The sequence below is a fragment of the Amblyraja radiata genome, chromosome 4, assembly GCF_010909765.2.
Source record: "Amblyraja radiata isolate CabotCenter1 chromosome 4, sAmbRad1.1.pri, whole genome shotgun sequence".
Lineage (NCBI taxonomy): Eukaryota > Metazoa > Chordata > Chondrichthyes > Rajiformes > Rajidae > Amblyraja > Amblyraja radiata.
Window position 1 is genome coordinate 50,903,911 of NC_045959.1, and position 137,443 is coordinate 51,041,353.

The window sequence follows — 137,443 nt, forward strand, 5'->3', positions numbered from 1 at the left end:
TCGTCTCTCAGCTTTAAACAATCTCAGGGCATACAAGCTAAGTTTGTCCAACTTCTTACAGCTGGTTGGCAGTGGTATGAACATATCCTGTATCCCTTTCGTAGCACATATTCCCCAGCCAACAATGGACCATTATGGGCTCCACCCTTCCCGAGGTCATCTGTTGATGGTCCTGATTTGGTCTGGCCTTCCATAATGTCTAAAGGGTTCCAACCTGAAACATCACCTATTTTCCCCAGAGATGCTGCCTGAGTTACTCCAGCATTTTGTGTCTATCTTTGGTATAAATCAGCATTTCCAGCTCCTTCCTACACGTTGTAGCTAATACTTTATAATCTTGGCAACACATCCTCCCTGTATTGCAGCAAACGGAATTGTACACTATACTCCAAATGTGGCCTAACGCATTAACCTGACGACCTTGCAACTTTTATTTCAATGCACCGACCAATGAAGGCAAGTATACATGTGCCTTCTTTACTACTTGAGTCTGAAGAGGGGTCCCGACCCGAAACGCCACTTATCCATCTTCACCACGGATGCTGCCTGACCCGCTGAATTACTCCAGCACCATGTGCCTTTCCATGGTAAACCAGCATCTGCAGTTCATCACTCTTACCTACTTGTGCAGCCACTTTCACAAAGCTATGTTTTAGTTTTAGAGATACAGTGCAGTAACAGACCCTTTGGCCCAGTGAGTCTGAGCTGACCAGTGATCACACTAGCATTATCCTACACACTAGGGACAAATGACAATCTTTACCAAAGCCATTTAACCTACAAACCTGTAAGTCAGGATTGAACCTGGGTCTCTGACGCTGTAAGGCAGCAATTCTACCAATGGGCCACTGTGCTGCCCAAACTATGGACTTGGTCCCCAAGATCCCTCTCTCTGCGGTCAATGCTCCTAATGGTCTAATATTTGACCTGCCAAAGTACAACCCGTCACACATGTTCCGGTTAAGCTCTTATCTGCCATTTCTCTGCCCATATTTACAATTGATCTACAGCCAGGTTAAGCTTTTACTGCACTATCGCAGAGGCAAGGGAAGTGTAAAGGGGGCCAGATCTACTCTGATTAATGAATCTTCATCCACCCTCCCAAATCGCACCAATACAAAACGCAATCTCCCGGTTGGCAAACATTTAACTCCCCATCCCATTCCCACACTGGCCTTTCTGTCCTGGGCCTCCTCCACTGTCAGAGTGAGGCCAAATGTAAATTGGAGGAACAGCACCTCATATTTCACTTGGGCAGCTTGCAACCCAGCGGTATGAATATTGAACTCTCTAACCTCAAGTATTCCTTGCATCCCCTCTTCCTGTCCTTCCACCACCCTAGTCGTCCTACTAGCTTCACTGTCGTCTTCCTTAGTTTCACAGAGAGTGATGAGTCTATGGAATTCTCTGCTTCAGAGGGCGGTGGAGGCAGGTTCTCTGGATGCTTTCAAGAGAGAGCTAGATAGGGCTCTTAAAAATAGCGGAGTCAGGATATGGGGAGAAGGCAGGAACGGGGTACTGATTGGGGATGATCAGCCATGATCACTTTGAATGAAGGTGCTGGTTCGAAGGGCCGAATGGCCTACTCCTGCTCCTATTGTCTATTGTACAGGTTTATCGGGTAATTGGCTTGGTATCATTGGCGGTCACTGGAAACGAGTATGACTGTCCTCCTCTCCATAGGGTCGTCTACTTGTGGGTCTGCAGGTGTCTAGAAGTCGATCCACGATCCACACACCTTGGTGCAACGTGGGCAGTGGAGACTGCCGGTGGTTGGTAGTCGTCGAGCCCCCTTCTCTCTCTCCTTACGGTGCTGCCGCTTTGTCTCTGAGACAAGGTGTAGTCCCATTTTGTGACGTGCAGAGAAGAAAGGAAAAAGGAGGAGGAGGAGCCTGAGGGCTGAGGAAGGGGAGGAGACAGCAAGGACTAACAAAATTGGAAGAATTCAATGTTCATGCCCGCAGGATGCAGACTCCCCAAGCGGAATATGAGGTGCAGTTCCTCCAATTTCCGGTGTTGCTCGCTCTGGCCATGGAGGAGACCCAGGACAGAGAGGTTGGATGGGGAATGGGAGGGGGAGTTGAAGTGCTGAGCCACCGGAAGGTCAGGTTGGTTATTGCGGACCAAGCGGAGGTGTTCGGCGAAACGATCGCCAAGCCTCTGCTTGGTCTCACCGATGTAGATCAGCTGACATCTAGAGCAGCGGATGCAATAGATGAGGTTGGAGGAGATGCAGGTGAACCTCTGTCGCACCTGGAAGGACTGCTTGGGTCCTTGAATGGAGTCGAGGGGGGAGGTAAAGGGACAGGTGTTGCATCTCTTTACCCAGACTTGAAATTACTTTTCCTGGTTCTAATTACAGTTCATAGATCTGAATAGTTATCTCAGTTTTTATCTCCACAGGAGTTGCCTGACCTGCTCAGCAGGACAGGCAGCATCTCTAGAGAAAAGGAATAGGTGACGTTTCGGTTCAAGACCCTTCACCGACAGAGGGATATGTAGATGGAGCATGTTGGAACCAGCTCACTGTTGGAACCAGCTTCAGGTTATACAGGCTGAGCAGTCCTTCAAGGTGAAGGTGACATGAATTTGTGGTTGTGTTGCTCACAATTATTATGGATGTGCCTTTGACCATATAATCGGTGATTGATAAACACCTAACTCACCGTTCCCAATACAAGGCTCAAGCCAAGGAAGCCTGAAATAATAAAACAAATTATTTATGAGAACAAGAATCTTTCAATCTCCACCTTAAAAATATCCATTAACGGCCTCAAAGCCACCTGTGGCAATGAATTCCACAGATTCACCGCCCTCTGACTAAAGGAATTTTCATCTACTTTCTAAACGTACATTCTTTTATACTGAAGCTGTGGGCTCTGGTCTTACTCTCCCACTAGTGGAAACATCCTCTCCACATCCACTCTATCCAGGCCTTTCATTATTTGGTAAGTTTCAATGAGGTTTCGCCCTCATCCTTCTAAACTCCAGCGAGTACAGGCCCAGTGCCGTCAAACACTCATCATATGTTAACCCACTCATTCCTGGGATCATTCTCGTAAACCTCCTCTGGACCCTCTTCAAAGGCAGCACATCCTTCCTTGGATATGGGGCCCAAAACTGCTCACCACTTAATCGTGGCTGATCTATCTTCCCCTCTCAACCCCATTCTTCTGCCTACTCCCCATAACCTCTGACACCGGTACCAATCAAGAATCTGTCAATTTCCGTCTTAGAAATATCCTTTAAAGGCCTCTACAGCCGTCTGTGGCAATGAATTCCACAGATTCACCACCCTCTGACTAAAGAAATTGCTCCTTAATTTTGGCCACTTTAAACCCCCCCCCCCTCCCCAGTGTGTAAGTGAGTGGTAGAATCTGCGAGGGTAGTTGATGAGAATATAGGAAAAATAAAACAGAGGTGGTGTAAACACGTGTTTGAAGGTCCACGTGGACGAGAGGCAAAGGGCCGGTCTCTGTGCTGTGTGACTATAAAGGAACAGAGCCGAGGGGAACAAGCCTGTGAAAGAGAAGCTCTTCCCTCTGCTCTTTCACCCGAGTTTCAAAACATAAGACAGGTTCCTTTTTCTAGTAACTTTATTTTTAACAAGTCACAAATATAAATATTAGTTTTAAAACTGTAAAAATCGATTGCACATTGGATCAATATGGCACAATATGTAGAATTTCAGAATATGGTATTCTTGATGAGAAGGAAAGGAATTTAGATGATCAGACAACATCAATGGCCGAGCTCATATTCTGTCTCAGGTTAGTTACCCTGTGTAATACTCAGTGGTATTCCCTGCAAAAGTGACAACACCGATGTACTTGAATCTTCCTGCTTCACCGCAGCCGACCAAGAACAAATGGAATTGGGATTTCTTCCAGCGTTTGACAGGAAAATGTTCTGTGTACAGTCCAAGAGGCCGAATGGGTCCCACCCTTAAATTAGTGTTGAGGGTTGGTGCTCTTAGGCAGGGTTCGTTCACTATGATGGGGCCTTGCACAAGTCAGGCAGGAGCACGGAGTGCCAAAAAGCTGCAGTTGTGCGTCACGGTGAGGCAGTGGTAGAGTTGCTGCCTTACAGCGCCAGAGTCCCAGGTTTGATCCTCACTATGAGTGCTGTCTGAACAGAGTTTGTACGTTCTCCCTGTAACCTGCGTGGGTTTTCTCCGGGTGCTCCGGTTTCCTCCCACACTCCAAAGGTATTCAGGTTTGTAGGTTAATTGCCTTGTCCCCAGTGTGTGTGCAGAATAGTATTAGTATGCGGGGATCGCTGGTCAGCTTGGACTCGATGTGGGGTACAGGTTTGTAGGTCGGTTGGCCTCTGTAAATTTCCCCGTGTTGGGAAAGTGAGATAACATAGAACTGGAGTGAATGGGTGATCAATGGTCGGCCTGGACTCTGTGGGCCGAAGGGCCTGTTTGCGTGCCCTGTCTCTAGATTACACTAAACTCAGAAAACAATCTGTTTGCAGAGCAAAGCAAACACCCCACTAGTTCAAGCATTTGTTAGGAATATGCCTTCATAACCCTCTCGCTCTCCAAAAAAAATAATCATTACTATCATAACCCATTACTATCAACCATTCCAGTTGGTCATCATAAATAATATAAATCCTCTTTAAAAAATTCAATCAAATTAGACAAGACAAATAATCTCCCCTTAATAAACATTGCTGACTATCTCTTCCTTTCAAAGTGCAGATAAATCTCTCAGAACACTTCCAAATAACTTCCTTACCACTGATGCAAGACTTATAAGCCGACAATGAGTTTCAAAGTGAACCGGGTAGCTCACTAGATTACACGCATTTTAAATCATATTGCAATGTGGACAATTAAGTTTGTTTAGTCAAGGTTCTGGTTGTATTGTTGGTGTGTGTTTCCTTGAATCTACATTAAACAATGTCTGTCTGTTATTAAACACCACGCGGGTAACAGAGGCACGTATCTCGGCCAAACATTCCCTCGAGTGGTGAATGGGCGATGTTAATACTCGGTGTTATCTTGTGAAACACGACAGACAAGGACACAAAGTGCTGGAGTAAAACAGTGGGTCAGGAAGCATCTCTGGAGAACATGAATAGGTGACAATTTCGGCCTGGGACACCTTCTTGAGTCCTGACCCCAAACATCACTTATTCATGTTCTCCAGAGATGCAACCTGACCCGCTGAGTTTCTCCAGTACTTTGTGACTTTTTTCTTTGTAAAGCAGCATCTGCAGTTCCTTCTATCAGCATCTCTGGAGAACATGGATAGATGATGTTTTGTGTTGGGACCTTTCTTCAGACTGCTGAGGGACACCAGCATTATGTGTCCATTTTTGTAAAGCAGCATCTGCAGTTCCTTACATCTCCACAGTGGAACGGGACTTGTTTTGTGAAACTTTTACTCCTGTTCATTTAAGTGGAAAGACCGGCTCACTTCCCCAGCTGATGATAATCTACACTCCACCTACATGTTCTACCAGTTCTGACCTGCAGCAATCCAATGAGATTGGAATAACAGGCACAAGAGCTTCACAGATATTTCCTTACTTCAAAGGAATACCAGCATAACCCACAGAATCTCACCCAATGCAGATCACCAGATACTGACAGGAGCAGCTAGTCACATCGGTGGCCTTTGATCAGGTTGACGAGTTTGTAAGTCAGGTTATGCATCGCCCCCTGGAACAGGTGGAAATGTAACAAGATCAGGATGGCCATACCACCCGCTGCCATGTAAATGGTGAATACAGTGCTCTCTCTTGGCATAAAACACTTGTGGATTGCAAAGTCAGTCGCTGTAATAGTGACCTGTAGAGAAAAGAAAGAACAAATCAGAGTCTGTAGGAACCGTACGACCAAGTGGGCGGCACGGTGGCCCAGCGGTAGAGATGCGGCCCTACAGCGCCAGAGACGCGGGTTCACTCCTGACTACAGGCGCTTGCCTGTATGGAGTTTGTACGTTCTCCCCGTGACTTTTCTGCGGGATCTCCAGTTCCCTCCCACACTCCAAGGACGTACAGGTTTGTAGGTTAATTAGCTTGGTATAATTGTAAAAATAATTGTATAATTGTCCTGAGTATGTGCAGGATAGTGTTAGTGTGCAGGGATCGCTGTTGGCGCAGATTCGGTGGGCGGAAGGGCCTGTTTCCGTGCTGTATCTCTGAGCCGCTGATTTATTCCAGCACTTTATGGCTATCTTTGGTATAAACTAGCGGTTTATAGATCTGCAGTTTTGTTTCTACTGTAGATTTCTTCATCTATCCATGTTCTTCCCTCTGACCCGCTGAGTTACTTTAGTGCTTTGTCATAAGAGTTACAGACCGTGGAAACAGGGCAACAGGCAAACGTGCCCACACCAGCCAACATGGCCCATCTACACTAGTCCCACCTGCCTGCGTTTGGCCCTTATCCCTCTAAACATATCCTGTCTATGTACCTGTCTAAATGTTTCTAAACGTTGCGATAGTACCTGCCTCAACTACCTCCTCCGAAGTTTGCGGGTTATTTTCCACAGAAAACAAAAACAACTTCTTACAAACCATTCGGTATATTTTTTCCCTCATCTAGGTTCCTTTTTATTTGAGGAAAATCCTGCATCACAGTAGCTCAGATAAGGTGGAGTCTTCTGATTGTTTGCATTACAGTCACAACACTAAATTCAACAGCTTCAGAGAAGCAGCCACTTCAATCCTGCGTGTTTCTAAAATGGAGGCACAAAGAACTGCAGACGATGACATCTTGAGCAAAATAAGATCACAGTAGCCATCCATCCTTCTCGGCCTTGAAGGAAAATGGGGACCCACATCTCACCCGAGGGAAAACATTCCAAAGACTCACAATTCTCTGACCAATCTTCCATTCTTTGTAGGAAGACTGCAGGCAGACGAGATTAGTTTTCCACGGCTCCATGGTCAGCACCAACATTGTGGGCCGGATGGCCTCTTCCTGCGCTGTGCATGCTGATTGTGCTCTGTTCTATCATAATCCGTTGCCCAGGAATTAATCCACTGAAACACAAAGTGCTGGACTTCCTCCAACACTGTTTTGCTCAAGATTCCAGTATCTGCAGTTCCTGTCTGAAGAAGGGCCTCAACCCAAAATTTCACCTATCCATGTCCTCCAGAGATGCTGCCTGACCTGTTGAATTACTCCAGCACTTTGTGTTTTTTTGTAAACCTGCAGTTCCTTGTTTTGTTTCTTAAGCGTTGCAATAGAACCTGCCTCAACTACCTACTCCGGCCTGATTCTCTGCTGTGCTCTTCTATGTTCTATGACAATCATTTGTCCAGTTCAGATGTGATAGAAGCAGAATTAGGCCATTTGGCCCATCATGTCTACTCCGCCATTCAATCATGGCAGATCTACCTTTCTTTCTTAATCCCATTCTCCTTCCCTCTCCCCATATCCCTCTTTTACAAAATAGTCTACGCCTTTATTCCTACTACCAAAATGAATGGCTCCACACTTTGCTACGCTGTGTTCCATCTGCCACTTTTCTGCCCACTCTGCCAACCTGTCCATCTGCAGAGTCCCTGTTTCCTCTACACTACCTGCCCCTCCACCTATCTTTGTCTCATCTGCAAACTTGGCAACAAAGGCTTCAATCCCCTCATCCAAATCATTAATAAACAACGTGAAGAGCAGTGGCCCCAGTACCGACCCTTGCGGGACTCCGCTAGTCACTGGCAGCCAACCAGAAAAAGCCCCCTTTATTGCCACTCGTTGTCTTTTGTCATCCAGTCAACCTGCTATCCATGCTAGTACCTGTCCTTTGATACCATGGGCACTCATCTTCCTTAGTAGTCTCGAATGTGGCACCTTATCAGCGGCCTTCTGAAAATCTAGGTAAACACCATCTACTGACTCTCCTTGGTCTGTCCTGCTATTTAGTCCCTCAAGGAATTCCAGCAGGTGCGTCAGGCACGACTTCCCATTCACAAAACCGTGCTGACTTCGACCTATTTTATCATGAAATCCTAAGTACTCAGAAACCTCATGCTTTATTATGGACTCTAAAATCTTACCCACCACTGCAGTCAGACTAACCGGCTACTGCTTTGCTCCCTTCTGTGTACAGCAGGGTAATATTTGCAATTTTCCAATTATTATTCCTGACTCCAATGATTCTTGAGAGATCACTTCTAATGCCTCCAGAATCTCTAAAGCCACCTCTTTCAGAACCTTAGGGTGCAGTCCAGGTGACTTATCCACCTTCAGACCTTTCAGTTTCCCAAGCACCTTCTCCTTGGTAATAGCATTAATCCGCCTTAGAATCCTCCTTAGGATTAATCTACTGCACTGAAACACAAAGTGCTTGAAATCCCCCAACACTTTGTGTTTTGCTCAAGATTCCAGCGTCCGCAGTTTCTGTCTGAGGAAGGGTCCCGACCAGAAACGTCACCTATGTCCTCTAGAGATGCTGCCTGACCCGCTGAGTTACTCCAGCACTTTGTGTCTTCATTTTGTAAACCAGCATCTACAGTTCCTTGTGTCTACCACACCACCACCACACAGAAGCGGCATCAGCCGCTGTGGTACATTTGGATGTAAAATGCTTTCAGCCATGGACGGAAGTGCGTGACTCTACCAGGAGGAAGCTGGGGTTGTTGCGATTCCTCCAGCTGAAGGAGGGGATGCTGATCTCGGGCCGCTGGGAGCCGTGCAGCACGGTGCAGGCGCTGTGCGTGTGGCCGCTCAGGACCAAGCGAGGCTGAAACCACCACAGCAGCTGGAAAGAAGCCAGAGACACTCATCAGCACCCAGGTACTGGCAGCCAATCCTCACCCCTACCCTTAAAGCAGAAATCAATAACAAGCCCGAGTCCCATTAGATCTTCATCACCACGCTCATCACGCATACACTTGTACCATGGGATAGTTTCCTTGTTGTACCCTCCTCCTCCCCATATACCATTCAATTCCTTTCAGATTTGACCGACTTCTCATCTATTGTACACTGTAGATATAATATACAAGTAACCTACAAACCTGCCCATTTACTAGCTCAATGGTTCTGTATAATCGTGTGTGCACTGTACAGTGAAATCTAGTGTAGATTAGAGTTACAGCGCGGATACAGGCTCTTCGGTCCATCAAGCCCTCGCCGACCAGCGATCCCTGTACACTAGCACTATCCCACACACTCTAGGGACAATTTTATCAAGCCAATTAGCCTACAAACCTGTACATCTTTGGAATGTGGGAGGAAACCGGAGCACCCGGAGAAAACCCACACAGTCACGGGGAGAGCATACACACCCCGTACAGGCAGCACCCGTGGTCAGGATCGAACCAGGGTCTCTGCTGCAACTCTACCACTGCGCCACCGTGCTTATTTTTGCCTAGCTTACACATACACGAGTCGCCATCTTTTGGCGTCATTGACACAACGAAATGGGCAACACAGTGGCGCAGCGGTAGAGTTGCTGCCTCACAGCACCAGAGACCCGGGTTCGATCCTGACCTCCAGTACTATCTGTACGGAGTTTGTATGTTCTCTCTGTGATCACGTGGGTTTTCTGCGGGTGCTCCGGTTTCTTCCCACATTACAAAGATGTACAGGTTTGTCAGTTAATTGGCTTCTGTAAATTGTCCCTAGTGTGTAGGATGGAACTAGTGTACTAGTGATTGGCGCGGACTCAGTGGGCCGAAGGGCCTGTTTCCACGGTGTATCTCTAAATTCGGACGACAGATGGCACAATGGGCTAACTGTTCGGCTGGCAACCGGAAGGTAGCCGGTTCGAATCCCGCTTGGAGTGCATACTGTCGTTGTGTCCTTGGGCAAGACACTTCACCTACCTTTGCCTGTGTGTGAATGTGTGTGAATGTGTGTGAGTGATTGGTTGTGGTCGGAGGGGCCGTAGGCGCAGATTGGCAGCCACGCTTCCGTCAGTCTGCCCCAGGGCAGCTGTAGCTACAGAAGTAGCTTACCACCACCGAGTGTGACTGAGGAGTGAATGAATAATGCGATGTAAAGCGCCTTGAGTATTAGAAAGGCGCTATATAAATCCCATCCATTATTATTATTATTAAATTAAACACTTCCATTGTCCAAAGTACGGTCCAAAATAAATAAAAATGTATAAAATCTTGAGGGGAATAGATAGAGTAAACAGATAGCGTGAATGCACAGAGTCTTTTATCCAGAGTAGGGCAAACCAGAACCAGAGGACATAGGTTTGAGGTGAGAGGGGAAAGATTTAATAGGAACCTGAGGGCCAATCTTTTCACACACAGGGTGGTGGGTGTATGGAACTAGCTGCCAGAGGAGGTAGTTCAGGCAAGTACTATACGAACATTTAAAAGAGATTTGGACGGGGGCATGGATAGGAAAGATTTAGAGAGATATGGGCCGAATGCGGGCAGGTGGGATTAGTGTAGATGGGACATCTAGCTAGAACTCATTAACTAACTGGATGTTCCCAGGAGGCCCCAGACATAACCAAACAGACACATCTCTCACCTAGATTCATATAGTGTAGAAACAGGCCCTTCAGCCCAACCTGCCCACACTGATCAACAGTTCCCACCTGCCTACCTGCCCCACATCCCTCCAAACCAGTCCTATCCATGTACCTGTCTAAATGTCTTTTAAACAGTGCGATAGTTGTGATGCCTCAACTACCTCCTCCAGCAGCTTGTTCCATGCACACACCACCCCTTGTGTAAAAAACGTCACCCCTCAGTTCCGATTAAATCTTTCCCCCCCGAACTTTAAACCTATATCCTCTGGTTCTCGATTCCCCAACTCTGGATAAAAGACTCTGCACGTCCACCCGATCTATTCCTTTCATGATCTTGTACGCCACCCCTCATCGTCCTCCGCTCCAAGGAATACGTGCGTTTAGGGGCATGCCTTACCTTGTTAGAAGCTTCAACAGACAAGGTGTCGTACCGCTCCCGAAACAGCAGCTTCTTCTCTTCAGGGGAAGCAGAGTCCTCGCCCGTGCACTCCGCATCACTGACTCGATAGAGGGGATAATGCTGCAAGACAAACACCATCAGGATAACAACAAACCTGAGGGCAGCACGGTGGCGCAGCGTTACAGAGTTGCTGCCTTACAGCGCCAGAGACCCGGGTTGTCCCCGTGACCTGCATAGGTTTTCTCCGGGAGAACCCTCCCCTTCTCCCTTCTTCCCCTTATCCACCTCCCCCTTATCCCCCCACCTGGACCCACACCCATTCTCCCTTTCTCCTCCACTTCCACCTACGTTCCATCCTCTAGCTTCATAATTCACAACTCTTCAATCCTTTCGTCTCACACCTTCCGTCTTTTCATGTCTGGCCTTTGTTCAACCATCTTTCCATCAAAACCCCTCTCATCTGCATCAATCCATTGCCTTGTCCGCCCCCCCCCCCCCCCCCCTCCATTCCAGTTTTCTTTCCTCTCCCTACAATCAATCATGACTTGAAACAAAACCTACTATGTTCTCCAGAGGCTTGGGAGACAAACTGTAGAAACAAAAAGCTGCAGATGCTGATTTATACGTCAGGCAACGTCATTGTATTTGGAGACTCCATTGTGAGAGGTACGGACAGGGGTTTCTGCAGCAACAGACGGGATTCGAGGCTGGTGTGCTGCCTTCCTGGTGCCAGGATCCAGGATGTCACGGACAGAGTGCAGAAAATCCTCAAGGGCGAAGGTGAACAGCCGGAAGTGGTAGTGCATGTCGGCACAAATGATGTCGGAAAGAAGGGGATGAATATTCTGCAGCGTGACTTGGAAAAATGCTGAAAAGCAGGACCTCCAGGGTTGTTATCTCCGGTTTGCTTCCAGTTCCTCATGCTGACGAGAGCAGGAACAGGGAGATACGGGACCTGAATGTGTGGCTGAGGAACTGGTGCAGGGGGCAGGGATTTAGATTCTTAGATTACTGGGATCTGTTTTGGAGTAAGGGGGAACTGTACAAAAGGGACAGATTGCATCTTAACAGGTGGGGGAGCAGCATTCTGGCAGGCAGGTTTGCCACTGCTACACGGGTGGTTTTAAACTGAATAAGGGAGGTGGGGTGTCGAATGGGATAATCGAGGATGGAGTTAAAGGGAAAGAGAGTAAAGGGATGGTTAATGACCCCAGAAGTAACGGGAAAGGAAGATCACAAAGGGATAGGAGAGTATGGCCAAGTGTAATAGGGATCGATGTGAAAGGTGAGATGCGTAAGGAATTAAAAGTATTGTATATGACTGCGTGAAGTATAAGACGTAAAGTAGATGAGCTTGAGGCTCAGTTAGAAGTTGGTAGATATGACATTGTGGGGATTACTGAGACGTGGCTGCAGGAGGATCGGGCCTGGGAACTTAATATTCAGGGTTATACATCCTATAGAAAGGACAGGCAGGTGGGCAGAGGAGGGGGGTAGCTCTGCTGGTGAGGGATGGAATTCAGTCTCTTGCGAGAGAAGACATAGGGACTGACGAGGTAGAGTCACTGTGGATTGAGTTGAGGAATTGTAAAGGCAAGAAGACACTAATTGGTGTTATTTACAGACCCCCAAATAGTAGCCCGGATGTAGGGTGTAAGTTGCAGCAGGAGTTAAAACTGGCATGTAACAAAGGTAATGCCACTGTGGTGATGGGGGATTTCAATATGCAGGTAGCCTGGGAAAATCAGGTTGGTTCAGGACCCCAAGAAAGAGAGTTTGTAGAATGCCTCCAAGATGGATTCTTAGAGCAGCTTGTAATGGAGCCAACCAGAGAAAAGGTAATTCTGGATTTAGTGTTGTCCAATGAACCAGATACGATAAGAGAACTCGAGGTAAAGGAACCGCTTGGAGGTAGTGATCATAATATGATTAGTTTTAATCTGCAATTTGAGAAGGAGAACGTTAAATCGGAAGTGGCAGTGATGCACTTCAACAAAGGGGACTATGAAGGCATGAGAGGGGAGCTGGCCAAGATAGACTGGAAAGGGATCCTAGCAGGAATGACGGTGGAACAGCAATGGCAGGAATTTCTGGGCATAATCCGGAAGACGGAGGATCATTTCATTCCAAAAAGGAAGAAAGATTCTAAGGGGAGTAGGAGGCAACCGTGGCTGACAAGAGAAGTTAGGGATAGAATAACACTAAAAGAAAAGATGTATAACACAGCAAAGAGTAGCCGGAAGCCAGAGGATTGGGAAACTTTCATAGGACAACAGAAGGAAACAAAACGGGCAATACAGGCTGAAAAGATGAAGTACGAGGGGAAGCTGGCCAGGAATATAAAGAAGGACAGTAAAAGCTTCTTTAGATATGTTAAGGGAAAAAGAGTAGCAATGTCAAATGTGGGTCCCTTGAAGGCAGACACGGGTGAAATTATTATGGGCAACAAGGAAATGGCAGAAGTGTTGAATAGGTACTTCGGATCTGTCTTCACTAAGGAAGACACAAACAATCTTCCAGATGTACTGGAGGACAGAGGATCTAAGGGGGTAGAGGAACTGAAATTAATTTTCATTAGGCGAGAAATAGTATTGGGTAGGCTAATGGGACTGAAGGATGATAAATCCCCTGGGCCTGATGGTCTGCATCCCAGGGTCCTCAGGGAGGTGGCTCGAGAAATAGTGGACGCATTGGTGGTCATTTTCCAATGTTCAATAGATTCAGGATCAGTTCCTGTGGATTGGAGGATAGCTAATGTTATCCCACTTTTCAAGAAAGGAGCGAGAGAGAAAACGGGGAATTACAGACAAGTTAGCCTGACTTCGGTGGTGGGAAAGATGCTGGAGTCAATTAGTAAAGAGGTAATAATGGGGCATTTGGATAGCAGTAAAAGGATTAGTCCAAGTCAACATGGATTTATGAAAGGGAAATCATGCTTGACTAATCTTCTAGATTTTTTTGAGGATGTGACAAGTAAAATGGATGAAGGGGTGGGTGCCAGTGGATGTAGTGTATCTAGACTTTCAGAAAGCCTTTGATAAGGTCCCGCACGGGAGACTGGTAACTAAAATTAGAGCACATGGTATTGGGGGTCGGGTGTTGACATGGATAGAAAATTGGTTGGCAGACCGGAAGCAAAGAGTAGGAGTGAACGGGTCCTTTTCAGAATGGCAGGCAGTGGCGAGTGGAGTGCCGCAAGGCTCGGTGTTGGGGCCGCAACTGTTTACCATATATATTAATGATTTGGAAGAGGGAATTAGGAACAACACTAGCAAGTTTGCGGATGACACAAAGCTGGGTGGCAGTGTGAACTGTGAAGAGGATGTTAGGAGGTTGCAGGGTGACCTGGACAGGTTGAGTGAGTGGGCAGATGCATGGCAGATGCAGTATAATATAGATAAATGTGAGGTTATCCACTTTGGCGGCAAAAACAAGGCGGCAGATTATTATCTCAATGGGGTTAGGTTAGGTAAGGGGGAGGTGCAGCGAGACCTGGGCATCCTTGTACACCGGTCACTGAAAGTTGGCTTACAGGTACAGCAGGCAGTGAAGAAAGCTAATGGAATGTTGGCCTTCATAACAAGAGTTCAGTAGAGGAGTAAAGAGGTTCTTCTGCAGTTGTATAGGGCTCTGGTGAGACCACATCTGGAGTATTGTGTACAGTTTTGGTCTCCTAATTTGAGGAAGGACATCCTTGTGATTGAGGCAGTGCAGCATAGGTTTACGAGATTGACCCCTGGGATGGCAGGACTGTCATATGAGGAAAGAATGAAAAGACTAGGCTTGTATTCACTGGAGTTTAGAAGGATGAGGGGGATCTTATAGAAACATATAAAATTATAAAAGGACTGGACAAGCTAGATGCAGGAAAAAATTTCCCAATGATGGGCGAGTCCAGAACCAGGGGCCACAGTCTTAGAATAAAGGGGTCATTTAAGACTGAGGTGAGAAAAAACTTTTTCACCCAGAGAGTTGTGAATTTATGGAATTCCCTGCCACAGAGGGCAGTGGAGGCCAAGTCACTGGATGGATTTAAGAGAGAGTTAGATAGAGCTCTAGGGGCTAGTGGAGTCAAGGGATATGGGGAGAAGGCAGGCACGGGTTATTGATAGGGGACGATCAGCCATGATCACAATGAATGGCGGTGCTGGCTCGAAGGGCCAAATGGCCTCCTCCTGCACCTATTTTCTATGTTTCTATGTATACCAAAGATAGACACAAAGTGCTGGAGTAACTCAGAGGTTCAGGCAGTATCTCTGGAGGAAATGGATGGGTGACATTTCGGGTCAGGACTCTAGACATTACTTCTCCAGAGATGCTGCCTGACCCGATAAGTTACGCCAGCACTTTGAACCTTGCATCGATCTTTAAGTCACACGGCATTCCTCCTAGACCCCAACGCCTTCCACTCACACCCTCATCAACCCTGCCACTCCCTGCCCTCTCTATCGCTCCACCCCTCTCCTCAACCCATCAACCCAACACCCCTCTCATGCAGCCGATTCTGGGAGAGTCTAGGACCAGAGGGCATAGCCTCAGAATTAAAGGACGTTCCTTTAGGAAGGAGATAAGGGGAATTTCTTTAGTCAGAGGGTGATGAATCTGTGGAATTCATTGCCAAAGACGGTGGTGGAGGCCGTCAATGGATATTTTTAAGGAAGAGATTGATAGATTCTTGATTAGTGCCAGTGTCAGGGGTTATGTGGAGAAGGCAGGAGAATTGGATTGAGAGGGAAAGATAGATCAGCCATGATTGAATGGCAGAGTAGATTTGATGGGCCAAACGGCCTAATTCTGTTCGTATCATTTATGAACCTATGATTCCTAATCTATCGTACTTTTACTCGGGTTACCCAAAGCCTTAAACCTTTGGGAAATCCTGGATACGAGACATCACTTTGTGAAGATGATGGTCAAGGGTGTTAGATAGGGGAGGACCAGCTCCTACACAGACTGGGTTGCATCTCTGAATAAAGTGTCAAGCAACGGGTCAGGACAAGTATATACTGTGGACAGGCACAAAATGCTGGAGTAACTCAGCGGGTCAGGCAGCATCTCTGGAGAAAAGGAATAGGTGACGTTTCGGGTTGAGACCCTTCAGACTGAAAGCTGGGAAGACACGATGAATCCAATGCCAGATTCCACATCATCCAAGAATGAATGACAAAGGACTCCTACCTGGAGTAAAATCGGAGCTGATTCAGGGAATATGTCCTTATCTTTGCAATTCCCACCGGAATGATTTGCATCCAACTGTTGGCAAAACATACTATATTATAGACATTGTATTACTGTTTATTGTACATGTATTTGTTGTGGCGTTAATGTGGCCCGTATAGCTGCAGCAAATAACAATTTCAACGTTCTATTCCCGATGCATATGACAATTAAACACTCTTCATTCTTAAACATAATGAAAGATTTCCCTTCGATTTTGTACAATTCAATATCAATATCAAGTGTGCACATGATTAGCCCATTAGAAAGCCAGTTAACACATGTTGTTAAAGGCTAGTTGTCTCAACAGAAATGCGAGCTGTTAGCCAAATATTTTAAACATGGAAGGACACAAAGTGCTGGAGTGCCTCAGCGGGTCTGGCAGTATCTATGGAGAACATGGGTAGGTGATGCTTCGGGTCGGGACACGCTCTCCAGAGAGGCTGCTTGACCCGCTGAGTTACTCCAGTTATGTCCATTTGTGTAAGCCAGCACCTGCAGTTCCTTGTTTCTATATTTTAAACAGGGAGTCTTGGAAAGAAATATTGGACATGAATTGGTGAGGTTCAAAGACTTCATTGGGCTGACAGGAATTTAAAGGGTAAGTGAGAGGAAGAAGCACCAGGAAGCAGCAGGACTGGAGGAGAACGGAAGACAAGTGTTGCTGTTGGGAAGTACAAGAAGACAAAGAACTCTTAAGAATTTCCTTGTTCCGTTTCGGGACATATGACCAATAAAACACTCTTGACTAAACTATGAGCTGGCCTGATTACACTAAGGACTTCAGTCTTTGTTTATGTTATTGCACATACGACAATAAAGCACTCATGACTCTTGGTGAAGACTAAAGCCTCTGCCTGGAAGTCCACGGACATTTTGCGGAAAGACAATGGTAGAGAGAGGGTTGCACGGTGGCGCAGCGGTAGAGTTGCTGCCTTACAGCACCAGAGCCCCGGGTTTGATCCTGACTACGGGTGTTTGTCTGGACGGATTTTGTACGTTCTCCCCGTGACCTGCGAGATCTTCAGTTTCCTCACACACTCCAAAGATGTGTGTAAATTGATATAAAAATGTAAAATTGTCCCTAGTGTATGTAGATAGTGTTAACATGCGAGGATCGCTGGTCGGTGCGGACTCAGTGGGCCGAAGGGCCTGTATCTCTAAACTAAACTAAGGAAATTAAGGTTGCTGGTCGCCCTGCAGAGTTCATGGGGACAGCAGTGGGCAGAATGGTGGCACGAGGAGGAGATTGCCAAAGTGGGCCAGAGTGTGGGCAAGGAGGGACACTAGAAAGACAATTCTAAAGCAACAATTACCATAACTGACAAAGACTTGTCGGGAATGGGATGGGCAAGTTAAGTAGAAAGGTTCCCACAAGCCCAAGGCAATAGGAATTCACCACAGTGGGTGGCTGAGGAGTGCAGGGGCAAAGGGTGGAGTGGTCTAAAACTAGGCCGGAGGTGAGGGCAGGAAGCATCAAAGGAAAGATGAGGTCAAAGGGAATGCAGAGTTCAAGGGTTAAAGCACGGCCATCACAATTATACCACATGTAGTCTTAGATTTTCCTTTTGAAATGAAGGTTTCTTACATTTCTTTGTTGAATAAACGTCACTGCCATAGATCAATAACATAACTGACCACAAAGTGTGCATCAAGCTTTAATTACTTATACGAGTAGAAACGAATGTAAGAGGAGAAACAAGATGGTGGTTTACAAAAAAAGACACACTGTGTTGGAGTAACTCAGTGGGTCAGGCAGCATCTCTGGAGAACATGGAGAGGTGACGTTTCAGGTTGGGCCTTTATTCATTCTGATTGTAAGTGAGGACAGAAAGCTGGAAGAGACAGAGCCTGGCGAGTGAGAGGTGGATACAGGAGAGGGTGGTTTTTGACAGGCAGACGGTTGGGTGAAAAGACAAAAGGTGTGAGATAAGGATAGAAGAGGTCCAAATAGTTAAGTCAGAGGAAGGAACGTAGGTGGAAGGGGGAGAAATGGATGCGAGTCCATGTTGAGGACAAGGAAGAGACGGGGTAGAGGGTGAAGTGGAAGAGGCGATTAGTAGGTTAGTTAATTCAATATTGTAGAATTTAATGTTCATATCACAGTAGGTCCTATTAAACGATATATTAACTGGTGCTATTTCACTTGGTCAAAGTGGTATAAAATGCAAGGAAGCTACTTTAGCCGGGTTTTTTTTAATTAGTTGCACAAAATTAGCCTTTTATAAACATTTAAATTAGTCCACCTGCTCTTTCCCAAAGATCCTGGAAGGTGACCAATTTGACGCATTTATCCAAATCCCTTGCAAAAACCATTATTGGATCACCTTGCAGCTTTATACAGGCAGCGCTCTGGCAACCCACTAAATTCATGCTCATTCCAATGAATGTCTGCTGGCATGGCCCCAGCTCTACACATGGTGTCCACCCACCTGTCGGGAGCAATTCAGTGCCAGGGAGAGCTGATGGAGATCGTTTTCTACTTTCTCACAAATGGAGCAACCGTCCCCTTGCAAGGCAATGCTGTTAACCAGCACAAAACTGCAAACACAAAGGGCAGCGTCAATCTTCTCATAGAGTCATAGAGTCAAACAGCGTGGACCAACATGTCCCACCTACACTAGTCCCACCTGCCTGCGTTTGGCCCATATCCCTCTAAACCTGTCCTATCCGTGCACCTGTCTAAATGTTTCTTAAACATTGTGATAGAACCTGTGTTCAGACTTTAGATATACAGCGTGGAAACAGGCCCTTCGGCCCACCGAGTCTGCCCCAACCAGCGATCCCCATACACTAGCACTATCCTACACACTGGGGACAATTTACAATTTTCTCCGAGGTCAATTAACCTACAAACCTGTACGTCTTTGGAATGTGGGAGGAAACCGGAGCACCCGGAGGAAACCCACGCGGTCACAGGGAGAAGGTACAAACTCCGTACAGACAGCACCCGTACTCGGGATCGGAGGCGGGTCCCTGGAGCTGTAGTGCCCTGTGCCATCACTCTGTTTTTTGATACAGTATTTTCAAACGCTCGTACGGAATGCCAGCGAGTTCCATTTTGTCTGCGCTTAACCGAGGTCGAGTTCAAGTGAAAACACAAAATGCCAGCTTAATCATGACCTCTCTACATCGCCTACTGCTGTACCAGCTGTCGACAACAGGCAGTCAAATCAAACCCAGTTCATGCCAATTCTTGTTCCAGGCTCACATTTATCAAAGCTGAGTTTTAGTTTAGAGATAAAACCCTGGCTTGTCATTAACAGATTGGCAATGCTTATTGATTTATTATTTTTGTGTAGTGTGGTTTAGTTTAGAGATACAGCATGGAGACAGGCTCGTTGTCCCATCGAGTCAGTGTCAGCCAGCGATCACCCTGCACACTACCACTATCCTACACACTCGGGACAATTTACAGAAACCAACTAACCTACAAACCTTGGAATGTGGGAGGAAACCGAGCACCAGCAAAGCCATGGAGAACGTACAAACGCCGCACACACAGCACCCGTAGTCAGGATCGAACCCAGGTCACAGGCGCTAAGGTAGCAACTCTACCGCTTTGCCGATCGGTACTTGGTACACGTGGCAACAATAGACCTAAACCTACCCAGAGCCTGTTTCCAAGCTATATCATTGTTCAGCTTAGTGTATTGTCACGTGTACCGAGGTACAGTGAAAAGCTTTTGTTGTGTGCTAACCAGTCAGCAAAAAGACAACACATGATTACAATCGAACCATACACTGTGTACAGATACATGGTAAGGGAATAACGTTTAGTGCAAGAAAAAGGCAGTAAAATCCGATGAATGATAGACTGAGGGTCACCAGGTAGATAGTAGCTCAGGACTGCTCTCTAGTTGTGGTATGATGGTTCAGTTGCCTGATCGCAGCTGGGAAGAAACTGTCCCTGAATCTGTTTTTTTGACTCTATCCACATCCCTGCGGAATACAAGTTACTCTTGAATGAATCTGGGCACATTGACAGCGAGATAACAATGACAGGAATCCACTTACTTCACTCCTTTCCTGGACACCACTTTAGCGGAGGAGAAGTTAAATGTATCATCAAACCTCTGCAGTTTGTACCAATCCATCCTGTGAAAGCAAGTCAAATACAGAGGAGCACGGCATTAATAAAGCTCTTTGTACAAACTCAGCATTTCCAAATTTAAGTTGAGTACATGCAGAACAACCCGATCAAGTGGCATCTACTGGAGCGGTGGGGCGAGTGATGTGAAAGGAACTGTTGATGCTTCGGGTCGAGACCCTGCATCAGGGTTGATGGGACAGCCCATTTGAAATTGGCAAATGTCTTGTACCAAGTTTCCCAACTTTGGCATAATCAGATGAAGTATTTCTGAAATAATTTTATTTATGGGCGGCAAATCGGTAGAGTCGCTGCCTCACAGCGCCACAGACGTGGATTTGATCCTGACTACAGGTGTCGTCTGTATGAAATGTGCACGTTCTCCATGTGACCACGTGACCTTGGTGCTCCAGTGTTCCTCCCACACTCCAAAGATGTTCAGGTTTGTAGGTTAATCGGCTTTGGTAAATTGCAAATTGTCCCTAGTGTATGGGATGGTGCTAGTGTACGGGGATCGGTGGTCGGCACGGACTCAGTGGGCCAGAGGGTCAGTATTTCTAAAATCTAAAGAGTGTAGGATGCAAAACTGGGATAACATAGAAATATTGTATGGGTGATTGTCGGTCAGCGTGGACACATTGGGCCAGAAGGCCAGTTTCCACGCTGCATCTCCAAACTAAACTAAAGATAGAGAGCAGATGGAGAGACAGACAGAAATGGGAATGAAAGCAACCTGGAGCTTTCAGAGACTGCGATTATGCGATATTGTTCCACTCACTCATCATGGAAGCCAATGTCATGATTCCCAACAACCACAAACAACTCTGTGCTGGCAGAATGTCTGAACATCATTCGGAAACGCCTGACGTCTTCTTTAAAGTCCTGTTAAATATCCATTGAAGGAGAAAGATAATTAGAGCCTCACATTTTATTAACATGGAACACCCTTAGATCTAAAGGGGCTTAGACTTGTAGATCCATTCTTGCACTGTACGATCCACGCTATAGAATAAACACATTCCTGGCATTAGGAAACGTCACCTATCCATGTTCAGAGATGCTGCCTGACACACAGAGTTACTCCAGTACTTTGTGCCTTTTTTTGTAAGCTAGCATCTGCACTTCCTTGTCTCCATTTTGCTGTCCATTAGTTGGTGGATAATTAGTCTCAGCCCTTCAAGATCTCCTGGAGTCTTCTCCGTTTGCCCTGACTGTTTTGGTCTTAAAGAAGCAAAATATCGTGGATGGAAATCTGAAATAAAAATAATTCAGGAAGTACGCAGTAGATCCATCAGGGTACAGAGCACTTTTGGGCAACAACCCCAAATGTTACTCTCCATGAACACCGCCTTATCCACCGTTGGGCGGCACAGTGGCGCAGAGGCAGAGTTGCTGCCTTACAGCGCCAAACACCCGGGTTCGATCCCGACTATGGGAGGTGTCTGCACGGAGTTTGTACGTTCTCCCCGTGACCTGCGTGGGTTTTCTCCAAGATCTTCGGTTTCCTCCCACACTCCAAAGACGTACAGGTTTGAAGGTTAACTGGCTTGGTTCAATATGTATAAATTGTCCCTAGTGTGTAGGATAGTGTTAATGTGTGGGGATCGCTGGTTAATAATAATAATAATAATAATATTTATTTATTAAGCACATTTATAAACAACTCACGTTTGACCCAAGTGCTGTACAGACCAGAGCAGGTAGACACAAAACAGAGCTAGGGCAAACAGGAGCGGCAAGATGTGACAACAAGCAGCCAAACACAGCGGTGCGGCCATCGACGTTACAGCCATACGAATAAAAACACAATAAATGATAGAATTTAACATAAACATCCCTCACAGTGGAATCAACGTTTCCCAGTGGTTGGCGCAGACTCGGTGGGCTGAAGGGCCTGTTTCTGTGCTATATCGCTAAACTAAACTATTTGCAGAAGCTCATGTTTTGGTGAATATGCATTCACAAGTATGACTAGTCAGTTGGAATCACTGGCAAGTCACTGCCCATCTAGATTGTACCATGTACCACAGGGCCTGCTGGACCTTCACAGAAGGTGATTACAAGTGTTCCATGTCACTGTCGGATTCTCTAACACAGAACCCATCCTCCCTTCCACTTACTCCATCTACACTTCACGCTGCCTCGACAAGGCCACCAGCATAATCAAGGACCTGTCTCACCCCGGTCACTCCCTCTTCTCCCCTCTCCCATTAGGCAAGAGGTACAGAAGTTTGAAAACGCACACCTCCAGATTCAGGGACAGTTGTTATCATGCATTTGAACCATCCTGTCACCAACTAGGGAGCGATCCTGACCTCCAATCTACCTCATCGGAGACCTTCAAACTATCTTTAATCGGACATTAGACAGAGAGACACAAATTGCTGGAGTAACTCAGCTGATCAGCAGACTGAAGAAGGGTTCCGACCCAAAGCGTCACCGATTCCTTTTCTCCACAGATGCTGCCTGTCCCGCTGAGTTACTCCAGCAATTTGTGTCTATCTTCGGTATAATCCAGCATCTACAGTTCATTACTACACACTTAATCGGACTTTACTGGACTATCTTGCACTAAGTGTTATTCCCTTTATCCTGTATCTGTACCCTGTGGTCGGCTCAATGGTAACCATGCATAGTCTTTACACTGACTGGGTAGTACACAAAAGCTATACGTAGTACCTCAGTCCACGTGACCATTTAAACTAAATTAAACTAAAATAAACTAAATGTAACCGTACCTTGGGGGTGCTCCACTTCCCTTCGTCAAAGAGGTCACCAAGAACAAACACAGCATCTGGTTCGAAGAGCCACAGAGCCGTCTGAAAGGCCCGCTCCATTTGCCATTCCCTAGGGATAGAGAACAGGGCATTAAACACCTGGGGCAGTCACTTATTCAGGCAGTGTGCTGGAAGCATCCTGTACTTAACACAGTGTTTGTCACTAGATATCTATGACCAGTACACTTTAAAGCCACTCGTAAATTCATAAATTCTAGGAGCAGAAATCGGCCATTCAGCCCATCGAGTCTACTCCACCATTCAAACACGGCTGATCTATCTTTCCCTCTCAACCGCATTCTCCTGCCTTCTCCCCATAACCCGACACCCGTACTGATCAAGAATCTCCGCTTTCAATGCACAGTAAACCCTCGCTATAATGCACAGTAAACCCTCGGTGGGTAGAGGAGGGGGGAAGGGGGGATATGCCCATTATAATCGAGTGAGGGGGGTAAATTTTAACCCAAGGCCGGGAGGGAAGCCAGGCGGCATCAGAGGAGGAGGTTAAACAAGCATGAATTCACAGGCCGGGGAGCCACACAGCTCCCAGCCCCACAGTCCACCAGGAACGGGCCCGGTACTCACGCCGTCTTCATGCTGCTCGCGCTCTCCGCTCCTGCAACTGAAGCCCCTGCCACACGGCACCAGCTACATTGGGTAACTAGCGGATGTGGTGGGGGGGGGGGGGGTGAGGGGCTCGAAACGGGAGCCTCCGTTAATCTTCTATAACAGAAATCCGCTGTCGCTGAAAGGATTTATTGCACTTGAAGGAAGATTTGTCTGCTGGAAAGGACAAGCCAAGAACACAGAGCAGGCCATGTTATAAAGATTTCTCCATTCCAGAATGAGCCCTAATCTTTCACAACTCTGAGCCCTGCTCACCTACAGAGTCAGACAGCACGGAAACAGGCCCTTCGGCCCAACCTGCCCAGGATGCCCCATCTACACCTGTCCACATTTAGCCCCTATTCTTCTAAACCTTTCCATCCATGTACCTGTCCAAGTGACTTTTCAATGTTATGGTACCTGCCTCAACAACCTCCACTGGCAGCTCGTTCTAGATACCCATCCTGTGTTAAAAAGTGGGTTCCTGAGTTCCTATTCATTCTTTCTCCTCACATCTTAAAACAAATGTCCTCTGGTTCTTTTACTCTGGGTAAAAGACTGTGTTCACCCTATCTATTCCCAGCATGATTTTATACACCTCTATAACATCATTCCTTATCCTCCTGCACTCCAAGGAATAAAGTCCTAGACTGACCAACCTCTCCCTGTAGCTTAGGCCCTGAAGTCCTGGCAATGTTCTCATAAAGGTACACAAAAAAGCTGGAGAAACTCAGCGGGTGCAGCAGCATCTATGGAGCGAAGGAAATAGGCAACGTTTCGGGCCGAAACCCTTCTTCAGACTGATAGGGAGTGGCGGGGAGAAGGAAGGAAAAAGGAGGAGGAGGAGCCCGAGGACTAAGGAAGGGGAGGAGACAGCAAGGACTAACAAAATTGGGAGAATTCAATGTTCAAGCCCGCAGGCTGCAGACTCCCCAAGCGGAATATAAGGTGCTGTTCCTCCAATTTCCGGTGTTGCCCGCTCTGGCCATGGAGGAGACCCAGGACAGAGAGGTCGGATTCGGAGTGGGAGGGTGAGTTGAAGTGCTGAGCCACCGGGAGGTCAGGTAGGTTCTTGCGGACCGAGCGGAGGTGTTCGGCGAAACGATCGCCCAACCTCCGCTTGGTCTCCCTGATGTAGATCAGCTGAATGTTCTCATAAATCTTCTCTGCACTCTTTTCAGCTTAACACAATCCTCCCTGCAGCGGGGTGACAAAACTGAACACAATACTCCAGATACAGCCTCACCCTACCTTAGTCCCCATAAAATCTAAAAATCATATAACCCCTTGATCTATTAAATTCCAAGGAATATAACTCTCGTTCATGTAAACACTCAGAATTGACCCTTTTAAAGATCAGATATCACTCTGACACATTTATGCTGTATTGACTCCAAAACACCCTAGGGTGTAGTAACCAGAATAGTTTACAGTGCTCCAGGCCAGCCTTGACCTTTTAATGAAGAAGTGTAGAAGAGCAGAGAGCTTCTATACTGGAATGTGTCCTGGATTTTATCATAACTGCGGTAATTCTTCAAACTACAACGTAAATTAGAAGAATAATATAGAATTAAAGTTGTAGTGATAATCTGAACATGCACAAACCTGGAAGATCTTGCATATCAAAGCACAAAAACACAAAAATGTTGCCAAACACTTTCACTCCCCTCCCATTCCCACACTGACCTGTCAGCCCTGGGCCCCTCCACTGTCAGAGGCCAAACGCAAATTGGAGGAACAGCCTTGGGCAGCTTACAACCCAGCGGTATGAACATTGATTTCTCTAATTTCATCTAAGCCTTGCATTCCCTCCCTCTCCCGCACCCTAGTCGTCATACTAGTTTCACTATCGTCCTGCTTAGTTTCACTGTTTGTATCCACTCGTTATCACCTTTTCCACAGACAACAATGGACCATTGTGGGCTCCACCTTTCTTTGATCATCGATGCTGGCTTTGATTCGTTCTTTTCATACCTTTCATTCATTTGTTCTTTGTACATTTTCATTACTCTAGCCTCTCTCTTTCCAAAGAATGTCACCTATTTCCTTTCTCCAGAGATGCTGCCTGACCCGCTGAGTTACTCCAGCATTTTGTGTCTTTCTTTGGTGTAAACCAGTTTCTGAAATTCATTCCTGCACAAAAATTATGACCTGCTCAACAGCATGTGAAAAGAATCTAAATCGAAAAGAAGCTAAATGAAGTTTCAATCAACAAAGTGCAGGAGGAACTCGACAGGTCAGGCAGCAGCTGTGGTTATGGGCCCTTCTTCAGATCCACACTGCCCATTACTATGTCCTACTCAAAATCCACAAACACGACAGCCCTGGCAGGCTCATTGCTCCCACCTGCTTCTACTTTTTTTTGCGTTGGAAAGAACTGCAGATGCTGGTTTAAATCGAAGGTAGACACAAAATGCTGGAGTAACTCAGCGGAACAGGCAGCAAAACTCGCTTTGATTTTAGACACAGTAAACTGCAGAAGTTGGATGGCAAAGGCACGGTGCTGGAGTAACTCAACGGTTGGTTCTTTTAATCTTCTCTCAGATGCAGCCTAACCTGCTGGAGTATCCTCAGCGTTCTTCCCTGATTGCTTCAAGAGCGTGTCCCACTAGGCGACTGCCAGGGACTAGTTTGAATGGAATTCACCTATGACAACTGACACCTACGACAGCACCTATGACGACCTACGACAACACGTATGTCACCCTACGTCAGCAAAAATTGTCGCCACTGTCGCCGAGAAATGTCCAACATGTTGAAAATTTTGCGGCAGTCGTCTGTAGTCGCCCCAAAAATTGCCTAAGCGGGACAGCTGTTCTTTTGTAATTTCACCAGAACACACAGAACCCACAAAACATTTGTTGCGATTTTTGTCACTGATTGTGCAAAAGTTGAGACATGTTGCTAAACCAAAGGACTGAACGAATGCACAAAGTGTTTTACCCAGAGTTGGGGAATCGAGAAACCAGAGGATATAGGTTTAAGTTGAGTGGGGGAAAATGTAATAGGAATCCGAGGGGTAACTTTTTTTAAACACAAAGTGTGATGGGGTTTTGGAATGAGATTATAAAGTAGGTAGTTGAGGCAGGTACCAGCATTTAAGAGACATTTGGACAGGTACATGGATATGATAGGTTTAGTGGGATATGGGCAGGTAGGACTAGTGTAGATGGGGCAGGTTGGTAGGCGTGGGCAAGTTAGGCCAAATGATCTGTTTCCGTGCTGTGATTCTATGAATCTACCAAGAGCATTGGGTCACTGCAGAAGAAACTGTGAGGCAAGATGAGACTGGGAAATTGATGAACTGGAACTGGCTAGCATCTTTTTGCTAAGTCAGTATAGACTGAACTAAATGTGTGGGTGGTTACAGATACTCTACTGGCATTTAAGAGGCTTTTAGATAGGCACATGGATATGTAGGGAATGGAGGGTTATGGATTACGTGCATGCAGAGGAGATTAGTTTAACGATATTATGTTCCGGATGCACATTGTGGCCTGTTCCTGTGCTGTACTGTAGATAAGACACAAAATGCTGGAGTAACTCAGCGGGACAGGCAGTATCTCTGGAGAGAAGGAATGAGTGACGTTTTGGGTCGAGACACTGTACTGTACTGTTCAATGTATGTTCGGCTCTGTCAGGCTTGTATGAGTATTTCTCCTCTGTTTTTACTGTGGAGAAAGACATGGAGACTGGGGAAGTTGGGACAGTTAAGGAAAATGTCTTGAGGACAGTCAGTATTACGGTCGAGTAGGTGCTAGGCGTCATACGATGTATGAAGGTAAATAAATCTCCTGGATATGATCAGATATATCCGAGGACGTTGTGGGAAGCCAGAGAAGAAATTGCAGGCATCCTGGCTGAGAAATATGAATCTTCATTAGATACAAGCGAGGTGCCGGAAGACTGGAGGGCGGCTAATGTTGTACCTTTATTTCAGAAGGGCTGCAAGGAAAAGCCTGGGAACTATAGATCCTATGACTCTAAAGGGCCTGTCCCACTTGGACTTCCTAATCCGTGAGTTCTGGCGAGTTTGCCCTCGACTCATACTCGCAGCGTGGTCGACACAAGGTCGTAGGAGGTCTTTGTAACTCTTCTTCATGCTCGAGAGTAGTCCCCGTGTACTCGAGGCCTCAGCTAGGTCGCGGCGTTTTTTTCAATGTTAAAAAATGCCCGCGAGTAAAAAAGGTACCCATGGAAAAAATCTATACTTTTTTTACTCGTAGGTTTAGTCGTGGTAGGTAGTAGTAGGTCGGCATGTTAGTCGGAGGTAATCGAGAGTAGTCGAAGGTAGTCGTAGATAGTCTTCATCATAGTCGAAGGGAGGTCGAAGGAGATCGAAGGAGGTCGTCTTCACTCTCCACTATTCCGTGTCCAATTTTCCCGAAGTTAGTCATAGCTAATCGTAGCTAGTCGAAGCTGGTCTTCAACATAGTCAAAGGAGGTCTTCTACATAGTCGAAGGAGGTCTTCAACATGTCATTTTTTCAAACTCTTCTAAACTCGCCAATTATGTTGCCCAAGTGGGACAGCCCCTTAACTAACATGCTAACTGAAATGATTTAGCCGAGAAAGCAGCTTGGGATCAAAAATTTAAGCTAGGCCTCTTGGGAGTAGAGTTAACAAACAGTATTAAACATCTACATTAGTCTCGGTGAGTATCTGATGGACAGTATGGACAACACAGTAGAAAGGCTGAAGATAGACACTAAATGCTAGACTAACTCAGAGGGACAGGCAGCATCTCTGGAGAGAAGGAATGGGTAACTTTTCGGGTTGAGGGCAAATTTGTGTCTATCTTCGGTTTAAACCAGCATCTGCAGTTCCTTCCTACATAGTAGATAGGCCTGTTTCCATGCTGTATGGCTCTATTAGAAAGGGTGACAGACGCTTAGAATACTATTTCACAAAATGTAAGTAATTTTTGACACCGACAGGACCTTGTTAAATTATTGTCTTCTCGTGCGACATCCACCACCCTTTTCAATCCTCTTTTAAGGTAAGATTGCTGTCATAGAACATAAAACAGTACAGCACAAAAACAGGCCCTTCAGCCCACAATGTCTGTACCAAACATGATGCCATCTCTTAGCTGCCTGCACATAACCCATATCCCTCCATTCCCTGGATATCCGTATCCGTATCCCTATACAAACGCCTCTTAAATGCCACTATCATATCTGCCTTAACCACCAACCCTGGCAGCGTGTTCCAAGCACTCACTCCCTTCTGCAAAAAAAGTCGGCTCCACATATATCTCCATTAAACTTTGCCTCCTCTTACCTTAAAGTTATGCCCTCTAGTATTTGATTGTTCCATCCTGGAAAAAAGGTTGTGACTGTCTACTCTATCTGTGCCTCTCATAATTTTATATACTTCTATCAGGTCTCCCCGCAACCTCTGGCATTCCAGAGAAAACAAATTGTCTATCTACCCACTCCCTGTGGCAAATACCCCCTAATCCAGGCAACATTCTGCTAAACCTAGCCATCCGAAAGTGGTCTCGACCTGAAACGTCACCAATTCCTTCTCTCCAGAGATGCTGCTGGTTACTCCAGCTGAGTTACTCCAGCATTTTGTGTCCACCTTTGATTTAAACCAGCATCTGCAGTCCTTTCCTACACATTCTGCCAGACCTCCTCTGCACCTTTCCAAAGCCTCCACATCCTTCGTGTAATGGGGCGACCAGAACTGCACACAATATTCCAAATGTGGCCTAACCAATCTCCTATAAAGCTGCATCATCTTTTAAGATTGGTTAAATTAAAGGTTGAATAATATAAAGACTTTAGACTTTTGATATACAGCGTGGAAACAGGCCCTTCGGCCCACTGAGTACATGCCGACCAGCGATCGCTCCATACATTAGCACTATCTGACACACTAGGGGACAATTTACAGAACCCAATTAACCTACAATCCTGTAGGTCTATGGTGTGTGGGAGGAAACTGGAGCATAAGGGGTAAGCCATTTAGAACGGAGATGAGGAAACACTTTTTCACACAGAGAGTTGTGAGTCTGGAATTCTCTGCCTCAGAGGGCAGTGGAGGCCGGTTCTCTGGATACTTTCAAGAGAGAGCTTGATAGTGCTCTTAAAGATAGCGGAGTCAGGGGATATGGGAAGAAGGCAGGGACGGGGTACTGATTGTGGATGATCAGCCATGATTACGTTGAATGGCGGTGCTGGCTCGAAGGGCCGAATGGCCTACTCCTGCGCCTATTGTCACCCGGAGGAAAAGGCATTGACGGGTTATATGAACAAAGTTCAGATGAGCACAGTACAGGAAGAAAACATCACCAAAGAGGAGTATAAACGTCACAAATCATTTGTCACTGGACACTGCCCAGTGTAGTGGGTAAGAACTGCAGATGCTGGTTTAAACCAAAGATTGACACATAAAGCTGGAGTAACTCAGCTGGTCAGGTAGCATCTCTGGAGAAAAGCAATAGGTGACATTTCGGGTCGAGACCCTTCTTCAGACTGAGTCAGGGGATGGGGAAAAAAGAGATATAGACAGTGAAATAGAGAGAATGGAAGATATGCAAAAAAAGTAACGATGATCAAGGAAAGGTGGAGCCCACAATGGTCCAGTGTTGGCTGTGGGCTCGGTGATAATCAGTTTACAGACAATGAAACTCAACAGGACGTCATTGAAACTAGAACGACGGAGAGAGCGGGGATGCAAGGGTTACTTGACGTTTGAGATATAGGCTCATTTCTTGAAGCTTAATCTCTCCAATTTAGATTAATGGAATAGTTTTGTGAAAACCAAATATGTTGTTCCCTTTCATCCAGTTGTTCAAGTTGTTGAACCAGATTTAATAACATGATATGGAAAACATGCCTCGCCTATACATGCCTGGTCCTTTCAATGGCGACTGTTAAAAGTCAATCACTTGGTGTGAGACCAGATTTGGCAAACAAACTTCCTTCCCTTAATTGGATTTGTAAATCAGATACTCTTTGTTTAAAAAACACAATCCAATAGTTCCGTGGTCACCATGAATGAAATTAGTCCTGTAATTCTGGATTAATTAAATGCATTGAGCAATATATTTATACCGAACTATCTTGTTCTTGTCTGGTGCTAACTCGCCGGATGGCAGTCACCGGCAACTGTCGACATATTTGGTTATATCGAAATTGTGCCTATAATCCGGATCCACGCTTCTCTCGTGCAGTTGTCCACGTTTGCAATGTAAAATATAATTTAAAGATAAATTATGCTGCAAAACGGATATCAATCAGTGATTTCTGGTCATATGCAAAGGCGACTTAAGGAATTCAGAGCGCGTTGATCTCAACTTGTGCTGAAACAAGGCACTGGTGATTCAATTAATCTCTTACCTCCGGAGTTTGTCCAGCCAGTGCCCCCTGAGGGCTCCCAGGAGGTGGGTGTCTGCGAGGAACAAAGTCCTGAGCGCTGGCGCTGAGGGTCTATCCTGGCCGGGCTCAGCCGGAGCTTTCAACCGGGGCCAGCCACAACGCAGCAGTACCATGTAGTAAATGGCCAGCTCACAGATCAACACAACCCCGCAGACCAGAGCCAGCAGCCTGAGCAAAAGGATGAGAAACTGCTTGGGGTGCGCCCACCGCCTGCCCATCATCACAGTACTCACTCACACACAAACACACAGTGCGGCGCTCTCTCCCCCCCTTCCCCTTCCTTCCACACTCCCTCCCTCCGACTTTCTCCCTCACCCTTCCCCTTCCCCTTCTCCCTCCCCTCTCTCCCCTCCTCCTTCCACCGGGACTGCGCGCCGCAGCTCAACGGAGCGATTAACAAGCGAAATGCACCGATCAAAGTCGGGGTGAAAAATAAAAATCACATTAATGCAAAGCAAGGGGAAAATTAACCTCGTCAAATTTGACGTGATTGCACGGAATAATGCGAAAACAAATTCATTTCACATTTGCAAAATCAATTCAGATTGTTGCGTCGTTAGAGGTCGTAGTTGGGTTTTTTTCTTATTGCAAAAAAAAAAAAGCCACATTGGGTTATTTTCACGCGTGTTTCACTGATTCTAGCAGTGGGCTCGCCTCATTAATTCACGCGGTGCAATAAGCGCTTTATTTCCGCATTTTTAACCATTATTTCACTTTAAAATATCTCACGCCCGCGCTGAACCGCACAGAGCGCAATGTGTAGGCGTCACATCATCGACTCAACTTTTTGGATAAAAACATTTCTATGCACGTACTTTAAAATGGCGATGCACATTCGGTTATTCGGTGTCTCCCACCGTAAAAATAATCTTCACCTGACGCTTCCTCACATCACAAATTTCTCAAACCACCCTGCTCCGTAGCAACATACCATTGTATTTTAATTGCATTTTATTTGCTTTCTGCAAACTTTTCACTCACCTCCCTCTCCCTCTCCTGAAGCATGTGCAAACTAACACATTGTTTAGACATTGCAAGGAAAAACTCAGCAGATCAGGCAGCGACTGTCACTGTGGATAAAGAAACAGCATGAACTTGAGCAAAACACAATGATGCAATGATACTTTATTGTCACATGTACAGTGCCAAGGTAGAGTGAAATGCTTTATTTGGCATAGGGGCAGCACGGTGGCACAGCGCTAGTTGCTGCCTCACTGCCTCACCCAGAGACCTGGGTTCCATCTATGCCATCTCATTGCACGTTCTCCCTGTGATCACAGGTTTTCTCCGGGTCCTCTGGTTTCCTCCCACACTCCAAAGATGTGCAGGTTTGTAGGTTCATTGGCTTTGGTAAAAAAATATATATAAATTGTCCCTGGCGTGTAGGATAGTGCTAGTGTACGGGGATCGCCTGTCGGCATGGACCCGGTGTGCCAAGGGGCCTGTATCTCAATACTAAACTAAAGCATGATGCACTTTGAATACCCATCCCATCAGGTGACAGAGTCTAGGGGCCCCACATTCAGAAACCTCTGTAACCACAAAACAGAAGTCAATCCCTAGCAACTGTCTGAGGATGGGGATATAAAGACCTTTATTTCCAAAACAATTTTTAAAGTGACCAAATGACCAAAACTGTTTACACAGTAGGTCAAACTTGCACTGTAAATCTAACACACTCCCCGATGCTGAGAGACCTGGACAAAATGGTAAAAACTACGGAAATGGACGGAGAAATGTTAGATGGAGTTTGTTGCATCCAAGAGCCTGAAATCTGGTTGTGGGGAAGAAACTGTTTCTGAACTTAGGCGATACAGATTTCAGGCTCTTATACCTTCTTCCCAATAGCAGGAGTGAAATGAGAGCGTAGCCAGGATGGTGTGAGTTCTTGATGGAATCAAGGAATCAAATCCCTTGCCGATTACCAGAAAGTTAACACCCCTCCCCCAGACAACGCCACCCTTCCTGACGAGCTAAACCATTTCTATGCTCGCTTTGACCGTGATAACAAAACCCCAGCCATCAAAGTTGCTCCACCCCCAAATGAACAACCCCTCAGTCTCTCCACCTCTGCTGTACAAGATGCACTGAGCAAGGTGAATGAGCGCAAAGCTGCTGGCCCCGATGGCATCCCTGGCCGGGTGCTTAGGGCATGTGCTGGACAACTATCCCAAGTCTTTACCGACATTTTCAATCACTCACTGGCCCAGGGTGTTGTCCCCACTTGCCTCAAGACATCAACCATCGTGCCAGTGCCCAAACAGTCAGCCACAGGGAGCCTCAACGATTTCCGCCCAGTGGCACTCACCCCTGTCAAGTACTTTGAGCGGCTGATCTTGGCTCACCTCAAAGCCAGCCTCCCCCCCACACTGGACCCCCATCAGTTTGCCTACCGGGCCAACAGGTCTACAGAGGACGCCATAGCGGCGGCCCTACACTCTGCCCTGACCCACCTGGACAACAACAACTCCTACATCAGGTTGCTGTTCATTGATTTCAGCTCCGCTTTCAACACTGTCATCCCCGCCAGCTTGATCACCAAACTCAGCGGGCTTGGCATCTCCACCTCCCTCTGCAACTGGACACTGGATTTCCTCACCAACAGACCACAGTCTGTTAGGGTCAACAACCTCAACTCCACCACTATAACACTGAACACCGGCGTGCCACAGGGCTGTGTGCTCAGCCCTCTCCTCTACTCCCTCTTCACCCACGACTGCATCCCTAAGTACGGATCCAACGCCATCATTAAGTTTGCTGACGACACCACGGTGGTAGGACTGATCAGTGACAACGATGAGTCAGCCTACCGAGAGGAGGTCCAGCACCTGACAACCTGGTGTGCCAATAATAACCTCATCCTCAACTCCAAGAAGACGAAGGAACTTATTGTCGACTTCAGGAAGGTCAGAGGGGGCAGACATACCCCCATCCACATAAACGGGACTGAGGTGGAGCGCGTCTCCAGCTACAAATTCCTCGGGGTACACATCTCGGAGGATTTGTCCTGGTCCCTCAACACCTCCAAGCTGATCAAAAAGGCACAGCAGCGCCTTTACTTCCTGAGGAGGCTCAAGAAAGCCCACCTGTCCCCCCAGATCCTGACCAACTTCTACAGGTGTACCATCGAGAGCATCCTGACCGCCTGCTTCACGGTATGGTACAGCAGCTGCACTGTTGCGGACAGGAAGGCACTACAACGGGTGGTGAAAACCGCGCAGCACATCATCGGCGCCCCGCTCCCTGCCATGGATGCCCTCCACCGAAAACGGTGTCTGAAACGAGCTGGGAAGATCATTAAAGACCCCTCCCATCCCAATCATGGACTGTTTGCCCTCCTCCCATCAGGGAGGCGGTACAGGAGCCTCAGGTCTCGTACCAGTAGGATGAGGAACAGCTTCTACAATCATACCGTCGCATTGCTGAACTCGGAGTCCCGCCGATAGATTCCTCCGGTCCCTCCGTCCCCATTGTTTAATTATTCTGCATTTTCTATTGTTCTGTATCCTCTTTTTTTTTAAATTTCTATATTGCACTACTACGGACTGACGCAAAACTGCATTTCGTTGTACCGATACTCAGTATTTGTGCAATGACATTAAAGTTGAATTGAATTGAATGATGATGGCTGGGTTTTTGAGGCAGTGCCTCCTATAGATCAGCTCCTATTGGATGTGGGAAGGTCAGTACCCATGATGAAGTGTCCCCTACTTTTTGTAATCTTCATTCTTGGGATTCGAGTTGCTCAATGGGGTGGAAGATTGCAACCTTCACGTTGTCCGCTCTGTTTCGAGGAATGCAATCAACCCGGCATGAAATATCAAGTAAGATCAAATAGAACAAGGTGTCCTCCAACTTTAGGCTGTGCACGCCATACGCAAGAAGAAGAAGAGTTGCTCAACCAGGCCATGATGCAACCAGTCAATATATTCTCTTCCGTATACAGAACAAGGAAGTGAGATTACCAGTGACACAAATGAAAGTAAAAGTTAATGATCTTTACATCAGGAAACAGATGCTGGGATCATGAGCAAAAAACGCACTGCTGGAGGAACTCAGCAGGTCAGGAAGCAACTGTGGAGGGTACAATATTATGGATCGAGACTTGTCTTCGGTCTCAACCTCAAACATAACTTGTGCAGGTCCTTCCACAGATGCTGCCTGATCTGCTGAGTTCCTACAGCACTTTGTTTCTCGCAGTGCAAATGAGGAGCACGTTTCAACAAGCTGTAAGTTAATTTGTCAAATACAAAACTAAAATTCATAGATTATTCTTGATAAGTAACTGAGATTAAATTCCACTGCCATTAAAGTAAAATAAAGTACCATTGAATAAAGTACCATTGCTGCAACAGTGGAATTTGAACCCTCAAAGCCAAATTATCAGCACAATATAAAGGTTGCTGATAGATTATAGATTGCAGAAATACATGAAGTACAGTAAAATGAATGCGATAATGACAGGTCAACGCACATACAGTAAGTGTGGAGGGTACAATGATAAGTGGAATATAAAAAGCTACCCCACTACAAATGAATGTTATTTTAAATGGATGTTTATTTAGAAAGATTTTGCGTGCAGCAAGATATTGCCTTCCAATTGCAGAAATCCTTAAATGTATCAGGATAAGTTGATGAGGTTAAATCTCAAATGCTGGAAGTATAAATGCTCGCAGGTCACAGGTTGCTCCCACACCAACAGCTTCGTCCGCTGGACTGGAGGGCGGCAGCTTTGGCAGCTTCGATCGCCCCGGGCCGCGGAGTTTGAACCGGCCCGTTCGCGGAGCTCGGATTCAGCCGCGGGACTGACTTACCATCACCCGGCGGGGTCATAACATCGGAAGGCTGGATCGCCTCAGTGCAGAGGGAGAACAAGAAGTGAAGAGACAAGACTTTAAGACTTTTGCCTTCCTTCACAGTGAGGAGGTGCCTGGTGGACTCACTATGGGGATGTTAAACCTGTGTTTATTGTGTGTTTTTGTTATTTTATTCTATGTTATGACTGCAAGGCACAAAATTTTGTTCAGACTGAAAGGTCTGAATGACAATAAAGGATACTTGACTTGATACTTGATATAAGAAACATAGATTATAAACTCAGGTAGAACTTTGTTACTCGCTGGTTGGTCCTTAGGCGCAGTGATGTGGAGAATTCAGGGCACCGGTGTGCTTTAAACGGGACTGAGACGCCTGGACCTTGAGAGGGGTGAAGCATTTATTTAACATAGCATGGAGCAGTACAACACAGAACAGGCCCTTCAGCCCACAAAGTCTGCACTGACATATGACAAATTAAACTAATCCTTGATGGCTGCATGTAATCCATATCTTTCCATGTCCTACTTGTTCATGTGCCTATCTAAAAGCCTCTTAAATGCCACTATCATATCTGCTTCCATCACCATCCCTGGCAGCGTGTTCCAGGGACCCACCCCTCTCTTTGTGTATAAACAATCCCCTTCTGACTTTAAAGCTATGCCCTCTAATATTTGCCACTTCCACCCTGGTTCTGACTGTCTACCCTATCTATGCCTCATAATTTCATAAATTCGAACAAGTCTCCCCTCAACCTCTGACATTCTGGAGAAAACAATCCAATTTGTCCAATCTCTCCTTGTTGCCTATACCCTCTAATCTAGGCAGCATTCTGGTAAACCTCTGCACTCTCTCCAAAACCTCCACATCCTTCCTGTAATGGTGTGACCATAGCTGCAACACAATCGACCAGAACTACACACAACGATATGTCAAGAGGTCAGTAAAGTTACCTATCACCCAAGCAGCAGTTCCTCTGGTCCTCATCTTTCACCCCACCAGCCTCCGTGTCCAACATCCTCCGACATGTCCGTCACCTCCAACGTGACCCCTCCACCAGTCACATCTCCCCATCCCCACCAATTTCTGCCTCCCAAAGAGACTGCTCCCTCCACAGCTCCTTGGTTCACACATCCCTTCCCACCAAACCAAGCCCTCTCCAGGTACTTTGCCCTGCAACTGCAGGAGATGTAACAAGAGATGATCTAGGTATGTCCCTATGCCTCTTCACTTGCCTCCATCCAGGACGATAGCAGTCCATCCAGGTGAGAGAAGTTCACGTCCTCTAACCTCATCAACTGCATTCAGTGTTCATAAATTGATGACTGTTTTGCATAACACTTACGCTTGGTCCACCAAGGTCTAGCAGACCTCCCAGTAGCTAACCATTTTAGCTTCCATTCCCATTCCTATACTGACCGTTCTGGCCTGGGCCTCCTCCACTGTCAGATTGAGGCCACACTCTGGAGGAACAGCACCTCATATGCCGCTTTGGTAGCTTAAAACCCTATGGAATAAACAGTGAATTCTCCAATGTTAGGTCATCTCTAGCAACCTGTCCCCCCCCACCCCCCTCCTGCCCCTAGGACATATGCTCCTACTGAATATTTTGCACCCTGCGTGTTTTATCAGTTTTCCAGCAATTACATTTTTGTTTTATTTTGCTTTTTTTAATTACTATATAAAAATACTTTTATATTGATTAAATGTTAGTTCATTTTCTTTTATTTTGTGACCATGGGAAATGGAAGCCCTTGTTTTTCACACAATCTTTGCAAACACTTTTCATATTCTTTGTTCAGTTTGCCAGACTCCTGCAGAGCATACTTCAAATCTTCAATTTCTTCAAAGAATCCCTGCAATGCCCATACAAAATGTACAATTAGTTTACAAAGTCAATAAACTGGATATCCTATTAAAATGTGATTTTTCAATAGTTGAAGAAGGAATGTTTGCAGATTGAATGGGTGACATTTCGGGTCGAGACCCTTCTTCAGACTCATACCTTCTAGCCAGAGATGCTGCCTGACCCGCTGAGTTACTCCAGCATTTTGTTCCATCTTCGGTGCAAACCAGCATCTGCAGTTCCTTCCTACACATTGTATCTTAATATTACTTGGTCCTTGTTTCATAGCAAACTGAATTGTAATTTATATTCTACTGGCACCAAAGATCAATGAATGCAACAATTAGGTAGCTAATAGTCAAACCGTGCTAAACATTCACCTCCTGGGCGTTGGAATCCAGGCAATGTATAACCTGCCAATGTTTACACTACAGCAATACCTTAGCCACAAGGTGACTCCTGATTATAGATTAGACACACCTTAGACGAGAACTCTATGTGTGCTAATTTCATAACTTATCCCTCTTTAACAGCAATAGTACACGTTACTTTAAAAAGATTTCCTTAAAACAAAAAATGTTTAAGAAAGTTAGGTTCAAAAACAAGTGAAGAGTTTGAGTGCGGCACAGTGGCGCAGCGGTAGAGTTGCTGCCTTACCACGCCCGAGACTCAGGTTCCATCCTGACTACTGGTGCTGTCTATACAGAGTTTGTACTTTCTCCGTGTGACCGTGTGGGTTTCTCCGGGTATTCTGGTTCCTCCCACACTCCAAAGACGTGCAGGTTTGTAGGTTAATTGGCTTCTGAATAATGTCCCTCGTGTGTAGGATAGAACTAGAACCAGGGATCGCTGTTCAGCACAAATTTAGTGGGCCGAAGGGCCTGTTCCCACGCTTTATCTCTAAACTAAACTAAACTAAACTAAATTAAATGAAAAGGATAAATCAATCAGCAATGACAAGCTTGGATGTTAAAAGTAAAAGATAGATTGCTGGAGGAACTTAGCGGATCAGGCAGCATCTGTGGAGGGAAATGGACAGACGAAGTTTTGGGTTGGGACCCCTTCCCCAGCAGTCTGTTCAAGATTCCAGCATCTGCAGTTAAATGTGTTTCCATGCTAAATGTAAAAGTTTGGAGAAAAGGCTATTGAAATGAATTGCATGAGAAATGGTTAATGAGGGCAGTAAGCAATGCACACTTCAGAAATGTAACAGATAAACACGTGCCATCATACATTTTAACTCCATTCCATGGAATATTTCAAAATCAGACTATATGCTGCATCACAATCTCTTCACCTGTATTGCAAAACTCCAACAGTGCTGGAGTTGGGTCAGGCAGCATCTCTGGAGAGAAAGGATGGGTGACGTTTCAGGTCGGGACCCTTCTTCACAATGAACGTAGGGAGGAAGGAGCTGGAGGTAAGAAAAGGCCAGAAGAAAGCAGGGCTGGCCAAGGAAGGGTGGAGACCATAACAGATGACCAAGGAAGGGTGGAGACCATAACAGTCCTTTGTTGGCTGGGGATGAGGTGATAACAAAGTGATACAAGGATGCAAACAGTGGAACTAGTAGGATGATTAGTGTGGGAGAGGGAGGGGGGGAGGGGGGGGGGGGGAGAGAGGGCAGGGGTTATTTTTGGGGTCTACTCCACATAATCCATCATAAACTGAGTTTCATTAGTTCTCAATCATACCAGTAATGGGATATAATTCTTCATGGTATAGAATACACTTCACTATTGAAGTGTTCATCTCAGGAGACCTGAATGGTTAAAGTCAATACTTTCGGAGGTTGAAGGATAGTGACGTGATGGCTAAGCAAGGCCAGTAACATAACAGTAACATAAATTACAGGTTTGAAAATTGTACACAAGTTGTAAAAAATCATTACCTTACCCAATATAGACACAAACTGCTGAAGTGACTCAACGGGTCAGGTAGCATCTCTGGAGAATAAGCATGGGTGATGTTTCGGGTCGGGACCCTTCTTCAGACTGGAGAAGGGTTGGAAGAAGGGTCTCGACCCAAAACATCACCCATCCTTTCTCTCCAGAGATGCTGTCTGACCCGCTGAGTTACTCCAGCATTTTGTGACTATCTTCAGAACAAACCAGCACTGCAGTTGCTTTCTACACATTACCTTATCCAATCCAGCCAGCTCATTCTTCAAGTTGTTTTTCTCCTTTGTTAGTTTGTCTATTTCATTTTTCAGCTTTTCAATCTTGAAGAGATGTTCTAAAGAAAACCACAAATAGTGAAATAAAAATACAACGCTCCAAACATAGGAGGTTTAAATCTGGCAATGTGCCTGCAAACAAGTTATTTAATACTTTTAAAATTGATTTAATTATATTAACAACAAATTTCCTCTGCTTTTTCTCTCTCTGTAGTATTTCTCAACCCAATCACCACAATGATCCCGTAATTTAGAACACAGAACAGCACAGAAATAAGCCCTTTGACCCACAATTTCCACGCTGAATGTGATGCCGTTAAATTAATATCCTCTGCCTGCATGTGATGCATATCTCACCATTCCCCGTAGGTTTAAAAGCCTCTTAAATGCTACTATTATTTCTGCCTCCAAAATCCCCCTGCTCTCTCATCTTTGACATTGCCACCCTGAGTAAATGATTCTGACCATCTACCCTATCTATGCCTCCCATATTGTTATATACCTCTATCAGGTCTCTCTTCAACCTTCAATGCTCCAGAGAGAGCAATCCAAGGCTCCAACCTCTCCTTACATACATAGATACATAGAAAATAGGTGCAGTAGGCCATTCGGCCCTTCGAGCCTGCACCGCCATTCAATATGATCATGGCTGATCATCCAACTCAGTATCCCGTACCTGCCTTCTCTCCATACCCCCTGATCCCTTTAGCCACAAGGGCCACATCTAACTCCCTCTTAAATATAGCCAATGAACTGGCGTCAACTACCCTCTGTGGCAGAGAGTTCCAGAGATTCACCACTCTCTGTGTGAAAAAGTTTCTTCTCATCTCGGTCCTAAAGGATTTCCCCCTTATCCTTAAGCTGTGACCCCTGGTCCTGGACTTCCCCAACATCGGGAACAATCTTCCTGCATCTAGCCTGTCCAACCCCATAAGAATTTTGTACTTTTCTATAAGATCCCCTCTCAATCTCCTAAATTCTAGCGAGTATAAGCCAAGTCTATCCAGTCTTTCTTCATATGAAAGTCCTGACATCCCAGGAATCAGTCTGGTGAACCTTCTCTGCACTCCCTCTATGGCTATAATGTCCTTCCTCAGATTTGGAGACCAAAACTGTACGCAATACTCCAGGTGTGGTCTCACCAAGACCCTGTACAACTGCAGTAGAACCTCCCTGCTCCTATACTCAAATCCTTTTGCTATGAAAGCTAACATACCATTCGCTTTCTTCACTGCCTGCTGCACCTGCATGCCTACTTTCAATGACTGGTGTACCATGACACCCAGGTCTCGCTGCATCTCCCCTTTTCCTAATCGGCCACCATTTAGATAATAGTCTGCTTTCCTGTTTTTGCCACCAAAGTGGATAACCTCACATTTATCCACATTATACTGCATCTGCCAAACATTTGCCCACTCACCCAGCCTATCCAAGTCACCTTGCAGTCTCCTAGCATCCTCCTCACAGCTAACACTGCCCCCCAGCTTAGTGTCATCCGCAAACTTGGAGATGTTGCCTTCAATTCCCTCATCCAGATCATTAATATAAATTGTAAATAGCTGGGGTCCCAGCACTGAGCCTTGCGGTACCCCACTAGTCACTGCCTGCCATTGTGAAAAGGACCCGTTTACTCCTACTCTTTGCTTCCTGTTTGCCAGCCAGTTCTCTATCCACATCAATACTGAACCCCCAATACCGTGTGCTTTAAGTTTGTATACTAATCTCTTATGTGGGACCTTGTCGAAAGCCTTCTGAAAGTCCAGATACAACACATCCACTGGTTCTCCCCTATCCACTCTACTAGTTACATCCTCGAAAAATTCTATAAGATTCGTCAGACATGATTTACCTTTCGTAAACCCATGCTGACTTTGTCCAATGATTTCACCACTTTCCAAATGTGCTGCTATCCCATCTTTAATAACTGACTCTAGCAGTTTCCCCACTACCGATGTTAGACTAACTGGTCTGTAATTCCCCGTTTTCTCTCTCCCTCCCTTCTTAAAAAGTGGGGTTACGTTTGCTACCCTCCAATCCTCAGGAACTACTCCAGAATCTAAAGAGTTTTGAAAAATTATCACTAATGCATCCACTATTTCTGGAGCTACTTCCTTAAGTACTCTGGGATGCAGCCTATCTGGCCCTGGTGATTTATCGGCCTTTAATCCATTCAATTTACCCAACACCACTTCCCGACTAACCTGGATTTCACTCAGTTCCTCTATCTCCTTTGACCCGCGGTCCCCTGCTATTTCCGGCAGATTATTTATGTCTTCCTTAGTGAAGACGGAACCAAAGTAGTTATTCAATTGGTCCGCCATATCCTTGTTCCCCATGATCAACTCACCTGTTTCTGACTGCAAGGGACCTACATTTGTTTTAACTAATCTCTTTCTCTTCACATATCTATAAAAACTTTTGCAGTCAGTTTTTATGTTCCCTGCCAGTTTTCTTTCATAATCTATTTTCCCTTTCCTAATTAAGCCCTTTGTCCTCCTCTGCTGGTCTCTGAATTTCTCCCAGTCCTCTGGTATGCTGCTTTTTCTGGCTAATTTGTACCATCATCTTTTGCTTTGATACCATCCCTGATTTCCCTTGTTATCCACGGATGCACTACCTTCCCTGATTTATTCTTTTGCCAAACTGGGATGAACAATTTTTGTAGTTCATCCATGCAGTCTTTAAATACCTTCCATTGCATATCCACCGTCAACCCTTTTAGAACTAATTGCCAGTCAATCTTGGCCAATTCACGTCTCATACCCTCAAAGTTACCTTTCTTTAAGTTCAGAACCGTTGTTTCTGAATTAACAATGTCACTCTCCATCCTAATGAAGAACTCAACCATATTATGGTCACTCTTGCCCAAGGGGCCACGCACAACAAGACTGCTAACTAACCCTTCCTCATTACTCAATACCTAGTCTAGAATAGCCTGCTCTCTCGTTGGTTCCTCTACATGTTGGTTTAGATAACTATCCCGCATACATTCCAAGAAATCCTCTTCCTCAGCACCCCTGCCAATTTGATTCACCCAATCTATATGTGGATTGAAGTCACCCATTATAACTGTTTTGCCTTTGTTGCACGCATTTCTAATTTCCTGTTTGATGCCATCCCCAACTTCACTACTACTGCTAGGTGGCCTGCACACAACACCCACCAGCGTTTTCTGCCCCTTAGTGTTTCGCAGTTCTACCCATACCGATTCCACATCCTCCAAGCTAATGTCCTTCCTTTCCACTGCGTTAATCTCCTCTCTAACCAGCAACGCTACTCCACCACCTTTTCCTTTCTCTCTATCCCTCCTGAATATTGAATATCCCTGGATGTTCAGCTCCCAGCCTTGGTCACCCTGGAGCCATGTCTCCGTGATCCCGACTATATCATAATCATTAATAGCTATCTGCACGTTCAACTCATCCACCTTATTACGAATGCTCCTTGCATTGAGACACAAAGCCTTCAGGCTTGTTTTTACAACGCTCTTACCCCTTATACAATTATGTTGAAAAGTGGCCCTTTTTGATTTTTGCCCTGGATTTGTCTGCCTGCCACTTTTACTTTTCACCTTGCTACCTATTGCTTCCGCCCGCATTTTACACCCCTCTGTTTCTCTGCTCACCCATTTAAGAACCCCACCACCTCTTATCCCAACCAATTGTTCAAGCGCTTTGATTGCAACATGCGCCTTAATTTTGTTCAACATAGAAACTGACAAGTTACTAAAGAACCTTAGCTCAGAACTAGGTCAAATTTAATTTGTATCACACTACTTTTTTCCCCCTTTTAAAAAGAGAATTTGTGCGATATAGAGGATATCAGAGCTATAATATCATCTGGAGGAATTATTGCAATTAGTTACAGAGGGGGTTTTCTTAATGTCTTAAAAAACATCTACCAAAAAAAAACAAAATTCCACACATATCCTTACATCCTGACTGGACTATCTTCCAATCCTTCATAGGTAGAGAGGTGGGACTAAAGGACTGAATAATTGCAAACATTGCTTCTTTCTTTAAAAAGACAGGAGGACAAACCCAGCAGTTACTGATCAGCTAATTTAATGTCGGTGATGAGGATGGTTTTCGAGAAATATCGTGGGAGAAAATAAACGTGCATTTGGATCAGCAGGGAACGTAGGAGGTCCCGGTGACGGGGGCGGGGGCAGCCGAGAGAGAAGTGGGACCCGCCTGTGGCCATGTGCGGCGACAGCCTGCTTCACCGCTACGAGAAGAAAGGACTGTTCTAAGAACTTATTAAACTTTGGCGACGCCAGAGCGTGGCGACTCTTTGTGTACCGCCTAGTGGAAATCTGCTGTATGATTTTATCCGGATTGTATGCAAAAACAATGAATTTCACTGCACCTAGGTGACAATAAAGTATCGTTGAATTGAATCAGGGAGAAGTAAAGGAGAATCAGAGGGAGAGAGAAAGCAGGAACGACATGCCAGTTTACATCAGTCATTAGGAAAGCACTGGATATCATATTTATGAAGTGATAACAGAGCGCTTAAGAAAACATGACTAGGCAAGGTCCACACAATTACATGAATCATATGGCAAACATTTATAAAAGTTCTTCAATTATGTAACTTACACAGTTGACAATGGGAAATCCGTTTTGATATTGTACTCATAAAATGAAATTGTGTAAGATCTGGGCTGTAAATAGTGGGGCTTCTCAGGGACCAGTGCCGGTACATCAACTTTGTACAATTTATATTGATTAAAATACTGCTTGGACCAAATGGACCATCAACTCACTCCAGAAATATACGCAAGATTAGGATGTCAGAACACATGTATCAGCAAAGGTTTACAGAGAGGAGAGTTGAGTGTGTAAAATAACAGCAGATGGAGTATAACGAGTATAATGTATAATGTGAGGTTATCTACTTTGGTCGATTTAGGGAATAACTAGTGCACGGGTGATCGCTGGTTGGCGTGGACTCAGAGGGCGGAGAGCCTGTTTCCACACTGTATCACTAAACTAAACTAAAACTAAAATTGCAGTGATATACGGAGGAGGGGGTTGTAGGGCTAATTGGATCATTCTTCAAAAGAGCTGAAGCAGGCACAGCAGGTTGAATTACCACCTTTCTTGCTTAAGATGTACACAAAGTGCTGGAGTAATTTAGCAGGTCAGCATCTCTGGAGAAAATGGATAGGTGACTTTTCAGGTCGGGACCCTTTTTCAGATGTTTCTTGTTTAACTATTTATGCCACTGAGCTACAGGCTCAATTTATGCTGAGAGCGCATTTCAATGCCTGGGTAGCATTAATGGCCTCTATGGCTAAAAAAATTCTCAACAAGTAAACATATTCCTGATCACCATGACCCTAGTCAGAAAGCATTAAGCTGCCTTTCCCTATGGCACTTCCTCCACCAGCCGTCCCAAATAGTTACACATCACTCCCATATAGTTTAGAGATTCAGGGTGGAAACAGGCCCTTTGGCCCACAGTGTCCGTGCTGAACAGTGATCCCGTACACTAACAGTATCCTACACACTAGGGACAATTTACAATCTTTACTGGTCAACCTACAAACCTGTACGTTTTGGGAGTGTGGGAGGAAACTGGAGCACCCGGGGAAAACCAACATGGTCACGGGGAGAACATACAAACTCCGTACGGATAGCACCTGTAGTCAGGATCAAACCTGGTTTTCTGGCGCTGTAAGGCAGCAACTCTACCACTGAGCCATTGTGCCGTCCACTATATTTACAGATGAGGAGTGGACACTAGTGCTAGCATCTGCACTGCTGCGTTGCATTAAAGGTCGGGATCTCCAGGAGGCAATACACCCAGTTGAAGCCTCACCGATGTTATTGCAGCCATGTGAGCAAGCAGTGACATCACCGGACACACGTTTGCCAGGTGCAGAGTCCCTCTCTGCAGTTGACATGCTTCGCCTTCTGCCCACGGGCAGGTTCTCCAGTTGCTGAATTCTTTGCTTCGCTGTCACAAGCTGTAGTTCTAACTCGTGAATCGTCACCTGGAAGAGGCAAAATATCGCCACATCTCTAAAACAGTAAGTGTAGTCGTTTAAATAAAAAGATCTGGCCAAGCATTAAGGGACTTTACTTGACTTTTATTTTACATCATTCAATCATGGCTGATCTCTCTTTCCCTCTCAACTCCATTCTCCTGCCTTCTCCCTGTAACCTTTGACACCTTACTAATCAAGAATCGGTCTCCCAAAATACACAAAGATGGCTTGCACAGTCATCTATGGCAATGAATTTCACAGATTCATCACCTTCTGGCAAAATAAATTCCTCCTCATCTCCATTCTAAAGGTATGTCCTTTTATTCTGAGACTGTGCCCTCTGGTCCTAGACTCTCCCTTCAGTTGAACCATCCTCTCTACAAGTTTCAATGAGTTTTCCCCTCATCCTTCTAAATTCCAGGCCTAGAGCCGTCAAACGCTTAAAATACGTTAACCGAATCATCCCTGGGATCATTCTCATAAACATCCTCTCCAACGGCAGCACATCCCTGTTCAGAAAATCCCTGGCTCAAAACTGTTCACAATACTCCAAATACAGTCTGACAAATGTACTCTAAAGCATCAGCATTACACCCCTGCTGTTAATACAATCTGCAAAGACACTCGTTGACAGACTTTACAATGAAATTCTATAGCGGTGCTGAGTTTCCTGAACCTGAATGAAGTATTCTAATCTGAAAAGATAAAAGTGATGGTAGCAAAGGTTGGATTTTACTTCGGTCACGTGAGTGATTCCGTGAAGAACCCGCTCAGCACGCATGCGCGGCATTAATGCCAGCAGTGCAACAGCGGCAGGCGGGAATCAGGCGCTCCCGCTATGAGCCTGAAGGAAAGGAACGTTAGGTAAGTACTTACCTTCAGAGTAAAGTCGGTCTTTGCGTTTGTTTTTGCTCCAGGGGGAGCAAAGCAGCAGAGGGAAGCGGCCCCCGTTCGACTCCAGGGAGGAGCCGACAGTGGAGGGGGGAGAGGCGGCAACGGGACCGCACACGCTGCGGTCCACAGACACGGGTGCTGCGCTGATGCCCAGTCCGCTAAACAGCTGTCTGACCAACAGCAGCGGACTGGAGGGAAATTTAAAAACCGGCCGGCACCCCTGCAGACTCCCAACAAGGAGACTCACCGCCCGAGAACCGCTGAAATGCCGCCCGAAAACGGCAGACAGCCTCTAACAGCAAGGTCAGGACCAACCTCAGGCTGGAGACAGACACGGAAGATGGGATCAGCACTTCAAACAAGAAACAAGAGTGTCTGTTTCTCCAAGCCAGAGGAAGGTCATGGAGCTAAAAACTCCAGCGAGACTTGCCTCAGGAGCAGGGGCAAGTCCGCCACGGGAGCTAACACTCTCACTCCAGTGCCTAACAGCACTGGCCATCTCCCTTATCGAGGGATCGATGGCGACCAGGGCTGGGCTGGTCATGAAGAGGGGTCACTGGCTGAACAACATCGGGAGTATGCTTGAGGTACAGGATCAGGAAGAGCTGCTGGGTGTGGCCGCTATGTGGCTCCACCACTAGCGAGATGGCTTTTCAGTCTCAACTGACGGCCAGCTTACTACCTGTTCTTTTCAAAAAACCTCTCCAAGACAGGTAGTCATGAGGTGTTGGATTTCATCACGCCTCCCCTAAATTGCATTTACTCAAAGTGCCCACCATTATTGGGGGGTACATTGAGCATCGCTTTTAAAAACCCAAATATCTTAAAATGAATTTGATATCCCTGACGTCGGCTATCATTTTCGCATGCTCTTTCCAGAGGGTCAGGGTAGAATGGCAAAACACCTGACCCTACTGTTCGCAGTGCTCCGCAACTTCTCAAGAAGTTATAAAACCTGCCCTCAACTCAAAAAATTTTACAGAACGCCGACCTCACAACCACAGATCCTGCTGTCTGGCTAAGTTACCAAACCAAGCCTAAAAAACTGGACGAAGTGTCCAAAATATCGGCGCAAGAGGGCAGGGTCTGGAATGAGCACCACACGTAAACCAGTCAGCAGTACCTCTAACGCGTCCACCAGGAGGGTCTACCTCATGGTACTGGTGAAAGCTCGGGGCTTGCATGCCAATCCCGTAAGCCTTTCAGGCCAGGGCCCAGAGCAGGCCCCATGGAAAATGCGCCACCCCCCAACATCACCGCCACGTCAGACAACGTGCAAGACTCGTTGGACCGGCAGGAAACAGAAGAATACCCATAACCATGGAGGTAGGTGGGTCTGGTTCCTACCAACGTATAGAAAATAGGGGCTTAATACTAACAGGGGGGAGATTACACCTGTTTTAAGAAGCACGGGAGTCTATCATGAGTGATCAGTATATACTCAATGGCTTTAGTGGATACAAAATACAATTCATACTAGAAAAATTGCCACCAGTTCAACATTTACCCCAGAGGGTATTTTCCCTCTCCGTTAAGGAAACGAGAGGGACAAGCTGAACTGGTGAGACTAATTACAAAGGGTATCATGGGAAACATGAACCCTTGGAATTCGTATCAAATATTCGTCACTAAACCCAAAAAGATGGTGGATGTCGCATCATCATTGACTTAACTTCACTAAATATGTTTGTTAAGTATATACATTTCAAAATGGAAACGGTTGTTACTGCCAAACAACTAATTTCCAAAGGTTACTTCATGGCAAGCATTAATCTTAAAGATGTTTATTATTTAGTACCATTCACAAGGATCATCGCAGATACCTGACACTTATTGGCAGTTTAAAGCGTTACCCAATGGGTTCACATCAGCCCAAGATTATTCACCAAGATACTAAAACCAGCTCTGGCAATATTCACAAGACAAAAACATATTGTCATGGCATATCTTGATGATACCTTAAAAAAATAGGCAAGACCATGGAATTGACTATGTTAGCTGTATCAGCTACCAAACAGTTATTCGAAACCCTGGGATTGTCTTACATCCAGATATATCTAAGTTGAAGCCATCCACAATCATGGACTACTTGGGCTTCACAATTAATTCAGTCTACGTGACTGTAACATTGCCAAGAGACAAAATGGTCCACGTACTCCCAACTATTCGACAAGTAACAGAGTAATTGGGAAAATGGTAGCAGCATTTCCGGCTACACAATTCAGACCTTTGCACTGTCAAAACTTACAAAGAGCAAAGGTACAGGCACCAAAACGACATACAGGTCATTATGATCGTGTCATGAAGTTACCCACTGAAGCAATATCATAACTACAGTGGTGGGCAAAAAACGTTTGGCATAATTTCAACCTATTATCATCACTTACAAGTAGTAGATGGACTAACCCAGAGTCATCGTTACCACATACACTGGGCATTAATTATCTACAGATGTTGGGTGACTTTTATGGTTTAAAAGCATATGCACAAATATGCATCACTTGCATGTACGGTTACAAATAGATAATACTACGGTGGTGGCCTACATTAACCATATGGGCGGCATAAAATCGGTATCATGCGACAAGTTGGTCAACACAATTTGGCAATGGTGTGTCGAAAGACATATTTGGCTATCAGTAACTTACCTGCCAGGTAAGCTAAATACAGTGGCAGACACCAGGTCACGTAAATTTAATGACAACATCGAATGGATGTTAAACACCCAAAAATTTGCAAAAGTTATCAAGCAATATGGCACGCCAGATATCGATTTATTTGCATCAAGGCTAAATCACCAGGTACCTATGTATGTCGCTTGGGAACAAGACCCTGAGGCAGCAGTGGCAGATGCGTTCGCGCTGGATTGGGGAAATTCTTCTTCTATGCATTTCCTCCCTTCTGCCTCATCAGTTGGGGACTACGCACAATACAAATGGACTCTGCTTCAGGTATTTTGATAGTACCCGACTGGCCTACGCAGCCATGGTTCCCAAGACTCCATGACATGGTTGTTGAAACTCCGATGGTATTCCCCAGTGACCCAGAGTTATTAACACCCAGTGTCGGGCACAAGCCACCCGTGCCATAAAAAAAATCAAACTCCTGGGTTGCAGATTCTGCACAAACCACTTCTGGGACTGGGATTATCAGAACAACCGTCGACACCATGTCAGCATCCCTCTGAACATCCACTAAAAAACAGCACTTGTCCAGCATCAAGAAATGGAAGAAGTACTGCTTGGATACAGGGACCACCTACTCAACCGCTACAGTTGCCAACGTACTGGAATTCCTGGCGAACCTTCACCACGATGAAGGACTTAGCTACAGAGCCATCAACACAGCTAGAAGTGCCCTGACTGTCTATTTAAAACCAGCTCCAGGGCAACAGGCCATGGGGTCCCACCCGCTGGTGGTCAAACTAATGAAGGGTATTTACAACTCTAACCCCCTAGACCAAGGTACACCCATACATGGGATGTCAGTGTGGTCCTGACATACCTCAGGGGATGGCCACCAGCCAGATCCCTCAACCTGGAACAATCTATGCTCAAAACACTCATCTTGATGGCACTTGTATCTGCACAGAGGGTCCAGTCATTACACCTATTGCGACTGGACAGCATGCTCACAGCTCCAGACCAGATCTCTGTCGTTATCCAGGGGCTGATCAAACAGAGCAGACCAGGAACACCTAATCCAGCCGTGGAATTCCGGGTTTACCCGCCAGAACCACGGTTATGTGCCATGACCCACCTACTATCCTACATAGACACAACCAAAATATTCGAGGGAGATGAAAAGCCTTGTGGGTCAGTCATAAAAAACCTTATGGTCGGGTGACGAGCCAAACCATTGCGAGATGGCTCAAGCAGGTGCTAAAAACTGCTGGGGTAAACACTAACATGTACAAATATTATTCCACCAGGACAGCATCCATGTCGACGGCTAAAAGAATGGACGTGCCTATAGACCACATCCTGGCTACAGCAGGATGGTCGGGGGAAAGACCGTTCAGAAATTTTATAATAAGCCGTTGGCAAAACCTGTTTTATTTGCAGGAAAGATTTTACGGACTGCAAATATTTAATTTAAGCCTAGGGGAGCAATTTAATTTCTTTGTTGTTATTGTTAAAAAATACCATTGTGTTTTTCTACAAACAGATTCATTGGTTGATTACGATAACACACTTCTTCCCTCAAAGACTTCGGCAGTGATGTAGTAATAACTGTTACACGGTTTGAAATCACAGAGCTTTGAAATCTTCACGTAGTCACTCACGTGACTCCGAAGTAAAATAGTAAGATTAAACGAGAACTTACCAGTTTGAAGTTTGATCTGTATTTTATGAGGAGTTACAACGAGGGATTACGTGCCCTCCGCTCCCACCCTCAATAATATGGGTCAAATTCATAAACTGATGTCTCCTTGTCTTTACTATGTTTACTTCAATAACTGTGTCTATCTGTGATTCCACACCGCTGCTTTGAAGTATGCCGCGCATGCGTGCTGAGCGGGTTCTTCACGTAATCCCTCATCGTAACTCCTCATAAAATACAGATCAAACTTCAAACTGGTAAGTTCTCGTTTAATCTTACTATTATATATTACTTGCGAGCCAGAGATTATTCAAGCAGGTATATTTTTCAGTCAAACTGTTTATCATCGCCAGCAATGTTAAAAAATATCCAAACTCAACTGTGCAAATATTGTCAATTGACTACACAGGAAGAAGATAAAATTCAAAATACTTACAATGAGGGAACTCCGGAAAGTTAATGGGATGTCTTGGAGATAGTCTGCATTACAGTAGAGGAGGTGGAAGACATCTTAAAACATTTGTGTGTGTAAGAGAGAGATACAGTGTGGAAATAGGCCCTTCGGCCCACCGAGTTTGTGCCGAACAGCGAATCCCCGTACACCACTTCTATCCAACACACTAGGGGCAATTTACAGAAGGCAATTAACCTACAAACCTGTTCAAAAGGGAACTGCAGATGCTGGAATATCGAAGGTACACAAAATTGCTGGGGAAACTCAGCGGGTGCAGCAGCATCTATGGAGCGAAGGAAATAGGCGACGTTTCGGGCCAAAACCCTTCTTCAGACTAGTCTGAAGAAGGGTTTCGGCCCGAAACGTCGCCTATTTCCTTCGCTCCATAGATGCTGCTGCACCCGCTGAGTTTCCCCAGCAATTTTGTGTACCTAACCTACAAACCTGCCGTCTTTGGAATGTGGGAAGAAACCTGAGCACCTGGGGAAAACCTACAGTCACAGAGAGCTTTGTACTGAGAGCACCCATAGTCAGGATCAAACCCAGGTCTCTGGCGCTGTAAGGCAGCAACTCTATTGCTGCATCATTGTACCGCCCCAAACAATTAATGTAGATACATTTCCAGGGTCTGTTCAGGTACATCCTATGACATTGTGGGAAGATTTAGAAAATGTAGGGGCCCCGGCTGAGTTATTTGCATCATAGTTCGCTACAAGTAAAGTGCCGGATGACTGGAGGTTGACGAATGGTGTGCCTTTATTTAAGGAGAGAACCTGAGACCAGTGAGTCTAGCATTTGTGGTAGGTCAGTTAGTGGAAAGGATTCTAAGTAAACAAGAAGGCTGCTGTTGGTGTGGTCTATTTGGACTTCAGCACAGTCTTTGATTAGGTTCTGCATGGTAGGCTGCTCTGGAAGATTAGATCGCATGGGATCCAGGAATCTTTTTCCCACATATGAGGAATCAAGAACTAGAAACCATAGGTTTAACCGGAAAGTAGAAACATTTTATAGGAAACTGAGAGGCTACTTTTTCACACAGGGAGAAGTAGGTAAATGGAATGTAGAGGCAGGTATTATAATAGCATTTAAATGACATATGGACAGATGTACGGATAGGAAAGGTTTTGATGAATTTCCGTCAAATGCAGACAAATGGGATTATCTTAGATGGTCATTTTAGTCAGTACGGATTAGTTGGGCCGAAGAGCCTGTTTCTGTGCTGTCTATTGTCTATAACATAATATAGACAAGCAAGAATATAGAAAAGTTCCGTCAAAAGAGAAACTCACTATAGATCTAAAGATTTCAGCATTTTTACTAAATGCAGTCTGATAAAAAGGAATATATAGATGATTACAAGAGAATTTAAGTTATATTACTTCAGAAGAATAAAACGCTTAACCAAAATACAATATCAGCACTAAATAGCAAAGAAGATAGGTTTCAGATTTAGTGTTTTTAATCTAACATGGGATGATTAGAAATCCCAAAAATAGCATGAGGAGCAGCAGGAATGTCGATATCCATAAATATCAAGCAGCAACTGACGGCATCATGGAATGATAAACACTGCAAAGATGTTTTGCAGAAGGAAATTATGACATTTATGTTATTTTTATTTTACTGCTGCTACCAATATAAATAATTTAATTTATGTGTAACATCCAAATGATTCTTGGAATGAAGAACTGATGAACCATTAACCAAAATAAAGTTGTACTCCTGTTTTGGATCAAATTCAAATTGGACTACTCTTGCAATTCCTCTACTGTGTATGTTACGCCCATCATTATATTGGCATGCATAAATACTAACAAAATTAAGAATAACTGTGGCACAGTGGCGTCGTGGAAGCCGCAGACCCAGGTTTGATCCTAACTACTGGTGTTGCCAGTACGGAGTTTGTACGTTCTCCCTGGGTTTTCTCCGGGTGCTCCAGTTTCCTCCCACACTAAACTAAAAGAGCAGTTTGTAGGTCAATTGGCTTCTGTAAATAGTTCCTAGTGTGTAAGATAGAACTTGTGTACTATTGTCAATCGGTGTGGTCTCGGTTGGCCAAAGGGCCTGTTTCAATGCTGTTTCTCCAAAACTAAAAAACCTTTAAAAAATGAATAACTCACAGTGATTCTTGAAATGGTTTTACTCTGCTCTTTGTTGCTTTTAATTTCTTCCTCGTATCGCTTCTGCAGGGCATTGTACATATGCAACAACCGGCTGGGGAAATTAATGGGATTATCTTTAGTTGCAGATCGAATATTTCTAAAATAACACATGCTTGATTAAGGTAACCACCACATTATCCCTAAGTGCCATGGCTCAATTCTTGATATCCTGACCAACCAGCAGCACCAAAAGTAGCCCATTGACCACTGAGCTTATTGCTGTTCCTATAATGTTGAATTGTGCTGACTATTGAGTTCACGTTAATTGTTTATTGTTTGTTACTATTGCCCTTTATATTAATGATTTGAATTACTGTTAAAACACAAAGTACTTCTGCTATAACACCAGGATAAGCACCCAACCAAGAGAACCAAGCCCAATGCAAACTGGTATCTAAACTACCTATACACACTTATGCTATAGGACAATAACTAACTTCATATTCAGTAATGAGTTATCTACGTGTTAACAAACACACAAGCTAAATATTTAAACAAGAAACCCAATCCCATAAGCCACATAAGAATCTAAAATGCCTTTACACATTTGTTTAGGGATTGTCGCTGGCACAGTTAGTGATTTTGTTGTTGACACAAAAATTAGTGGTATAGTGGACAGTGAATAAGATAATCGAAGATTACAACGAATGGCAGATGGAGTTTAACTCAGATAAATACAAGATTTTCTATTTTGGTAACACAAACCTGGGCAGGATTTACATAATCTATGGAACTGATGTGTTACAATGCTGAGAACTATATTCTGCACTCTTTATTTTCCCTTTGCCCTATCTATTGCACTTGTTTGACGGTTGTATGTACTGTATTTATAGTATTATCTAATCTGATTGATCGCTTGCAAGAAAAAGCTTTCATTGTTCTTTGATACACGTGACAGTAATAAACCTAAACCTCGGGGCTCTCTGAAGTGTTTTATAGCAGAAAGATTTAGAGATGGAGGTACATAGTTCCTTGAAGGTGCTGACACAGGTGATAAAGGTGTTTAGCACACTTGCCTTCATCATTCAGGGTATTGAGTACAGGAGTTTTTTTGTTTTTTTTAGAGATACAGCATGGAAACAGGCCCTTCAGGCCCACCAGGTCTGCGCCGACCAGTGATCCCCGCACATTAACATTATCCTAACCACGCTAGGGCCAATTTTTTACATTTACCAAGCCAATTAACCTACATACCTATACGTCTTTGGAGTATGGGAGGAAACTGAAGATCTCGGAGAAAACTCACGCAGGTCACGGGGAGAACGTACAAACTCCGTACAGACAGCACCCGTAGTTGGGATCGAACCCTGATCTCCGGCGCTGCATTTGATATAAGGCAGCAACTAAACCGCTGTGCCACCGTGCCGCCCATTGTTGGGATGTCATGTTACTGCTGTACAAGACATTGCTAAGACCACATTTAGAATACTAGGTACAATTCTGGCCGCCCTGCTATAGGAAGGATGTCATTAAAAATGAAAGGGTACAAAGAAAAGATTTATCAGAGTGTTTTCGGAACTGGAGGGATTGAGTTATAAGGAGAGGCTCTTTTCTTTTGAACGTGGGAAGCTGAGGGGTAACATTATAGAGTTATATAAAATCATGAGAGGCATAGATAAGATAAATGACCACAGTTTTCCTCAGAATTGAAGAGTCTAAAATAAGAGAGCATAGGTTTAAGGTGCAAAATATTTGCAAGGTGCAACTACTGAGAGGCAATTTTTTCTTACATAGGATGATGCGCATATGGAATGGGCTGTCAGAGAAAATAATAGGGATGGGTACAATTATGACATTTGGACAGATACATGGATAGTAACGGTTTGGAGGCATATTAACCAGGCCAAACAAGTGGAACTTACATGGTTAGGCAACTTGGTCGGCATGGATGAGTTGGGCCAAGTGGTCTGTTTTCATGTGGTATAGCTCTACGTTTCATAATAAATATGTCTCATGTAGTTTGAGATATAGTTCAGACCAAACGTTATGAACATTTTTCTTGACAGATAAAGATTCCCAGAACAGGCAACTTATAGAAAACATAAGCGGGTAAGATCAAGAGTAAAGCATCAGAATTGATAGTTTATTCCATTAGTCAACTAGAGCGGCACAGTGGCACAGCTCCAGAGACCCTAGTTCGATCCTGATCTTGGGTGCTGTCTGTACAGATGGTACTGATCTTGGGTGCTGTCTGTACGGAGTTTGTACGTTCACCCTGTGACTACATGGATTTTCTCCGGGTGCTTCGGTTTCCTCCCATATTCCAAAGATGTGCAGGCTTGTAGGGTATTTGGCTTTTGTAAATTGTCCCTAGTGTGTAGTATAGAACTAGTGTACAGTTGATTGCTGGTCGATGCAGAATCGATGGGCCGAAGGGTCTGTTTTCTCGCTGTATCTCTAAACTAAATTAGTTAAAAGATAACTTGTATTTCAATTACATGAATGCGTTGTGCATTGACACATTTAGCCATCAACTTCAGTTTTGACAATTTAAATTGACCCCAGTCTTTGGTGAAGTAAACATAAGATTTGTTAGGTACAGTATGTAATAGAAATGGTGTTACCTGCCTCCAAGTTAAAGGGGGAGGAGTGTTAGGTATGTGATATAATTAGCATATGTAATTAATATATGTGATGTCTGGTGCAAGTACGCATGTGTGGGGGAGACTCAAGGTGGCGTCCTGGAATAAAGAAGCTTGTTAGTGTGCTCCCGTGTCCGAGCCTTGTTAAAGTCTGTTCCAAGCATCCAAATACACAACAAGATTACTATCACCCTTTGTGTGGAAAAAGTGCTTCCAGATTTCACTACTCACAGATCTGAATACTGCAAAATGCACCTATTTTCTCAAAACATGCAATCATTCCCACTGGCTCTGGAGACAAGGACCACATAAATCTATATTTATTCTACATTAGTTCTTTAAAATAATGGTGTTTCATTTAGAAGATTCTTTCATCGTCTGAGAATGGTTTACAAAAAGGACAACAGATTTCCAGGAAAGATGACAGTAAAAGAATTAATGGGACACATGTAAAAATTGAAGTAACGTCGGCCAACATCTTTAAAGAAACTATTCTTGGCCTCCTATGGATAATTTTTATTTCATGTGGTTTTGTACCATAGAACACATTTCTATTACATTCTTTATTACGCTCGGATAAATACTTACTTCCGCTTTACATCTGCCTTTGCTGCGTTAAGCCCAGCTTTGAGCCATGCTTGAGGTTCAGTCTGCATCTGAGCACTTTATAAGTGTATAAAATTGTGAAGTTTTGTATTATTCTATAATGCCTTCAACATCAATTCAACTACAATCTGAATAAACCTGAAATTACAATTCTACTATTCATATTTTGTAAACAGATCATATTGAATAAAAATGAGGATGAGGATGTAACTAGTAGCGTGGATAGGGGAGAACCAGTGGATGTGGTGTATCTGGACTTCCAGAAGGCTTTCGACAAGGTCCCACATAAGAGATTAGTATACAAACTTAAAGCACACGGCATTGGGGGCTCAGTATTGATGTGGATAGAGAACTGGCTGGCAAACAGGAAGCAAAGAGTAGGAGTAAACGGGTCCTTTTCACAATGGCGGGCAGTGACTAGTGAGGTACCACAAGGCTCAGTGCTATTTGTGGTTTGACCCCAGCTATTTACAATATATATTAATGATCTGGATGAGGGAATTGAAGGCAATATCTCCAAGTTTGCGGATGACACTAAGCTGGGGGGCAGTGTTAGCTGTGAGGAGGATGCTAGGAGACTGCAAGGTGACTTGGATAGGCTGGGTGAGTGGGCAAATGTTTGGCAGATGCAGTATAATGTGGATAAATGTGAGGTTATCCATTTTGGTGGCAAAAACAGGAAAGCAGACTATTATCTAAATGGTGGCCGATTAGGAAAAGGGGAGATGCAGCGAGACCTGGGTGTCATGGTACACCAGTCATTGAAAGTAGGCATGCAGGTGCAGCAGGCAGTGAAGAAAGCGAATGGTATGTTAGCTTCCATAGCAAAAGGATTTGAGTATAGGAGCAGAGAGGTTCTACTGTAGTTGTACAGGGTCTTGGTGAGACCACACCTGGAGTATTGCGTACAGTTTTGGTCTCCAAATCTGAGGAAGGACATTATTGCCATAGAGGGAGTGCAGAGAAGGTTCACCAGACTGATTCCTGGGATGTCAGGACTGTCTTATGAAGAAAGACTGGATAGATTTGGTTTATACTCTCTAGAATTTAGGAGATTGAGAGGGGATCTTATAGAAACGTACAAAATTCTTAGGGGGTTGGACAGGCTAGATGCAGGAAGATTGTTCCCGATGTTGGGGAAGTCCAGGACAAGGGGTCACAGCTTAAGGATAAGGGGGAAATCCTTTAAAACCAAGATGAGAAAAACTTTTTTCACACAGAGAGTGGTGAGTCTCTGGAACTCTCTGCCACAGAGGGTAGTTGAGGCCAGTTCATTGGCTATATTTAAGAGGGAGTTAGATGTGGCCCTTGTGGCTAAGGGGATCAGAGGGTATGGAGAGAAGGCAGGTACGGGATGCTGAGTTGGATAATAATAATAATAATAATAACTTTATTTATAAAGCACTTTAAACAACTGCAGTTGCCACAAAGTGCTGTACATGAGAACTCATGGACAAAAAGCTATTACAAACAATTAAAAACCATTAAAAAAACGTAAAACGAAGGACTATAAAAAACACACTAAAAATTAAAAGACATTAAAAGCACTAAGAACAGGAGCAATGCCTCAGCCAGTGTCGAAAGCCAAAGAATAAAAATGTGTTTTTAGGGAGGATTTGAAGATGGACAGTGAGGGGGCCTGTCTGATGTGCAGCGGCAAGGTGTTCCAGAGTGCCGGAGCAGCAACAGAAAAGGCTCTATCCCCTCTGAGCTTCCGCTTAGACCTTGGTACCTCAAGGAGCAGCTGATCAGCTGACCTGAGGCACCGGGCAGGAGCATATAGGTGGAGCAGCTCAGAGAGGTAAGGCGGGGCGAGCCCATTCAACGATTTAAAAACAAATAAAAGAATTTTGAAATTAACTCGAAAGTGCACTGGGAGCCAGTGAAGGGAGGCCAAAATTGGCGTAATGTGCTCCCTCTATCGAGTTCCGGTCAAAAGGCGAGCGGCAGCATTTTGAACAAGCTGGAGACGAGCCAATGAAGCTCGTGCGACTCCAGAGTAAAGTGCGTTACAGTAATCCAGCCTAGATGTAATAAAGGCATGGATTACTGTTTCAAAATGCTGCCGCTCGAGAATGGGCTTCACCTTTGCCAGCTTCCTTAGGTGAAAGAAGCTGGACTTAACCACCGCGCCTATTTGTTTATCAAGTTTAAAATCACCGTCCATCCTAAAACCCAGGTTCAGCCATAACCATATAACCATATAACCATATAACAATTACAGCATGGAAACAGGCCATCTCGACCCCTCTAGTCCGTGCCGAACACATAATCTCCCCTAGTCCCATATACCTGCGCTCAGACCATAACCCTCCATTCCTTTCCCATCCATATAACTATCCAATTTATTTTTAAATGATAAAAACGAACCTGCCTCCACCACCTTCACTGGAAGCTCATTCCACACAGCTACCACTCTCTGAGTAAAGAAGTTCCCCCTCATGTTACCCCATGATCATATTGAATGGCGGTGCAGGCTCGAAGGGCCGAATGGCACCTCATTTCTATGTTGCTAAAAAGACAAGTATACCAATGATATGTGGGGCCTATAGCAACACCATTTATTTGGAGGAAACACGTGGCAACAACAGGTTTTGGTATTGGTACCATGGCCGTAAGGTCTAGGTGCTGGATATGGCTCCAGTTTCTTTGGAGGTGTGGGTTCGAATCCCACCACTGCCCGCCAGATGTTTCCTATGGGCGCACAGTGGCACAACTGGTAGAGCTGCTGCCTCACAGCGCCAGAAATACGGATTTGATCCTGACCTCGGGTGTTGTCTATGTGGAGTTTGCATGTTCTCTCTTGGGATTCCTCCGGGCCCTCTGCTTTCCTCCCACATTGTAAAGACGTGCAGGTTTGTCGGCTATTGGCCTCGTGAAATTATGCCCAGTGTTTAATGAGTAGATACGAAAGTGGGATAAGATAGACCTACTGTGAATGGGTGATCGATAGTTGGTGTGGACCCTGTGGGTCGAAGGGCCTGTTTCCATGCAGTATCTTTCAATCAATCCATCAGAGGAAAATAATGTTCAAGGTTAAGGGAGGCACAGAAATCCAATGGTGCCAGGAACTTTTTTGGCTTTCATTTGATAAAGACACAGTGAGCATTCAGACTATTCTGGTGGGGAGGAGGGTAAAGAGCAGATATGTAGATAGTAATAACAAGGAACTGCAGATGCTGGTTTATATTAAAAAAAGACACAAAATACTGGACTAACTCAGCGGGTCAGGCAGCATCTCTGGAGAAAATGGATAGGTGATGTTTCAGGTCGGGACCCTTCTTTCCATAACTAAAGAAGGATCCTGACCAGAAATGTCACATCCATTTAGAGATGCTGCCTGATCCGCTGAGTTACTTCAGCATTTTGTGTGTATAAGAGGCGTAGATATAATTTATATCCATGGTAAAAATGATACTATTAAAGTAGCAGAGAGCATTGGAAGAAATAATTGTACAGGACCAGAGAAACTGGATAATTTAGAACTCATCGCAACAAGGCAGTTATGACATAGAATAGTACAGCACAGGTAGAGGCCCTTCGGCCCACAATGTCTGTGCTGAACATGATGCCACAACCATCACATCTTCCTGCACATAACCCATATCCCTCCATTCCCTGCATGTCAGTTGCAGTTATATATTTGTATATATATATTGTTATGTAAATATGTTAAGCATATATATTAAAGATAGACATAAAAAGCTGGAGTAACTGAGCAGGACAGGCAGCATCTCTCGATAGAAGGAATGGGTGATGTTTTGGGTCAAGACCCTTTTTGGGACAGGCATGAGACCGAAGAAGGATCTCGACCCGAAACATCATCCATTACTTCTCTCCAGAGATGCTGCCTGTCCCGCTGAGTTACTCCAGTATTTTGTGTCTATCTTTGATTTAAACCAGCATCTGCAATTCCTTCCTATGCATATATATTATGTACATATATGAAGTTATGTATTTACTTACAAAGAGTACAAAGCATTTTTTTGAAAAGAACACAGTAGCATCAGTTAAACCAAGTGTGAGAATTATTTAAATCTTAAGATGGGAAGGTGGAGATAGGTCACCTATGACATCAACTATAATACTATAATTAAAATAAATCAAGTAAGGTCACAATTATTAACTGTGGACTGAGCCAACAGTAAGTGTGGAGATTTGGATGGACAGAGGTTTAATAACATGGTACAGTGAAACCTCACGTTAAGGAGTGGTTGCGGTACTAGAAAAATGCATTGCAATTTCTTCCCCCCGCCCCGATTGAATCCCATGTTATGTGAAAGTTATCTTTGGGGGGTTTTCCTCTCTGTATTAGCCCCACAGCCATGCGGTCTACAGGCAAGGGAATACGGATTGTATTGTTAGCAGAAAAGAAAGGGTGTTTGTTTTAATTAGCTAGAAATTTATAGTACCTTGTTTGAGAAACTATCATCGTGCAAGTATCAATTGCCGAGATTGCCTTGTCAGTTTCCAAAGCAAATCTCTTAATGCCCTCCTGCTGTAAACCGACAAGTGCAACCTTTGTCCTTGTACACTCGTTCAGTTCTCTGTACACATTTTGTGTTCATTTATTTATTTTTCTTTACATGAAATCCGTAAGGACAAGTTTTATTCCATATCTCAATTTTATTGGTGGCAATTTGTTAAATCTGTTCGGGCAAACTTCCATTATCCGAACTGCCATAACATGGGGGTGCATTTATACACTTTCCTTTCCCTTGGGTAAAATTGTGGAGTGTCACTGTACATGTACATGATACTAAAGAACTACTAATGCTGTCTCTTTACACAAGTAGAAGAAATTGATGCCTTAAGGGCTCTCACTCTCTGGTGGTTACTAAATCCCTCATCATCTGTTGCAGGCGATGCTTTTCCTGGATTTCTGAGAGGTCACTTTCCAGCAGTTCATTCTTCTGACGGAGTTTCTTCAGTTTCCTCTGCAGGTGATCATTCTCAGCACAAAGCTACAGAAACATACAGGAGCTGGGTTAAAACCAGAAGACATGGGAGCAGAATTAAGATATTCGGCCCAAGGAGTCTGTTCTGCCATACGATCGCGGCTGATCGATTTTTCCCTCTCAACATCATTCTCTTGCTTTTTCACCATAAGCTTTCACACACTTACTCGTCTTAGGTATCGACGAGATGCTCGTGGCTGAAGGTCCTGGTGAGCCGTGGCTATACCAGGGCTGCCAACTCTCACGCTTTCGGCGTGAGACTCACGCCCTGGAGCAATTTCTCACGCCCTCACGCTCACGACCGAGTTCTCACGCTGAGTTCAGTCCCTGCGCAATTTGTCCCTTAGCGCCGCGTGCCAGGGATCTGTGCGGTTCGGGGTAGCGCGTCAGTTGGCGGCTGTGAGTGACGTCGCGCCTCTTCTCTTGGTTGGATGTGCAGCCGCCGACTGCACATCCAACCAAGCAGCTGGAGATGGAACTAACCAGGTGAATCAGTTGTAAAACCTGGGGGGGGGGGGGGGGGGGTTTCGGAACGGCCATAAATTAAGTAAAAATACGAGGAGTCCTCAGTAGTGTGTTTAGATCTTTTGCAAACTGTTCCCAATATGCAATGTACGGGTTTTCGGCCCGTAACCCGAAAAACCGCATTGTTTTTTTTCAATTCGTTTTTGCGGGGTCGGGGCAGGCGAGCCGACCTGAGAACTGCGGACAGTGCGGGTGTCCCGGGCCGTCTGAGGCGTCTGAAGCGCCGCTGCCGCGAGAGTCTCTGTGCCGAAGGGACAGACTCTCAAAGGGAGGTGGAGAGAGAGAGAGGGGGGAAGGAGACAGTGGGGAGAGAGAGGGGTGTGAGAGGAGAGAGAGGGGAGATAGGGGGTGAGTGAATGGAGAGAGAGAAGAGGGAGAGGGGAAAGAGGTAGGGGTGAAAGGGGGGGAGAGTGAGGTGGGAGGGGGGGGAAGAGAGAGAGGGGTGAGAGGGACGAAAGAGGGAAGAGAGAGAGGGAGTGGAGAGGGTAGGAGATAATGGGAGAGAGAGGGGTGGTAAAAGAGAGAGGGGTGGTAAAAGAGAGAGGGGGTAGAGGGAGAGAGGTGGAAGGAGAGAAACGGGGAAAGAGAGAGAGATGGGGGGGGGGCAAAGAGAAAGAGGAGATAGAGACAGAGGAGAAAGAGAGAGGGGAGAGAGAGCCAGGGGGAGAGTGAGGTGGGAGGGAGGTATGGGGAGAGAGAGGGAGAGAGAGGAGGAGAGATGAGAGAGAGGGGGGGGGAAGAGAGAGGGGAGAGAGAGAGGGGAGAGTGTGTGGAGAGGGAGAGGGGAGATAGGGAGGGAGAGAGAGAGAGAGAGGGGGCAGAGAGAGGGGGATGCGAGGGGGAGAGAGAGAGAGAGGGGGGAGAGAAGAGGGAGAGAGAGAGAAGAAAGAGAGGGGAGAGAGTTAGGGGAAAGAGGGGAGAGAGAGGGAGAGGGGGGGAGAGGAGAGAGGGGACGAGAGATAGGGGGGAGAGTGAGGTGGGACGGGGAGAGTGAGGTGGGACGGAGAGAGGGGGAGAGAGATGGGAGAGAGAGGGGGAGAGAGGAGAGAGAGAGAGGGGGTGAGAGGGAGAGGGGAGAGAGAGAGAGGGGGGTAGAGAGAGAGGGGGAGAGAGAAGAGAGAGGGAAGGGGAGAGAGTGAGAGGGGAGAGAGTGGGGTGAGAGGAGAAACAGAGAGGGAGAGAGGAGAGAGAGAGGGGAAAGAGAGATGGAGGGGAGAGAGAGAGGGGGGTTGAGAGGAGAGAGAGTGCATCCTGGAGGACAACCAATGGCTGCTGGAAGTAAGTACCAAGCACTGGGTAGAAACGGTGGAAGATTGTGGACTTCAAATGGGGGTGGTTGGAGAAAGCATCCTGCTTGCCTGCTAGATTTTCACTTACTGTAACTGCAGGAAAAATGTTCCCGATGTTGGGGGCGTTCAGAACCATGGGTCACAGTTTAAGAATAAAGGGGGGGGGCAGTTAGGACTGAGATGAGAACAAACTTTCTTCACGCAGAGAGTTGTGAATCTGTGGAATTCTCTGCCACAGAAGGCAGTGCAGGCCAATTCACTGGATGTTTTCAAGAGAGAGTTACATTTAATTCTTGGGGCTAACAACATCAAGGGATATGGGGAAAAAACAGGAAAGGTACTGATTTTAGATGAATAGCCATGATCATATTGAATGACAGTGCTGGCTCGAAGGGCCGATTGCGTATTCCTGCACCTATTTTCTATGTTTCTATGCTTGAGTATATGGCAATAAAACTCGATCACTTGATTTTACTTCGGAGACACGTGAGTGACTACGTGAAGAACCCCGCCAGGACGCATGCGTGTCATATCGCTTTCACGCTTGCGAAACGACAGGCGGGGTGGAGCGTCCCCCGCAGCGGTAAGTTTGAAACCGCGACCTGCAGGTAAGTGATTTACTCTGCGGTAGTGTTTGTCCCCGCGCTGTTTTTACACAGGGGGGGGAAGCTGGACAAAATAGTGTCCACAAGTGCTGCGAGTGAAGCTGGCTGGGGAGGACCGCGAAGTTGCGGGAGCCAGCAGCAGCTGAAGGCACAAGCCCCGTAAGTGGGATCAGCTGTGCCGACTTTTGGTCCCGCGCCGGCCAGAACACCACGGCCGGGCGAGAGACTATTCAGAATGGGGCCGTCGACTTTGACAAGTCGAAACGGCAGGAGGCGGGGTGGAACGACGTTCCCCCGTAGCGACAGTTTAAACCTGGACCTGCAGGTAAGTGAAACTGCGGTCTTTATTCTCCCCATACTGTTTCACAGGTGGGGGAAACATGGAGAGGTGTGCAAACAACGGCAGGCGGCACCGGAATCACCCGTAAGGGAACAGCTGTGCCCGACTTCGCTCCTGCACCGGCCAGATTAAACACCATGGCTGGGCGGGAGACTATATAGAACTGAGCCATTGGCTTTGACAAGTCAAAACGGCAGGAGGAGGGGTGGAAGGGCGTTCCCCCTTAACGGCAAGTTTTAAGCCTGGACCTGCAGGTAAGTGATACTGCGGTCTTTATTGTTCCCATACTGTTCTACAGGTGGGGGAAACATGCACAAGGCAAAGAAGTCGACCAGAGCTGCGACAAAGCTGGCGGGGGAAGACCGCGGAGTTGCGGACGCCAGCAGCAGCCGGCAGCACAGGAATCACCCGTAAGGGAACAGCTGTGCCCGACTTCGCCCCCGCACCGGCCAGATTAAACACTGCGTCTGGGCGGGAAGGCAAGAAGAAAACCAAAAGAGTCGTTGACTGATGAGTCCGACTTTGAGGCGGCCAGCGACCGTGAGCGCTGGAGCCGGTTGGAGCGGCTTATGGAGCCGAGCTCCAACATGACAGACTCCGGGAGATGGAGTCTAGTCACCATGGGGATATAAAAAACACCCACAGCAGCACCTTACGTAGGGCTGCAGAGTGCATCTCCCTCGTCAGAGGGGAGTACTGGGGGGTCAATTCTGGGCTGACCCTGAAGAGGGGTTTTGACGAACAAAACTACAAGTGTGCAGGGGGTGCAGGAAGGCAAAATCTACTGATCATGGTGTCCAAATACATACAGCCAGACCACGATGGACACCACTGCAAAATACTTGGGACCAGGAAACTGCGCATCCCTGAATGTTCCAGTCGTGGAAATAGCATCTGGAAACATGTCGGAGCAGGACTTGGGAAAGCCTGGGGCTCATAAAGGCGACAACATTAAGGAGCTCCTACAGCCAAAGACAGCACCCTTATGCACCCACCAGCAGAACAAGAGAAGCTGGTGAAAGCTCAAAGGCCGGGTATACAGGACAGTGGTCTTTTAGACCATAGCCCAGACCGGCCTTCCTGGAAGATGCGTAAACCCCCAACCCAAAAACAAACCCAGACACCGGCGCCTCAACCTCCACGAAGACCACACAGAAGAAGCAAACTTCCACTGGTAACAATGGAGGTAGGTGGGTCTGGTCCCTTACAAATTATAGGAAGAGTGGATAATACACACATTGGTGGAAGATTACACTCTTTTGGATACATGGTGTATATCAACTACAGACACTTATATCCTAAGCAGTATCCAGGGATATACCATTGAATTGTGCAAAAGGGGTCATGGGTAAACCCAACACGATTGGCTGGAATTTGTGTCTTATATCTTTACCAAAAACAAAATAGATGGTGACAGCCGCATCATCATGGAATTGACCAAATTGAATTCTACACAGCCATCATCCAAAGCATGCTCACTTCATCAATTACAGTCTGGTTCAACAGTTTAGACACTCACTCCCGTAATAAATTACAACACATAGTTAACAAAGCATCCAAAATCATCAGCACTCCCCTTCCATCAATAGAATCACTCCATCACAAACGGTCTGTGTCAAGGGTGAAGAAAATCATCTCTGATCCCTCCAACCCAGCTCACCACATCTTCCACCTGCTGCCATCAGGAAGGCGCTACAGCTCACTGTCCGCCAAGACATCTCGATTTAAAAACAGTTTTTACCCACACGCAATCCGAATTCTGAACACACTATGATAACAGCACATATCCTCCCCATGCATGTACTGTATATTGTATGATGTTGTGTTTTATGTTATGTTTGACGGGAATCAGCCTACCTTGTAACATCCTGTACTGAACCTGAATTCCACCAGCTTGACTGTGTGGTCATTAAATAATCTAATCTAATCTAATCTAGATCTAATCTAATATTCAGTACAAAATGGGAACTGCTAACTGCTAAAGGACTGATTTCCAAAGGCTACTCCATGGCTAGCATCGACCTAAAAGATGCTTACTATTCAGTGCCTACACGGACTGATCACAAACGTTATTTAAAAAAATTCAACTGGATGGGGCAGCTCTGGCAGTATAGAGCTCTACCAAATACATAATCATATGATCATACTAATTGTGGGCATAACTTTGGAGTTGGCCTAACTAGCTGTAACAGCCACCATACAATTGGGTGAAAACTGGGGTTATCATCCATCCAGTTAAATCTAAACTAACGCCTACCAACATAATGGATTATTTGGGGTTCACTATTGACAGCTCACATGTCGGTGACTTTACCAAAGGACAAGGCTACAGTCTTAACTGAGGCCTGCAACAACCCCACTGACATCAGTGAACCATCTATCAGATTGGTAGCAAGGGTAATTGGCATATAGTGTCTGCCTTTCCAGCCACACAATTTGGACCTTTGTATTACCAAAAATCTACAAAGGGCAAAAATACAAACACTCAAAGTTAATACTGGTCATTTCGACAAACCAATAAGCCACCAATCAAAGCTTATGGAATTAAAATGGTGGAGGGATAACATTCGGCATTGTTCCAACCGTATCGTTATCAACAAACCCTTAGTGGTGCTACAAACTGATGCCAGTGCGCTTGGTTGGGGTACTACCAATTTCCATCTCCATCTGTGGAGGTAGATGAAAGGCACAGGAGGCATCATTATCACAGACACTGGGCATAAACTACCTGGAAATGTGGGGTGCGTTCTATGGCCTAAAGTCATACTGCTCTGGGATAAATCACCAGCATGTTAGACTACAGAGTGACAATCTGACTAATACAATTTGGTAATGGTGTATCCAGAGAAATATTGGAATATCAGCTACTTACCTACCAGGTAACCCAAAATTCAGTGACAGACATCAGGTCATGCAAATTCAATAGAATAAGACTTAATCACCAGTTACCAAACTGTGTTTCTTGGGAACCAGACCCTGGGACAGCAGGGACAGATGCTTTTCACTGCATTGAGGGGGCAATTGTTTATCTATGCATTCTCTCCTTTTCTGCATCATCAGTCGGGTATTACGAAAAATACAACAAGACTCAGCGTCTGTTAATTGGTAGTGCCGATTAGAAACATAGAAACATAGAAATTAGGTGCAGGAGTAGGCCATTCGGCCCTTCGAGCCTGCACCGCCATTCAATATGATCATGGCTGATCATCCAACTCAGTATCCCGTACCTGCCTTCTCTCCATACCCTCTGATCCCCTTAGCCACAAGGGCCACATCTAACTCCCCCTTAAATATAGCCAATGAACTGGCCTCGACTACCCTCTGTGGCAGGGAGTTCCAGAGATTCACCACTCTCTGTGTGAAAAAAGTTCTTCTCATCTCGGTTTTAAAGGATTTCCCCCTTATTCTTAAGATGTGACCCCTTATCCTGGATTCCCCAACATCGGGAGCAATCTTCCTGCATCTAGCCTGTCCAACCCCTTAAGAATTTTGTAAGTTTCTATAAGATCCCATCTCAATCTCCTAAATTCTAGAGAGTATAAACCAAGTCTATCCAGTCTTTCTTCATAAGACAGTCCTGACATCCCAGGAATCAGTCTGGTGAACCTTCTCTGCACTCCCTCTATGGCAATAATGTCCTTCCTCAGATTTGGAGACCAAAACTGTACGCAATACTCCAGGTGTGGTCTCACCAAGACCCTGTACAACTGCAGTAGAACCTCCCTGCTCCTATACTCAAATCCTTTTGCTATGAAAGCTAACATACCATTCGCTTTCTTCACTGCCTGCTGCACCTGCATGCCCACTTTCAATGACTGGTGTACCATGACACCCAGGTCTCGCTGCATCTCCCCTTTTCCTAGTCGGCCACCATTTAGATAATAGTCTGCTTTCCTGTTTTTGCCACCAAAATGGATAACCTCACATTTATCCACATTATACTGCATCTGCCAAACATTTGCCCACTCACCCAGCCTATCCAAGTCACCTTGCAGTTTCCTAGCATCCTCCTCACAGCTAACACTGCCCCCCCAGCTTCGTGTCATCCGCAAACTTGGAGATATTGCCTTCAATTCCCTCATCCAGATCATTAATATATATTGTAAATAGCTGGGGTCCCAGCACTGAGCCTTGCGGTACCCCACTAGTCACTGCCTGCCATTGTGAAAAGGACCCGTTTACTCCTACTCTTTGCTTCCTGTTTGCCAGCCAGTTCTCTATCCACATCAATACTGAACCCCCAATGCCGTGTGCTTTAAGTTTGTAAACTAATCTCTTATGTGGGACCTTGTCGAAAGCCTTCTGGAAGTCCAGATACACCACATCCACTGGTTCTCCCCTATCCACGCTACTAGTTACATCCTCGAAAAATTCTATAAGATTCGTCAGACATGATTTACCTTTTGTAAATCCATGCTGACTTTGTCCAATGATTTCACCACTTTCCAAATGTGCTGCTATCCCATCTTTAATAACTGACTCTAGCAGTTTCCCCACTACCGATGTTAGACTAACTGGTCTGTAATTCCCCGTTTTCTCTCTCCCTCCCTTCTTAAAAAGTGGGGTTACGTTTGCTACCCGCCAATCCTCAGGAACTACTCCAGAGTCTAAAGAGTTTTGAAAGATTATTACTAATGCATCCACTATTTCTGGAGCTACTTCCTTAAGTACTCTGGGATGCAGCCTATCTGGCCCTGGAGATTTATCGGCCTTTAATCCATTTAATTTACCCAACACCACTTCCCGGCTAACCTGGATTTCACTCAATTCCTCCAACTCCTTTGACCCGCGGTCCCCTGCTATCTCCGGCAGATTATTTATGTCTTCCTTAGTGAAGACGGAACCAAAGTAGTTATTCAATTGGTCCGCCATATCCTTGTTCCCCATGATCAACTCACCCGTTTCTGACTGCAAGGGACCTACATTTGTTTTAACTAATCTCTTTCTTTTCACATATCTATAAAAACTTTTGCAGTCAGTTTTTATGTTCCCTGCCATCTCCCCTTTTCCTAATCTTACTATGTTCAGTCATTACAGTTATCTGTGATTTCACACCGCTGCTTTGAAGAATGACACGCATGCGTCCTGGCGGGGTTCTTCACGTAATCCCTCAACGTACTCCTCATAAAATAACGATCAAACTTCGAACTGGTAAGTTCTCGTTTAATCTTACTATTTTGAATCATTCATGCATGGTGGAGGTATAATGTAGTCATAGAGTGATACAGTGTGAAAACAGGCCCTTCGGCGCAACTTGCCCACACCCGCCAACATGTCCCAGCTATGCTACCTGCTTTTGGTCCATACCTCCAAACCTGGGTTGGGTTGGGATGAGCTGTGTTGGGTTGGCTGGGTAGGGAAGCAATGGGCAGGGTGTAGCCGGGTATGGCTGGGTTGGACTGTGCAGGGTTGGACAGGGTAGTTTCGGATGGAGTAGGCTTGGGGAGGTGAGGGTTGGGCTGGTTAGAGTAGGGATGGGCTGGGATGGGTTAGGTTTTGATGGATTGGGTTGGGCTGGAATGGGCTGGGCAGGCTAGGTTAGGGCTGGATACAGTTGGGCAGGGTAGGGTTGGATTAGGAATGGTTGGGCTGGGTTGGGATGAGTTGGGTTGTGTTGGGTATTGGGTTGGGCTAGGATTGGGTTGATACGATCGGGAATGGCGCAGGGCGGGTGCATCGTGCATGGTCGGGAGTTGGGGGGTGAACCTCTGTCCCCTCGCACCTACTCACCCAGAGACACCTGTGGATGGGCGGGACGTCCATGGCCGGCGACGGCTCCGGCAGCGGCGCCCGGGCCTCTTGTTGCCAGGCGACGGCGGCGCCCCGCGACCTCCACACGCGCGCCCCCTGCCGGCGGGAGGTCCGCACTGCGCCTGCGTGGAGACGTGTCTGCTGCGCCCTCTGCTGGCGGGAGGATCAAACCGCGACTGCGTAGTGAGTAGGGAATAGAGAGGTATCTGCTGCGCCCCCTGTCGGCGGGAGAGCTGCACAGCGCTTGGGTGAAGCTCTGTTGGATTGAATTGCAGAAACAGCTGTAGATGCTGGTTTGCACAAAAGGACACAAAGCGCTGGAGCATCTCCTTTCTCCATCATCAGCAGCATCTCTGGACAACACGGATTGGCGACGTTTCGGTTTGGGACCATTCTTCAGACAGATTGAATTGAGTCTGAAGAAGTTACTGTGTGGAGATATGGAGTAACACCTACAAAACCAACCTACAGCCGTTATGCACATTACAAAAAAGAGCAGTAAGAATTATCAATAACGTTGGAGATCTTGAACATACCAATTTATTATTCGTTAAGTCGCATACACTGAAGTTCACCGATCTGGTTAAATTTAAGACTACGCAAATCATGTACAAAGCAAGAAATGGCGCAGTCCGTCTGTCTTTTTATTATTTTTTTGTCTCGTTTGAATGTAGTTTTTATTATTTTTTTTTGTGTATGGGTGTGGGTGTGTGTGTGGGGGGCGGGGAGCGGGCGAAACTTTTAAAAATCTATCCCCTGCACGGAGAACCCGACCTTTTCTCGGTCGGGTCTCCGTTGTCGTTGGGGCCTAGCACCGTGGAGCGGCCTCCGGCAGGAACGACCTGGGGCTCCAGTCACGGAGCTGTGGACCTACTCACCATCATGGAGCTGGCCGAGTTCGGAGCGGGAGGAGCGGTGGTGGCGCGCTGCTGCGACCCGACCCCGGGGATTCAGAGGCTTACCGCAGGTCTGGCAGACAGGAACACCGGGAGCTCGCGGGTCCCTGCTGGGAGACCGCTTTTCGGGGCTTCCGCAACGGCGACTTCACCCGCCCGAGTTGCGGGGTTTATGAGTACCTGGAGCGGGGCCTTACATTACCGCCCCGCACGGCTTGGAATGGCTGCGGGACTTTGCTAGCGCCCCGCCGAGGGCTCCAACAACAAGACCCGGAGCGTGGCCTTGCATCACCCGGCGCGGCGTTAATGGCCACGGGACAATTACCATCGCCCGCCGGGGGCTTTGACTTTGACTCTGACATCGGGAGGGGAATGGGAAGTGCAGGGGAGAGATAAGTCTTTGCCTTCCTTCACAGCGAGGAGGAGATGCGCTGTGATGGATTTTGTGTAAATTGTGTTGTGTCTTGGTTCTTTCTTGTGTGTAAGACTGCAGAAACAACATTTCGTTTGAACCTCAATGGGGTTCAAATGACAAATAAATTGTATTGTATTGTATTGTAAATAATTTACTTCCAAGAAATATACAAAAACTGTTTATGGAAAGACAGGGTGGGTATAATTTGAGAGGGGAGCATAATTAAAAAAAAACTAAATGTCAGACAACTCTTAAATGTATGTGCATAGCAATCTGTGGTGTGAATTTGTGGAATGGTCTGGAACAGGAGATAAAACTTAGCACAAACATAATTCAGTTTAAAAAGATGTACAAAAACACTTTTTTTAAAGGATATTGGGATGAGGATAGGTGATTGTGAGTGGAATATTTGTTATACTGATTGTATTGGGAAGGGTGATTATAGGGTGATGGGTTGTATACAGTGGCTTGCAAAAGTTTTCCACATTTTGTCACGTTACAATCACAAACGTAAATGTATTTTATTGGGATTTTATGTGATAGACCAACACAAAGTGGTGAATAATTGTGAAGTGGAAGGAAAATGATACATGGTTTTCAAATTTTTTTACAAATAAAAAACTGAAAAGTGTGGCGTGCAAAAGTATTCAGCCCCCCTGAGTCAATACTTTGTAGAACCACCTTTCGCTGCAATTACAGCTGCAAGTCTTTTGGGGTATGTCTCTACCAGCTTTGCACATCTAGAGACTGAAATTTTTGCCCATTCTTCTTTGCAAAATAGCTCAAGCTCGGTCAGATTGGATGGAGAGCGTCTGTGAACAGCAATTTTCAAGTCTTGCCAGAAATTCTCAATTGGATTTAGGTCTGGACTTTGACTGGGCCATTCTAACACATGAATATGCTTTGATCTAAACCATTCCATTGTAGCTCTGGCTGTATGTTTAGGGTCGTTGTCCTGCTGGAAGGTGAACCTCCGCCCCAGTCTCAAGTCTTTTGCAGACTCTAACAGGTTTTCTTCCAAGATTGCCCTGTATTTGGCTCCATCCATCTTCCCATCAACTCTGACCAGCTTCCCTGTCCCTGCTGAAGAAAAGAATCCCCACAGCATGATGCTGCCACCACCATGTTTCACAGTGGGGATGGTGTGTTCAGGGTGATGTGCAGTGTTAGTTTTCCGCCACACATAGCATTTTGCATTTAGGCCAAAAACTTCAATTTTGGTCTCATCTGACCAGAGCACCTTCCTCCACATGTTTGCTGTGTCCCCCACAAGGCTTGTGGCAAACTGCAAACGGGACTTCTTATGGCTTTTTTTCAACAATGGCTTTCTTCTTGCCACTCTTCCATAAAGGCCCGATTTGTGGAGTGCACGACTAATAGTTGTCCTGTGGACAGATTCTCCCACCTGAGCTGTAGGTCTCTGCAGCTCCTCCAGAGTTACCATGGGCCTCTTGGCTGCTTCTCTGATCAATGCTCTCCTTGCCCGGCCTGTCAGTTTAGGTGGACGGCCATGTCTTGGTAGGTTTGCAGTTGTGCCATACTCTTTCCATTTTCGGATGATGGATTGAACAGTGCTCCGTGAGATGTTCAAAGCTTGGGATATTTTTTTATAACCTAACCCTGCTTTAAACTTCTCCACAACTTTATCCCTGACCTGTCTGGTGTGTTCCTTGGGCTTCATGATGCTGTTTGTTCACTAATGTTCTCTAACAAACCTCTGAGGCCTTCACAGAACAGTTGTATTTATACTGAGATTAGATTACACACAAGTGGACTCTATTTACTAATTAGGTGACTTCTGAAGGCAATTGGTTGCACTGGATTTTATTTAGGGGTATCAGAGTAAAGGGGGCTGAATACTTTTGCACGCCACACTTTTAAGTTTTTTATTTGTAAAAAAATTTGAAAACCATGTATCATTTTCCTTCCACTTCACAATTATGCGCCACTTTGTGTTGGTCTATCATATAAAATCCCAATAAAATACATTTACGTTTGTGGTTGTAACGTGACAAAATGTGGAAAAGTTCAAGGGGTATGAAAACTTTTGCAAGCCACTGTATATGACCAAGATACTGTATAGTATATGAGGGTTTTTTCTTTTCTTTTTTCTTTTTTTCTCTTTTTTGTATGGCTTGTAAATATTTGATTAGTGTATAAATGTAAATAATTTGGTGTACATATAGCTGCTGGTGTACATATGGTGTACATATAGCTGTTATATTTGTATAAGATAATTACAAGCAGTTGAATAAGGGGTGGGAATTAATAAGCTTTGGCTTCTTCCTGCTCCTTTTCGGAGACACATACGATTTCATTTATTTATAGATATTGTTTATGACACTTTATAAATATTCTTGTTTTGTTTTTTGTATGCTATTTCACACTTGCTTTTTATTCTTTTATTCTGTTCGAAATAAAGAATTAAATAAATAAATAAATAAATAAATATAAAGAAGGGTCTCGACCCGAAACGTCACCCATTCCTTCTCTCCAGAGATGCTGCTTGGCCCGCTGAAACTCCAGCATTTTGTATCTACCTCTGGTGTAAACCAGCATCTGCAATTCTTTCCTGTGCATATATTTTAATGTAAGAGGCCTGGTGGGTAAGGCAAATGAACTCAGAGCGTCGATAGATAAGTGCGATTGGGATGTTGTCGCCATTACGGATATTGGCTAAGAGAGAGGCAGGACTGGCAGCTTAATGTACCAGGGTGCTGGGGTTACAGGCGAGAGAGGTGGGGGTAAAAGATTCGAGGTTTTTGCTCTATCAATTAAGGAGAATGTCACGGGAATAGTCCGAGATGACATTACTGATGGTCCGTCCAGTGAGGCTATATTGGTGGAGCTGAGAAATAGAAAGAGGATGATGATCTTGTTGGGAATGGACTACAGGCCCCCAATAGTCAATGGGAATTAGAAGAACAAATATGCCAGGAGTTTGCAGGCAGCTGCAAGGCTAATAAGGTTATCATAGTAAGGGATTTAAACTTTCCCTAAACGGTAGGCGGCGCGACTCTCGTCAGCAGCGGCCTCTGCAGTCCGTCTGCGTTTTTATTATTTTATGTCTATGTTTTTATGTAGTTTTTGTTATTTTTGTTGGGGTATGTGTGTGGGGGGGTGGGGGTGGTGTGGGGGGGTTGGGGGTAACTTTTAAATCTCTCCCTGCACGGGAGACCCAACTTTTTCTTTGTCGGGTCTCCGTTGTCGTTGGGGCTGCAACGAGGAGCGGCCTCCAACAGGAAGATCGGGGGCTGTGGTGCCGACTACTCACCTCACCGTCGCGGAGCTGGCCGAGTCCAGAGCGGGTGGAGCTGTGGTGGACGCTGCTGCGACCCGACCCCCGGAGATTCGGTGGCTGCAACTGCGGGTTTGGCGGACGGTAACACCGGGAGCCCGCGGGTCCCTGGAGGGAGACCGCTTTTCGGGGCTTCCGCAGCGGCGACTTCTCCCGCCCGAGTTGCGGGGTTGAAGAGCACCTGGAGCGGGGCCTTACAGCACCGCCTCGCGCGGCTTGGAATGGCGGCGGGTCTCTGCGAGCGCACGCCGGGGGCTCTAACATCAAGACCCGGTGTGCGACCTTGCATCACCCGGCATGGCTTTAATGGCCACGGGACAATCGCCATCGCCCGCCGGGGGCTTTGACTTTGACTTTGACTCTGACATCGGGGGGGGAGAGTGCAGTGGAGAGAGAAGTTTTTTTGGCCTTCCATCACAGCGATGTGATGGATGTTTATGTAAATTATGTTGTGTCTTGGGTCTATTTGTTTGTAATGTATGGCTGCAGAAACGGCATTTCGTTTGGACCTCAAGGGGTCCAAATGACAATAAATTGAATTGTATTGTATTGTATTGTAGACTGGGTTGTCATAGTGCCAAGGACAGAGATGGGGTGAAATTTGTCGAATGTTTTCAAGAAAGTTTCCCCAGGCTATATGTGGAGGGCCCTACACAACAAAATACAAAGCTTGACCTACTCTTAGGAAATTGGGAAGGGCAAGTGTCAGTGGGCGAGCCATTTGAAACTAGCGACCAATGTTCTATCAGCTTTAAGATAGTTATGGATAAAGACAGGGAGGGCCCACGAGTTAAAATCCTGAATAGGGACAAGGTCAACTTTAACTACCTCCTCTTGTAGCTCGTTGCATCCATCCATCACTCTTTGCGTAAAGAAGTTGCCTGTCATTATCTACATCCTTGTCGTTAGCACATCTTCCCCAGCCAATATGGGCCATTATGGACTCCACTCTCCTGAGGTCATCTGCTGGCCCTTTTTTGTTCTGGCCTCTATCATTCCATCTGAAGAAGGATTCCGACACAAAACGTTACCTATTCCTTTTCCCCAGAGATGCCGCCTGTCCCGCTGAGTTACTCCAGCATTTTGTGTCTATCTTCAGTATAAACCAGCATCTGCAGTCCTTTCCTACACAATAGAGGTGGGAGATTAGGTTTAGGTTTATTATTGTCAAAAAGCTTTGTTTTGCATGCTATCTAATATCATACATAGATATGGTCTAAAGAAGGGTCTCGACCCGAAACGTTACCAATTCCTTCGCTCCATAGATGCCGCCTCACCCGTTGAGTTTCTCCAGCATTTTTGTCTACCTTCGATTTTTCCAGCATTAAGCAGTTCCTTCTTAAACATACATAGATATAATCAATTCAAGCTGGTACAATAGATAGGGCAAAGAGGATGATGCAGAATATAGTTTGCATTATAGTGCAGGGTACAGGGGAAAACAGAAAGGGGGGGTGGGATGGTGGGAGAAATGTGTGCGCTTCCAGGAAGGGCAGAAGGAAGAGAGGTGCGAAGTAAAGGGAGGGGGAGGTGTTCAGCTATTTGGCTTCAGTAATGGTAACGGGAAGGCAGGAACGGGGCACTGATTGGGGATGATCAGACATGATCACATTGAATGGCGGTGCTGGCTCGAAGGGCCGAATGGCCTACTCCTGCACCTATTGTCCATTGTAACCACGACTATTGACTGACAACAAAAACATGCAGAACGAGAGTGACTCCAGACTCACATTAATTAGGTTGCTTCCTATCTGGAGCAGTTCGAGCATCAGGCTTATACTTCAGTGGCACGCTAGTGCAGTGGTAGAGTTGCTGCCTTACAGCACCAGAGACCCGAGTTCAATCATGACAATGCGTGCTGTCTGTATTGAGTTTGCACGTTCTCCCGTGGGTTTTCACCACGTGCTTCGGTTTCTTCCCACATTCCAAAGTCGTACAGGTTTATAGGTTAATTGGCTTCAGCAAATTGCCCCTAGTGTGTAGTTTAGAACTAGTGTACGGGATAATTGCTGGTCGGTGCAGACTTGGCGGGCCAATGGGCCTGTTTTCATGTTGTATCTCCAAATTAAATTAAACTATACATAAATTGCTCAAATTCTACAAGTCAGTATAAAGAAAAAGTCTGGAAAAAAAAGACATTACTACAAAAATACACAATTGGAAAACAAGCTTCGGTTTCCTCCCACACTCCAAAAATGTATAGGTTTGTAGGTTAATTGGCTTAGGTAAAACAGTAAATTATCCCTAGTGTGTAGGATAGTGCTAGTGTACGGTGTGATCGCTGGTCGGCATGGACACGATAGGCCGAAGGGCCTGTTTCAGCACTATATCTCTAAACAAAACTAAACTAAACTCATCATCACTTTTTCAAGGGCAACCAAGGGACACAATAAATACTGACCATGCGAGTTATTCCCATTGCCAAAAATAAATGGCAGAGTTCCTGGTGGTACAGATGGGCAGTTTCTGTAGCTGAAGTGAATCTGCTGCAGGCTGCAATGATCCAATCCCATTATTAGATCCTCAAGCGTGAATGGCCACTTACAAAGGTGAACACAGATTTCACTGACAAAAGGACATCAGCGATCATGAGCTAGGAATACATCTAGTACCTGGAGGTAGACACAAGGAACTGCAGATGCTGGAATATTCTGTAGAGCACAAAGTGCTGGAGTAACTCAATGGGTTAAGCAGCATCTCTGAAGAAAGAAAGGTCTGAAGATGGGTCCCTACCCAAAATATCATCTATCCATGTCCTTCCGAGATGTTAGCCTGACCTGCTGATATACTCCAGCACTTTGTGTCTTTTTTTTTTGTAGTTCCTTGTGTTTCCATCTCTAGAGGACATGGATATGTGACATTTTGGGTCAGGACATGACAAAGGATCCTAACCCAATACGTCGCCTATTCATGGTTAGCATGCAATAAAAGCTTTTCACAGTGCCTGCCCGCTGATTTACTCCAGCACTTTGACATCAGGTAGTGGAGAACTCATTGCTGACACCAGGAATACAAGTGATGCTCCTGCAAAGACTACTGACAGCTTACAGCAGAATACTTTAAACCACATCTCCTCAACCATACGATCAGACAACCATTTAAAATTGACCTCCATTCTGAAGAAGCATCCAACCGGAAACATCACCTATCCATCCCATCCACAGATACTGCCTGACACTCCGACACTTTGTGTTTTGCTCAATATTATAGCATCTGCAATTTAGTTTAGTTTAGTTTAGTTTAGAGATACAGCGCAGAAACAGGCCCTTTGGCGCACCGGGTCCGCGCCAATTTTGCATATTGGACAAGAGACAATAGGTGCTGGAGTAGGCCATTCAGTCCAGGGTAGACAAAAGTACTGGAGAAACTCAACGGGTGTAGCAGCATCTATGGAGCGAAGGTCCTTCGAGCCAGCACCGCCATTCAATGTGATCGTGGCTGATCATCCCCAATCAGTACCCCGTTCCTGCCTTCTCCCCATATCCGCTGATTCTGCTATCTTTAAGAGCCCTATCTAGCTCTCTCTTGAAAGTATCCAGAGAACCAGCCTCTACCGCCCTCCGAGGCAGAGAATTCCACAGACTCACAACTCTCTGTGAGAAAAAGTGTTTCCTCGTCTCTGTTCTAAATGGCTTACCCCTTATTCTTAAACTGTGGCCCCTGGTTCTGGACTCCCCCAACATCGGGAACATGTTTCCTGTCTCTAGCGTGTCCAAACCCTTAATAATCTTATATGTTTCAATAAGATCCCCTCTCATCCTTCTAAACTCCAGAGTATACAAGTCCAGCGCTCCATTCTCTCAGCATATGACAGTCCCGCCATCCCCGGAATTAACCTTGTAAACCTACGCTGCACTCCCTCAATAGCAAGAATGTCCTGCCTCAAATTAGGGGACCAAAACTGCACACAATACTCCAGGTGTGGTCTCACTAGGGTCCTATACAATTGCAGAAGGACCTCTTTGCTCCTATCCTAACACTATCCTACACACACTAGGGCAATGTTTACATTTACCAAGCCAATTAACCTACGAACCTGTACGTCTTTAGAGTGTGGGAGGAAACCGAAGATATCGGAGAAAACCCACGCAGGTCACGACAAGAACGTACAAATTCCTCCAGATTGCTTCAGATTCAGGGACAGATTCTTCCCAGCTATTATTGGGTAACTGAACCGTCCTCTCACCAGCTAGAGAGCGATTCTGACATCCCACATACCTCATTGAAGACCTTCTTTAATCAGATTCTACTGGACTTTATCTTGTACTAAATGTTATTCCCTTTATTCTGTACCTCTACACTGTGGGCGGCTTGATTGTAATCATGTATAGTCTTTCCGCTGACTGGACAGCACGCAACAATAAAAGCTTTTCACTGTACCTCGGTACACATGACAATAATAAACTAATCTGAACTAAATTCTCTGTGATTCCATTTTTCATTGCAAAGTTATCTGCCGTTGAGTTCTATCAGTGACAACCTGTCTTGGGAAAGACTGTGTACAAAGGAACTGCAGATGCTGGTTTAAACTGAAGATAGACACAAAAAGCTGGTGTAGCTCAGCGGGACAGGCAGCATCTCAGGAGAGAAGAAATAGGTGACGTTTTGGGTTGAGACCTTACTTCAGACTGTGACTGTGACAGGCCCAAGGGGAATGTTGGCAAATCCCGTCAGGAGTGGGCAGACTTGGGCAGAGAGTAAAATTCAGCAGGAATGTATCTATGGTTTCTTGTCCTCTGTCCTTGAGGACATCCCAGAATTTTCTTCCTGTGAGCTAATCGCACCCTGCACCTCTTTGCATAGAGTCATAGAATCATACAGCGTGGAATCAGGCCCTTGGCCCAACTTGCCCACACTGACCAACATGTCCCATCTACACGTCCCACCTGCCTGCATTTGGCCCATATCCCTCTATACAAAGCAAAAGACATAATGTACAGGAGTAATGCTGCCTGACCTGCCGAGTTACTTCAGCACTGTGTCTATTTGTGTATTAACCAGCATCTGCAATACTTTGTTTCTAAGAACTCACCTGGGGATACTTGCACAGAAGGTGCTATGTCAATGAATGTTGTCGTTACTGAGATAGACATAAAATGCTGGAGTAACTCAACGGGACAGGCAGCATCTCTAGAGAGAAGGAATGGGTGAAGGTTTGAGTCGAGACCCTCTTCAATCAGAAAAACACCGGAAAGGGAAACAAGAGATATAGATGATGATGTAGAGAGATATAGAACAAATAAATGAAAGAAATGCAAAAAAAGGTCAACACGTAATCCTCCGACATTTTCGCCACCTCCAACAGGATCCCACCACTAGTCACATCTTCCCATCTCCATCCCTTTCCGCTTTCCGCAGAGACCGTTCCCTCCACAACTCCCTGGTTAACTCATTCCTTCCCACCCAAACCACCCCCTTTCCCTGCAACCACAGGAGATGCAACACCTGTCGCTTTACCTCCTACCTCGACTCAGTCCAGTGATCCCGGCAGTCTTTTTCAGTTAGGCAGAGGCTCACTTGTACCTCCTCCAACCTCATCTACTCTATCCATTGTTCAAGATGTGGACTCATACATTCGAGAGGCCAAACATAGACTGGGCGATCGTTTTGCTGAACACCTTCGCTCAGTCCACTTGAACCTACCTGATCACCCGGTTGCCAAACACTTTAATTCCCCTTCCCATTCCCACAGACCTTTCTGTCCTAGACCTCCTCCATTGTCAGTCAGGCTGAACGCAAATTGAAAGAAAAGCATCTCACATTTTGCTTCGGCAGTTTACAACCCAGTGGTATGAGTATTGAATTCTCTAACTGCAAGTAACCCCTGCATTCCCACTCTCTTCATCCCTCCTCCCCAGCTTCTCGTTCTCACCTAGCAAACAGCTAACAATGGCCTGTTTCCTTTATCATTGTTACTTTTTTGGCATATCTTTCATTCAATTGTTCTATATCTCTCGTTTCCCTTTCCCCTGACTCTCAGTCTGAAGAAGGGTCTCGCCCCAAAACGTCACTCGTTCTTTCTCTCCCGAGATGCTGCCTGATCCGCTGAGTTACTCCAGCATTTTGTGTCTATCTCAGGTTTAAACCAGCATCTGCAGTTCCTCCCTACAAATGTTGTTGTTGTTGTTGTTGCTGCTGCTGCTGCTGCTGTTGAGCGATGTTGCTGAACAGTGAAAGCACTAGGGAGCAGCAGAGAGTGGATTTGTGTCTCTGTGTGTTCCAGTATGTTTGGTTGAGAGAACCAGGCGACCGACCCATCAGTCAAGCCCAGTCGAGGAGCGGACCAGGGCATGGCAGGTTCGGGGGAGAAGGGCAGCGAGCTGCCGCTGCAGGAGTGCCTCCAAGCGGCCGTGCAAGTAGCGCTAGACGCCGGCCAGGTGAGTGTGCAGGTGCCCGGGCGCTGCTCAGGGAGGGTCGGCAGCTCAATGGGACAAGCTGCCCGCCTCTAATCCAACTCATGACATCTCTGGATTAGTTTGCATTCAGCAGCACACCCACTTTCTGCTAGTTTGCAGCAGAGAGGGAGCCTGTCTTTCTTGCATTTTGTAAACAGAAATACTGGGTTTAAACTGGCTATAATCCAAATGCTCTGGTCGGTTGTAATAAAGAAAAAAAAAACAAAATTGATTATAATGCTAAAAGCTAGCTTTGCATTAACTGGTTACTAGGCCGGAAATAGGGGGGGATGGGGAGTTTGCAAAAGCGACTGTTCCTACGTTACTGTGTCATATTAATATTTGCAATAAGCCTTGTTGTTCCTTGTAAGACCCTTCCCTCCAAACCTACACCGTGCATATGCAGGAAATGATGGCAGGAAGTAGTGTGAGCTGCCTGCCTTTAAACGCTGGTTCCTCGTATAGTCAGGGCGATTGCTTTCTGAATGTCATCAGGACCTTGAGACCACATACTGCAATGTGGGACGCGCAGTAGAGTCTACGCCTCGACAGAAATTAAATCACACCGGTGGTAGTTTAATCGTACTGTTAGTCAGCGTCCCAGGGTCATACAGCGTGGAAACGGGCCCTTCGGCCCAACTTGCCCGTGCCCACCAAGATGTTCCATCTACACCAGTCTGCGTTTGGCCCTTATCCCTCTAAACCTTTCCCATCCTAGCAAGAAAACAGCAGGAGTTGTAGAACATAGTACAACACAGTGTGTAGGAAGGAACTGCAGATGCTGCTTTACACCAAAGATAGTTACAAAATGCTGGAATAATGCAGCGGGTCAGGCAGCATCTCTAGAGAAAAGCAATAGGTGACGTTTCGGGTCGAGACCCTTCTGAAGATTTTCTGAACGTCACCCATTCCTTTTCTCCAGGAATGTTGCCTGACCTGCTGAGTTACTCCAGCATTTTGTCTCTATAGGGGCTGGGGTGTAGAGGTTTTAAGATTTTACAGAGAAGATGTACATGCTTTCATGTTGAGGGAGTCAAAAATTACCAGTAAAATACAGTGAATAATGCAGGAGTAAGCCTGCACTCTACGTGGTTTGAATGTGAGGCTGCATGCCCCACAGAGCAGTTGAGAACTAATACATGCCTATTGAAGGAGAGTCCAGATGCCATACGAAAGGCATGTTAAAGACTGGAGGGCATAATCTTAAGGCGCAAAGGGCAAAGTTTAAAGGCGATGTGCAGGGTATTTTATATTTTGCAGAGGGTGGTGGGAGTGTGGAACGTGCTGCGTAGCGGGGTGGTAGTGGGGGCAGAAACCATAGTGGCGTTTGAGTGGCTTTTGGATAAGGGCATGAATGTGCAGGGAATGGAGGGATATTGAGTACGTGCAGGTAGATGGGATTAGTTTATCTTGGCATAATGTTCAACATGGAAATTGTCGGCCAAAGGGCCCATTCCTGTGCTGTACTTCTATGTTCTATGTTAATTGTATGGTATGATTGCCAGTTGGATAAATGGATGCAGGGTACAAAACAGCGATAAGACAGAATTCCTCCTCATAGGCTCCAAAGCCACACTCAGCAAAATCAATAACCCCACTCTCACCATCGACGGCACCACTGTCTCCCCATCTCCCCAGGCCCGCAACCTTGGCGTGATCTTTGATTCCACCCTCTCCCTTGAGCCTCACATCCGCCATGTCATTAAAACCTCCTTCTTTCATCTCCGCAACATCGCCAAACTCAGACCCTCTCTCACACCGCCCGCTGCTGAAAGACTCATCCATGCCTTCATCTCCTCCCGACTGGACTATTGCAACTCACTTATCCTTGGCATCAGCTCCACCTACATCAACCGACTCCAACTGGTCCAGAACGCATCCGCCCGACTCATCACCCATACCAAATCCTGGCATCACATCACTCCAGTCCTCAAACAACTTCACTGGCTTCCCATCTCCCACCGGATCACCTACAAAATCCTGATCCTCACCTACAAAGCCCTCCACCATCTGGCCCCCCCATATCTCATTGACCTCCTCTCCCCCTATCAACCCTCACGGTCCCTCAGATCCACATCAGCCGGTCTCCTCTCCATCCACAAGTCCAACCTCCGCAGTTTTGGGGACAGAGCCTTCTCCAGGGCAGCTCCCAGGCTCTGGAACTCCCTCCCCCAACTGATCCGCAATTCCGTGTCCCTCACCATCTTCCAGTCCCGCCTCAAGACCCATCTCTTCACCTCTGCCTATCCTTAGCCCCACGTCCCTGTCCCTTTTCATCTGTGCATTAATTGCCTCATACTGTGTTTTGTATTGAATTCTGTCTTTACTTTGTGTACTAGTCATGTCTCTACTATTTATTTCATTCCCCTTACATGTTTTTCCTCTACATGCTCAATTTTTGTAAGGTGTCATTGAGACTCTTGAAAGGCGCCCATAAATAAAATTTATTATTATTATTATTAAAATGTTTAACAACACATTTTTTTGTCTGTTCTTACCATGAGGAAGTATAGAAACATAGAAAATAGGTGGTGCAGGTGTAGGCCATTCCGCTCTTCGAGCCAGCACTGCCATTCAATATGATCATGGCTGATCATCCAAAATCAGTGCCCCATTCCTGCTTTTTACCCAATATCATAGAAACAGAAATAGAAAGTAGGTGCAGGAGGAGGCCATTTGGCCCTTCAAGCCAACACTGCCATTCATTGCAATCATGGCTGATCGTCCCCAATCAATAACCCGTGCCTGCCTTCTCCCCATATCCCTTGAATCCACTAACCCCTAGAGCTCTATCTAACTCTCTCTTAAATCCAGTGATTTGGCCTCCACTGCCCTCTGTCAGGGAATTCCACAAATTCACAACTCTCTGGGTGAAAACGTTTTTTCTCACCTCAATCTTAAATGGCCTCCCCTTTATTCTAAGACTGTGGCCCCTGTTTCTGGACTCGCCCAACATTCCCTTGATTCCGTTAGCCCTAGGATCTAAATCTAACTCTCTCTTGGAAACATCCAGTGAATTGGCATCCACTGCCTTCTGTGGCAGAGAATTCCACAGATTCACAACTCTGGGTGAAAATGTTTTTCATCATCTCAGTCTCAAATGGCCTACCCCGTATTCTTAAACTGTGTCCACTGGTTCTGGACTCCCCCAACATGGGGAACAATTTCCCTGCATCTTCTGGGTGTGCATATCTCTGAAGATCTATCCTGGGTCCAGCACATCGCCCGTCTCCTTACTTAGCAGATTTGGAATATTGCTGAATACTCTACCCGACATCTGCAGGTGGACAGGGAGCATAGTGACTGCTTACATCATGGTCTGGTTCAGTAATTCCAACGCCCAGAAATGGAGAAGACTGGAGAACGTGGTAGATATTGCTTGGTCCGTCGTGGGTCATGACCTCCCCACAAGTTTGTAGCTTAATTGGCTTCTGAAAATTGTCGCTAGTGTATAGGATAGAGCTAAAGATAGAACTAGTGTACGAGTGATTGCTGATGCGAACTTGGTGGGCCGAAGGGCCTGTTTCCACGCTGTATCTCTAAAACTAAAACTATAACGAGCAAATACTAAGATCCAGATTTGTCCAGTATTCAACAACATATTTTTTGTTGTTGGGCAAAAATTGAGAATCGGAGCGTTAGTTTTTGCAAGTCTAATTGACCATAGAACAATACAGCACAAGAAAAGGCCCCTCAGCCCACAATGTCTGTGCCAAACATGATGCCAAGATCATCTGTTATCTGCCTGCCCATAATCCATATCCCTCCACCTCCTGCATACACATATCCAAAAGTCTCATTGCAATGTTTGTGAAGGATCAATTGAAGATTAGACTCGGAAAGAGCAGGGACATGTGAAGGGATTACAAGAGGGGCACATACATGCTCCAACCCTGATCATCGTTACTCAAATTACAAATGTGCAGCTCTTGATTATTCATTGAGGGAATATGGGCTTCGTAGGCTGAGCCAGCACTTACCTGTCCATGAGGAGGCGGTGGTGAGCTACTTTGTTGAACAGCAGCAGACCTTGAGGTATAGATATACCCACCATGCTGCGAGGTAGAGAGTCCAGGATTTTGAACCAGCGATGATGAAAGTGCAGTCAAGAGGATTTGTGGCTTGGAGGGGGGCAGCTTCTAGCTGATGGTTTCCCCATATTTTTGCTGCCCTTGGCCTTCCACACGATGCAACACGGTGGCATGGACGAGTTGGATCGAAGGGCCTGTTTCTGTACTCCATGGCTCTCTGACTGTGGAGTAATGTCATTCATTGGGATGGCACGGTGGCACAGTGGTACAGTTACTGCCTCACAGTGCCAGAGAACCGGATTCGATCCTGACTGCGGGTGCTGTCTGTACGAAGTTAGTACGTTCTTCCCGTGACCTGCGTGGATTTTCTCTGGGGCCTTCGGTTTCCTCCCACAATCCAAAGACATAGAAACATAGAAATTAGGTGCAGGAGTAGGCCATTTGGCCCTTCGAGCCTGCACCGCCATTCAATATGATCATGGCTGATCATCCAACTCAGTATCCCGTACCTGCCTACTCTCCATACCCTCTGATCCCCTTAGCCACAAGGGCCACATCTAACTCCCTCTTAAATATAGCCAATGAACTGGCGTCGACTACCCTCTGTGGCAGGGAGTTCCAGAGATTCACCACTCTCTGTGTGAAAATTAGGTTTGTAGGATAATTGACTTGGTATAATTGTAAATTGACCCTAGTGTGTAGGATAGTGCTAATGTACGGGGATCACTGGTCGGCAAGGACACAATGGGCGGAAGGGCCTGTTCCCGCACTTTGTCTCCTCTAAACTAAACTAAACTATTGTGGTGGAGGTTGTGGGTTTAGAAGGGTTTTTGTCAAAACAGTGTATCCTACAGACTATACAAACTACAACTGCTCTGTATCGGTGGTGGTGAATGAATGGCTGAGAATCATAAGACATAGGTACACGTGACAATAAACTGAACAAAATAATGAGCAGCATAAGATTTGCTGCTATTTTGGCATTAGATTATGCCCTGTCAACTTTGTCAGCCCTTTCAGACAATATGCATTTCACATTTGTTTCGTTATTCTATGTAGTTTGGGCTTAAAATAATTGGCATGTTTCCAATCAGAAACTATTCCTTTTTTACTTAAATGTCAGGCTTTGAAGCCAATGAAGAATTGTCTTCTTCTTGGAAGAACCCTCTATTGGAACATTTTAGTCCTTGTGCGGATCCCTCCTTATTGCTGTCCCATCTCCATTTGTCCAACCTGCCTGCATTTGGCCCATATCCCTCTAAACCATTGGGGCAGCACAGTGGCGCAGTGGTAGAGTTGTTGCCTTACAACGCCAGAGACCAGGGTTCGATCCTGACTGCGGGTGCTGTCTATACGGAATTTGTACGTTGTCCATGTGGGTTTTCTCCGGGTGCTCCGGTTTCCTCCCACACTCCAAAGATGGACAGGTTTGTAGGTTAATTGGCTTCGGTAAAATTGTACCTATTGTTGCGGAGAGTGTTAGTGTGCAGGGTGATCACTGGCCGGCGCGGACCTCAGTCAGAATATTGAGTAAAGAAGTTGGGAGGTGTTGTTACAGTTATATAGGATGTTGGTGAGGCCACGTTTAGAGTATTGTGTTCAGTTTTGGGCACCATGTTATAGGAAAGATGTTGTCAAGCTGGAAAGGGTGCAGAGAAGATTTACAAGGATGTTGCCAGGACTTGGAGGCCTGAGTTATAGGGTTGAGCAGGCTATGACGTTATTTCTTGGCGTGCAGGAGGATAGGGGGCGATCTTATAGAGGTGTACAAATTCGTGAGATGAGTAGAACGTGTAAACGCACAGCCTCTTGCCCAGAGTAGGGGGATCAAGAAACAGAGGATATAGGTTTAAGGGGAAAGATTTAATACAAATCTGAGGGGTAACTTCTTTATACAAAGGGTGGTGGGTGTATGGAACGAGTTGCCGGAGGAGGTTGTTGAGGCAGGAACTATCACAACATTTAAGAAACATTTAGACGGGTACATGGCTAGGACAGGTTTAGAGGGATATGGGCTGGTGATAGAAGCACGGGTAGGTGGGACGGGTGTAGATGGGACATGTTGGGCAAGTTGGGCCGATGGGCCTATTTCCACACTGTACGATTCTGCAGTTGTAGCAGAGTGAAGGGCCGACGAGACACTCACCTATCTTTGTTCTAAGATAATCAGAGAAGCATTAAGGATTGAAAAACGAGTGCAAACAAAGTCCTCGGCGGCAGACCTTGTCACAGAAACAGATCAACTCGTGGAAAAGCTCATCATCTCTACTCTACACACAAAGTTTCCTTCACACAGGTGAGTGATTGTTGAATTGGATTTATAAGCTCAACATATCTTCTTATTTTCTACCATTTCCCACTTGACATTAATGTTATCAGTGAAGAATGATTCGGCACGAAGTGCTGGAGTAACTCAGTGATTCAGGCAGCATCTCTGTAGAACAGGGTTTGGTGACGTGTTTGGTCGGGACCAGAGTGTGAAGAACATCACTTAACCATGTTCTCCAGAGATGCCGCCTGACCCGCTGAGTTATTCCAGCACTTTGTGTCTTTCTTTCTAAACCAGCAACCAGTTCCGTTTCTCTACAAGAATAATCGGACATGGATCAATAAGGACCACAATTGGTTACACTATGGCCGTACAATGGTTATGGTTAGCCCTGGCTGAGTCCACAGCCTGATTCCACGCTGTATCTTTAATGGCAGCACAGCAGTAGAGTTGCTGCCCTACAGCGCCAGAGACACGAGTTTGATGCTAACTATGGGCGCTATCGGTATGGAGTTCGTACGTTCTCCCCGTGACCTTGTGGGTTTTCTCCGGGTGCACCAGGCTCCTCCCACATCCCAAAAACGTGCAAATTTGCAGGTCAATTGGCCTCTGTAAATTGTCACTAGTGTGTAGGATAGAACTAGTGTACAGGTTTTGCTGGTCGGCGTGGACTCAGTGGGCCGAGGAGACTGTTTCCATGCTGTATCTCTAAACTAAAACTGCTGAGGTAACTGGACTTTATTCATCACCAGCAAATTTGCAAATGGACCAAGTGGAAGAATCTCCTTGAAAATCAAATAAGCTGAGGTTTTAAAACTTTTTAGGTTAAAATATAATGACAGCTGACCAAATACAATTTCACTGGTGACAATGGGTTTCTTTGGCTCAATATTTGTGGTGGGAATTAGCACATTTATAATGAGTGCATGGGCCGGCACAGCTGGTGGAGCTGCTGCCACACAGTGTCAAAGACTAACTTTAATTGCACATTGCTCCTTGTTGCAGGTTCATTGGAGAAGAATCGGTGGCCGCTGGTGACAAATGCATTCTGACTGACGATCCCACCTGGATAATAGACCCCATCGACGGAACGTGCAACTTTGTACATGGGTAAATGTCATGCCTCCAGTAGTTTCATTTCAATCTGTTCTCCTCTTAGAAACAATGGTACAGCTGGTGGAGCTGCTGCCTCACAGCGCCAGAGACCCGGGTGCGATCCTGACCTCGGGTGCTGCCCACGTGAAGTTTGCACGTTCTCTCTGCAGCCACCTGGGTTTCCTCCGGGTGCTCCGGTTTCCTCCCACATCCCAAAGACACGCGGGTTTGTAGGTTACTGGGCCTCTGTAAATTGTCGCAAAGGAGTGAATGAGAAAGTGAGGTAACATAGAACTAGTGTGAACTGTGCTGCCTCAATACTAATAGTGACATTGCCAGAGATGGGAGCAGTGTGGTCATGGGGAAAGAATGGCTAGGTGGGGTTTTAGTTTAGTTCGGAGATACAGCGTGGAAACGGGCCCTTCGGCCCACAGATTCCACACTGATCAGCAATCACCCCATACACTAGCTCTATCCTAAGCACTAGGGACAATTTATAATTTACCGAAGCCTGTACATCTTTGGAGTGTGGGAGGAAACTGGAGCACCCGGAGAAAACCCATGTGGCCACAGAGAGAACGTACAAACTCCACACAGACAGCACCCATGGTCAGGATCAAACATGCATCTCTCGTGCTGTATGGCAGGTCTGAAGCAAGCTTGTTGTGCAAACTGCCAGGCAACGAGTTTTACGCCCAAATGTCACAGTTGCTCTCTGATTCTCTCTCACTGAGGGTGTCAGTTGCTTGTTTGAATCCTGGCAAAACAGTCTGTGGAGAGAAATCCCTTTAGTTTAGTTTATTGCCATATGTACTGAGGTACATGAAAAGCTTTTTTGTTGAGCGCTATCCAGTCAGCAAAAAGACTATAATGATTACAATCAAGCCGTCCACAGTGTACTGATGCAGGATAAAGGGAATAACGTTTAGTGCAAGATAGTCTGAGGGTTCTTTATGAAGTAGATAGGTGCTCAGGACCGCTCTCTAGTTGTTGGTAGGATGGTTCAGTTGCCTGATGAGAGCTGGGAAGAAACTGTCCCTGAATCTGGAGGTGTGCGTTTTCACGCTTCTGTACCTCTTGCCTGATGGAAGAAGGGAGAATATTGGCTAGAAGTTACCTAAAATTAGAGAATTCAATGTTCATACCACTGGGTTATAAGTTGCCCAAGCGAAATATGAGGTGCTGTTCCTCCAATTTGCGTGTGGCCTCACTCTGGCAATGGAGGAGGCCCAGGGCAGAAAGGTCAGTGTGGGAATGGGAGAGGCAGTGGTGAGCAACCGGGAGATCCAGTACTTTGGGAAATCTTTGTTTACCTTCTTGTAACTCTGCACATCTCATTTTATTGTTTTCTTTGACTTCTTTCCACCCACACCTTTACTCTCTTTATTTTCCCCAGCTCCCACAATATTGACCAGCCCTTCCCACGCACAAATAGAAATTGATCAGTGCTCAGTCTGTGGGGTTTGAGCACCACATACAACATTCTTAAAGAACTGGGGGTGGAATGAGAATTTTAGGATTTAAAGAAATCAGGAGATAAGGGATTAGTGCAGGAAAGTAACTCTGAGGTATGAGATCGGCTATGATCTCATTGAATGGGACAGCAGGCTGAAGTGGGCCAAATAGACGCATCTTTCTTCCATTTCTTATGTTCAAGTGTACATTTTACAAGGCTATCAATTATTGACACCTATGAGAATCTGAACTGAGAATTTCACATTGCAAATTCTGAGGTGGGAAAATGAACCTATTTCTAGTCAGCCTTGGTAACTGAAACATTCAAAACCAAAGTTCACAAGTTCTAGCAGCAGAATTTGGCCATTCGGCCCATCAAGTCTATACCACTATTCAATGAGGGCTGATCTATCTTTCCCTATCAACCCCATTCTCCTGCCTTCTCCCCATAAACCCTGACACCCTTAAGGGCCTGTCCCACTTTCACGACCTAATTCACGCCCTTTTTTACTCTTGGACATTTTTCATCAGGCTAGAAAAACGCCCCGACCTACTTGATGCCACGAGTACCTAGGACTAGCATCACAGCCTGCTACGACCTACCTACGACCTCCTATGACCTTGTGACGACCATGCTGCGAGTATGAGTCAAGGGCAAAGTGGGACAGGCCCTTTACTGATCAAGAATCTGTCAATATCCGCCTTAAAAATATCCATAGACTTGGCCTCCACAGCCGTCTGTGGCAATGAATTCCAGAGATTCACCACCTTCTGACTAAAGAAATTCCTCCTCATCTCTTTTCTAAAGGTACATCATTTCATTCTGAGGTTATGGCCTCTGGTCCTAGACTAAATTTCAAAGAGGTCCCCCCTCAAAGTCTGAATTAATTTGGGGAAATGTTCGAAGAGATTGGAAGAAAAACACATCTTGACCCAGAGAGTAGTGGGTGTCTGGAACCTACTGGCTGAAAGTTTAGTTTAGGGGTACAGCATGGAAATAGGCCCTTCGGCCCACCCAGTCCAAGTTGACCAATGATCACCCCGTACACACTAGCACCATCCTACACATTAGGGACAATTTACAATTTTACCGAAGCCAATTCACCTACAAAGCTATACGTCCTTTGGAGTGTGGGAAGAAACCGGAGCACCCGGAGAAAACTCATGCGGTCCAGAGATGCTAAGTTAATCCAGCACTTTCGTGTCTTTTGTTTTGTAAGCTAGCACATGCAGTTCCTTGTGGCCTAACTGCACTGTGTCGAAGAATGGAATGTTTGACACCTGTCTCTCTCTTTCAGAGCCCCAGTGGTGGCAGTCTCGATTGGACTGGCTGTCAACAAAGAGGTAACAAATACCACGTTGATCTCTAAAACTTACAATTTTACCAAACCAATTAGCCTACAAACCTGTATGTCTTTGGAGTGTGTGAGGAAACCGGAGCTCCCGGAGAAAACCCACGCAGGTCGAGGGGCGAATGTACAAACTCCGTGCTGATAGCACCCGTGGTCAGGATTGAACCAGGGTCTCTGGCGCTGTAAGGCAGCAACGCTACCACCCTGCCACCCCTGTCCTGAAGAGTTAACTGTTTCCTGTCCCTTGTCTAGATTTCTCTTGTTCCGGTCCACGTAATTAACCTTGCCTGTCCTAACTTGGTGAGGTTAGGGAGTGGTCAAGGAACCATTGGTTGGTCCTGCAAGCTATTAATTGCCACTTTTCCACCTTACCCAAGATCAGCTAATGAACAGTTTTGAGTTAACTTTATTGTCACGTGTACCTGGGTACAGTGAAAAGCTCTGAACACTCTTGCCCCTTGAGCTGGGGAGTTGTGTCAGAGTGGGGATAGAACCCGTGACCTTGGAGCTGTGAGGCAGGTGCTCGCACCACTGGGCCACGGGACTGCACACACTGAGGCTTCAGGAATTGGTGTTGGTGCGAAATTTTACGAGTTTTTTTTATTCAAGGCTGTTGTATAGTTGGAGCTTTCAACCTTTATGGATCAGAGGGTTGTGAATGTATGGAATGTGCTGCTGGAGGAGATAGTTGAGGCAAGCACCATAACAGCATTTAAAATACCCTAATGCCCCTGTCCCACTTAGGAAACCTGAACGGAAACCTCTGGAGACTTTGCGCCCCACCCAAGGTTTCCGTGCGGTTCCCGGAGGTTGCAGGTGGTTGCCGGAGGTTGCAGGTAGTGGAAGCAGGTAGGGAGACTGGCAAAAACCTCCGGGAACCGCACGGAAACCTTGGGTGGGGCGCAAAGTCTCCAGAGGTTTCCGTTCAGGTTTCCTAAGTGGGACAGGGGCATTAGACGGGTACTAAAATAGGAAAGGTTTAGAGGGATTTGAGCCAAACTGCTGACAAATGGGACTAGCTTAGATGGGGCATCTTGGTCGGCATGGACGCGTTGGGCCGAAGGGCCTGTTTCCGTCCTACACGTCTCTAGTCTCTAGTGACTAGTGGGGTACCGCAAGGCTCAGTGCTGGGACCCCAGTTATTTACAATATATATTAATGATCTGGATGAGGGAATTGAATGCAACATCTCCAAGTTTGCGGATGACACGAAGCTGGGGGGCAGTGTTAGCTGTGAGGAGGATGCTCGGAGGCTGCAAGGTGACTTGGATAGGCTGGGTGAGTGGGCAAATGCATGGCAGATGCAGTATAATGTGGATAAATGTGAGGTTATTCACTTTGGTGGCAAAAACAGGAAAGTAGACTATTATCTGAATGGTGGTCGATTAGGAAAGGGGGAGATGCAACGAGACCTGGGTGTCATGGTACACCAGTCATTAAAAGTAGGCATGCAGGTGCAGCAGGCAGTGAAGAAGGCGAATGGTATGTTAGCATTCATAGCAAAAGGATTTGAGTATAGGAGCAGGGAGGTTCTACTGCAGTTGTACAGGGTCTTGGTGAGACCACACCTGGAGTATTGCATACAGTTTTGGCCTCCTAATCTGAGGAAAGACATTCTTGCCATAGAGGGAGTACAGAGAAGGTTCACCAGACTGATTCCTGGGATGTCAGGACTCTCATATGAAGAAAGACTGGATAGACTCGGTTTGTACTCGCTAGAATTTAGAAGATTGAGGGGGATCTTATAGAAACTTACAAAATTCTTAAGGGGTTGGACAGGCTAGATGCAGGAAGATTGTTTCCGATGTTGGGGAAGTCCAGAACGAGGGGTCACAGTTTGAGGATAAGGGGGAAATCTTTTAGGACTGAGATGAGGAAAACATTTTTCACACAGAGAGTGGTGAATCTCTGGAATTCTCTGCCACAGAAGGTAGTTGAGGCCAGTTCGTTGGCTATATTTAAGAGGGAGTTAGATGTGGCCCTTGTGGCTAAAGGGATCAGGGGGTATGGAGAGAAGGCAGGTACAGGATACTGAGTTGGATGATCAGCCATGATCATATTGAATGGCGGTGCAGGCTCGAAGGGCCGAATGGCCTACTCCTGCACCTATTTTCTATGTTTCTATGTTTCTAGAGCTGAGAAAATGGCCAACAAAAAATCCCTGGTGCAACAGCGAAAGCTCCAGTTTCTTTGCTGCACGTATGAATTGTGAGCATTATTGTGACAGTGTCTACCACGTGGCGAAAGTGGGCCACTTCTGTGTGTGAGACACAGCTTCAGTCCACCTAGTCCGCGCCGACCAGCGACCCCTGTTATACTAGCACGCATTACAGTGGACAGACATACGATTAGTTCTATACTGAGAACTATATTCTTCCCTTTATCTCTAACTATTGTAGGACTTTGACGGTTGTATTTATGTATTTTAGTTTAGTTCAGAGATACAATGCAGAAATAGGCCTTGCGGCCCACCGAGTCCACGATGACCAGCTTTCACCCTGTGCAATAGCACGATCCTACACACTAGGGGCAATTTACAATTTTCACTGAAGCCAATTAACCTACAAACCTGTACGCTTTTCTAATGTGGGAGGAAACTGGAGCACCCAGGGAAAACCCATGTAGTCACAGGGAGAATGTACGAACTCCGTCCAGCCAGCACTCGTAGTCAGGATCGAACCTGGTTCTCTGGCGCTGCAAGGCAGCAACTCTACTGCTGCGCCACCATGCCGAGATCGTGCCATAACGTGTTCGGGATCGAGTCTCGTTGCTTAACCAGTTGAGCCCCTTGAACCGCCTGGCCCGAGGAACACGTGACCCACCAGTGCCCCACGGGAAGGAGCAAAGGCCCCTCGTGAATTTGTGGTCATCGCGACCGAGGGCAAGAGTGCAGCAAAGAATAAGACCTAGGTGGCAGCTCCTAGAGCAATTCAGAAGAGTAGACAAGGATGGACCTGCCGGAGATGGTAACCACGAGCAGGCCACCGGCACTAGATTTACTCAAGGAGAACAGGGGATAGCTAAGATGGAAGGTGAGACTGCAGTTGCACAGGCCCTCGTGGTTAAGGTGGTTGATAGAACTTTTGGTGGCATGAACTGGGCACCTGACAGCTCAAAGATTCGATGATGCAACTATGCTTTATTGTCACATGTACCTCAATACAGTGGAATGCATTTTTTGGCAGGGCTATCCCTTTTTACACAGGGATATAATGCTGAGGCTTTATAAGGCACTGGTCAGACCATATTTGGAGTGTTGTGAGCAGTTTTGGGCGCCATATCTGAGGAAGGATGTGCTGGTGTTGGAGAGGGTCCAGAGGAGATTTCCGAGAACGATCCCCGGAATGATTGGGTTAATATATAATTAGCGTTTGAGTGCACTGGGCCTGTACTCACTGGAGTTTAGAAGGTTGAGGGGGGCCTTATTGAAACTTACTGAATAGTGAAAGGCCTGGATAGAGTGGATGTGGAGAAGATGTTTCCACTAGTGGGAGAGTTTAGAAACAGAGGCCACAGCCTCAGAATAAAAGGACATACCTTTAGAAAGGAAATGAGGAGGAATTTCTTTAGTCAGAGGGTTGCAAATCTGTGGAATTCATTGCCACAGACGACTGTGGTGACTGTTAATGGATATTTTTAAGAGGGAGATTACCAGAGTGTCAGGGCTTGTGGGGAGAAGGCAGGAGAATAGGGTTAAGAAGATAGATCAGGCATGATTGAATGGCAGAGTAGACTTGAAGGGCCGAATGGCCTAATTCTGCTCCTATAACTTATGAACAACCCGGTGAAATCATACAGCAGACTTCACCAAGGCAGTACACAAGAGTCGCTGTGTTTTCTGGAGCCGACAAAGTTACAAACATTAATCGAACAGTTTTATCTTCCGCTCGCAGTGTTGAACCAGGTCTGCCACCACACATGGCTGCAGGTGATACCCCCCCCCCCCCCCCCCTTCCTCGCTGGGTCCATTCATCTTCAACGACCCCCCACGCCCCCCTCCCCCGCTGGGTCACCCCTTTGTTCTCAGTGGCCCAGGTGATGTGGTTCTGGGCACACCCACATTTCCATTTAACCATCTATTCACCAGATGAAGTGCTGACACCTATAGCCCTCTTCAGTTGAGTTCAGAGTTTTGTATGGATGAAATCTCTACAGGTAGCAGAGAAAGTGCTGAACTGGTCACGGTGGATTATGATCGCAGTGACCACTAAATGAAGCTAATCCCATGTTAGGACGACCACACTTTGGAATAGATATAGATTTGGAAACACCAAGTCATATTATTTTTCACTCCCAACTATCAAATGCAAATCAATGTTTAAAGAATTCACACTCGCTTCTCATAGAAGGCTGAAGGCCAGGGCAGGAGAGAATGATATGGATTGAGGGGACAGCTGCAACAGGCCTTTATGGCCGGCTGCAGCTAGGACTTTGAAAATGGTGCAAAAAACTGAGTATAGAAGTTGGGAGGTCAGGATGCTGTTAGTTGGTGAGGCCACATTTAGAGTATTGTGGTCCGTTTTGGTCATCGTGTTGTAAGAAAGATGTTGTCAAGCTTTGAAAAGGTTCAGAGAAGATTTGCCAGGATTCAAAGGACTAGGCTACAGGGAGAGGTTGAGCAGGCTAGGACTCTATTCCTTGGAGCGCAGGAGGACGAGGAGTGATCTTATAGAGGTGTACAAAATCAGGAGAGAAATAGATCAGGTAAAAATCTTTTGCCCAGAGTAGGGGTATTGAGAGCCAGAGGACATGTGTTAGAGGTGAGATGGGCAAGATTTAATAGGAACATGAGGGGTAACTTTTTCACACAGAGGGTGGTGTGTGCATGGAACAAGCCGCCAGAGGAGGTAGTTAAGGCAAGTACTATCATAACATTTAAGAAACATTTGGACAAGTAGATGAATAGGACAGGTTTAGATGTATATGGGCCAAATGCAGGCAGATGGGACTAGTATAGATGCATGTTGGTTGGCATGGGCAAGTTGGGCCAAAGAGCCTGTTCCCATGACTTTAAGATGACCTGGTAACTCCTGCATATGGACTTGGAGGCTGTTTATATGCATTCAGTCCTTAATTGTGGATTGTACTTATGAATGGCAATAATCATATTGATCTGTATGTAATAAATGAATTTCACTGTCCCTTGGTACAGGTGATAATAAAAGAATCATTGAACCATTAGTTCCCTCACTGAGAACGTGACATGATGGTTGTACTCATACAGTGGAGGTACAGCACAGGTATAGAGCTCCACGAGGTGGTCTGAAAACAAAATCTCATTGGCCTTGTGGAGGCAGCGCTGGTGAGATCTGAGTAGTCAGCAACTGTGGGGGAGAATCAGTTTGATTTGTTTTTAAACTGTTGGGGTAAAACCAATGAGATCTTGCATGTGAAGATAGACACAAAAAGCTGAGGTGCAGTTGGAGTCGATGGAAGGAAGGCAGACACAAAAGGCTGGAGTAACTCAGCGGGTCAGGCAGCAACTCTGGAGAAAAGGAATAGGTGATGTTTCGGTTCGAGACCCTTCTTCAGACTTGCATTTTGAATTGAATTGAATTGAATTGAATACCTTTATTGTCATTCAGACCTTACGGTCTGAACGAAATTTCGTGCCTGCAGTCATACATACAATCATACAATAATAAACAACAATAAACACAAATTAACACCACCACAGTGTATCCTCCAAGCACCTCCTCACTGTGGTGGAGGCAAAAATACATGGGAACTATTTGCTGTGACTAGTGAGGTGCCGCAAGGCTCGGTGCTGGGACCCCAGTTATTTACAATATATATTAACGATTTAGACGAGGGAATTAAAGGTAACGTCTCCACGTTTGCGGATGACACAAAGCTGATGGCAGTATGAGCTGTGAGGAGGATGCTATGAGACTGCAGGGTGACTTGGATAGGCTGAGTGAGTTGGCAGATGCATGGCAGATGCAGTACAATGTGGATAAATGTGAGGTTATTCATTTTGGTGGCAAGAACAGGTAGGCAGGTTATTATCTGAATGGTGTCAGATTATGAAAAGGGAAGGTGCAACGAGACCTGGGTGTCCTTGTACATCAGTTACTGAAAGTAAGCATGCGAGAGGATTTGAGTTCAGGAGCAAGGAGGTCCTACTACAGTTGTACAGGGCCCTGGTGAGACCGCACTTGGAGTATTGTGTGCAATTTTGGTCACCTAATTATTGCTATTGAGGGAGTGCAGTGTAGGTTCACCAGGTTAATTCCCGGGATGACGGGACTGACATATGATGAAAGAATGGGTCGACTGGGCTTGTATTCACTGGAATTTAGAAGGATGAGAGGGTATCTTATAGAATCATATAAAATTCTTAAAGCATTGGACAGGCTAGATGCAGGAAAAATTTTCCTGATGTTGGGGGAGTCCAGAACCAGGGATCATAGTTTAAGAATAAGGGGTCGGCCATTTAGGACTGATAAGGAAAAATGTTTTCACCCAGAGAGTTATGAATCTGTGGAATTATCTGCCACAGAAGGCAGTGGAGGCCAATTCACTGGATGTTTACAAGAGCGAGTTTGATTTAGCTCGGGGCTAAAGGAATCGAGGGATATGGGGAAAAAGCAGGAACGGGGTACTGATATAAGAAGATCAGCCATGATCATATTTGATGGCGGTGCTGGCTCGAAGGGCTGACTGGCCTACTCCTGCATCTATTTTTCTATGTTTCTATATTCCATGCAATCACTTTTCGAAGGAATTGGTTTACAGTGCACTGCAAAATAGGGAAAAAGCAAATGAGGAGGCCAATTTATTTTGTCAATGAAACCAAAGTAAAATAAATTTCAGATTAGGACGCAATACTGTCGATGTCCAGTTTCTCTCCCATTTTATCTGGGCTTAGATGTATTCTGTATTTTGTTCACCTTGTATCTGTTCTTTGTTCATTTTCCTTTGCTGTGCATGGCCAGCTTGAGCTGGGCGTCATCTATAACTGCGTCAAGGAGAAGCTGTACACGGGCAGAAGAGGTCACGGAGCATTCTGTAATGGAGAGAAACTTCAAGCATCCAAACAACAAGGTCCGTTAACTTTCAAAGTCTCTTAAATACCGCTATCGTATCTGCCTCCCTCACCACCCCCTGGCAATGCGTTCCAGGCTCTCATCACCTTCTGTGTTGAAACAAAACCTGTTACATTAGTAATGTGTTTAAGAAGGAACTGCAGATGCTGGAAAATCGAAGGTAGACAAAAATGCTGGAGAAACTCAGCAGGTGAGACAGCATCTATGGAGCGAAGGAAATGGGCAATATTTCGGGCCGAAACCCTTCTTCAGACTGATGTAATGTGACTGATTCCCTTCTCCCCCTCCCCCCAGGGATTGGAGGTCTTAACATGGTGCTCCGGTTTCCTCCCACATCCCAAAGAATTGCGGGTTTGTACGCTAATTGGCCCTCTGTAAATTGCCCCTCGTGTGTAGGATGGTAAAGTGGGATAGAACTAGTGCACGGTGTGATCACTGGTCGGCGAGGACTCGGTGGGCCAAAGGGCCTCTTTGCACGCTATATCTCTAAAACTAATGGCAATTGTACGATTCCATGATTGTGGTGTGGGGAAACCTTGGGGCACATTGCAGCCAATTCTACTGATGATTGGGGCTGGTGTTGATGCACTGAATGTTGTTTTATGTTCCAGACATATCGAAAGCTCTGATTTTAACTGAACTTGGGTCAATTCGAGAACCAACGGCAGTAAGGATGCTGTTCAACAATATGGAGAAGCTGATCTCAGTACAGGCGCATGGGTAAGGAGGATTAAACTCTGCTAATCATAATAATCATACTTTATTAGCCAAGTATTTGCTATATACGAGGAATTTGATTTGCCACATGGTCATACCAATAAAAAGCAACAAGACACACAAAATACATTTTAACATGAATATCCACCACAGTGACTCCTCCACATTCCTCACTGTGATGGAATGTGAAAAAAAGTTCAATCTCCTCCCGTGGTCGGGAGCCTCGAGCCTTCCGTTGATGGGATGATCTTGGCTCCCATAGCCGATGGTGGGCCCTCCGTGTCGGGGCGATCAAGCTCCTGCATCGGGTGGGGGGGGATCTCAGCTCCCCAGCGCCGGGCAATCGGACCCCGGGTCGGGACTGGTCGAAACCTTCTGCGACTGAAGCTTCCCGACTTCAACACCATTATTAAAGTATCAAAGACTGAATATTCGTGTTGACTAAATATACAGTTATTTACGGATGATGCTGACATTAATTTTTAATGAGCACAGACCATCACGCAAACCAACCTTCCCTCTGTCTGAAGAAAGGTCTCGACCCGAAATATCACCTATTCCTTCTCTCCAGAGATGTTGCCAGTCCCGCTGGGTTACTCCAGACTTTTGTGTCTGCCTTCCTTCCATTGACTCCAACTACATCTCACGCTGCCTCGGCAAGGCCACCAGCATAAATCAAGGACCAGTTTCACCCCAGTCACTCCCTCTTCTCCCCTCTCCCATCAGGCAAGAGGTACAGGAGTGTGAAAACACACACCTCCAGATTCAGGGACAGTTTCTTCCCAGCTGTTATCAGGCAACTGAACCATCCTCTCAACAACTGGGAAGCAGTCCTGATCTCCCATCTACATCATTGGAGACCCTTGTGTTATCTTTAATCTGCCTTTATTGAACTTTATCTTACACAAAATGTTATTCTCTTTATCCTGCAACTGTGGACAGCTTGATTGTAATCACATATAGTCTTTTCACTGACTGGATAGCGCACAACAAAAAGCTTTTCTCTGTACCTCGACACACGTGACAATAATAAACTAAGCTAAACTAAACTAATTTCCTGTCCTCAATCACTCCTTGGGGAAGTGGTGATGGCTTCTGCCTTGAATCACGATGCTGGTGGGTTGGGAGTTCCAGGGACTTGAATTCTATAAGTTTAAGTAATCCGCCTACTGCCCAGTGCCTGCTCTCTCTTTCCTTTGCACCCCACCCCCTCCCTGGTGTGCACCATTTCTGCCCCCACCCCACCCCTTTTTCCTCCCCTGTCCCTCTGGTTTTACATTTCATTGCTCTCGTTATTTGACTCCCTTTTGCCTCCTTTTCATCTTGAGCCTTCATCCACCCATCTGCCGAGCAAATCCTCCCCTCATCTGTATCCACCTAACTGGTTTAAAAAAGGGTCTCAACCTGAAAGATCACATATTCATGTTCATCAGAGAAGCTACCTGACCACTGAGTTAATCCATGTTACAGGAGTAGAAGTACGCCTTTCAACCCATCAAGTCTACCAGCCATTCATTCATGACTGATCTGTCTTTCCCTCTCAATTCCATTCTCCTGCCTTCTCCCCATAAACCTTAACACCCGTACTAATCAAGAATCTATCAATCTCCACCTTAAAAATACCCATTGATTTGGCCACCACAGCCTTCTGTGACAATGAATTCCACAGATTCACCACCCTCTGCCTAAACAAATTCCTCCTCATCTCCTTTCTAAAGGTGCATCCTTTTATTCTGAGCCTCTGATCCTAGACTCTCCCACTAGTGGAAACATCCTCTCCACATCCACTCTGTCCAGGACTTTCACTATTTGGTAAGTTTTGATGCGGTCCCTGCTCATGCTTCTAAACTCCAGCGAGTGGAGGCCCAGGGCCGTCAAACGCTCATCGTATGTCACTCCAGCACTTTGTGTTCTTTTGTGTATTAACCAGCATCTGCAGTGCTTTCTGTCTCCACTTATCACTTGCCTGGCTTTGTTCTGCCTCCACCTCTTCCAGCTTTCTCCCCCCCCCCCCCCCCCCCCCCCCCCCCCGCGCTGCAATCAGTCTGTAGGATCCCAATCCGTAACATGGCCTGTACATTCCCTCACCAGCTGCTGCCTAACCCGCTGAGTTACTCTAGCACTTTGTGTTATGCTTTAGGATGGCATGACCTTTGAAAGTGGCAATGCTTGCATATACCCAAGAGCTTGTTCTTGACAATAGAGGCTGTGGGTTTGGGAGCTGCCATTGCAATAGCTGAGGTGACTAACGATAGTGGCGCAGTGGTAGAGTTGCTGCCTTACGGCATCAGAGACCCGGGATCGATCCTGACTATGGGTGCTGTCTGAACAGAGTTTGTACATTCTCCCTGTGACTGCATGGGTTTTCCTTGGGTGCTCCGGGTTCATAAGTTTATGTTCATAGGTGCTAGGAGCAGAATTAGGCCATTCGGCCCATCAAGTCTACTCTGCCATTCAATCATGGCTGATCTATCTTTCCCTCTCAACCCCATTCCCCTGCCTTCTCCCCATAACCCCTGACACCCGTACTAATCAACCCCACATTCCAAAGATGTCCAAGTTTTGTAGGTTAATTGTCTTTGGTAAAAATTGTAAATTGTCCCTGGTGTGTTGGGTAGTGCTAGTTAACAGGGTGATCGCTGGTTGGCACAGACTCGGCGAGCCGAAGGGTCTGTTTCTGTGCTTTATCTCTAAACTAAACTAAGTGCACCGTGTATATGCCATATGATGCACCGTGCAAGGATTGAGATGTCGGGATGGTGGATGAGATGTCGTTGAGGTGGTCGGCTCTATCCCGGACGCCGCCAGGATCCCTGGACCGTGAGTGATTTTACTCCGTTGCTTCCTCCAGGATCAGGATCATAGGAAGTGCTGCTCTCGACCTGTGCCACGTTGCCACGGGAGATGTGGAGGCCTTCTACCAGTTTGGCCTACACTGCTGGGATATGGCAGCTGCTGCAGTGATAGTCAGGGAGGCTGGCGGCATCCTGATTGACACAGCAGGTAGGAATTGTTGGCAACTAAATACTCCTATTTTAATGAACATCCCCCTCCCCCTCTCGCTTTCCTATACCACCTCCCAGTTCGTAAGTTCTAGGAATAGAATTAGACCATTCGAACCATCAAGTCTAGTTCGCCATTCAATCATGGCTGATCTATCTTTCCTTCTCAACCCCATTCTCCTCCCCAAAACCCCTGACACCCGTACTAATCAAGAATCCGTCAATCTCCGCCTTAAACATATCCATTGACTTGACCTCCACTGCCGACTGTGGCAATGAATTCCACAGATTCACCAGCCTCCAACTAAAGAAAATCCTCCTCATCTTCTTTCTAAAGGTACACCCTTTTATTCTGAGGCTATGGCCTCAGGTCCTAGATCCTCCCACTAGTGGAAACATCTCCTCCACATCCACTCTATCCAGGCTTTCCCACCCATCTTTCCCCCAATCCCCTCCCCACACCTCTCTCCTTCCACCTGTATCACTCAGCTGGCTTTATAATACATTCCTCTTCTCTCCTTACCTGACACCCTTTTATCTTCTGGCCCTTGTACACCCATCTGCCAACCAACACCCCCCCCCCCCCCCCCCCCCCACCTTCACCTGTATCCACCTAGCACTTGTGTAGGAAGAAACATAGAAAATAGGTGCAGGAGTAGGCCATTCGGCCCTTCGAAGGAACTGCAGATGCTGGTTTACACTGAAGTTAGACACAAAATACTGGAATAACCCAGAGGGTCAGGCAGCATTTTTGGAGAAAAGGCATGGGTGATGTTTCGGATTGGAACGCAAGGAAGGGTTCTGACCCAAAATGCCACCTATGTTCCTCCAGGGGTGCTCCCTGACCCGCTGAGTTTTTTATGTCCATCTTCTAGATTTTGTCACCCTCTTTTTCTGCTATTCGACCCCTTTTATGATCTGTCTCGGGTCCCGACCCGAAACGTTTCCTATTCATGTTCTCCAGAGATGCTGCCTGACCCGCTGAGTTACTCCAGCGTTGTGTGACTATCTTTGGTGTAAACCAGCATGTGTAGTTTGTTTTTATTACACCAGGACCTGCCGGTGTTGGTTGAAGGCCACTGAGAGATTGAGCTTCCCTCAGCTGTGTGTCTCTCTCTCTGTCTCTCCTGTTTCCAGGTGGACCTCTGGACCTCATGTCCCGTCGGGTGGTTGCGGCCGGCACTTCCCAGTTGGCACAACGGATTGCCCGGGAACTGGAGCCGGTGGCTTACGAGCGGGATGACAGCACGGAAGAAGCGATCGACTCCCGGTCCAAATAAAGACGATGGCATCGGTAGTGAAACCACCGTCCGACTAACACACTGGTGACGGGCAGCTGCCGAGTGCCATCTATGGACCAGTTAATGGGTCGGCCGCTGTCAATGAAGCCTGCGGACTCCGGCGACTTCTGTAATAAGGGTTGTACTAGTTTATCATATGGGGAAGAGGTTCATCCTTGCTTGGTGGCACGAGTCGGCTGGAAGCCCCACACTCCTACATATTTAGCTCCGTCTAACTTCAACCAAAATATCTTGCACGTGGGGGGTAGGAAGCGGGGAGGACGAGAGACCTAGGTAGGGCAGTTTGTTGGTGAACATTCTCCAGAGATGTTGTTCAACCCGCAGAGTTACTCAGAGTTTGTTGGTGAACATAAAATTGAACAGGGAGTAAAATTAGTGATTTGCCCGGCCTGCCGAGTTCCAGCCAACAGCAGGACATTTATGCTAAAGATATCCTTGATGGGGACAGTCAGAGAGAGGGAAAACGTACAGGTGGTGCTGTAATAACCTAGAAATCTGAAGACTCTTTAAATATTCAATATCTTTTCATATTTTTTTACAACCTGGGCAACCACTTGACACATCAGGTCTATGCTGCTTCCCATCAGACGTATCCCCCCCACTATGGACAATAGAGTTACAGCTCGTAAACAGGCCCTTCGGCCCCCCCGAGTCCACACCGAACGCCGATCACCCCGTACACTAGCGCTATCCTGAACACTAGCAACAATTTACAGAAGCCAATTTACCTACAAACCTGCACGTTTTTGGAGTGTCGGAGGAAACCGGAGTGCCCAGAGAAAACCCACGTAGGTCACAGGGAGAACGTACAAATGCCACATAGACAGCACCCGTAGTCAGGATCGAACCCGGGTCTCTGGCGCTGTAAGGCGGCGACTTTACTGCTGCGCCACTTTGCTGCCCCTCATGTCCCTGCTATATGCCACGTATGTCCTTGCTACCTAGTTCCTCACATCCATCAACTTCCCCCTGAATCTCCTACCAGCCATTGGCATCGAGCAATTTACACTAGCCACAACCCAATGGACTGCATGTGGGAGGAAGCCGGAGCACCCGAGGAATCAGTGTACAAACTCCACCTGGGTAGTAGGATCAAGCTGGAATCACTGGGGCTGCATCTCCAATTGCGGACCAGACCAGATCACATTTCAGGCAGAAACAGAATTAACATTTCAGGTCTAAAGTTCTTCATAGAAATCTGCTCTCTGTAGATGTGGCCTGACTTACTCACGTCTCCCACCCCTTTTCTGTGTAGAAACAAGGAACCGCAGGTGCTGGTTTACACAAAAGGACACAAAGTGCTGGAGTAACTCTGCGGGTTGAACAACATCTCTGGAGAATGTGGACAGGTGACATTTTGAGTCGTGACCCTTCTTCTGACTGATTGTAGTTAGGGGTGGGGTGTGAAAGCTGGAAGAGAAGTGGGGGCGGGACAAAGTTTGATAAGTGATAGGTGGATACAGCTGGAGGAGCGGGGAGAAAGTGGAGAATATGTGGCCGCCTGAAGAATGGTCTCAACCCACTTTGTCACCTATCCATGTTGAGTCTGAAGAAGGGTTCTGAGCTGAAACGTCATCTATCCACGTTTTCCAAAGATGTTGCCTGTTCACTGAGTTACTCCCAGCACTTTTTGTCCTTTCCACCTATTTCTGTTTTGGATTTCCAGGATCTTTGCTCATCACTTTAGAGGTCCATTTTTCAGATTAGCATTGCAACTTTAAACCATTTGCCAATGGTGGGTTGCACCCTGTTGCTTACTTTCACTGGCGCTGCTTGCTGTTAGCCATCCCTTTGCTCGTAAAGACCGGTCACATCCCCCTCAAATGACAGCAGAGGTAGTGTAAAACCACCATTGCCCAACCCATGGACAACAACAGTGGTGTATTTTTATCCTGGGTCTTCGGATTGGGAAAATCTCTTGTGTGGTCGTTTTGGGGGCTCACATTGCTAAAGCACACTGACAAAGGAGTTAAAAGAGGCCGGCACAGCTGGCTGGAGCAGGGTTCGAGTTGCTGCCTCAGAACGCCAGAGACCCAGGTTCGATCCTGACCTTGGGTGTCAGTGCGGAGTTTGCATGTTCTCCTTGTGACCACGTGAGTTTCCTCTGGGTGCTCCTGTTTCCTCCCACACTCCAAAGAAACAGAAAATAGGTGCAGGAGTAGGGCATTCGGCCCTTCGAGCCAGCACGGCCATTCAATATGATCATGGCTGATCATCCGAAATCAGTACCCTCTTTCCTGCTTTCTCCCCTTATCCCTTGATTCCTTTAGCCCTAAGAGCTAAATCCAACTCTCTCTTGAAAAAATCCAGCGAATTGACCTCCACTACCTTCTGTGGCAGAGAATTCCACAGATTCACAACTCTCTGGGTGAAAAGGTTTTTCCTCATCTCAGTCCTAAATTGCCTACCCCTTATTCTTAAACTGTGACCCTTGATTCTGGGCATGTGGGTTTATAGGTTAATTGGCTTCTGTAAATTGCCCTCTAGTGTGTAGGGAGTGGATTGAGAGAGTGGGATAACACAGCTAGCGTGAATGGGTGAGCGATGGTCGGCGCTGGACCAAAGAGCCTGTTTGCATGCTGTATCACTAAACTAAAGAGAAGGAGTTTGCAAACCTGGGTATTCAGCAAACTTGTTGCCAAGTCATTATATGTGTTAATGCTGAAGAGGCCAAAAGCTAAGGAAGACAGTGAAGAAAGAGATGAGAGGTAGTGAGTTTATTGCATGGTAATGAATATTGAGCTGGATCTGAACTACCCTCCTGATTTGTTATTGACTGTGATCGATTCCCACTAGTAGATAAATTCCAGCCTATTGCAAATTGCCGCCACCGCCCCCCCCTCCCCCCCTCAGCCCCCCCACCCCCCTCCTCCCCACCTTCACGAACATAGTTTGAAGCCAAACCATTTTTGCACCTGATTTTCATTCTGTTCACTGCAGGAGTTTTTTGCCGCAAGGTCAACCACGCAAACAAGGATTTCCAGACTACTTTAAAAATAAATCCTTGTTTTTAAAAGAATCATCTTGTGTCAGGGTTTTACCAGGTTTACTGAAAATGTGACAAACAATTGAAATAAAATCTAATTTGATTATTCATTAATAAACAGATTTATGTTGTAGCAGTTCAAATCTCTCACTCTTTTGGACACCGTTCTTCTCAGTGGTACATTAAGATTCAAGATGGAAAATAAAGAAGTTGAGAAGGTTAGAAAAGATCCCTATGTCCAAAAAGTAATCTAGTCATAGAGTCACACAACGTAGAAACAGGCCCTTCAACCCAACTTGCCCACACTGACCAACATGTCCCATCTACACTAGTCCCACCTGATTGCGTTTGACCCCTATCCCTCTAACCTTGTCCTATCCATGTAAATGCGATAGTACCTGCCCCAACTACCTCCTCCGGCAACTCATTCCATACACCCACCACCATTTGCATGAAAAAGATACCCATCTCTCTCTCTCCCCCCTCACCTTAAACCTATGTCCTCTGGTTCTTGATTCCACTATTTTCTATCAAACACTATTGAAGACTATCAAAGTATTTAATCAGTACCATGAAAACAAGGACCTTGCAGCAGAAAATATCAAAGCCCCTTACAACAGAAATGAAAACTGTGGATGAATTTTGACACAGTACACTGTTTGATCAGTGCAACACTCACACTACTGAGCCAAGGACACTACACTGAACAGTGCAATACTCACACTAATGAGACGGGGACACTGTTTGATCAGTGCAACACTCACCCTGAGACAGGGACACCACTGAACAGTGCAATACTCACACTAATGAGACGGGAACACTGCACTGTGAATAGTGCAATACTCACTGATAAGACATGGACACACCACTGTTTGTCCAGTATGACACATTCACTGCTTTTGGAAACCTACAGGGACAGTCTTGTTTACTTACCTGAATGGATGGCGTTTGGAAGTGACGAGATCAACGATTGAGGTACACTTTGGTAGATATTGCTCGAGTTACGTGGCACAGAGACAGATCATTTGGCCCAGCCCATCCATGCTGACCAACCTTTATAGGTGAGCTGGTCCCATTTGTGTGCGCTCGGCTCGTATCCCTCCCAACCTTTCTTCAGAACCCTTCTTCAGACTGAAATACCAGGGTGAGGGGATAAACTGGAGTTCAGTCAAGGCCAGAACAAATCAGAGCCAGCAACAGATGATCCCGGGAAGGGTAGAGTCCACAATGGCCCATTGTTGGCTGGGGAAGGTGTGATACAAGGATGTGAATAGTGGAACCAGTAGGACAACTCAGGTGGGGGAGGACGGAGAGGGAATGCGGGAGTTACTTGAAATTAGGGAAATCGCCTTTCACACTGCTGGGTTGTAAACTGCCCAAGCTGAGTGCAGCCCAGCAGGATTGATCTCAGAGACACAAGAGGCTGCAGATGCTGGAATCTTGAGCAAAATACAAAGTACCAGAGGAAGTCGTTGGGGCAGGCAGCATCTGTGGAGAATGGAATGATGTTGTTTCGGGTCAGGACCTTTTTAAACCATCGCAGTCTAACTGACTTTTTTATAAACCAGCATCTGCAGTTCCTAGTCTCGACGTAACAGCTTGAGGTTTGGGCCTGTGAGCAGTTAACAGCTTCAGCCACTAGCTGCCACCATAGAGCACATCTTCCAGCACTGCGCCATTTCAGCTCCAGTGTTGTTATACGCGTACAAACTATTAAAATGAATTAAAATGTTATTTAGAGAAACGTGCTATTCAGTTCACGTGTGTGCAAAGAAGATCTGTTTGGGTGGTAGTGAGGGCAAGGTTGGTTAGTAAAGGATGATAGTGAAGCTAACAATTACTTCCCTACTCAAATGGGATCTGGGGAATGAATAGCAACTGTTCATTGCCTGAGACCACGGGAACAGGAGGAAGTCATCAACATTTGAGTCTGTTTCCCCCAGAGAGGGTCCCTGCCAAGAGCGCTGTGTGAAGAGTTGCTGATTGATATCACCTATGAACAATCTGCCTCAAAATTAACAGCCCTGTCTGAGAAAGTTGATTTTCTCCATCACCTGGAAAGCTTGAAAGGGTGCAGAGAAGATTTCCGAGGAATCCCTGACACGGGGGTACTTTGTAATGTTGTAAGTGGCCTTTACGTAGCGACTATTTGCATACCTTAGGTATGCAAGCAAAGAATTTCACTGTGACTTATCACATGGAACAATCAAATATTCAATCAATCAAAATAACCAGAGTCTGTCAGGAATGGACAGAATGTCTCAAATAAAAATATACTTCCAATTCAAACGTGAGCTGGGAAACAGTTGAAGAAGGCTCTTATATAAACATGTGGCATTGGTAACAAGACTCATGGATGAATTAGTGGCAAAATAGAAATAAATCTAGCAAGCAGTGGGAATTAAATATTCCTGGATACTTTTAAAATGCACGAGTGAAATAGTAAATGAGCAGTTTGCCCAGATAATAAAGATGGGGTAAACACAGTAGAGAGAAAATATTTTTGTTTCAAATATTAAGTAAATTCAGTTTAGAAATAGCAAGTGTCAGAAATATTCTTACAGTTCAGAAGTGTTATGTTGATTATTTCTCGGAGCAGAATTAGGCTGTTTGGCCCAGTTTGACCCAGTGGCTGGGCTTGTACACTCTGGAGTTTAGAAGGATGAGAGGCAAACTTATTGAAACATATAAGATTGTTAAGGGTTTGGACACGCTAGAGGCAGGAAACATGTTCCTGATGTTGGGGGTGTCCAGAACCAGGGACCACAGTTTAAGAATAAGGAGTAAGCCATTTAGAACGGAGACAAGGAACTTTTTCACAAAGAGAATTGTGAGTGTGTGGAATTCTCTGCCTCAGAGGGCGGTGGAGGCCGGTTCTCTGGATACTTTCAAGAGAGAGCTAGATAGGGTTCTTAAAGATAGCGGAGTCAGGGGATATGGGGAGAAGGCAGGAACGGGGTACTGATTGGGGATGATCAGTCATGATCACATTGAATGGCGGTGCTGGCTCGAAGGGCCGAATGGCCTACTCCTGCACCTATTGTCTATTGTTTATTGTCTATCAATTCTGCTCCACCATTCAATCGTGGCTGTTCTATCTTTCCCTCTCAACCCCATTCTTCTGCCTTCTTCCTATAACCCTTGACACCTGTACTAACCCTTGACACCTGTACTAATCAAGAACATAATTCCACAGATTCACCACCCTTCCTCCTCACCTCCTTTCTTAAAGTACGTCCTTTTATTCTGAGGCTGTGGCCTCTGGTCCTAGACACTAATGGGAACATCCTCCCCACATCCACATTATCCAGGCCTTTCACTATTCGGTAAGTTTCAATGAGATCCCCCTCATCCTTCTAAACTCCAGCAAGTACAGGCCCAGTTCCTTCAAACGCTCATCATATGTTATCCCAATAATAATAATTGATTGATTATTGATTGATTATACCTTTAATAATCCTTTACAGGAAATTACAGTGCCACGGCAGCTTCAAGACAGACATAACACCACACATTTCCTCAAATAGCTTCCATACTTAACAAGTTAAAATACAAGTTAAAATACAATTAATGAAAAAAAAGTGCAGTTATTTATGCGCATTATATAACCTTATAGCAGCTGGTATACAAGACTTCCTATGTCTCTCAGTTTTGCACATTGGTGCAATCAGTCTCTGACTGAAGATGCTGCTCTTGATCACCTTCAGGGCATGGAGTGGGTGAGTGGGGTTGGTCATTATTGAACCCAGTTTGTTCAGAGTTCTGGCCTCTGCCACCTGCTGGACCGTTCGTTGCTCAGCCCCGACCACTGAGCCGGCCTTCCTGATCAGCTTGTCCAGTCTGTTTTTGTCCGCTATGCGGGCGCCATCTCCCCAACAGGCCACAGCAAAAAACAGAGCACTGGCCACCACTGAATGGTAGACACTGCACAGTAGGGGTTGGCAGATGTTAAATGACCTCAGCCTCCTTAAAAAATACAGTCGGCTTTGTCCCTTCCTGTACACCGCCTCCATATGACACTTCCAGTCCAGCTCACTGTCAAGCTGCACACCAAGGTACCTGTGGTTAGCGACCACCTCCACCTCAGTGCCCTTAATGGTGATTGGTGTTGCTTGAGTCCTCCTCCTCCCCCTCCTGAAGTCCACAACTATCTCCTTGGTTTTTGTGGTGTTAAGATGGAGGTTATTGTGTGCACTCCACTCCACAAAGTTACTTATTATGTCTCTATACTCCTCCTCATTGCCCCCTTTAATGAGGCCGACAACAGCTGTGTCATCCGAAAATTTCTGCAAAAAGCAGCTGTTGGTGTTATATTGGAGATCCGTGGTGTAGATGGTAAACAGGAATGGAGTCAGCACAGTTCCTTGTGGAGCCCCTGTGCTGCTCAAGATGGTGCTTGAGACATTGTTCTGTAGGCGCACGTACTGTGGTCTGAGGGAAAGGTAATCCAAACACCACAGTACCAGTGATGGATCCACTTTCATCTTCTCCATCTTCTCCCCTAACAGTCGGGGCTGAATTGTGTTGAAGGCGCTTGAGAAGTCAAAAAATGTAATCCTTACAGATGCATCAGTAGTGTCCAAATGTGTGTACACCCTCTGCAGCATGTAAATGAGGGCATCATCGACACTGATGTTAGGCTGATATGCAAACTGTAAAGGATCCATTTGAGTTGACACACTAGTCCTGATGTAGGAAAGGACAAGTCTCTCAAATGTCTTCATAATATGTGAAGTGAGCGCTACTGGTCTGTAGTCATTGTGGTGAGTGGGATGGGTCTTCTTTGGGACAGGTACCAGGCAAGATGTTTTCCACAGCCTTGGAACCTTCTGTAGACGCAAGCTCAGGTTGAACAGGTGTGTTAGAATACCACACAGCTCTGAAGAGCAGGTCTTCAGTAGCCTTGGGCTGGTGTCATCAGGCCCCACTGCTTTCCCTGGCTTCAGTCTGTCCAGCATCATCTTGACCTGAGCAGTATGAAGAGTCATAGGTGGGGCTGCTGGTGGAGTGGGAGGTGGAAAGAGGGGACTCCGTACAGGTGACATCTCAGGAGTGATGGAGATGATGGAGAGAGGGAGGGGAGGTGGAGAGAAAGCAGCAATGGTCAGCAGACCAGGTGGGGGAGGCTGGGATGGTGTGGGGCAGTCAAATCTGTTCAAAAATCTGTTCAGATCATCAGCCAGACTCTGTTCACCATCAGGCAGTGTACCACCTTTCTGCTTCATGCCCGTGATCTTTCGCATTCCAGCCCATACCTGCTTCACACCATCTTGCTGCAGCTGTCATTCTAATTTGAACCTATAGGCTTCTTTCCCCTCCTTAATCCTCACCTTCAGTTCCTTTTGAAGTTCTTTGATTTTATTCCTGTCGCCCTCCCTGAAAGCCTTTTTCTTCTCATTTAGTAAGGCCTTCAGGCTGCTGGTAATCCAAGGTTTGTGTAGATGGGTTATGCATGCAACCTATAATGTAGTTACCTCATCACCACTAACCACGCCCCATCATATTAGTATAACTGTAGTATCCTCCCTTTGTTCCTCCCACTAGGTCCCAGTACGCCTGAAGGCTGGATGCAGTCAGTGCTGGGACGTGTGTGCCATGTGCTATAATAAACTACCAGTAAAGGTTACAGTGTGTCAGCAATCACTCCTTTACATGGTGTCAGAAGTGGGATCCGAACCCACGCCTCCATTTGGAGACCAGAATGCTTCATTGCCGACCTGCGGCACCTTGCCCAGCGGTGCCGATTCGAAACCATGCGCGACCAGCTTACCAGAGACATTCTCGTTACCGGTATGATCGATCAGAAGCTGCGCGCCGACCTGCTGCAACGGCCTGACCTAACCCTGACTCAGGCAATGCATGCGTGCCGCATTGCCGAAGTGGTCACCCCTCCTCATGGACAGAGGGGGTCTGACAACCGAGCCATAAACTTAACTGGTGTTGCTGGACAACGACGGATGAAGGACAACTTTCGCCCTCCACCGCGGCCCGTTCGTACACCCCGGGACCCAAGATCTAAAAAGTGTCCTAACTGCAACTAAGTGCACTCCTCAGAATCACAGTGCCCAGCCCTTGGGAAGACCTGCAATTTCTGCGGGAGAAGAAACCATTTTGCAGCTGCCTGCCGATCCCGTGGGAAAGTGCCCTCAGCTCCCAGACAACTCCTAAACAACCTTCTGCAAGTTGATAGCGAGATGGACTCTCAGCCCTCTGTTGACGCTGCCCCCGACTCTGAGCTCAGCTTTTCCACGGGAGATGTAAGTATTTACACTCTCCTCCACAGCCGATCTCGCCTCCCCGATCCTTCTGTGAACATAACTGTAAACAATAAGTCTTTCTCTGCTAAACTTGACACGGGAGCGAAAGTGAACGTAATGTCAACAAAGCTGTTCCACCAGATAAGGAATAATGAGCTGCTGATTGCAGACCGCTCTGTTTTGCGTGCCTATGGGGGAGAGGAACTAACACCTGTGGGGAGGGCAACTTTCCACTGCGTGCTGCAGAAATCTTCCCAGGACCTGTCTTTCTTCATTCTGGACAGTGACTGTGTGACGTTGCTTAGCAACCAGGCCTGCCAGGATCTTGGGCTGGTGTCGTTTGACCGTACGGTCCACGAGGTGCAACCTGTGATGGATCCACTATGTGAGTACCCAGACCTGTTTGACGACAAGTTGGGGAAGCTGCCGGTGGTGTACAAGATCGCGACTGACCCATCTGTGGAGCCTGTGATCCGTCCACCCCACAGAGTGTCTTTTGCCATGAAGGGCAAGGTGGAGAATATGCTGAAGGACATGGTCAACATGGGAGTGCTGGAGGCTGTCAGCGATCCAACCGTATGGGTCTCCACCATGGTCGCCACGTTGAAGAAAGGAAAAAATGAGATACGGGTATGCATCAACCCTAAGGACTTAAATATGGCGATTAAACGGCCCCACTACCCCATGAGGACTGTCGAAGATGTTGCCGCCCAGGTGGGACAAGCTACTGTGTTCTCCGTCCTCGATGCAAGAAGTTCGTTTTGGCAGATACCACTGGACAAACGCTCCACGGACCTGACCACGTTCAGCACGCCCTTCGGCAGGTTTAAGTTTTTACGGATGCCGTTCGGCATCAACTCTGCCAGCGAGGTATTTCAGCGTTCTATGGAACAATTATTCGCAGGTCTGCCCTGCGCGATTATTGTGGATGACATTCTGGTCTATGGGAGGGATGTGGCCGAACATGACCACAACCTCCGGCGGATTTTGGACCGTGCTCGGCAGATTAATTTGAAGCTCAATCGGTCAAAGTGCAAGTTCCGGGTGCCTGAGGTCACATATGTCGGCCACATTTTCACAGCCCATTTTCACGGGTTGAAGCCAGACCCGCAAAAGACCAGCGCAATCTCTGAGCTGCCCGCCCCGACAGACGCTGTCAGTCTGCAGCGCTTCCTGGGTATGGTGAATTACCTGGGGAAGTTTATCCCCGACCTCAGCGAGTTGAGCGCACCCCTGAGACAGCTCACAAAGAAGGACATTGCCTGGGCATGGTTTCCGCACCACCAGCAGGCATTTGATCTGCTAAAGACGAGGCTGGTCAGCACACCTACACTGAAGTTTTTTGATCTGCTGCGTCCGATCGTGGTCACTTGCGATGCCTCTCGATTTGGTCTGGGTGCTGCCTGCCTGCAACCCCACGCTGGTGACTCGCTGCTGCCCATTTCCTATGCCTCCAGGACCATGACGGACACAGAGCAGCGCTATGCCCAGATAGAGAAGGAGCTGCTGGCGGTGGTTTTCGCCGTGTTCGAAGTTTAAGGACTTCTTATTTGGCACCAGGTTCACCGTTGAGACGGATCACCAGCCACTGGTAACGATACTTAACAAACCAATACACTGCGCTCCTGCCAGGCTACAGCGGATGATGCTGCAGCTACAGCGCTTTGACTTTAAAATCGTATATAAGAGGGGCACCGAGATGCATGTGGCTGATGCACTGTCCCGGGCCCCCCGTGCCTCCTGCGACCAGCACCCCTTCGAGCAGTCGGACTTACAGGTACTGAACGTCAACTTCGTCCCTTCTCACCAGCTGCAGTGCTTGGTTGAACACACCGCAAACGACACCGACCTGCAGCAGCTTGCTGCTGTCATCAAGCGGGGGTGGCCCACCAAACGGAATTCGTTGCCTGCCAGCGTCCACCCCTATTTTTTGGTCCGCGATGAGTTAGTCCTCCGTGACGGTATTATTATCAAAGGACACAAAGTTGTCATCCCGGAATCGCTGCGTGGCTTGTATTTTGATGCCGCCCACATGGGTCATCCCGGGGCTGATGCCACCATCTCACATGCCCAGGAACAGTACTACTGGCCGGCCATGGCTAAATACATCCAGGCCAGGGTGGATTCCTGTCCGGACTGTCACTCGCTTGCCCCGCATCAGCAAAGACAGCCACTTTTGCAGCAGCCTGCCCCTGACATGCCCTGGTCTTCTCTGGCGGCCGATATCTTCGACTGGCGTGGGAGGCAATACCTTGTGCTAGTAGACTCTTACTCGAATTGGTTCGAGGTGGACCTCCTCCCTGCCATCACCTCCGAGATGGTGATCAGCAAGCTTCGCCGCCACTTTGCCACGTTTGGTTCCCCTGTCCGGCTGCAGACAGACAACGGTCGCCAGTTCACCAGCGCCGAGTTTCGAGCATTTGCCACAAAGTGGAACTTTAATCATTTCACTAGCAGCCCGGAGTACGCGCAAAGCAATGGTCTGGCTGAACGGGCGGTCCGCAGCGCTAAGCACCTGCTTGAACAAACCCGCCTCTCGAACGGGGATTTCTATCAGGGTCTCCTGAACCTTCGCAACATTTCCAGAGACAGTACCATGGGATCCCCTGCCCAGCGACTCATGTCCCGTGTTGTCCGCCCTCCGATGCCTATTGCCCAGCAGTCCCTGATGCCTAAAGTCCTGCAGCCTGCTGATGTCCAGAAACGTATTGCCCAGAAGCACGAGATCCAGCGACGATCGCATGATAAATCCTGCCGCCCTCTTTCTCCACTGATGCCTGGACAGGTCGTCCGTTTGCAGACGCCCACCGGCTATTCCCGACTTGCCACCGTCGTCGGGTTTGACAGCGCGCCACGGTCCTACCTCGTGGATTTCGAAGGGACTGTATACCGACGCAGCCGCCAGCACCTGTTGGCGGTTAACGAGCCCAAACCACCTCCTGCGATTACGTATACCCCTCCATCGCGTGTCGAGCCTTCCTCCACTAACGTACCATCTGCTCCCTGCACGTCACGGTCGGTCCTTTTGCCTCGGATAGCCCCCCCTGCTCCTCCCGGTTTTGCTCCCCAGGCTCTGTTGTCCCCTGCTAGGTCTTCTCTCTCTCCAACTTCAGCTCGTTCTACCCCTTCATTCTCACCTGACTCTCCTGTACCTCTCCGTTCCCCCTTCAAGCTGGGTTCCCCACCCATCTTCTCTCCCCCTCCTGTTTCTGCTCCTGTCCCTCCTCCTATTCTTTCGGGCGGGGAGGGTGAAGGTGCTGTGCGCACTCGCTCGGGTCGGATTGTAAAACCTCCGGCTCGCTACGGAGAATATGCTTAGCTTTGCAGGTACTGTATAATAAACCTGCTACTGTAGTAACTTGTTTGAATTGTAAGGGAAAGGATGTAGATGGGTTATGCATGCAACCTATAATGTAGCTACCTCATCACCACTAACCACGCCCCATCATATTAGTATAACTGTAGTATCCTCCCTTTGTTCCTCCCACTAGGTCCCAGTACGCCTGAAGGCTGGATGCAGTCAGTGCTGGGACGTGTGTGCCATGTGCTATAATAAACTACCAGTAAAGGTTACAGTGTGTCAGCAATCACTCCTTTACAGTTTGTTATTAGGGTAGCAACGAATTACCCTGGATGGCATGATGTCATCATAAGAGAAATTGATGTAATGGGTAATGCATTCTGTTAGTCCGTCAATGTCTTCCCCATACTCCCCACAGAACACATCCCAATCTGTTGTCTCAAAACAGTACCTCAGGGCTTCATCTGCCTCAGGATACCAGTCTCTTGATGTTCTGGTGGTGACAGGCAGCCTCTTGGCAGCTGGGGTGTAGGAGGGAGAGAGATGTAGCATGTCGTGGTCTGATCGACCAAGAGGGGGCAGTGCAGTACATTTGTATGCATTTTTCACATTTGCATACAAGAGATCCAGCGTTTTATCACCTCTGGTTGTACAGTCAATAAACTGTTTAAAAGTGGGCAAAGTCTTAGAGAGACAGACATGGTTGTAATCTCCAGACACAACAATGAACGCCTCTGGGTACTTGGAGTGGAGTCTCGCTATAGTGGTGTGCAGCACGTCACACGCGACTTCCGCCTTGGCAGATGGAGGAATATAAACAACAATGCCTACCACCACAGTGAACTCCCTGGGTAGGTAATATGGTCTTAAACTAACCACTAAAAGTTCAATGTCCTTGTTGCATATCCGTTCTTTGATAGTAGCGTGATTAGGGTTACACCACTTGTTGTTGACGAGCAGTAAAAGCCCCCCACCTTTCTGCTTACCGCTCGCTCCGGTGTCCCTGTCCGCTCGTATCGTCCTGAAGCCAGTGAAACTGATCAAAGAATCGGGCCTGTGTTCCGTCAGCCAATATTGTGGAATCACTGAGAGAATAGACTTTTAGATCCAACTTTTATCAAGGAGAAAAGTTAAGATGTTAGTATTTAGTTTAATTTAGAGATACAGCATAGAAACAGGCTCTTCGGTCCACAGGGTCAATGCCGATCACCTATCACCCGTTCACATTCGTTCTCCGTTATCCCACTTTCTCATCCACTCCCTACATGCTAGGAGCAATTTACAGAGGGCCAAGTAACCTACAAACCCGCATGTCTTTAGGATGAGTCCGGAGCACCCGGAGAAAACCCACGAGGTCTCAGGGAGAACATACAAATTCTGTACAGACAGCACAAGATCAGGATCAACCCTAGTTCTCAGGCGCTGATAGGCAGCAGGTCCACCAGATGCATCTCTGTGCTCCCCTTTTGTCTACAATTTCTCTGTAATTTGTAACTATAATCCTGTAGCACTGTATGTTACCGGGCCAGCACAGTGGCACAGCAGTGGAGTTGCGGCTTTATAGTGCCAGAGACAGGGTTCAATCCTGACCACGGGCGCTGTCTGCACGGAGTTTGTAAGTTCTCCCCGTGACCTGTGTGGGTTTTCTCCGGGTGCTCTGGTTTCCTCCCACACTCCAAAGATGTACAGGTTTGTAGATTAATTAGTTTTGGTAAAATTATAAATTGTGTGTAGGATAGTGCTAGTCTATGGAGATCGCTGGTCAGCGCGGACTCAGTGGGATGAAGAGCCTGTTCCGTGCTGTAACTGTAAACTAAACGGAACTAAACTTAAAATATTTAGTACTTTACTTTTTGCATTACCTGTAGTATTGTGTATGGCTTGAATGTACTCATGGACGATATGATTTGCCTGGATAGTTTAGGTTAGTTTATTTTATTATTGTCATGTGTATGCTTTTGTTTGCGTGCTATCCATTCAAAGAAAAGTCTATATATGATTACAATCCACAGTGCACAGATAAAGGATAAAGGCTACAGCATTTAGTACAAGACATAACATTGAGGTCCAATAAAGTTTGATTAAAGATAGTTCAAAGGTCTCCAATGAGGTAGATGGGAGGTCAGGACCGCACTTTAGTTGGCGAGAGGGGGTCAAGGAAAGAGCGTTCACGTCGCGGCCCTGTTTTCACCAATCTTTCCACCACCACCCAGAAGCGCAAGACGCGATTGTATGCAGATGCCAAGAAGTGTGCTCAGCTTTGGCTGAACAATTTCTAATCTTGTGATGTGGACTCGATAAGAAATTGATGGTTTAGTTGCCTGATGACAGCTGGGGAGAAACTGTCCCTGAATCTGGAGGTGTGTCACACTATTTCAAACTCTGTACCTCTTGCCTGATGGGAGAGGGGAAAAGAGGGTGAGACTGGTCCTTGATTATACAGGTGTACAAGACCACGATTAGATTAGGTCGGTAAATCTGGAGGTATGCGTCTTCTAACTGCTGTATCTCTTGCTGGATGGGATAAGGGAGAAGAGGGAGGAGTGGCCAGGGTGGGCCGGTCCTTTCTCACTGCATCTTGGCACAGGTGACAATAATAAATTGATACCATGCTGCCTGCTGCTGATTCAGATCCCAGCCTCCATGTGCGCTGTTGCCAGCGACAATGCTCGATATCCTATCCTGCTTGTGAGGGTGTGAGTGAGTCATTATTGAGACTACTTCCTTGTGTTGCACAGTTTGAGCTGCTGCTGTGGCAGGGTTGCAGCAAGTGAGTACATCGGCAAAGCCAGTGCAATAACGTTGCAAATTGTTTTTGGTGCAAGGAGACAAGATAAGAAGGTGATAGTGCTCTGTATGTAGCCGGCTATGCTCACACCACGCGGGACTGGACGGGAGAAGTTTATTTTATTTTAGTTTAGTTTATTTACAAGTATGAAAAAGCACACCTCCAGGTTCAGGAACAGTTTCTTTCCCGCTGTCATCAGGCAACTAAATTAGCCTACCACAACTAGGGAGAAGTACTGAACTAGTATCTAGCTCTTTGATGACCCTTGGACTATCCTTGATCGGGCTCTGCTGGCTTTATCTTGCACTAAATGTTATTGCCTTATCATGTATCTGTACACTGTAAATGGCTCCATTGTAATCATGTTTTGTCTTTCTGCTGACTGGTTAGCATGCAACAAAAGCTTTTCACTGTACCACGGTACACGTGACAAAAGATTAAACTAACTAAACTAAACCTTCACTATCGTCCTGTACTTTCTTCTTAACTAACTACATTTCCCCTCACTACAACCTTCCTCTTAACTATTTAGTGGGAGTCCCCAACTTCAGTTTACTTTAGTTTAGCTTAGTTTATTATTGTTTGTGCTTTTCATTGTGACAAGTTGCTGGTGATATTTACTCCTGGCAAGTTAAAGTTTGCAACCATCTCTACTTAACGCCGTCAATGCAAACCAAGATACGTGCACCGCTTCGCTTCCTGAAGTCGATCACTGTCTCCTTTGTCTTGCTGCCATTGAGGAAAGGTTGTGCTGATGCATATCGAAGATAGACACAAAATACTGGAGTAGCTCAGCAGGTCAGGCAGCACCTCTGGAGAAAAAGACGAGGTGATGTTTCAGGTTGGAACCCATCTACAGGATGAAAGAAGGAGGGTAGGTAGGAAAAGGTCAGAACAAAACAGGGCTGGTAGCAGATGAGAGAGATGCGTGGCTTGGCAACAGGTCTCACATGTTGGTGACCCCGCATTTAGAGTGTTTAAGAAGGAACTGCAGATGCTGGAAAATCGAAGGTAGACAAAAATGCTGGAGAAACTCAATGGGTGAGGCAGCATCTATGGAGAGAAGGAAATAGGCAACGTTTCGGTTCGAAACTCGACCTGTAAAGTTGCCTATTTCCTTTGCTCCATAGGTGCCGCATCACCCGCTGGGTTTCTCCAGCGTTTTTGTCTACCACCGCATTTAGAGTATTGTATTCAGTTCTAAAGCACAATGTTATAGAAAATATATTGTCAAGCTGGAAAAGATGCAGAGATGATTTACGAGGATGTTGCCAGGACTAAAGGGCCTGAACTATAGGGAGCGGTTGAGCAGGCTATGCCCTTATTCCTTGGAGCGCAGGAAGATGAGGGAAGAACTTATAGAGATGTACAAAATCATGAGAGGAATAGGTCGGGTAAACGCACAGTCGCTTGACCAGAGTTTGGGGAATTGAGAACCAGAGGTTTAAGGTGAAGGGTTAAAGATTTAATAGGAACACGAGGGGTCACTCGAAAGGTGATGGGTGTATGGAACGAGCTGCCGGAGGTGGTAATTAAGGTAGTACTATCACAACGTTTAAGAAACAATTAGACAGTTACATGGATAGGACAGGTTTAGAGGGATATGGGCCAAACGTCGGCAGGTGGGACTAGTGTAGATGGGACATGTTGCTCGGTGTGGGCAAGTTGGGCCGAAGCATGGTCGTGTTATATGACTCTATGAATCTATAAACTGTGACTCTGTGACTATAACTCTATAACTCAATAACTATGATGCTATGACTCTATGACTCCCCCAGCTCCTGGCCTTGGCCACAGGATAAAGTGACCGGTCAGTGCCACCGTGCTGAAGCCACGGCAATGTGGCGGAGACGAGCGGCAGAAGAGGCTCTCGCCATCAACGTCACGGCGGCCAGGGCTTTGCAGGAGCTGCTGAAGAGCAGCCTGGGACCGCGGGGCACGGTGAAGATGCTGGTGTCCGAGGCCGGTGAGGTGAGGATGACCAAGAGTGGAGGGGTCCTCCTGCGGGAGATGCGGTTGCAACATCCCATCGCCTCCCTCGTTGCCCAGGCGGCGGTGACTATGGGCGACACCGCGGGTGACGGCGTCATCTCCGTGGTGCTGCTGGTGGGTGAGATGCTGAGGCGGGCTGAGATCCTCGTCTCGGAGGGTGTCCACCCCAGGCTCATCGTGGAGGGGCTGGAGGCGGCCAAGGAGGAAGCCATCAGTTGCCTGGACGAGTTGTGGGAGGACCAGGAGGACTCCATCATGTGGAAGGTGGCACGGACCTCTCTTGGCACCAAGCTCTGCCCAATGCTGGCCGAGGGTCTGACCCAGCTGGTGGTGGAGGCCGTGATGGCCATCTCTCACAGGAGGGAGCCCGTGGACCTGAGGCTGGTGGGACTGGTGGAGATGAGTCAGGGGATGGAGTTGGACACAACGCTGGTCAAGGGGCTGGTGCTGGAGCACGGTGCCCGTCACCCTGGCATGAGGAGGCGGGTGGAGGACGCCTTCATCCTCGGCCTCAACATGGCGTTGGAGCTCGAGAGGCCGAGGGACAACGCCAGCTGCTTCCACAAGGGCGTGGAGGATCGGGAGAGCTTCACGAAGGTGGAGAGACGCACTGCCCAAGAGAGGGTGGACAAGATCCTTGCGCTGAAGAGGGAGGTGTGTGGCCCCTCGGGCAAGGGCTTTGTGGTGGTCAACCAGAAGGGTATTGACCCATTGGCACTGGAGGCACTCGCCAGGGAAGGTGTGGTGGCTCTGAGGAGAACCAAGAGGAGCGACATGGAGAGGTTGCCCCTGGCCTGCGGTGGACAGACAGTGAGCTCTGTGGTGGAGCTGACCACGGAGATCCTGGGCCAGGCCGGCCTGGTGCACCAGCAGACCATGGGGGAGAGCACGTACACCTTCATCGAAGGATGCCACAACCCCCGCTCGGTGACGGTGGTGATCAGAGGCCCCAACCAGCACGTCACCGGCCAGCTCCGGGAAGCCGTGCGGTGCGGCATGTTGGCGGTGAAGAACACCTTCGAGGACGGGTGTGCCATGCCCGGGGCGGGGGCGGTGGAGATACGCATTGGTAACTGGCTGGCCAACCACGCCCAGCCCAAGGTGAAGGGCGCGGCCAGGCTGGGCTTCCGTGCTTTCGCCGATGCCATCCTCGTCATTCCAAAGACACTGGCACAGAACGCGGGCTACCACCCCCAGGAGACGGTGGGCAAGGCTCTGGAGGCGGAGGAGAGGACCACCCTCCCGGTGGGCATCGATCTGTCCACCGGCGGGCTGGTGGAAGGTTGGGAAACCCCCGTCTGGGATAACGCCACGGTCAAACACCAACTGATACACACCAGCACCGCCATAGTCCGCAACATTCTGTTGGTGGACAACATTGTCACAACAGGAACGACAAAGTCTCCAAAGAGTCATATATAGGAGCAACACAAGGCGCTGGAGTAACTCAGCGGCTCAGGCAGCATCTCTGGAGAACATGGATAGGTAATGTTTCAGGATGGAAACCTTCAGCCCAACACCATCCAAGCTGATCTCATTTGCCTGCGTTTGGCAATATCTCTCTAAGCCATGTTTGCTATCCATGTACCTGTCCAAATGTTTCATTAACTGTAATTGCACCCGCCCTATGTTCCATATATGCACCGAGTAAAAGGGTTCTCTATTAAATCAGGTTTATTTTCATTCTTTCCCCTCTCACCTGCAACATACGCCATGTAGTTGCACACTCGCCTATGATAGTGGTGTTGAAGAGGCTTTTAAATGGGAATATAGGGGTATGGATCACGTGCAGGCAGATGAGATAGATCCTGGCATCACATTTGGCATAGATATTGTGGGCCAAAGGGCCTGTCCCCGTGCAGCGCCAGAGTCCCGGCTTCGATCCCGACTACGGGTGCTGTCTGTACGGAGTTTGTACGTTCTCCCTGTGACCGTGTGGGTTTTCTCCGGATGCTTGGGCTTCCTCCCACACTCCAAAGTCATGTGGGTTTGTAGGTTAATTGGTTTCTGTAAATTGTCCCTAGTGTGTAGGATGTGAAACTGGGATAACGTAGAACTAGTGTGCGGATGATTGATGGTCGGCTCGGAATCAGTGGGTTGAAGGGCCTGTTCCCACTCTGCACCTCTAAAGTAAACTAACTCAGGGCCGGGAACCTACTTCAACCAGCATCTGCAGTTCCTTGTTTCTCTAACTTTAAAACAATTTTCACTGAATCCTGATCTCAGTAGACAATAGACAATAGACAATAGACAATACAGATAAATCCTTAAGCAATATTCATCTACCTAAAGATGCAATAATATGTAATAATGTTCATTGTAAAGATATGAAGCATAGGAGAGATATCTGCTCCATGTATAATGATATAGTAAGCGCCTTATATGTAGGCAGTAAGCCCTACTGCAAGCATAAAAATGAGACACATAACATCAGACCTGGCTGGAATAAGTATGTAGCTGAGTACCATACTGAAGCCCGTGAAGCCACCAAATCATGGGCTATGGCAGGTAGACCCAGACAGGGGCCTGTGTTTGAGCACAAGAAGCTCACTAATGCAAGGTATAAGTATGCTGTTCACTTCATCTGTAAAAATGAGCAAGCTATGAGGGCTGATTCCATGGCTAAGAAGCTGCTAAGTAACAATGTTACAGATTTTTGGAAGGAAGTGAGAGCTCTTAGCAGTTGCAAAACATCTCTACCATGTACTGTAGATGGAATCTCCGGAACAGCTAATATCGCAGAGTTATGGCGACAACATTATAGCACTTTATTCAACTGTGTCCAAGGTGACTTGTATAGGGTGGACAATATTGAGAGTAATGACTCGATGGTGATTATGTCACATGAGGTGTATCATGCCATGAACAAGCTGTCCAACAACAAAGCAAGTGGTTTCGCCACCTCCAACGTACATACAACAAGTCCGTCAGTTTCGCCACCTCCAACGTGACCCCACCACTCGCCACATCTTCCCATCTCCCCCCATATCTGCCTTCCGCAAAGACCGCTCCCTCCATAACTCCCTTGTCAATTCTTCCCTTCCCTCTCGTACCACCCCCTCCCCGGGCACTTTCCCTTGCAACCGCAAGAGATGCAACACTTGTCCATTTACCTCCCCCCTCGACTCCGTTCAAGGACCCAAGCAGTCGTTCCAGGTGCGACAGAGGTTTACCTGCATCTCCTCCAACCTCATCTATTGCATCCGCTGCTCTAGATGTCAGCAGATCTATATCGGTGAGACCAAGCGGAGGTTGGGCGATCGTTTCGCCGAACACCTCTGCTCGGTCCGCAATAACCAAGCTGACCTCCCGGTGGCTCAGCACTTCAACTCCCCCTCCCACTCCGTCTCCGACCTCTCTGTCCTGGGTCTCTTCCATGGCCACAGCGAGCAACACCGGAAATTGGAGGAACAGCACCTCATATTCCGCTTGGGGAGTCTGCATCCTGGGGGCATGAACATCGAATTCTCCCAATATTGTTAGTCCTAGCTGTCTCCTCCCCTTCATTAGTCCCCCTGCTGTCTCCTCCCATCCCCCAGCCTTTGGGCTCCTCCTCCTTTTTCCTTTCTTGTCCCCGGCCCCCCCCCCCCCCCCACCCCCGATCAGTCTGAAGAAGGGTTTCGGCCCGAAACGTTGCCTATTTCCTTCGCTCCATAGATGCTGCTGCACCCGCTGAGTTTTCCAGCTTTTTTGTGTACCTTCGATTTTCCAGCATCTGCAGTTCCTTCTTAAACAAAGCAAGTGGCTTGGATCATATCTCTGCTGAACATCTTAAGTATGCGAGTATGAGGATAGCTCCTCTCCTAGCTATTTGTTTTACTGGCTTTATGATTCATGGCTTGTTACCAGACTCAATGTTGTCTGTCCTGTTAGTGCCGGTCATTAAGGACAAAGCTGGTAAAGTAGGCAGCCTAAATAATTACAGGCCCATAGCTTTAGCCAGCATATTGTCAAAAGTTTTAGAAAGAGTTCTGCTGGATAGAATAAATGAGTTTGTTAATAACCAGTTTGGCTTTAAAGCTAAACATGGCACTGACATGCATATATGCCCTAAAGGAGATTGTAAACAAATATAGAGGCAAAATCTCTTCAATCCTTATGTGCTTTATTGATGCTTCCAAAGCCTTTGACCGTGTTAATCACAGAAAGCAATTTGTTAAAATGAGTCAAAGAGGGGTGCCTGAATACATTGTTAGAATTCTGGCCTACTGGTATGCCCACCAGAATATGCAAATAAAATGGGGTAATAGGGTCTCAGCCCCATTTGGGGTTAGCAATGGTGTTAGACAAGGGGGAATTTTGTCCCCAGTCCTTTTTAATCTATATATTGATGATCTGTCTAAACAATTGAAAGCCTGTAACACTCGGTGCATGATTGGTAATATTTTAGTGAACCATATTATGTATGCAGATGATCTTGTGGTCTTTAGTCCATCTAGCGCTGGTCTCCAGCAGCTCCTTACTATATGTTCTGTGTATGGTGTGGAACATGACATTAAATATAATGCTAGTAAGAGTGCTGTTATGATCTGTAGAACCAAAGAGGATAAATGTCTAAAATATCCTGATTTTAAATTGTCTGACAATAATCTCAGTGTCTGTAATAAGGTAAAATATCTAGGGCATATTATTATAGAACAAATGACAGATGATGAGGATATTTATAGCAACGACGCATGCTGTATGCACAGGCGAATATTCTCTTGCGTAAATTTGGTGCGTGTGCAGGTGTGGTGAAGATGTCGCTATTTAGAGCATACTGCACACCACTCTACACTGCGCACCTGTGGTCGAACTATTTAAAGACAAGTTTGCAGAGACTAAAGGTGGCATATAACAATGCCATGAGAACACTGCTAAGGCAACCAAGATGGTGTAGTGCCAGTAATACGTTTGTGGCTGCAGGAGTCAGTACTTTAGAAGCTATCCTAAGACACCACATGTATAAATTCATTTGCAGGATAAATGACTCTAAAAATGTGCTTATTGTGGCCTTGTCAAACATAAGGGTTAGCACTACACGCTACGAATCCCAGCTGTGGAGACACTGGTATCGTTGTCTCGTTGCAGGACATTGATCATTCTTTTTATCTGGATTTTTAACTTATGTATTGTGGTTTTTTGTTTGTTTTTTTTTTAATAAATATAAATTATGATGTTTTTATAAGTGATATACCATGATTTTATGTGTATTTATGATATTTGATATGCAATGCATTTTTAATGTAATGTTGCCCCTTGTCTGGACCTTGAGTCCGTAATAAAGTTTATTATTATTAATAGGTGCAGGAGTAGGCCATTCGGCCCTTCGAACCAGCACCGCCATTCAATGTGATCATGGCTGATCATCCCCAATCATTACCCGTTCCTGCCTTCTCCCCATGTCCCCTGACTCCGCTATCTTTAAGAGCCGTATCAACCTCACTTGAAAGTATCCAGAGAACCGGCCTCCAACGCCCTCTGAGGCAGAGAATTCCACAGACTCACAACTCTCTGTGTGAAAAAGTTGTTTCCTCATCTCCGTTCTAAATGCCTTACCCCTTATTCTTAAAACTGTGGCCCCTGGTTCTGGACTCCCCCAACATCGGGAACATGTTTCCTGCATCTAGTGTCTCCAAACCCTTAATAAAATTATATGTTTCAATAAGATTCCCTCTCATCCTTATAAATTCCAGAGTGTACAAGCCCAGCCGCTCCATTCTTTCAGCATATGACAGTCCCACCATCCCGGGAATTAACCTTGTAAACCTACGCTGCACTCCCTCAATAACAAGAATGTCCTTCCTCAAATTAGGGGACCAAAACTGCACACAATACTCTTGGTGTGGTCTCACTAGGGCCCTACACAACTGCAGAAGTACACAACTCCTCTTGTTATGAAGGCCATTCGCTTTCTTCACTGCCTGCTGTACCTGCATGCTGATGATGTACAAGGACCCCCAGATCCCGATGTACTTCCCCTTTTCCCAACTTGACACCATTTAGATAGTAATCTGCCTTCCTGTTTTTGCAACCAAAGTGAATAACCTCACATTTATCCGCATTAAACTGCATCTGCCATGCATCTGTCCACTCATCCAACCTGTCCAAGTCACCCTGCATTCTCATAGTAGGTATGTTGCAAAGCCTACCTGAAGCGTCGTTGAATATCTGCCGCTGAGGTTGTGCGCGATTTTGGCGCCGTTTAGAGGGGGCGGGTTTAAAACGCGATTTTCTCTAGGCTGTTCAAATCGAAGATGTTCAGCCTAGTTAATTATTAACGAAAAATCGCTGAAAGACCCCGTCGCAAAAGCTATTATTAGTTTTAAAGGCCTCGTAAAATAGTTATAGTAGTTTAAAAATCAATCTCTGAACCCGCGACCACCCGCACCCGCAGGGTCTCATAAAGCAAATATCTGAAGGTAGGCTGTATATTTTTACATTAAAAAGGGCTTCTAAAGATCCCTTTATACAAAGTTTAATATTGCGAGTAGCTCAATTTGGCCCCATTATATCCCGCAGTATTTTTCTGGGCATTTGGGGCACAAAACTACCGCAATGTGAACGTTCTAAACCAGCGCGTTCCACGGGGACCCACTGGAAAGCTGATTTAAAATGGACTTTAATTTACAGCAATTGAACACTAAATTCCTTCCATTTGGTCTATAAATTAATGTAAATGAGATTTAAAAATCATGTTTTATTGTGAATTATTTGTGAATATTATTTGGACATTTAGGCTATTTAAAAATGTTAATCATTTATTAAGAAATGGATAGATGTTTAGATCTAGTAATTGAAGTCTGAAATTAGCTACAATTACGTAACTAACTAATTATATGCTTTAATTTCAGGTCATCCAAGTAAGATTATTTTATATTTGTTTCAGAATGCTTCAATCTATGATAACTGAAAATTTCATTCAGTTCTCTTAATTTTTAAGAAAGTTATGGGCTTTTGACTGTTCACGATCACAGCTTTTTTGTTATGTCCATAGAAAATCAATAGGGAACAAGATGCTCATTTCCCAGTATGAAAATGGCCATAACTTTTTTAATACTTGAGATATGAAAGTGAATTAGGTGTCAAATTAAACTTGTTTTTATGCTTTATCTGATGGGATAAATTGCAGACTTGATTTTTAAAATCTCAAAATTTTGTAACATTGCTACTCATAGCATCCTCCTCACAGTTCACACTGCCACCCAGCTTTGTGTCATCTGCAAATTTGCTAATGTTATTTTGAATCCCTTCATCCAAATCATTGATGTATATTGTAAATAGCTGCGGACCCAGCACCGAGCCCTGCGGTACCCCACTAGTCACTGCCTGCCGTTCTGAAAGGGACCCGTTAATCCCTACTCTTTGTTTCCTGTCTGCCAACCAATTTTCTATCCATATCAGCACTCTACCCCCAATACCATGTGCCCTAATTTTGCCCACTAATCTCCTATGTGGGACCTTATCAAATGCTTTCCGAAAGTCCAGGCACACTACATCCACTGGCTCTCCCTTGTCCATTTTCCTAGTTACATCCTCAAAAAATTCTAGAAGATTAGTCAAGCATGATTTCCCCTTCGTAAATCCATGCTGACTTGGACCGATCCTGTTACTGCTATCCAAATGTGCCACTATTTCATCTTTTATGATTAACTCCAGCAACTTCCCCGCCACTGCTATCAGGCTAACTGGTCTATAATTCCCTGTTTTCTCTCTCCTGCCTTTATTAAAAAGTGGGATAACATTAGCTACCCTCCAATCCACAGGAACTGATCCTGAATCTATAGAACATTGGAAAATGAACACCAATGCATTCACGATTTCTGGAGCCACTTCCTTAAGTACCCTGAGATGCAGACCACCAGGCCCTGGGGATTTATCAGCCTTCAGTCCCATCAGTCTACCCAACACCATTTCCCGCCTAATGTGGATTTCCTTCAGTTCCTCTGCCACCCCAGATCCTCTGGCCACTACTATGTCAGGAAGATTGTTTGTGTCCTCCTTAGTGAAGACGGATCCAAAGAACCTGTTCAACTCATCTGCCATTTCCTTGTTCCCCATAATAAATTCACCTTTTTCAGTCTTCAAGGGTCCAACTTTGGTCTTAACTATAGACAATAGACAATAGGTGCAGAAGTAGGCCATTCGGCCCTTTGAGCCAGCACCGCCATTCAATGTGATCATGGCTGATCATCCCCAATTAGTACCCCGTTCCTGACTTCTCCCCATAATCCCCTGACTCCACTGTCTTTAAGAGCTCTATCTAGCTCTCTCTTGAAAGTATCCAGAGAACCGGCCTCCACCGCCCTCTGAGGCAGAGAATTCCACAGACTCACAACTGTGTGAAAAAGTGTTTCCTCGTCTCCATTCTAAATGGCTTACTCAACTAATTTTTTCCTCTTCACATACCTAAAGAAGCTTTTACTATCCTCCTTTATATTTGTGGCTAGCTTACCCTCGTACCACATCTTTTCTCCCCGTATTGCCTTTTTAGTTATCTTCTGTTGTTCTTTAAACATTGCCCAATCCTCTTGCTCAATCCTCTTCCTCACCTCTTGCTCAAATCATCTTTAATCATTACCCAATCCTTATTTACCAGCAATAAGAGTTTCTCTTTATTCGCCCATCAGTGCCCTGGTGAGACTGTAAACCACATTTAATAAACAATACGGAAGGGTGCAGGTTATTTTCACTTAAATCCCCTTTTAAGAATATACTGTAGGAAGAGTGAATGTGTATTCTGCTGCCTCCCTTTGAAATAAACTTCAATTAGCAATGTTTATTTTTAGAAATTCCTCATTCTTCAGTTGGAGAGATTTCTCCCTTCCCCCAGTAACCGCAAGCATTTACTCGATTGAGATTAGCAAGCAAGCTATTGTAGCCACAACAGTTGTGCAAGGCAAGAGAAGATTCAGATTCAATTTTAATTGTCATTGTCAGTGTACAGTACAGAGACAACGAAATGCATTTAGCATCTCCCTGGAAGAGCGACATAGCAAATGATTTGAATAAATAATAAGTGGGGGGGGGGTGATTGGCAGTCACCGAGGTACGTTGTTGAGTAGAGTGACAGCCGCCGGGAAGAAGTTGTTCCTGGACCTGCTGGTTCGGCAACGGAGAGACCTGTAGCGCCTCCCGGATGGTAGGAGGGTAAACAGTCCATGGTTGGGGTGAGAGCAGTCCTTGGCGATGCTGAGCGCCCTCCGCAGACAACGCTTGCTTTGGACAGACTCAATGGTGGGGAGCGAGGAACCGGTGATGCGTTGGGCAATTTTCACCACCCTCTGCAATGCCTTCCAGTCGGAGACAGAGCAGTTGCCATACCATACTGTGATGCAGTTGGTAAGGATGCTCTCGATGGTGCAGCGGTAGAAGTTCACCAGGATCTGAGGAGACAGATGGACCTTCTTCAGTCTCCTCAGGAAGAAGAGACGCTGGTGAGCCTTCTTGATCAGAGTTGAGGTATTGTGGGTCCAAGAGAGGTCATCGGAGATGTTGACTCCCAGGAACCTGAAGCTAGAAACACGTTCCACCTCCGTCCCGTTAATGTGGATGGGGGTGTGCGTGCCGCCCCTGGACTTCCTGAAGTCTACAATGAGCTCCTTGGTCTTCTTGGAGTTAAGGGCCAGGTTGTTGTCAGCGCACCATGCTGCTAAGTGCTGGACCTCCTCCCTGTAGGCCGACTCATCGTTGTTGCTGATGAGGCCAATCACCGTTGTATCATCTGCATACTTGATGATGGTGTTAGTACCATGTACAGGTGTGCAGTCATAGGTGAAGAGGGAGTAGAGGAGGGGGCTCAGCACACAGCCCTGTGGAACGCCGGTGTTCAGGGTGAGGGTTGAAGAGGTGTGCTTGTCTAACCTAACAGACTGGGGTCTGTTGGTTAGAAAGTCCAGTATCCAGTTGCAGAGGGAGGGGTCGATGCCCAGGTTACCGAGTTTGGTGATCAGTTTTGATGGTATAATGGTGTTGAATGCTGAGCTGTAATCGATGAACAGCATTCTTACGTAAGTGTCTCTGTTGTCGAGGTGGGAGAGGGCGGAGTGAAGTGCCGTTGAGATGGCATCCTCCGTACTCCTGTTCTTGCGGTAGGCAAACTGATAGGGATCCAGTGTGGGGGGTAGGCAGCTTTTGAGGTGTGCCAGGACCAGCCTCTCGAAGCACTTGGTGATGATGGGGGTAAGTGCAACTGGGCGGAAGTCGTTGAGGCTTGCCGCAGTGGAGTGTTTTGGCACTGGCACGATGGAGGTGGTTTTAAGGCACGTGGGGACAACTGCTTGGGCAAGTGACAAGTTGAAGATGTCAGTCCAGACGTCTGTCAGCTGCGCAGCACAGGCCCTGAGCACGCGCCCGGGGATGCCGTCAGGGCCAGCAGCTTTACGTGCATTAGTCCTACTCAGTGCCACGTATACGTCGTAGGGGGTGAGTGTGAGGGGTTGGTGATCGGCAGGTAGCACAGCCTTGATGGCTGTCTCTAGATTGTCCCTGTCGAAGCGGCCATAGAAGTGATTAAGCTCCTCAAGGAAGGAGGCGTCGCTGGATGTGGGGGTGGTGTTGGAGGGTCTGTAGTCCGTGATGGCCTGGATGCCTTGCCACATGCGTCGGGGGTCGGAGTTGTTGTTGAAGTGCTCCTCAATCCTGAGCTTATGGCAGTGCTTGGCCTTCTTGATGCCCCTCTTCAGGTTAGCCCTGGCTGAACTGTAGGCTCGAGCATCGCCTGACCTGAAAGCGGTGTCCCGTGCTTTCAGCAGTAGCCTGACCTCGCTGTTCATCCATGGCTTCTGATTCGGGAATATGGTCCCTGTTTGAGGGAGGTGACACTATTGATGGTGGAGTTTATAAAGTCCAGAACAGAGGATGTGTAGGAATCAATGTCCGTGTGGGAGTCAAGGGTGGCCTGGGCTGCAAACGCCTTCCAGTCAGTGTTTCCAAAACACTGCTGAAGTGTGAAGTCCGCTTCCTCTGACCAAACTTTAACTGTCCTCACAGTTGGTTTAACCCGTCTGATGAGTGGGGAGTACTTAGGGAGCAGGAACAATGAGACGTGATCAGACTGACCAAGGTGGGGGAGGGGGATGGCTTTGTAAGCTTCAGCCATGTTGGTGTAGACTTTGTCCAGTGTCTTGTCTACTCTAGTGGGGAAGGAGACATGTTGGTGGAATTTGGGGAGTACAGTCTTCAGGTTAGAGTGATTGAAGTCACCCGCAACAATGAAGGCTGCCTCGGGGTTGTGCGTCTGTTGATTGCTAATGGCAGTATGCAGCTCTTTCATTGCAAGCTTGGCATTAGCATCAGGAGGGATATAGGCTGCAGTCACAACAGTGGAGGTGAACTCTCTGGGCAGATAGAACGGTCTGCATCTAACCAAGAGGAACTCAAGGTTAGCTGAGCAGTGACTCTCGATGATGGTGGAGTCCATGCACCATGCTTTATTTACATAAATGCACAGACCCCCACCTCTGGTCTTACCGGAGTCTGATGTCCTGTCCGCTCGGAGTAAATGACGCCCCGATAGCTGGATGGCGCTGTCAGGAAAGTCAGTGTTGAGCCAAGTTTCCGTGTACTTAGCAGCGGGCAGGATGAACGACGAGCTCTGTTCCCTTGTTCCCCATTCCACCTCTTTGTCAAATGGGACCAGCATAGATGAGGTACCTTGGTCGGCATGGACGGGTTGGGCCGAAGGGCCTGTTTCCGTGCTGTATGGCACTACGAGCATGGACAGAGAGGCAAACAGTTCCTGGAGCTGTTCTTTCATCATAGTGGCGCAGCTGACATAGCTGCTGCCTCACAGCGCCTGAGACCCGGGTCCGGATCCAGCATCTGTACTTCATCGAGTCTAGACTCCCTCCTCAGACTGATTTAAAACAATTTTAATCTCCACATAATAAATTCTATCGTACTATATCAGCCTTTTCCAGAGGCCACTTTAATCACATATTAAGGATGGCACAGCGGTAGAGTTGCTGTCTCACAGCACCAGAGACCCGGGTTCGATTCTGACCTCGAGTGCTGTCTGTGGAGTTTAAACGTTCTCCCTGGGATCATGTGGGTTTCCTCCGGGTGCTCAGGTTTTCTCCCATATCTCAAAGACATGCGGATTTGTAGGCTAATTGGCCTCTGTAAATTGCCATTGGTGTGTGAGGAATGGCTATGAGAGTGAGATAACATCATGTGAACAGGTGATGGATGGTCGGTGGGGACTCAATGGCCGCAGGGCTTGTTTCCATGCTCTATCGCTAACCTTGGAATGGCGATAAAAGTAGAGCAAGATGATGTGACCACCACCTCTGGTAGCTCCATCACATAACAGGAGCCTGCTACACAGTGAAATGTGGGTCTTCCAGTGGCTGAGGAGACAGCAACAAAAGGAACGAGATACGACACCAAGTCCAAGGCTGTTTTAAAATCTCAAAGCAGAAGAAATGTTTTATGGTTGTGAAAAGCGGGCGGCACGGTGGCGCAGTGGTGGAGTTGCTGCCTTACAGCGCCAGAGACCCGGGTTGCAGTCTGTGTGGAGTTTGCACGTCCTCCCTGTAACCGCGTGGGTTTTCTCCGGATGCTCCGGTTTCTTCCCACATCCCAAAGACGTACAGGTTTGTAGGTTAATTGGCTTTGATAAAATTATTAAACTGTCCCTGGTGTGTAGGATATTGTTAATGTACGGAGATCGCTGGTCGGCACGGACTCAGTGGGCCGAAGGACCTGTTCCCACACACACTGTATCTCTAAACTAAACTAAACTAAACTAATCTAAACTAAACTAAATGCATTCCAAAAATGTCCAGTGTGGAAATGTCAAATATTAGAGGGCATTGCTTTACATTTAGAGGGGCAAAGTTTAAAGAAGATTTGTGGGCAAGTTTTTACATGGAGAGTGGTGAGTGCCTGGGGTGGAGGATGAGGCAGATTGGGCGTCGGAAAGGTAGAGTTGCTGCCTTACAGCGCCAGAGATCAGCGATCGATCCTGACTACGGGTGCTGGCTGTACGGAGCTTTTTCACGTTCTCCCCGTGACCGTGTGGGTTTTCACCGGGTGCTCCGGTTTCCTCCCACACTCCAAAGATGCACAGGTTAGTAGGTTAATTGGCTTGTGTAAATTTGTAAATTGTCCCTAGTGTGTAGGATAGTGCTAGTATACAGGGTGATCGCTGGTCGGCGCGGACTCGGTGGACAAAGGGCTTGTTTCCGTGCTATATTTTTAGTCTAAAGTGTAAATGAAAGTGTGAATGCTTCTGCTTTGTTTCCCCAGAGTTCAGATTAGTTTAGGGATACAGCACGGAATCAGGCCATTCGGCACTACGAACCTGCGCTGACCTGCGATAATCCGTACACTAGTTCTTTCCTACACACATTAGGGACAATATTTTTTTTTACAGAAGCCAATTAACTTACAAACCTGTATGTCTTTGGAATGTGGGGGGAAACCAGGGCACCCAGAGAAAACCCACGCGGTCACTAGGAGAACGTGCAATCCCCATACAGACAGTACCTGTAGTCAGGATCGATCCTGGGTCTCTGGTGCTGTAATGAAGCAACTCTACTGTTGCACCACCGTGCCATTACTCCAGTACTTTGCCTCTCCTTTTGTTCTAAAGTTAGAACCAGGCTTCAGGGAAAATAGGTAGCAAACAATTTAGAAACGCAGAAAATCAAAATTCGATTCTGCAAATGTTGATCTTCAGTCGGAGATTGAAAGACTTTTCAAGACCAGAGAAGTCTGGATTGATGCCGGGTCTCTGGCGCTGTGAGGCAGCAGCTCTATCGTTGCGCCACTGTGCCACCCTCTGTGTGTGTTTACGGAGGAAGGGGTCTGTTTGCAGGCTGGAGACCAGGAGACAGGCAGCTGAGAGCATCAAATGACTGGTTCAAATCCCGGTCTGAGCAGAGTCTTTCACACACCCTCTATCCTCCTGCAGCTGTTGATGGGCTGTGGAGGTCCTCTAACACCTGCCACACTGCACACACCCAGTAACAGGAGGCTCCGTGCATCTTCTAAATTTAGCATTGGGCATTAGCTGCAGTTTATAGACGTAAAAAATAAGCTATTGCTTCAGATTCTTCCCTATTTAGAGAAGCATAAAATAAATGCAGATGACAGAAGCATGCCTTAGCTATGCTGAAACTTGTGTGTTATTTGCAAGCCAATTACATGATAATAATAATCACCCACAAGTATATTCATCGCCTTCAGGTAATGCATGGTTCAAAATCACTGAGGCTCCACCAAAGTTTATAGATCATAGATAGATGCAAAGTACTGGAGTAACTCAGCGGGTCTCAGCGGGCAGCATCTCTAGAGAAAAAGGAAGGGTGACGTTTCGGGTCTGGAGAGCTTCTTCGGATGCTGCCTGACCCACTGAGCACTTTTTGTCTTTCTTCAGTATATACCAGCATCTACAGTTCCTTTCTACACCATATCATAGATACAGTACATAGATTATAGAACAGGAACAGGCACTTAGGATCAAAATACTTTGGATCAAAATATCCGTATTGAACATGATGCCAAGATACCAGTCTGAAGAATGGTCCTGACCTGAAACGTCACCTATCAATGTTCTCCACAGATGCTGCCTGACCTGCTGCATTACTCCAGCATTTTGTGTCTTTTTTTTGTAAAACAGCATCTGCAATTCCTTTTCCCCTAGATTCTAAACTAATCTCACCTGCCTGCCCGTGATCCGTGCCTCTCAATATCCATGTGTCTAACCACGGAGGCCCGATGTTCCAGGCCGTTCTCGCCGGGTGATGGTGCTCCGGCGTCGGGAGAATCCTCACAGCGGCTTGGGACACCTGGAACGGCCGCTTCCGTACTGGAGTCCGCGGCTTCCGAAGCCGACAAGGCCGCGCCGGATGGAGCTCCACAACTGGTGATCTCGCTGAGAGATCCCAGGCTCACGATGTAAAGTACAGCGCCGCCGCCCGCGGCCGGCCGCTCCTCAGACCCGCAGCTCCGCGATGTTTTACCCGGCGGTCTTCAGCTCACCGGAGCTCCAGCGCGGCGACCCAGGCAAGGCATCGCCCGCTCCACGATAGCGCTCCAGCGCTGTGCCGCTGCCGAAGCCGTGGTTCTGGGCGGTCCCCGACAGGAAACGCCGCTCCAGGCCCGCTGGTAGGCCGCGAGGACGGGTCGAAACTGCAGCCTGGAGAAAAGCCGCCTCTCCGACCAGGTAGGGACCCTGAAAGGTAGTTTCCCCCTTCCCCCCCATTATTCCCTTTGTCTGTACACTGTGGATGGCTTGACTGAAATCATGTATATGTCAGTCCGCTGACTGGATAGCACGCACCATAATAGTTTTCACTGTACCTTGGTACACATGACAATAAACTGAACTAAACTAAACTAAAATGGATACAATTTTGACTTTTAAAAGACATTTGCTCAGATATATAGAAAGGAAGGATTTAGGGGGCTATGGGCCAAATGCAACTAACCCAATATGGCAACATGGTTGATATGGACAAGATGGGCCGAAGGGCCTGTTCCAGTGCTGAACGGTCCTATGAGACATAAAAGGGCCATTCGGCCCATCGGACCACAACCTCCTTGCCCTATTCCCTCTAGCCCTGCAACTTATGCTAGCTTATGTGACCAGCAGCTCTACCGCTGCGCCACTGTGCTGCCCGAAATATAATATCAATTATATTGCTTGAACATAAATCTTTCTGTGTGATCAGCTGGCCTCCAGTTTTAAATCCAGTCGTGGATCTGAACAAACAAGTCACAGAGTGTGGGTGCTTAGTGTGGGCAGAGAGGCATGGTGAGGCCAGATCTCTCGCTGTGCTCTGCATTCCATGCATTCATGAAGCTTTACATCAGAAACAACACTGCTCTCTGCATGCCTGCAATGGTCCGCACAACACAGCTTCTTATCAACTGGCTGAAATAAAATCAACAGGAAACTCGAAACAAAAACCAACAGTTCCCTTTCAAAATTGCATTTGGTTTGATCCTGTACTTTGAACATGAAATATGGCAACACAGGAACAGGCCCTTCGGCCCACCATGTCTGTGCCGAACATGATACCAGCTCCTCTCTGCCTGCACATGATTCATATCTGAGACCATCGATCACCCATACACCAGTTCTATGTTATTACACCCACCGAGGCCATGCCGACCAGTGATCACTGCGTACACTAATTGGTTTTGGTAAAAACCATAAATTTCCCCTAGTGTGCAGGATAGTGCTAGTGTATATAATGTTCAATAGCCTAATGGTTGTTGAGAAGAAGCTGTTCCTGAACCTGGGCGTTACGGTTTTCAGGCTCCTATATCTTCTCCCCGATGGCAGGAGTGAAATGACAGCGTGGCCAGGGTGGTGTGGGCCTCTAATGATGCTGGCTGCCATTCTGACTCATTGGGAATAATGAGCGGACAGCCTTGCTGTGCTTTCTCACTGCGGACACCAGCTGAGAGGAAATAACTCACCACCAGCTCAGGACACAGCTGTCAGTGTGATGCCCCTGTCCCTGTCAGTCTCCCACCCACTCCACTCCTCACTGAACAGGGTCATTCCCATTCCCCTCATCAGCCTCATCAGCCTCCTGGCACTTCCCAGTCTCAAGGTGTGAAAAACACGTAAAGATCCTGCACCCTCTGACGTG

The 137,443-nt window shown here is 46.5% G+C and overlaps 4 protein-coding genes and 1 long non-coding RNA gene across 6 annotated transcripts; 3 read left to right on the top strand and 2 right to left on the bottom strand.

Annotated features, from left to right (window-relative positions):
* The first annotated feature begins 4,804 nt into the window (after positions 1-4,804).
* LOC116972080 lies at positions 4,805-24,295 on the top strand. The gene is made up of 3 exons (XR_004411714.1): positions 4,805-4,915; positions 13,404-13,406; positions 24,255-24,295. It is a non-coding gene; the product is annotated as an uncharacterized LOC116972080 (long non-coding RNA).
* Positions 5,244-31,199, bottom strand: mppe1 (metallophosphoesterase 1). 2 transcript variants are annotated; one of them, XM_033019400.1, is made up of 9 exons: positions 30,896-31,199; positions 22,903-23,011; positions 20,943-21,046; positions 20,092-20,172; positions 18,507-18,615; positions 16,036-16,110; positions 10,855-10,977; positions 8,583-8,723; positions 5,244-5,803 (listed from the first exon to the last, which is right to left on the bottom strand). In XM_033019400.1, the coding sequence occupies exons 1-9, from the start codon at positions 31,153-31,155 to the stop codon at positions 5,612-5,614; spliced, it is 1,194 nt and encodes a 397-aa protein (XP_032875291.1). In that variant the 5' UTR covers positions 31,156-31,199; the 3' UTR covers positions 5,244-5,611. The 2 variants fall into 2 exon arrangements, with proteins under 2 accessions (XP_032875291.1, XP_032875292.1); XM_033019401.1 differs by lacking the exon at positions 8,583-8,723.
* A 6,252-nt stretch (positions 31,200-37,451) lies between these two features.
* LOC116972079 (centrosomal protein of 290 kDa-like) lies at positions 37,452-70,409 on the bottom strand. Its single transcript, XM_033019402.1, has 7 exons — positions 70,235-70,409; positions 61,612-61,751; positions 56,770-56,844; positions 53,558-53,651; positions 45,598-45,772; positions 39,736-39,830; positions 37,452-37,605 (listed from the first exon to the last, which is right to left on the bottom strand). Exons 1-7 carry the CDS (start codon positions 70,265-70,267, stop codon positions 37,474-37,476), a joined length of 744 nt encoding a protein of 247 aa, XP_032875293.1. The 5' UTR covers positions 70,268-70,409; the 3' UTR covers positions 37,452-37,473.
* A 10,655-nt stretch (positions 70,410-81,064) lies between these two features.
* On the top strand, positions 81,065-103,821 carry impa2 (inositol monophosphatase 2). Its single transcript, XM_033019403.1, has 8 exons — positions 81,065-81,241; positions 87,453-87,586; positions 88,565-88,669; positions 91,408-91,453; positions 98,400-98,508; positions 99,122-99,230; positions 102,079-102,230; positions 103,367-103,821. The coding sequence occupies exons 1-8, from the start codon at positions 81,155-81,157 to the stop codon at positions 103,507-103,509; spliced, it is 885 nt and encodes a 294-aa protein (XP_032875294.1). The 5' UTR covers positions 81,065-81,154; the 3' UTR covers positions 103,510-103,821.
* Positions 103,822-118,702: 14,881 nt separating this feature from the next.
* On the top strand, positions 118,703-122,584 carry LOC116972082 (T-complex protein 1 subunit zeta-like). The gene is made up of 2 exons (XM_033019404.1): positions 118,703-118,844; positions 120,641-122,584. The coding sequence occupies exon 2, from the start codon at positions 120,702-120,704 to the stop codon at positions 122,274-122,276; it is 1,575 nt and encodes a 524-aa protein (XP_032875295.1). The 5' UTR covers positions 118,703-118,844; positions 120,641-120,701; the 3' UTR covers positions 122,277-122,584.
* Positions 122,585-137,443: the final 14,859 nt, after the last annotated feature.

Bases quoted from the DNA above. Each gene is read 5' to 3' on its own strand.
- impa2 (XM_033019403.1), top strand. From the start codon at position 81,155: ATGGCAGGTTCGGGGGAGAAGGGCAGCGAGCTGCCGCTGCAGGAGTGC. The intron at 91,454-98,399 runs GTAACAAATACC...GTGCATGGCCAG, and splicing joins GACTGGCTGTCAACAAAGAG to CTTGAGCTGGGCGTCATCTA. The intron at 98,509-99,121 runs GTCCGTTAACTT...TTTATGTTCCAG, and splicing joins TCAAGCATCCAAACAACAAG to ACATATCGAAAGCTCTGATT.
- LOC116972082 (XM_033019404.1), top strand. From the start codon at position 120,702: ATGTGGCGGAGACGAGCGGCAGAAGAGGCTCTCGCCATCAACGTCACG.
- mppe1 (XM_033019400.1), bottom strand. From the start codon at position 31,155: ATGATGGGCAGGCGGTGGGCGCACCCCAAGCAGTTTCTCATCCTTTTG. The intron at 20,173-20,942 runs GTGAGTGGAACA...TTGCTTTCACAG, and splicing joins GACATTGGCTTCCATGATGA to GATGGATTGGTACAAACTGC. The intron at 16,111-18,506 runs GTGGGTGGACAC...TTTTGCCAACAG, and splicing joins CACTGAATTGCTCCCGACAG to TTGGATGCAAATCATTCCGG.
- LOC116972079 (XM_033019402.1), bottom strand. From the start codon at position 70,267: ATGGACGTCCCGCCCATCCACAGGTGTCTCTGG. The intron at 53,652-56,769 runs GTAAGTATTTAT...TAATTTCCCCAG, and splicing joins AAGGCAGATGTAAAGCGGAA to CCGGTTGTTGCATATGTACA. The intron at 39,831-45,597 runs GTGAGGCTTCAA...GGTTTTCTTTAG, and splicing joins ACATGGCTGCAATAACATCG to AACATCTCTTCAAGATTGAA.